Source organism: Sus scrofa, chromosome 1 (genome assembly GCF_054392235.1).
Source record: "Sus scrofa isolate SSC_HxYL_T2T_F1_AM1 chromosome 1, Sscrofa_HxYL_maternal_Yorkshire_Landrace_v2.0, whole genome shotgun sequence".
In the NCBI taxonomy this organism is placed as follows: Eukaryota; Metazoa; Chordata; class Mammalia; order Artiodactyla; family Suidae; genus Sus; species Sus scrofa.
Genome location: NC_139383.1, coordinates 242,047,666 through 242,191,844, shown reverse-complemented (window position 1 = coordinate 242,191,844; position 144,179 = coordinate 242,047,666). Strand labels below are relative to the sequence as shown.

The following is a 144,179-nucleotide window of genomic DNA, read 5'->3' as shown; positions in this document are numbered from 1 at the left end:
GCTGCTGCTGTTGTCACATAAAGTATTTTGTAGAAAAATAATTGGTCTGAGATCCCTTCCTCCCTAACATACCCATCTCTCTCTCTCTCTTTCTTTTTTCTAAATCATTATCGATCTTTCAGCTCTTGATCAGAAAAATCATTCACCTCCCAGTCCCAGTGAAAGTTCTAGAAGGCATCAGGACTATCAACTGTACCCAGGAGAGAGATACCTATGGTCCAATCTTTGCTGTTTCATACCTGCATGACCGTGTCAGAGGGCAAGTAAGAACAAGGTTTCTATTAGGGCTCTTCCAAAGTATCCTTAAACTTTCATTTCATTCTGTTTCATTTGGGAGGATGCCGGGGTGGGTGGGTAGAAGGACAGCTGACCTATAAAGTTTTGTCGTCCCCCTGGGCTCTACATGGTGTGGGGAAAAAATAGATGAGAGTGGGTAACACTGGTTTCTCAGTATGGTTTATTTATCATTTATAAATATATACCATGCCAAGTTCAATCTTGATACTGCTAGGATAGCCAAGATTGATACTTTTTTCCTTCTCGACTTTCCTTGTTCCTTCTCCTTTACCTGGAATAACTGACCCAGCTGTCCTATAGAAGCAGCACTTGGATATTTAAAGGGATATATTTAACACTGGAAGAAGAAACAAAGTCAGAGACACAAGAAGGACTTATGGGTCACAACTAATCAGGTCTGTGCTGGGAATAGGCAACACTGATGAAGGTGATATGGACCATCAAGTGAAGAAAAAAAGACGTTTTTCCCGGAACCTCTGACAGAGAACAGGTTGGCTGAAGAGTTAGGAGCAGAAGGGGGCCTCAAATGAAGGAGGATGTATTCAAACTGGGTAGGGTATGGTAACCTAACACCCCAAGTAGCCTGAGAGGATGCTTAAGATCCTTGCCCATAACTGAGTTGGCTACCCTTTCGAAAGATTGGCTTGCAATCCTTAAAAAAAAAGAAATAACTATCTGAAAACAACATATCCCAGCCACTTTAAATCCATATCCAGGGTCATTAGAAAACTAAGAAAAATTAAAAAGAAATTTTTGCAGCAAAAAGCTCCTTCGGGCAGGGTGACAAAAATGTACCCATTCTTTAAAAAAAAAAAAAAGTAAAGAATCAAAAATTATAAAAGCACTGCTACTGCTTACCTATCCTAAAAATTCAGTATCTCTAGGATTTGCTATCTGGTCCAACACTCTCTGCTAGTCCAAGTGTGGTCCAGGTGTAATCCAGCAGTACTGGCTTCACCTGGGAGTGTGTCAGAAATGCAGCCTCAGGCCCCACGCACTTTGGTAAAATCCCAGGTGATTCACATTAAGTGTGAGATGCTGGCTTTTTCGCATTGCTGCCTACGAGAATCCCAGGATTTTCTCACTCCCCATATAAGCAAAGAACTCCTTGACTCAGGAACTCACTTCCTCTGAAACCCATCTCCTGGCTGTACAGTGGGAAAAAAAATAAATTATAAAAAAAAAAAACCCATCTCTTGTGTCTCTATATCCCAAGGAGAGACACCAGCTCCAACACAATGTTCCTAAGAAGTTAAAAAAGAATGAAACAGAAACATTAATTGCATTTTTCAAGAGAAAAAAAAAAAGCAATCATGAAAACTTCTCTTCCTTAAGAAATATGCTGTCAAGTTTTGCCTTTATTTTCTTCTTGGCACTGAGGGATGGGTATTCAACGAGACTTGAATCCCTTCAAAGAAAGTCACAGAATCAGCACACTGCATGAGAGATCTCATGTTCTTTTTATCTTCTCTTAAGAGCTAATGTGAGTCGTCAATCCACGAAAATCCTTGCTTTTATGAATAAACATTCCGCCAGCAAGCCTAAGAATTCAATTAATGTTCTGTGCGAGTTATGAGAGGGCTAGGTTCTCACTGATTTGATTTGCTTACACTTGTGAAGATATGGTTTTGGAGGTTTGTTTTTCTGATATGTTTTAGACAAAAATTTCTTCAAACAGCATATACAGAATAATACATTTTTATGTAAGTATAGATAGATAGGTGGATAAATAGGTAAGGAGATAGGCTGATAGATAGATAGATGGAAAAAGACACTTGCCCTCTCTTCTAAACAAGGAATCAAGTTTATTTCAAGATGCCCCCCATGAACCCTAGCTCCTCATCCCTTTCAAGGCCTCTAACTGCGAAGTATGTTGGTAACACTTTTGTCACTGCCTAAACAAGACATCAATAATTAAATTCCCATTTATAAAAAGAGGAAATTATTCATGCCATCAGCACTCCCCATCAATAACAGGAGGAAACCTAACTATCTCATTACCCCATCACACTGTGTGCAAACAGAACTGCCCGTTGTTGACAATAAATATTTGATAAGTGAGGAAACAGGAAGGATAAACCAAGGATGCAGGGAAGGCTGCTTGAGCTTTGCCAGGGATCTGGCCCCGGGGTGAGGGTTTGCCTCAGGGACCCTCTCTCAGATTGGCTTCTAGATGAGCCACGAGCTGACCATAGCTGAATGGAATGCGGGCCATCTGGCTGCTTTTGGACCATAAGGCCTTTCCTTATTCCTATCTAAAATCAAATGCAACAAACCACAGTTCCGCTTTTTCCTCCTTTGCTTGAAATTTTCAATAAACTCCTAGAGACATTTCTCAGTGAACATTTTCAAAGAAGCTTTCATATTTGAAACATTCTACTAAATCTCAGCATCCTAACTGGAAGTTTAGAAAGAAATGCAGTGATTAATGAGGTACAGGCAGTGATCAATGACCAGTGATCTCTGGACCCACTCGGCTTTTCCCACAGACCTGCTGGGGAGCCAGGAGAAAACAGCTTTGCCTTTCCCTGCTTCCATTTCCCCAACCCTAAGCTGAGCTGTCTGGAAGGTCCGTGTTCGCTTCCAGCTCTTAAAAATCAAAAGTTTCTTCTCATGGAAAGACTTTCTTCCATAAAACAAAACACCAGCAGTATCCACAGGGGATTTTTTCCAGGAACCCTGCAGATCCCCAAACCCAAGGATGCTCTGGTCCCTGATAGAAGACTAAGCAGTGCAGTCTATTTTTCTCAGCCCCAGATTTCACAAATGCCAGGTAGGAAAGGACAAGTGTACAAGAAAATCACAAATGACCAAAAAACGGAGCATATCATTTTCAATTTGGTATTCATTTTGCTGCTGATCTTGGAGAAATAATAACTCCAGTCCCTGTGTTTCTTCACTCTGTCACACAGCTATCGTGCTCATTATTTTCTTTTGCACAGTTCGTCTCTGCTCCAACCTACCATTTATTCTTTACCCTCTGGGTCCTTCTAGTATCTCTGGGCACTGACCTCCGCAGGCAGCGTCATCCACATACATTCCCTGGTTTTCCAGCTTCCTATTACAATGGGCCAATGGGAGGACTCCAGGAAGAATTCAGAAGGTGCTTCAGAGATGCTGGAATGTTTCTTCATCACTCGCTCCCTGTCTCTGCGACCTTTCTATGACAGCAGCCATGTTTTCCCCTAACTGCAGGTCCCACTGGACAGTCCCTTGCCCACAGTTTCACTTCTCACTGGGCTCTGGAAGTCTATTTCCTCTATTTCCCCCCTTTAGCCCTGAACACAGGGCGAGCTCCTCACTGCTGCTGGCCTCTGGCTTCTTTGGCTCTGCCCATGGTTCTGTAAGTAGCCCTTTCCAATAAAAGCCCCTATTGGAGCCATCTGAGTTCAGTGCCATCTTGTGCCAAAAATCTAAGCAACACACCCGGAAAATACTAAGTAACTAGTTTTTAAAAATCTAGGTGTTGTATTAGTGTGCAAAGACTTCCCTAACAATACACTACAGACTGGGTGACCTATTTTCTCACAGTTCTGGCCAGAAGTCCAGATCAAGACGCTAGCAGGGGAGGATTTCAAAGAGACACAGTTCAGCCCACAACAGGACTTGCAACTTAATTAAGCCTCAAAGAGCTTTCCCGTTTTGGCTCGGCGGGTTACAAACCCAACTAGTATCCGTAGGATGCAGGTTCTATCCCTGGCCTCATTCAGTGGGTTAAGGATCCGGCACTGCCATGAGCTCTGTGAAAGTCATAGATTCGGCTTGGATCCTGCATTGCCATGGCTGTGGCTGTGGCTGTGGTGTACGCTGGCAGCAATAGCTCCAATTCAACCCCTAGCCTGGGAACCTCTATATGCTGTGAGTGCAGCCCTGAAAAGCAAAACAAAAAAATCTACTAGCTTGCCCATTACGTCGAGTTTATGAGAATTTAACAATATTTTGGTCAATATCTCTTTGTAATTACGCACATTGGTACATTTAGAATGCATTCAGAAAAAACACTGATCAATATTCCTTTCAGGAACCATCAGATGTGGTGTATGGTTCTTGTCCAATGAGGACAGATCAACTTCCTAATTAGAGGGGGCCTTTAATGTGACTGAAATTTGTACAAAATTATAGCTCCATCCTCTAATCATCACATCATGGGTTCACCCTTATTTTATGGTGCATTGAGCTTTGCATCATTTTTATATTTTATTAAGTGGCAGTGATGGCTGGAATCTTAATTCTTCTTCAAACGCCCAAATGCCAGAATGTTTTATGAGAAATACAAAAGACATCTAACATGAGGTAAGAAGAATTGAATGATGAGAAGTGGAGATTAAGAAACTGGTACTTTTCACTCCAGGAGAAACACTTCTTGAGTCTTATGACTGTCTCCTGATGTCTTTCCACTGATGTCTTCATTTCAATTCCCTGTCACCTCACCCAGAGCATTGTAATAAGTGCTCTTTCCTTGAGATAAGGCTGGTAGGTTTTCTCTAGCTTTGCTTAATATCATGATGAAAAGTATGATTTTAGTTGAAGAACTGTGACGTATGTTTCACAGTTTACATAGCTCCTTTCCTATTTGGAACACTTCCTATTTCATAACATTCCTATAGCATTATTACAAACCCACAGAGACGGACAACCAGAATTATGGAGTGTTAAATAGCCTCCGATGTCCTCCCACTTCAGATGTTATATACTATACAACCAGAAATGAAGAGGAGTTAGGATAAGCTGAGAGGGAGGGAGCAGTGGGTGGGAAAGAGCAGCTGTTTTGATGGAAAGCAACAACAAAAAAATTATTTCTCCTGCTCCTGGATAGGAAAATACAAGGATAGATGTGACAGTGAACCCAATAGGATGTGAGCTCTCAAGTCAGGCCAGCTGGTTCCAAGGCTGGCTCTACCACTTGCTAGCTGTGTAAACGTGGGCCCATTTCCTAAGGTCTTTGTGCCTCAATTGCCTCTCTTGTAAAAACAGGATAACATGAACAGCTACTTCATAGGGTTGTGGTGTGGATTCAAACAGCTAAGGAGTTCATGTTGTGGCTTAGCATGTGAAGGAACAGAAGCTATCTCTGGGAGGATACGGGTTTGATCTCTGGCCTGGCTCAGCGAGTTAAGGATCTGGCCTTGCCACAAGCTGTGGCATAATTCACAGATGTGGCTTGGATCCAGCATTGCTGGGGCATAGGCTGGTAGCTGCAGCCTTGATTCAACCCCTAGCCTGGGAACTTCCATATGCCACAGGTGTGGCCGTAAAAAAGACAAAAAAAAAAAAAAAAAAAAAAAAAAAAAAAAAAAGGCTAATTAATGTAAAGGACATAGGACTGGTCTGAATAAATACTGACCCATTGTTTTTAAAATCTTCAATTCTCCTTAGGTCAGAATTTTGCCACTAGTTAAGATTTTTCTCGAGTCAATATCTGATGTAAATGAAGCATGTTTGCTAGTCTCTTTAAAGGTAAGGGTAGTGGCCAGGTCTGGCCTTTCCTGGCTCTCACATTCAGTGCTCAGATGAGGGCATCAGATCCGCCAACTCTTTTGGCCACATATATTCTAGAACAAAAAGGAAGTTTAAGAATAGTATTGTCCATTTCAAATATTTTGTTAAAAAGACCAGCTCATGTTATGCTCTGGCTGGATTTTTTTTTTTTTTTTTTTTTTTTTGGTCTTTTGTCCTTTTAGGGCTGCATCCGTAGCATATGGAGGTTCCCAGGCTAGGGGTCTAATCAGAGCTGTTTCTGCTGGCCTACACCAGAGCCACAGTAATGCAGGATCCAAGCCACATCTGCGACCTACACCACAGCTCAAGGCAATGCCGGATCCTTCACCCACTGAGTGAGGCCAGGGATCAAACCCAAAACCCCATGGTTCCTGGTCAGATTCATTTCCACTGTGCCACAGTGGGAACTCCTGGTTGGATTTCTTATAAAGGTCTACATGTCAGGCATGCAACTGGAGAGGGGTAACCCAACCGAGCACATGCAGCCCCCTCCTCATTACATATGCAGCTCTGGCCACAACCACCCACTTACTTTCAGAATCCTTATTGCAGAATTCTAAAGAAAAACCTTCTCCTGGGGAGAGACAAAGTGATCTAGAAAACCAAAAATACAAGATACTTGAAGACCAGAACCAAATCTTAACTTTTTCATGTTTCTCCCAGAAAACCTAGCCCTAGCCCTCACACAGAGTAAGTCTTAAAGTATTGACTGAAAATGCTGACTTAGCTTGATTTGCAATAACGTACCTACCTTCATCCCCTCCTCACCATCAGCAGGATTTGACATAAGGGCGAATGGAAAAAAATCATTAAAAAAAAAAAAACTCAGAATGAAAAATTTGAATTTCTTTTTATTTCAGAATGTTCCTCATATTCTTTATTAAATGTAAAGGTTAATATAAAAAGTATATATATATATAGGTTTTGCTGAAGGGTCACTGCATCCATACACAGATTCCTCAAAAGTCTTTCCACCCACATGCACCACCAGCTGCCCACTAGCACACATGAAATTACTTTGTCAAGTCGAAAAGCGTTTTTTTGGCTTCAAATTAAATGCAAACTTTGGATGGCTGCCAAATCCTATTTATCAATGTTACAAACAATATTTACCTATTGCTTCATTTCCCTAAACTGTTTTCCATCCTTAGGACATGTTGTTTGCATCTTAATTTAGCACTAATTTCTCTGTGCTGAAAACTTCTCCCGTGTGTTTTACCTTACTCCTGCTTCTGACAAAAGTAAACACTGACTAGGACAGCTCTGGCAACCTGCTAATACAATGGATTAGTGCGTTCTGCCTTCAGCAAAGTCTTTCTTTCCGCCCTTTAGGGATTACGTAGCTATCAGATGTAATTTTGATTCTTGCTACTTTAGTAATCATGCATGGGACTTCTTTAGGCATGTGAGACAGAAATCACTCTCTGACAACATGTTGGAACATGTCCCAGCTAAGGAGACACACACACACACACACACACACACACACACACACACACACACACACACACACACAGTTGCCTCTAAGATGAAGAATGCTAAAAAGGAAGAGGGCTGAGGGAGAGAATCAACTCGGCCATTGAGGCCTAAACTGGGATGGGATTAATATTCTATGAAGCACTGCCCGAGTTTCTGTTTCCACATTTACAACTAAGGAAGCACTTGAGACAAGTGGAGATGACACTGTGATATTCAAATCAAATTAACTTTTCTCTCACACAGACAATAAACATGTTTTACTCAAGAGCCCACCTTAAAGTGGTCCCAGGTTTAGATTCAGGGCAGGCCTGGTGAACCACACTGAGCAGACAGTAAATAGGTCCACCTGGCTTGGATGGGGGAGGGAGAAGGTAAGACCATGGGACCCTGGTTTTTTCTTCCTCTAATACAACCTGTATGACAATGCCAGACATATCTTCCTGGGGCCCTGACTCTGTCTTACTCATCAGCTCAATGGGCTCGGCACCCTCTATTTGCTCAATCCCTAGATCTCTCACCACAGTGCTTAGAAGGCTCCAGAACCCTCTGTAGAGCTCACTCAAAGTCCCATTCCTCAGAAGGCTAGGGTGCTTGGGGCCCAACCATTCCTATTCCTAATAAGCTTCTTATGAGTCCAACACTGATGTAGTTCATCTTACATATGGGAAAACTAGCAACAACAGCAAACAGCTTGTCCCCAGCCACATGGCTAATGTTGATTAGCTAACAGTTGGCCCTGACTCTAAATTCTGGCCTTTACTCTACCTCCACTTTCCTCTTGATCTCCTGGTTGCAGTAATGGGGCCTCTACTTCTGACAGCACCCATGATCCATGCCTTGGCTCAACTTTTGAGGTCCTTCTTAATATAGTAGTTGCAACACAGTTCTCTCCAGTCCCATGCCCCCATTTCCCTGGGCACTCTTGACTTCAGGTGAGCAGCCTTCCTTGCTTTGTGCTCCTCTGGTGTCGTCATTATCATGTGCAACACCCTCTGCTCCCATCCCAATCAATTACCCCATCCATCCTTGAACTTTCTGCTCAATCCCCACTTCTTTCTCCAAGCCATCCGTGACTCCTCCACACTCCCAACTCACCTCTCTCCTCTCCACAGAAATCACACTTTAGTCCTATTACACAGCGTGACCACTAACCTCACATTTTTACATAGTGTCTGTGATGGTTAAATTTATGTTTCAACTTCACTGGGCCATAGGATACCCAGATAGCTGGTTAAACATTATTTCTGGGTGTGTCTGGGAAGATGTTTCCAGAGGAGACAAACTCAGTGAGCACATGGCTTTCTCTCCCCTTTGTGGGTAGCTGTCATCCAATTGCTTAAAGGCCTGAACAGAAGGAAAAGGCAGGGGACAGTTGAGTTTATGCTCTGCCTGACTGAATGAGCTGGAACTCTGATCTTCTGCCCTCGGCACTGGGGGTCCTCGAAGACCTCAGATTCAGACTAAAATCTACATCACTGGCTCGCTTGCTCTTACTCATTCAAACTACAGCAACTTCCTTTCCTGGGTCTCCAGGTTGGAGACAAGAGATGGGGAGACATCTCAGCTTCCATAACGATGGAGCCAATTCCCTGCAGTAAATCCCCTTCTAGGTGTGTGTGTACTTATGTTCTAGATAGATATACATTCTAGATAGACGGATATTATATATACATATGTGTACATATATATACATGACTAATGCACTTCCTTTTGTTTCTTTCTAGTTTTTCCCAAAGTATACTTAATATTGAGCTTCCCAAAGGTAGGACCAATCCTTTATGTTCTTTCAGGATCTCTCACAGCACATAACCCAATATTGAATGTATAGCTGGAAATCAACAATTACTTCCTTATCACTTGTTATTATTCTGTTTTCATTACATTACCAATTGATATATGCTTGCACTGTTTCTAAGAAACAATCTCCTTCAAAAAAACTTTTTAATTAGCTTGAAAAATCTTGGCTGTGGGTGGTACAGGCTAATGTTGTTAAAGTATTGACCTTACAATATTTATATATATATATATTTTTTACCCTCCAGAATTATTTTTTAATTGACCATTATTTCAAAATTATGGCATTTCACATAAAATTTGAACTCCAAACTTGGAAAACTTTAAAAACCAAGAGTTCTAAAGCTTACATTCCTGCAGGTCGGAAACTGCCTTGGGATAAATAAAACCAGCTCCCTTCCTCAGTCAGGGTTTGTGGGGTCCCATCCATTATTTTCACCACCCTTCCTATAGCATCCCCAACAATGAGGGAGAGTGTCAGTAGTCACTTATCATCGTACTAGACTCTTGTTTTGGATCTATTTTTTTTTCTTTGTATGGCCACACCTGTAGCATAAGGAAGTTCCTAGGCTAGGGGTCAAATCAGAGCTATAGCTGCCAGCCTATGCCACAGCCACAGTAGTGCCAGATTTGAGCTACATTTGACCTACACCACAACTCACGGCAATGCAGGATCCTTAACCCACTGAGCGAGATCAGGGATTGGACCCGCGTCCTCATGGACACTATGTCGGGTTCTTAACAAGCTGAGCCATATGCTAACAAGCTCCTGCTGTTTTACATCTAATAGAGAAATGACAGCTGGGACTCTTGATCTATCAAAGGAGAGAAATTAAAAGATAGTCTAAAAAGTCTACTTGTTTCAAAAAAATGTTTTATATATATATATACATAGTGTACATATATATATTTGAGAAATATATATTTTTGAAAAAGCTATAATATACCTGTATGTTTAACATGCAAAGAAAGCATGTCCCTGTCTTTCCTTACACCCCACCCTCCTCATTCACTCACACTGAGTCTCATGCATAATCAAAGCTGGGATCCCTGATATAGGCCCTAAGTAAATGTTTGACCTAACTAAAGTTTATCAGTCAGGTAGACTAAGTTACATTGCAGAAAGGAAAAGCCGAATAACAACAAATGTTATTTTGTGTTCATCCTAGATGTCTATTTAGGGTCAGCTGAGGATTCTGCTCTAGGCTCCTCAGCTCTGACTGATAGAACCACCACCATCTTGACCACACCTGTCACAATGATTAACAGAAGAAGAGGCCTGAAAACGTCTTCCATTGGAAACTAAATGCTCCAGTGTGCAAAATGTCTCATATCACTTCTACTCACAACTAGTCATATACCCCCAACTCAACTATCAAGAAACACCAGCCTACCGTGTTCCTGAGGGGAGAGAGCTAAATAAGTGATGAAGAGCATTGATGACCACTCCCATGAAGCCAGCAGCACCTGACCTTGAGAATGCTAAACCACCCTTGGAGCATGTGAAACAGGTGGTGGCAGTCACTTTGTTGATGTTCTTCCTGGATCCTCACCTGGATGGCCACAGTCCAGCAGAGCTTCTAGTCAAAGCCATTGCACAAAGAAGAGTGCCACTTTCTTGCTAATATATGAGGATTGCTAGAGACGTATAAGAGAACTGAATAGTTCTTCAAAACTATGACTAATCCTGAGTGCCTGCATACCTTAGCCGTCATTGGTGCATCAGTAAGAATAATGCTTTCGCCTCTGATTTAAGCCACCCTGTTATACCTGGAGCAATGGCAAGACCACCAAGTCATTGGAGGAAAAACTTTATCAAGAGGGATGGAATCTGTTCATAAGGGAAGCAAAATGAGAGGAGATGCATAAGCTCATTGTGCAAAGACCATATCTAATTCAACATTTTGTGTGGCACCTTGCATATTATTGCTTTAAACTGTTAAACAACTTTAATAATATCCTTGAACCTGATTTTTCTCCGACAGGCACATCATAAAAGCCATCTTCAAAAGTGATGCTAGAAAAACTACACTTACTGCTTAGTGTTATTTCTGACAAGTATCAGTACACTACTTGTAATGTGTAAAAGTATTCATTTAATTTGCCTTTTCAATACCACAATGAAAAAAATCATAAGCAAAATATAACAATGCATCTTTGAAGCCTGTAATAAGGCCTGACCATTCAGAGTATCTATGTGAACATCTCTGTATCCATCTTCAGAAATAAGCAAACTCTCTGGAACATACTCAGCACGACTTGACTTGGGTTCTCTTTATTCACAGTATTGAAAACATCCACACACTCTTTTTATTATACGTGTTGACATTTCTCCCAGAGTCTCCTTGCGTGGGGCAGAAAACACTTTAATCAGAACTCAATTTATCATAGAGCATAATGAATGCTTTAAAAAAGCACAGATAAAGATAGCTTTACAAATAAGCCAGGACTTTCATAAATTGCTACCTGCTGCAAGCATACAATGAGGGTCCTGTCATAAAATCACAGTGAGATAATGACAGTTTTATTTAATAAAACCCAGTGACCAACTAAACACATGTATTAAGTATTATGCAATAAGAATGCCATTTTGTGTATTTCTTGCCAGCCACTATGTCAGAAATCGAGATGGTATTGCCAGTGAGCCCAGCTGGAAGATTCACAGCCAACAGCAGGCCATCTTGATATCTCCATTAACAAGTCCAATTTGGCTGTTTGGTCACTCTCAGCGTATGGCTCATGTAGTCAAGACATCTCAAGTTTCCAAAGAACTGGTTCATAAAAAACATCATTGTCACAAAAGCCAAGACAATGGCTTTCTGTGACATCTTTTAAAAGTAGAATACTAATGTATGTCCTAGTAAGACCTCACAAATAAAAATAGGACAAAATGTGGATGGGTACTTCAGGACCATGAAAAGTGCCACTTCTAATACCGTGAGAAGACATTTTTCAAAATCACATAAGACCAACAACAACAGCAGATAAAATCCCAGAATACAAAGAATATCCTGGGATCACCCTAAGATTGCAAAGGACTTGCTATTTCATTCAGATGGTCCCATTCCACCATCAGACAGCCACACCTGGCTTCTCAGAAAGCTTCAGCCTATGACATCCCAAACCAGTGAAACAGTCCCTGAAGATTCCAGAGGATGATACAGACAGAGAGGTTTTTAAGCTCAATGATTTGGAACCATCATGACGTGTGGGGCCCCACAAGTAAACCTACCGGGAGAAGGTGGGGAGGAAAGGGAGGCTGTGAGGCGCTGGAGTGTCCCCTGGCACAAAAAGTTGATGCCCAATTAGATTTAGAAAAAGTGACAAAGAGTTGATGCCCAATTAGGTTTAGAAAAAGCTCTTCTCTGTAAACCTCAATTACCTGTGATGCCTTATGACATTCAGCATTTACAAAGTATAATTACACAATAGTGTCTGACATTTAATGTCTATGGATAATTTAAAAGACTTCTACTTCAAAAAGGCTGCTCATGAGCAACAGTAATCACTTCAATTAGCTTGGCACCATTACAATGTAACAAGACCATTTGACTGCCTATTAGAACCAGCCAAGCTCTTCAAGTGTGTTAATTTAGCAGTCATTGCTAATTTCTGGGCTTTGCTGCATTTGCATAGGAAAACACAGCCCTTTAAGCAAGAGGGGAAGTTTCATTCCAGAACTGGCTTCCTATTCTTAGAGGGTCTTTTTATATTTTCACATAAAAAAATCAGGAACATATTCAAAATGTGGGCACCTCTAAATAGTGCTGGGTAAGATGAGACTCTTACCAGACTTAAGCAAAACGTTAGTTCTCCAAGTTTCATAGCATATATATGTATTCACATATAATTATATAATAAACATAAAATATATATCATAATGAACAGGTAGCATATAGTAGAATATTATGTTATAATACTTAATATACTATAATACCTAATATGTATAATATCCAATATATAATATATACATTGCAACATGTGTAAAGTAAACTAGACAAAACTGAAGCTGGAAGAAAGCCAAGACTTTTAACCTTTAATAAAATTTTCAGGAGTTCCCATCGTGGCACAGCAGAAACGAATCCAACTAGGAACCAGGAGGTTACGGGTTTGATCCCTGGCCTCGCTCAAGGGGTGTTGCCGTGGGCTATGGTGTAGGGTCGCAGACGCAGCTCAGATCCCACATTGCTGCGGTTCTGGAGTAGGCCAGCAGCTGTAGCTCCCATTCAACCCCTATCCTGGGAACCTCCATATGCCACAGGTGCGGCCCCAAAAAGCAAAAAATAAAAATTTTTAAATTTTAAAAATTAAAAAATAAATCTTCAGTGGAAAGCCAATCTGCTAGAACTGGAGTTATCAATGTACAGTCTCCTTCATTACTTGATTGCTATTTTTGTTATTGTTAGGCTTATTACTGAGCGCCTTGCATAAATGAATTGGGCTTTTTAAAAATCATATTCTTATACATAGATATAATTTGCTTCTTACCACAAAGAATCTTTTAGAGAAGAGGGAACTTACCTGCTGTGTTTCAAACACACATACCTAGAGATAAACAACACAAGCCTTTCAACTTAAACTTCAATAAAAATGTTATTTAATATGTTCTTGGCCTAGAACTATTAATACCAGAAGCTAGTGAGCAGAAAATCTCATAAAATAACTACTGAAGCTGTCTGGACTCCTGGGAAAGTGCTCTTTTGCGAGGATGCAATTATCTTTTCTAACTGGAGTTCTTCTGATTCCAATCTCTCTGAGGTCTGACCCTACCTATCACTTCTTAGCTATTTATTTAGGAAGGAATCTCATATTTCCGACATAATTTTTTATGTTGGAAACAGCTTCAAAGATTCCTCTATTTTGAAATGAAATATAATTCACATGTTGCATATTATATAAAATTCAAATTCATAAGGTATAAAATTCCATGGTTATAATATTCACAAAGTTGTGCAATCATCACCATCTAAATTACAGAGTTTTTTTAACCTAGCAAAGAAATCCCATAACAATTAGTAGTCACTACCACTCCCCTTCCCCTACAGCCTGACAATCACTAATCTACTTGATATCTCCACGGATTTACCTATTCTGGGCATTTCAAATAATGCAATCACATCATTGGTGTCCTTTTTCATCTGGCTTCTTTCACTTAACATTAGGTTTTCAGAGTCCATCCATCCATGTTGTACCATGTATCATTTTAACTATTGAGTCTATGTTATGGCTATACCACATTTTGTTTACACATTCATCAGTTGATGGAAACTTGCGTTGTATCCACTTTTCGGCTATTTTGGACAAAACCATTAATATTTGTTTACAAGTTCTTGTGTGAATGTGTGTTTTCTATTGGATATTACCACAGAGTAGAACTGCTGGGTCATATGGAAAATCTATTTTTAATCATTTAAGGAACTGGCCAAACTGTCAAAGTGATTTCACCATTTCATACTCCCACCAGCAACGCAGAAGAGTTCCAGATTCTCCACATCTTTTCCCATATCCTAGTGGGTATGAAATGGTACCTCACTGTGACACAAGATGCCCTTCCACTTACTGATGTTTTCTTCTATTTCTTCCAACAACATTTTGTAGTTTTCAGAGCACAAGGGGCATGACTTCTCCAACTCAGCCTGGCAATTGGCAACTCTGCCTTAGCCTTCACTTCCTGCTTGCACAGAGCCTTGTCAAAGTCAGCCAAAGTGAGAGCTGAGGGCCTTCTTAGGGCTTCACTGTACCTGTGCAGAGCTCTTAGCATGCACACACTTTACACTTGCACAGTTTACACTTGCATGTAGGAATATGTCGGAGTTTTCCAAAACTCGGATGGACACCTCATTCCTCAACTTTTCCTTTTAAGCATTTGGGTATACCATTTTTTTTGCCCTATTATCTATTCCCACTTCAGGCAGCCTCCAAACTGACCTCTAGATAGTTTTGACAAATGTCCTTGGAAACTGAATTTTATTACTAAATGAGCTCTGAGTCAGAACACATAAATGTAGCCTTGCAAGAGGGGTACTCCAGGGAACCTTCAAAAAACAATTCAGTAGAAACAAGGCTTTGAAAGAACTCCAACTCTCTCTATGCCCTCTGGTGGCTCGCAGGGTACAGGTTTTCACTGTGATTGTGGGCTGCTGGCTTTAAACACTTCAACAGAGCTCGAGTGGGAATGGGAAATGAGGCAAGTTAAATGCCACAAAGATGACTTTTTGCTGAGATTCAGCCAATTTCTTGAATAAACACTCCTCAGACTGCTGTGAGTTTTTGGTTAATTTCCAGAGTTCTGAAAAGTTGATTCTGCCAATTTCTTTCCAGTTTTCTCATGGAAAAATGACAGAAGAGAACTTGGGGAGATCTTTATTCTATCATTTTCACTGAAGTTATTCCAAACATTCTCCATTTCTAACAAAAATCAAAATTCTTCAATTTGATTCACTCTTTCCTCAAATTTTATCCTATTCAAACTTACTTTTTCTTCCTCATCTTCCTGCAGTTACACAAACTCTCCAAGTTGATTTCCTTCCTGTTCCCTGAATATGGGATGATCATTCCTGCCCAAAGCTTTTTTTCTATGCTCTCTTCACATGCACTGTCCTTTCCCCTCCCCTCTGACCATCAAAACCCCATCCATTCACTAAGCCCTGCTCATGTCCACCCTTAGTTTCTCTGAGAAATCCAATCCACACAGGTCTCCTACTCCACTCTTCTGATGCAACTTAGGTCCATACAATTATTGGGTATACTATTATCTGGTACACGGCTCTTTTTTCATGAATCACATAGTGTCTAAGAAACAAGATTTTAAGCTACTTGAAAATGAATCCATCTTACAAATCCATACTAAAATTATAATTACTCCACAGCAGACATTCAATAGAATTTAAGTGAATTGAATTACACAGAAGACAACTGGGTTACTTGGAAACTGGTTTATAGCTACCTTCACACTTTCTCTGTTCTACCCGCACTTTCTTAAAAGCAGTTTTTCTTCTGAATACAACTTAAATGCATTGGTATTCCTTCTCTGTAACAGAAGAAGGGGAGACTTTTAAGGAGCAGAATTGCTCCAACTGGCTCTTTTCTATGATGAACTTCAGAAAACAGTGACATTAGACAAAAACTCAAAAAAATTTATGAATAAAGGGAGTTCCCATCATGGCTCAGCAGAAACAAATCTGACTAGCATCCATAAGGATGCAGATTTGATCCCTGGCCTTGCTCAGTGGGTTTAGGATCCAGCGTTGCCATGAGCTCTTGTGTAGGTCACAGATGCGGTTCAGATCCTGCATTGCTGTGGCTGTGGCATAGGCCGGTGGCTATAGCTCCAATTGGACCCCTAGCCTGGGAACTTCCTTATGTTGCAGGTGCAGCCCTTAAAAAAAAAAAAAACAAACAAACAAAGAGTGAATCCATCTCAATTTTCCAGTTGAGATAGTTCCCAGATAAACATGACAAATGGATAAGCATTTTTCTTTAGGCTGATTTTACCAATCTGGCATATACTTTGTTTAATCGAGTTGACATTTTTTTCTTCTTAATTTCATTACATGTATCCAGGGGTTTACTAAGACACAGTAAATTCAAACCCATTTACTTACTTATCCATTCCACAATAACTAGTGTGTGTGTGTGTGTGTGTGTGTGTGTGTGTGTGTGTGTGTGTGTGTGTACTGTGTGTGTATTTAATGCTCTGGGGAGCACCTAGTACATGGCAGTTAAAGAAATAATGAATGATCATTATCAATATCATCAATAAGAGCAATTAAAAGAAGTTTTCATCACTGAGATTCCCTGAGGCTGTCACATTCAAACCCCCAGATGTTCGACATCAAAAAGAGAACAGTCATTGTAAGGCAGTAATAGAGTGAGCTATGGTATAGTAACTGACAATAGATTATTATGCATATTAAGTGATTATAAAAAGGTAATTATGTTCCATAGACTGAATGTTCGTATCCTCCCACAATTCATATTTTGAAGTCCTAATCCCCAATGTGAGAGTATTTAGAGTGGAGCCTTTGACAGGGGATTAGGTCATGGGAGTGGAACCTTCATGAGTGGGACTGGAACCTTTATAAATGAGATCCCAAAGAGACTCCTTGCCCCTTCCACTGTGTGCAGACACAGCAAAAGATGACTATGAACACGGTCATGGGGTCTCACCAGAAAATGAATCTGCTAGCACCCTGATCTTGGACTTCCTAGCATTCAGAACTGTGAGAAATAAATGTATGTTGTTTATAAGACAGTCTCTGGTATTTTGATATAGTTGCCCAAGTGGACTGAGGCGTGTATATGTACACTGCACAAATAGTAATTAAATCTTTGCTCTTGGTGCACCCAAAAATGGGCTCTTGTGGTGAACAAAAGAGAAAGAAAAATAATAGACACTTAGGGCCACATATTAACAGCCTCACAAAATAAAACAGTGCTTTATAATAAACTTATTCAAGTTGCTTTTCCCAAGAGGTACCAAGACCACTTCTCTCAAGTCCCTTTTTATTAGATTTTTTAAAATATCCACCTGCTTTGGAAAGCTCCAACTCAAGTGCTTGAGATGAAACAGGGCATCAGTAATCTTCAACCATCCTTCAAGGCTTTATTTTCCTAGTTTGAATGATGGTTCAGACAAAACTTACTTTTACTTTGAATTGTCAAATATTTCATGAGAGTGTATTTTCCTGTATTGAAGCGCCAAGACTTCTTCCGTTGTGCCTTATAATAGCTTCAGCCAACCTGACCTGGCCCCCTCTCTGACCTCATGTGCACCCATTCACCCTGACTCTAAGAGTAGTTACACTGCTTTTTGCTCTCTTGCCCCCACCGCCCCCCCAGACTTGTGCATGTTGTGCCCCCTTCACCTTGAAGGTTCCTCCTTTGAGTTGCTGCTCACACCCCCCCATCTTAGGTCTCTGCTCCAGTCAGGAAGTCCTCCCCAGACTATCTATTTCACATAGCAACTACTCAACCTCAGCACTTCACACCTCACACTTCACTGATGGATGGTTTTCCTTAGCAGTTCACTGACTAAACACAATGTATCTTCTAAAAAATATTTTTATTCAAGTATAGTTGAATTACAATGCTCTGTCAATTTCTGCTGTAGAGCAAAGTGACCCAGTCATATTCATATATCTATATCCTTTTTCTGAGATTATCTTTCATCACGTTCTATCCCAAGTAATTGGGTATAGTTCCCTGTGCTATATAATAGGACCTCACTGCTTTTCCATTCTAAATGTAATAGTTTGCATCAACTAACCCCAAACTCCCAGTCCATCCCACTCCCTCTGCACTCCCCCTTGGTAACCACAAGTCTGTTCTCCATGTCTGTGAGTCTGTTTCTAGAACAGAACATAGAGCATAAATATGTTCATGTGTTTCACATTTTAGATTTCACATATAAGTGATATCATACGGTATTTCTCTTTTTTACTTACTTCACTTAGTTTGAGAATCTCTAGCTGCAGCCATGTTACTGTAAATGGCATTATTTCCTTCTTTTTTATGGCTGATTCATATTTCATTAACACAGTGTATCTTAATTATTTGTTTATTGTATATGCCCTACAACTAGAATGCAAGGTACCAAGATGTCTCCCTTTTTTTTTTTTTTTTTTTTGGCTTTTTTTGGCTTTTTTAGGGCTGCACCTGTTGCATATGGAAATTCCCAGGCTAGGCGTCAAATCAGAGCTGCAGCTGCCCACCTACACTACAGCCACAGCAATGCCAAATCCAAGCTGCATCTGCAACCTACACCACAGCTCCACAGCTCACGGCAATACCAGATCCTTAACTCACTGAGCGAGGCCAGGGATAGAATCCTCATCCTCATGGACACTGGTTCGGTTCTGAACCCTCTGAGTCACAACAGGAACTCCCCTGGATCTCTTTTATTCACTGCTGTATCCCCAACATCTTGCACAGAGTAGTGCCTAAGAGATATTGGAACAAACATACACACAGCAAGACTTTAGATCTAGTACAGGAAAGCACACCCCAAGGGTACTTAAGATAAACTCCAGTACTTTAGGAGCTGGGTAGATAAAGCAAATGTGATGAGGGGGGAAAAAAAAAAAGAAAGAAAGAAAAACAATAGGGGATAGTGAGGCTGGAGAATGAGGGCATGACAGACACTTCTGGCAACATGATGGGCAGGACTGACATGAAAAGATAAGGCATTCCCCACTCTGCACCATCTGTGGAGCTAGTCCAAGCCACAACAGTAAGGTGGCACTTTGGGTATCCACAGAGCTCTCAGAAAAGATGTGGGTCCTAGAGAAAAGGCCCAGCTTCTTTTTAAGGCCACCTCTGGGACAATTGCATGGCTTTGGATGTATTTTGACCAGAGTTAGAAACAATCACCTTGAAAATGCTGAGTCTTGACAGGCTGCTTGCCCTGTGAAGCAGAAATTAAAAGAGAAACAAGAAACCTCTGGCTGGCCTGGCAATTAGAATAAGTAACTGTCAATTTAGATGTGTCAACTCTCCTTCAAGAATGAAAAGGGAATAAACACATTTCATTCAAAAATATGAGAGAGTTTCCTATTCATTGATATTCTCTGAGAGAAATATGAAAGGATGTACCTAAGGGAGAAGAAAACCGATCCCAAACATATGGAGGAAGATGTAAGAATCATCAATGAACAAATTTGTTGTTTTTTTTTTTTAAGTTAGAAACTAAGCAGGAATTGATGGTAAAAATTATAATATTGACTAATGTGACGAGGTTTACTTAAAGTCAAACTAAACTAGATATAAATAACATAAAAGAATTCTGGGAAGATGCTGGAATTAAAATATTCTGAGATCTTACAGTTTTGAAGAGGAGAATAAAGATACTGATTAATTACAGGCTTGAGGTAAATTATGTGTGGCAATTTTCTCATCAAAAGAATAGAAATATGGAGTTCCCATTGTGGCTCAGCAGAAACGAATCCAACTAGGAACCATGAGGTTGCAGGTTCTATCCCTGGCCTCGCTCAGTAGGTTAAAGATCTGCTTTGCTGTAAGCTGTGGTGTAGGTTGCAGGTGTGGCTTGTATCCTGCATTGCTGTAGCTGTGGTGTAGGCCAGCAACTGTAGCTCAGATTTGACCCTGGCCTCAGAAACTCCATATGCCACAGGTGAAGCCCTAAAAAGAAAAAAGAAAAGAATAGAAATACTAATGTAAGGGGAAAAAAAGGATTTTAAAATAAAGGTATTGCAAACTGAAAATACGAGATTATTAGATGGTAGAATAAACCCAAATGTTTCAGTAATTTCTATAAAGTAAACAGAATAAACTCATCAGTCCAAAAAAAGAAATTCTGAATTTTTTTTTTCTTCTTCTTTTTAGGGCCACACCTGCAGCACATGGAAGTTCCTGGCTAGGGGTCAAACTGGAGTTACAGCTGCAGGCCTACACTACATCCAGGGCAACACCAGATCAGAGCCTTAGCGCAAGGCTGGATTCTTGACCCACTGAGCAAGTCCAGGATTCAAACCTGCATCCTCATGGACACTATGTTGAGATCTTAACCCACTGAGCTATAACAGGAACTCCCTGAGATTTAATTTTTAATACTGTTACTTCACATTGAAGTGGTTAGCTTTAGATGGGAGGGAAGAGGCTGCTGACAAGAATGGAAACTTTTTGAACATTCCAGCTGTGGCACAATGGGTTAAGAATCTGATTGCAGAGGCTCAGGTCACTGTGGATGCGTGGGTTCTGCCCCTGCCTGGTACATTGGGTTAAAGGATTCAGCATATGTTGCAGCTACAGTTTGAATTCATTGCAATTGCAGCTCAGATTCCTTATCTGGGAACTTCCCTATGCTGCAGATGCAGCCATAAAATTTAAAAATACCAAAAAAAAATAAAAGTGGAAACTTTTGAAGTGATGGAAATTTTCTATCTTCATCTGGGGAGGGGATACATAAGTATATACATAAAAATTCAGGAGCTTTATGCTTGAAATCTGCATATTTTCCTCAGTCTTTAAACAAACAATGTGACTGTTAAACATATATACAGATGGGAAGTTAAATATTAAACATACTTTCAATTATTTAAGTATCTGTTAATTTCAACTAGGATGATTTAAGTATTTTCAAGATAACACATTTTTCTGGATCTCCCTTGTACAATTTTTCTACCTCTCAGTAGCCAGAATTTGAAGGCATGTATGCAAAAAATATATTACTACTCTGAAATGGTACAAAGAAGTAAGTGGAAGTTACAAAGTATCAAGGGAGAGCTTGTTTTTGGTGGGAGGATCAAGGTAGCCTCCCTGGAGGAGGTGGTTTTGCAATCATGATATGAAGGGTGGCTGAGATATAGACCAAACAAATTGGTCAGGTAAAGTGAGAACATGCCAAGTGGAGGATCCCAAGGGGGGCAAGATTTAAGAAAAGAATGTTAAGGAAAGACTGGAGCTGAGTAGTATTCCATTGTGTATATATACCACATCTTCCGAATCCAATCATCTGTCGATGGACATTTGGGTTGTTTCCATGTCCTGGCTATTGTGAATAGTGCTGCAATGAACATGCGGGTGCATGTGTCTCTTTTAAGTAGAGTTTTGTCCAGATAGATGCCCAAGAGTGGGATTGCAGGGTCATATGGAAGTTCTATGTATAGATTAGAATAGATTTACAAGGAGATCCTGCTGAATAGCATTGAGAACTATGTCTAGATACTCATGTTGCAACAGAAGAAAGGGTGGGGGAAAAACTGTAATTGTAATGTATACATGTAAGGATAACCTGACCCCCTTGCTGAACAGTGGGAAAATAAATAAATAAATAAATTGTTTTGAGTTTACTCTGAAAAAAAAAAAGACTGGAGCCAAAGGTTTTTTGGGGGGTTAGCTTTGTAAGGCTTTCTTTTATTCCTATTCCACAATTATCTCTTACTACCTATATGATAATCACTGAGAAAAGGAAGTAGTAGAACATAGAACCTCTTCTCAAGTAGGTTACAATTGGTCTTCATGATCTTGGATTCCATATTTGCAAATTCACCTACTCACTAAAATGCGTCTCCAACTACAAAATCAATACTTGCAACACTTTCAATTATTAGAGAAATGCAAATCAAAACTATAATGAGGCATCAGCTTATACCAGGCAGAATGACCATCCTTAAAAAGTCTACAAATAACAAATGCTGGAGAGAGTGTGGAGAAAAGGGAATGCTCCTACACTGTTACTGTTGGTGGGAATGTACATTGGTGCAGCCACTATGGAGAACCATATGGAGGTTTCTTTAAAAAAAAAAAAAAAAACTAAAAATAGAACTGCCATATGATCCAGCAATCTTACTCCTGGACATATATCTGGACAAAAATCTAATTTAAAAAAGATACACGCACCCATATGTTCATAGCAGCAATATTTATAACAGCCAAGACATGGAAGCAACCTAAACGTCCATCAATAGATGAATGAATAAAGGAAGTATATGTGTGTGTTCCATTGCATGCGTGTGTGTGTGTGTGTGTGTGTGTGTGTGTGTGTGTGTATTACTCAGCCATAAAAATGAATGAAATAACACAATTTGCAGGAACATGGATGGACATAAAGATTATATTTAGTAAAATAAGCCAGAAAGAGAAAGACAAATACCATATGATATCACTTATATGTAGAATCTAAAATATGACACAAACTTACTTATGAAACAGAAACAGACTCACAGAGACAGAAAACAAACATACAGTTACCAAAGGGGAAAGGAAGTGGAGAGGGATAAATTAGGAGTTTGGGGTTAGCAGATACAAATTACAATACATAAAATATGTAAACAAGAAGGTCCTACTGTACATCACAAAGAACTATATTCAAGAGCCTGGTATAAAACATAATGGAAAAGAATATGAATATATATATATATCTGACTCACTTTGCTGTACACCAGAAACTAATATGACAGTGTAAATCAACAATAGTTCAATTTAAAAAATACTTGCAGCACTTTTACAGTCATCTGTGCACATGGGGGTGAAGTGGGTACAACTGGAGTCACTCATAACCATTCCCAGACAGAGCCAAACAAACCAATGCTCTGCTATCCTGTTTCATCTCTCATACTGTAAACATGCATCCTTTCTGCACTCTATTTAGTGCTACAGTTTTCATACTTTTGTGCTTTTCATGGGTGATTTCACTATTCTGACTTCTTTATTGAAATGTATGTGACATACTGTAAAAATTTAAGGTGTACATGTCAATTTGATATGTTTATACACAGCAATATGATTGCCATTGTAGCAATATACCAGCAAGGACCAAACGGTTTGAGAGTGGGAAAGCAATGGTGTTCCCAGGAGAGGGCATTTCAAGAATAAAAGAACAAAGAACAAGACCTGTTAGGAGAACAGCCAGGATTTAGATGGGGAACACGAATGACAATGGGGAGCCCCCCAAGGTTTCTGAGTGTTTCAGAAATTTGGAATCTACAACAGAGCACAGCAGCTGAGAATGAGGTGAGGAGGCTGCCACAGCAAAATTCCTGCTGCTGACCTTGAACTTGGCAAGGAGCCTCTGCAGCAGTAGGCTGAGCCATCAGACGAAGCCACCTTCTTCGACTGTACAGAAGTAAAGAAGCCAGGTACCCACTTAACTAACAGTTAAGTTCACAGAACCCACCAGGGAAAAAGGCACTGCAGTCCTTGTAAACACACATGCAGGAGAAATTCTCTGAGGCCAAACATAAAACTAGAATGGACAGCCAGTGGGATAAGCAAGCCCCACTCATACCAGACACCAATCTCGGAAGTCAGAGCTCTGTGTCTAGGAACCTCACATTTTAGAAGCAGGAGTTAAAACTTGGGGCCTACCCCAGAAAGAGAATGAAACGAGGGCTCCCTGATGAAGCTGGACTCCCAAAGGGCCACAGCCACTGGGCCAAAGCTAACTAATGAACAAAGTCTGTATGGCAGAGGCACGCAGCTGAGGATGTGTGCTACAGGCCAGCCCTCACTCTCACTGTGTGATCAGAAGAATCAGAAAGTGAAAACTTAAAATGGATCTAAGGTGAGAGTGCCCATAGGTCTCTGGCAGAAGCACCTGTCAAACCAGCCTCAAGGAATTCCCTTCAGGTTCCAGTGAACATGAACTCACAGTTAAGTTCACAGAACTCACCAGGGAAAAAGGCACTGCAGACAAGAACCAACAGCAGCAGACCTGCAGAGACTTTAGATGTTAAAGTCCTCAAATATAGAAGGCATGGAATGTTTGATGTATGTAAAGTTCAGAATGTTCAAAGAAACAAAGAATTAAAACAAATGAGAATATTCTGGGTTAAGATGGTGAATTAAATTAACATCTGATTTTTGTTCCCTTCCCAAACCCAAACTATGCTGCAGAACCAAAAATCTAAGAAACAAGTAGCACCACCTACTTTTTGGAACTGGAGGCTCAGAGCTGGGGAAGAGAGGCCATAAAAGAGAAGGATCAGGTAAAATCTGTTAAAGAGAGAGAGCATTGAATTCTAACCACTAGATCACCACCTGTTTGAAAATCAGGTCCTAGATCTCCACCTCCTCCCCAAAACTAGCGGGTAATAGCTCCTCCCCAACAGTGACAAAGGTTTCCAAGTTTACTCTCTTTGTGAAACCAAGGCTCTGTCAACTGGGGGATGCCAGGCACAGGTGAGGGCCTGGATCCTGTAGCAATCATACATAGACTAGTTACCAGGCACATGTAATAGTGAGACCTTCAGCCTCATCCCACACCTCCCAGCACCACCCAGGAACACCAGCAGCCAGACCCTTAACTAACAAATAAGAGATCACAGTTATTTCTTTGGGAACCTAGCCTACCCAGAGAAAAACCCTCAAGAAAATGTTATCAGGATTTCCATGGCAAATGATTCACCTGCTTTACTCTTGAGTGAAGTTCAAAGTCAAATTTCCCATTTCTCACAAGCTCAGAGCTTCTAAAATGCTGTTCAGTCATAAACCACGGGCATGCAATCAATGATTACCAGATAGTGAAGGAAAACTTTAAAATGGGAGAAATAGAGCAAAATAAACAACAAAAATAACCTAGAGGAAGTGTAGGCTTTGCAGGGAAAATAAATGTAAATTTTTAAATCTATCATTAATATCCTCAAAGAGATAAAAGAATTTATTGAATCCATGAAAGGAAAAGATACTCTAACAAGAAAACAAAAAAGCTCTCAGAAGAACTTTGCAGAACTTCATATACTGCAGGAGCAAGAGTTAATAAGTAAACTAGCCTTAGACTTAACTTTTTCATTGAATAATTTTTGAATTTACTTAATTTAATAAAACTAAAGTAAAGAGACTCACCCCCAATCCATAGATGTGAAGTCTATGGAAGATAAGAGAGGTGATAGAATAACCACGGGTCCTGAGTTGCCTCAGGCAGTTCCCAGGATATTGCAGTAAACACCCTGTTGACAGGTGCCCCTGTGCTAACCTGGCTGTCACCACAAGGCCCACCCAAAACTCAGCCACTGCCCCTTCAATGAACACAGAAGCTCTTCTTCCCTTGAGGGATAATGACTCTAATCACAGGATTTTGACTTTCATAATGGTGCCCTTTATATTATTAACTAAACAACTGAAAGTCACCATCTCAAATTATAAAAACCTCAAAAGAGATTAACAAACTCAAAACGTACTGACTCAAAAGAGTTAATATTAACCTGTGAAGAACAACTATCGCAGCTTGTCTTTATGCTCTCCTCAGATAGAAGCCATGTGCTCTGCAACCGTGACGGTATCACTGTCCTGTCACCATACTCTGCAAACCGTGTGCCCACCATCAAGGCCAAGATGTCCTGAATACATGCTCTGTCCAAAGTGTCTTCCTTGACCCAATAATGAAGGGGGAAAAAGGAAGGGATAAGAAGGGGAAAGTTAGGGGGTGTTGAAGATTTTAGAAAAGTTTTGCAGTTCTCATTTATTTTCTTAGGTAGACAAAACTACTTTGAGTCTCTGATCAAAATAACCCTGCTCAGGTGACAGAAGAACTTATTACTGTTCCCAGTTTACAGATGGGAGAGCAGAGATTCAAACACTTGATGACTTTTCCCAAATCACACAGCTAATATACTAGAAAGCTAAAACCCACCACCAATTCTGAGCCTGGACACTGCTTTCCAACCTGCTACCCCTATCATAAGTTAAAAAACAAAAATGAGAGCATGAAAGAACTGGCTAAGAGTCACTGGAAAGACTATTCACAGTCCTTTCCAGCGATGCTACCAGCTTCACTGAGTTACGGGTCTTTAGGCAAATCAACAGAGCTCTGAGTCATCTGTTTCTCCATCCAACAATTATTAAAATATTAGCTAACATCTTTCTTTAAACATGGATGACATGGGGCAAATAGGAGGATATACTGCACAGAGTCTGTCAATTAAATTCATTAATTAGATGTTTATAATCCTATTTCAGTGTGGCAGGGACAATTTTGGAATTTGGATTTTGTTCCATTTGGATTTTACTCTGTGGGGGTATAAAAGGCTTTCAAATTTTTCTCTTCTATTTTATATATTTTTCACTCTATCAGAGAGAGTCTGCTCACCCTCCCTCAGGGTGAAGACCATTCTCAAAAGGGACACATAGCATACTGACATCCTAGGTCACACGCTACATCTTGAGGGAGAAGGAGGAATTTTTCTTGGGAAAGTTCAATAAATTTGCCCACTCACCAAGTCCATGCTAGAATTGCTTACACAATTCTTTCTGGTTCAGCATCTGTTCACCATAGGAAAAAATCAAACTGTTATCTTCTGAGGAAGCTGTGCAGCAGAGGCCAACAACATGAAAAGAATTTGTCTTGTGCCTTCCTTCAGGCAATCAACTTGAAAGGAGTCATTATAATTATCAGTCACTACAGCCAGTACTGGGATCTCTGAGCAATTTCCGAAGTCAACACTTACTCCTCTGTAATGGCACAAAACGGTGTTTCTCCCCGGGTGCATTGCCCTGTCATTATCATTTTCACTTCTTGGTCAAGACGGGAAATTTCCTCATCCCCTGTTTCTAGTAACAGGTCTGGCCAATTGTCATCTACCCTCCACTTCACCCTTCCCCTGTAAGTGACTGGTCCAGGATATGGGCATGGAATACCATAGTGATCCTGGCTGTATGAACACTCTCCAGATGACAACATCTTCCCATTTAAGTAGTTAAATGGGACCATTGCAGCCTGGAGATCCTGTGGCCAGGAGAGATGGCCGCTTAGAAGGTTGTTTATAGACAAGGAGAGTGAGCCAACACTCATGTATTAGTCTACTCTCGCTCCTACAACAAAATGCCACCAATATCTGAAGCCACCCAACAACAGACATTCATTTCTCAGAGTTCCAGAGGTTGCAAAGTCAAAGACTGAGGCTTTTTTTCTTGGCTTGTAGGGAGCTGCCATTTTGCTGGGTGCTCACATAACCCCTTCTTCGTGCATGAGCAGAGAGAGAAAGAGAACGCCTTCATATCTCTTCCTAAAAATAGAACACAATCCTATCCATTCAAGACACTATCCTACTGACCTCATTTAACCTTAATTACCTCCTCTGAGGCCTTATCTCTAAACGCAGCCACCCCGGAATATGAGGTTTTCAGTGTATGAAGTTCAGGGGCACAGAGACATTCGGTCAATAACACATAAAAGCAGATCCTAGCAAAAAGATGAGGAGCAGTTGCATAGCCAGGCTGTGTGTCCTCGGCTCCAGATCCCAAGGCCAAATTTCCTTCGGTTCATGTCTCACATCTGTGAGCTAGCCTGGTGTTTTTCCCAGCCATGAGTAGTGGTGTTCCTGTTAAGCCCATGCTATATTTGGTTGGGTTTCTCCTGATGGCAATTAGAATATCCTGCTTAATGCATGGGATATATTGACCATCAGAATGTAGAACCTCTGAGCATGGAACATTAACATGCTGGCTTCATTGAATTGACACCATATGACACCTGGAAGAGTGGGGTGGCTGGGAGAAATATCACCCAAGATCCTTCCTCACACAGAAGAGCAGTCCCAGGTGACGTTCAAACTCTCAACACCACTCTCCCCACAGGAGATGGAAAAACAGAACTTCTATAGCTTCTCTTTCCTCTTCTGAAGCATCACCTGGAGGAGTTTGGTTTTCAGAGTCAGGAGCACTTAAATTCTACTCCTTGTGGTTCTGGTAATTTACTCAGTATTTCTGAACCTCACCTTCATTAATTCAACTATGAGAACAAGCTTATCTACTTCCCAAGGATGATGAGGGCCGAAACGAGAGACTGAGCATCAAGAGCCCCCACCCCACCGTTCAAACAGATATGCAGACTTCACCGATTCTGACGCCCACCCCTCAACACAAGAAGGAGCTTCAGCTGCTTCTTTGTTGCCTGGCCTGCACCTAAAAATTCTCCTGTGGGAAATCCCAGGCCTCCCAACATTCACAGGGTTCATGAGAGGAAGCTGGGCTGGCCTCAGAACAATAGGTTTCTTTATTTAGCTGGAGGATGCTGGGTCTCCACACACAACCTTTCACCCAAGTCTCTGTAAGCCGAGTCTAAATTCAATTACTGTGAAATTAACTAAGCATTAAACAAAAAATCCCAACCTGGTAGTCGTCACTGCTAATTAACTGGTTTCTGCTCACTGCTGCTGCCTGCCTTTCAGCAGTGGGCTGATGAGGAGAGCTGTCAAGTGCTTGCCTGTGGGGTGGGCTGGAGCTGCTACGACTTGATTTGAACTGACAAGGCACAGCCAGCTAATATCAGAGCCCTCTTTAGTCACGCCCTGTGACACTGGAGGGGAACTCAGAGAATGAGCAGGGCAGTGCAGAGACTGGCCAAGGCACAGAACAGAGGTAGCTTGGGATGAGGAGGGGTATCAAAATGAAGGGTGACAGACCTCCAAGAAAGTGGGGTACTGGGTGGACAGTCAAACGCAATTCAGCATTATGACAGTGTCAGCATGATACATTTATGATTTGTTGGTAATTATTGCAGGAACCCAGTGAATATTGATTGGATGGATGGATGGAGAGATATATGCCACAGAACGGGAGGGAACACCCTTCCATTTGCATCTCTTTTCTAGGCCCCTGGCAGGTGGGTCTTCATGGATACCCCTGTCCTAGGCCCCTGCAAATGGTTGAGCTTCACCAGCCTGCTCTGTACCCATCTGTTCAGCTCTGACAATCCTCTTCGAAGGGCTCTGGGATTCGGGACACCTGAATTCGAGTTCCAATTTTGATCTTCACCTTGGGCAAATGCTTTCTGCTCTCTCAATCTCAGTACTCAAGTCTATAAAACAGAGATCTGGGACATTCCCATTGTGGCTCAGAGAGTTAAGAACCTGACTAGTATCCATAAGGATGTGCATTCGATCCCTGGCCTTGCTCAGTGGGTGAGGGATCCGGCATTGCTGTGAGCTGTGGTGTAGATCATAGACATGGGCTTGGATCCTGTGTTGCTGTGGCCATGCCTGTGGTATATGCCAGCAGCTGTAGCTTCAATTCAACCTAGCCTGGGAACTTCCATATGCTGCAGGTGCAGCCCTAAAAAGCAAAAAATAATTTTTCAGTTAAAAAATAAATAAAATGGAGATCTGGATGATCCCTTTGTAGTTCCCAGCTCCAACAATGATTCTTAGACTCAAACACCTCCGTCTTCCAGGATTATTGCCTAGTTGGTGCTGAAACACCTCCAGTGCTCATTTTTTTTAAAGAACTTCTTAAATTCCATCTCCTCTCCTCTAAGGAGCCAATCTGCTTAAATCCTAGTAAGAAAGGTATTTATTACCAAACTCTGAACATCCCTGTCTGAAGTTCCCAACCCTTTGTCCCATACAAAGTAGGGGGACCATATTTACACATTGGGTTATGGGTCTGTCTCTGCTTGTCAGATAGAGCAAGGCAATGGCCACATCTGCATAATTTACTAAGTACAGTAGCCATGTGTAACAGGACACAAGCGAAAAGCAAGAGGCCTGGTGCAGGCAATGTTCTACAGATGGGACTCTGCTAATTTGGGCTGTAGGGTGAATCCACTTATCATCTGGGTCCACCCTGTCCAAATTAATTATTTCTAACTATACCCACAAGACTCTTTCAAGCTTCCTAAGGATAGATCCAAGGATCCGTTAAGAAGAACCAAATTACAACTAAAGAAGGAAATCTAAACAACTTATTAAATGGTTTTTAAGAACTACAAATATTGCACAGAGAAAAGTGCTATGAGGATATATTAAACAGCAAAGCTTCAACAAAATACTTGCCACAAAAGGTCTCTCCAGCACCACCCAATGGTAATGGAGAGGGTTTTGGAATTTTCCCAAGCACTTGTTATGAGAAAGGATTCCAGGCTGTTACTTCAGAATCTTGAACCCACACATCACCCATTACTCATTTGATCAAAAGAACAAATAAGCAGCCCTGAAACAACTACCAAGAGTTATGACCTGTGTTGTTTTAGGGAACAGCCCCAGGGCTGTGGGTTTTTGCCTCGGGGAGAATTAACTGTGCAATTCTTTCACATCTTCCTCTATGGGGAGGACACAAGCTGAGTAAGACCTTTCTGGCCAAGGTGATGGTGGTGCAAAGCCACCGTCAGAAACCCGAACCTGAAGTGACGGTGCTCACCTTACTAATTTCCCTCTTCTTGCTTTCCTCCCCTTCCAAGCCAAAGCTCAAACACCCCATCGCAATCACTAACCACTAAATGTATTGTGCTCACAGGTAGTAACAATGGTGCCATTTCAGTAATCACTCAGTCTGCAATAGCCAGAGAGTCTACAGAAGTCCATCAAGGGTTGCGCTTGATGGCTGAATCTGGCTTAATTTTCTCAAACTAGCTTAAGTAGCATCCATGAAATATCATGGTAATAGGGCTCCAGCAGCTTCTGCGCAAACTTCTATTGACTTTGAAAGTGAGGGGCTCCAGCCTCCCCTGCTCAGGGCTGCCCTGCTAAGCAGCTCTCCAATAGTTAACAAGTTCATGCCAGTCTCTGAACCGATGCCCCCCTGCATCAGCATCCTCTGAGAGACAGAAGGATGTGAATGGCTCCCCAACGTCTCAAACCTGAGTCTCCGTCTTCTTAAAGTTGGGCAGTGGTCCCATCCAAGAGGAGTCTTAGAAACTGACTAATAGCCTAGATGTGTTTCTTTTGACCCACTGTACTTTTGAATTGAGTGCCAGCATATAAATATCAGATATTACTACATCTCTTACATTCAGTGACATGCCCAGCTTCCCTTGAAAACTGAGATTTACTCATCTTATTGTTCTCCCTGGCCACAGCAGCCACCTCCAGCAGAGGTACTATGGATCTTGCTATCATCACTGTATCCATCTCTTCTTATTGTCTCACACTGGACCACACATTCATGCCACCTGCCAACCTCCAGCAGGCACTGGAGTTTGTGGTCCCTGGGTTAGCAATTTCTCTGCAGGAAAATCTTTAAGAGCAAAGATCAAAATATAGGAGTTCCCATTGCGGTACAATGGAAACAAATCTGACCAGGAACCATGAGGTTGAAGGTTTGATCCCTGGCCTCGCTCGGTGGGTTAAGGATTCAGTATTGCCGTGAGCAGTAGTGTAGGTCACAGACACCTCTTGGATCTGGCGTTGCTGTGGCTATGGCATATGCCAGCAGCTGTAGCTCTGATTAGACCCCCCAGCCTGGGAACCTCCATATGCCACAGATGTGGCCCTAAAAAGAACAAAAAGAAAACCAAAATATAGGTTTCAAAAGGTGAAAAATACAATTGCATAGCTTCTCTGCTGAAAGCCTCACCATCATCTCCTTGTTCAAGGTGGAACCGTCTTTCCTATCCCATAATACTAAGACCGAGCTCAGTAAGCACTAAAGAAAAATAAATAACATTTATATATGTAACCTTCCCACTCAAGTGCCCACCATATAATAGAAATAGATTTTGGATAAATATTCATTCCCTTCTTTTTCCTAGGAAACAGCCCTTGGTTTCTAATATTCCAGTTTATTTAGCCTCGCCTCTCCAGCAACCAACAAGAGTGATATGTAAGAATTAATTTCTAAAAACAGTAGCCAACTCCACTCCACATTTTATTTTCATTTGTTCCCAATCCTTGACCCTGAGACTCCTTCCTCTCCCTTACTATGCTTCTTTTCCTTTCTCCTCTACTGCTTTCTTTACAGAACACTCTGCAATTGTGCAAACCAGGGATTACACACTCAAATGCTTTTGCGGTCCAATATGCAATGTAAATGTATCATATCACTGAGCATAAGACAACAGTAAGACATCAGCCCTATAGCCAACTGAAGCAGACCACAGCCTTGCATTCACACTCAATTATTTATTTATACCTTTTTTTTTTTCCTAGAGCCACATCTGCAGCATACAGAAATTTCCAGGCTAGGGGTCAAATCAGAGCTGCAGCTGCTGGCCTACACTACAACCACAGCAATGCAGGATCTGAGCTGCATCTGAGACATATGCCACATCTTATGGCAACACCAAATCCTTAAACCACTGAGCTAGGCCAGGGATTGAACCCATATCCTCATGGATACTAGCCAGGTGTGTTACTGCAGAGCCATGATGAGAACTTCCACACTCAATTTTTTTAAAAAAGAAAGAAATGTTATTCTGAGTGAACTAACTAGTCTGCCTCTAGATTAGAACCGGCTGGCCACGAGTTTGCAAAAAGTATTTTAAACGTTTAAACATAAAATCTGGGTTCCAATTCTGAGTCTAGACAAGTTGATTTCCAAGCTCTGTGATTTGTCCATCTGGTTCAGTAAATTATATGTGCCATGAACCCAACTCGATGTTCATGTATTCCTTTATAAATGCTGTTCTTTCATTACTGCACTAATGGGTTTTGAACATTCAAAACAAATATAAGGGAACCAAACGGCACAGACACTAAAGCATCACTCATACTTCCCTTCAGGCCTGAAAGACTTTCAGCTGTGCCCAAGGTCATGCCCCATCCCAGGGATGGCTTGCATCCAGGACTAGGCACTTAGAGGAGAAGAAAGGACAGCACCCTCTCAGCAACTCCAGATGTCTCAACATTCCTACTCAGTGGGTGAGCTGAGGTCTTTGTGGTGACTGCACAACAGCCCACCTGTGCCTATGGTCCTCCTCAACCTCCTTCCTTCCCTTCCTCCTCTGAAGTCAGCCCTGAGAGTCACTCCCCAACACACTCCCTGTGTGTCCAACTTTACTTCCAAGTCTAGGTCCTGGAACCAGGTAGCATAAATAGAAGTCCTGGTATTTTCTCCTCCCACCTCAATGGGGTTACTCTCATCTGTTTGGGTGAACATTGATCAAAATCAGTGCCGCCCAACAGAATGTTCTGGAATGAGGAGAATGCCCAATACGGAAGCCTCTAGACTCACCTGGCTATTAAGCCCTTAAATGTGATCAGCACAATGGAGAAAGCAAGCTTCCTAAACTATTTAATTTTAATTATGTTAAATATAAGTAGCCATGCGTGACTAAGAAGCATCCGGTGCAGGTATAAGTTACTTGTGTCCCAGGTGGGCAGATGGAGAGGGTCCAGAGTTGTTATTACTCCTCTTTCCATTTTGAGAAACTAAGTGTGCTGCCATAAATAAAATATAACACAAGGAGCCATTTAACTTAATTTAATCACCATAAGCTGTTTAAAAAAAAAAAAAAAAAAACTTCACCGTGTTGTTGGATGAAATATTCAGCAGCATCGCCAGACCTCATCTTTGAGCTGCAGACATCAACTGTCATGGTGAGTTAGCCAGGGCCAGGGCTCAAGGGGCAGAGGCCAGGCTGGGCCATCTGCTTCCGTTAGATCGGTTCAGTCCTGGTATGAGTGAACAGGCCCCAATCAAATGGTCAATTTTCTTCCCGTGTAATGGCAAAAAAAAAAAAAAAAAAAAAAAAAAATTCTTGGCGTTCCCGTCATGGCGCAGTGGTTGACAAATCCGACTAGGAACCATGAGGTTGCGGGTTCGATCCCTGGCCTTGCTCAGTGCGTTAAAGATCCGGCATTGCTGTGGCTGTGGCATCGGTTAGCAGCTACAGCTCTGATTGGACCCCTAGCCTGGGAACCTCCATATGTCACGGGAGTGGCCCAAGAAATGGCAAAAAAAAAAAAAAAAAAATTCTTCCCGTGAACACCAAGCCTGCATTTAAGACTTCTGACCAAGCATCAGGGGCTCCCACCTTGGAAAAATGTGGCCGCTAACCCCGAATAAAGCTGCCGGGAGTTTGCTCATCAAGCAACCATGTGATATTCTGGTGAGCTTCTGAGAGCATGTTTGGAAGAAAGGGGAGACCCCACACACACACCCCTCTGGACTCCAAATCTAATTGCTGATGAGTGTATCAATCTTAGGATGGGCCACTCCACAATGTGCCTCAGTGGCAGATACATTATTTTGAAGTTAGCTAAGAAATGGCCAAGGCAAGAGGGACACTCTGACCCTGCTTTCTGTCTCCCTGAGAGCAGGACATCAGTCTCTCCCATGAAAGGTACACTCCCTGCATCTGGAGGGAGAAGGACACTTTTATCACAAGACAGGAAAGTCCTCAGACCCAGAAGCCCAAATAAACAAATCCTGTTTCTGCTTTCATTGATTACCTCAAGCCCAACCTGTTTAGATTCTTCACTACTTGAGCACCCCAAACCTAAGTTTCTTTGTCCTATCAATTTCTCACAAATTTATAGTTTCTTTGCCTAAAAAGTATAAAAGCTGTCTGCTTTGGCCACTTCTCAAGTTCCATTTCTAAAAGACTTCCATGCACTTAATTGAATTTTTTTTTTTTTTTCAGCAAGCAAGCAAGCACAGTATTTATTACATTGAAATTCCTTTTTCTGGGGAGTTCTGTCATAGCTCAGAGGAAACGAATCTGACTAGTATCCATGAGGACACAGGTTCAATCCCTGGCCTCACTCAGTGGGCTAAGGATCCAGCATTAACATGAGCTGTGGTGTAGGTCTAGGTCACTTACATGGTTCGGATCTGACATTACCGTGCCTGTGGTATAGGCCAGCGGCTACAGCTCTGATTTGACCCCTAGCCTGGGAACCCCCATATGCCAGGGGTTTGGCCCTAAAAAGACAAAAAAAAAAAAAAAGAAAGAAAGAAAGAAATTTCTTTTTCTGGAGTTCCCTTTGTGGCTCAGCTGGTTGAGAATCCAACTAGGATCCATAAGAATGTGTGTTCAATCCCTGGTCTCACTCAATGGGTTCAGGATCTGGCGTTGCTACAAGCTCTGGCGTAGGTTGCAGGTACAACCCAAATCTGGCGTTGCTGTGGCTGTGGCATAGGCTGGCAGCTGTAGCTCCAATTCAACCCCTAGCCTGGAAACTTCCATATGCTGCAGCTGGGGCCGTAAAAAGAAAAAAAAAAATTTCCCCAGTTTATCAGTTTTATTCTTAATCCAGCCACAAAAACTCAGGAGGGGTAGTGGGGAAACTCCCCACCCTCAAGGACTGTAAGGCAAGACATCCCTAAGTAAGGTGTTCCTGGAGAACACACTTCCGTCTCTGTGAGAGATGCTTCCTCAATACTCTCTCCACAGCCCCTCCCTCCTGTTTGAAATATTTCCCAGGCAGTGATCATCAGAAGCAAGTGGAAGAAACACTCAACCCTGGGAGACAGAGCCCTCTCTGTGCCCTGGGAGCCAGGGGAGGGGTCTGAGGTGTGAATGCATCATCTTCTCCTCTGGAGAAAGGTTAAAGTTTGGGCTTGCATCACAAGTGAAAATGAGGTTGGTGGCCTGGTTGTTGCCCCTTGTGGACATTTATCCACAGTGTAGAAGCCTTGCCCAGCAGGCAGCCTCAACTCATCAAAGCAGGGAGACAAGAGAAAATGAGAGGTCAGGTACCCAGATGCGTTCAAAGCCGAACACTGACTCGATTTCTCTTCAAAGGGCAATAAAGCCATGCATGCCTGTGGAAGGGGGTCCCCTTTGGGGGAAAAAAACAACCTTTCCCCAGAAGGTCTTGCCTCTGATGCATCTGTGCCTCCCCACAGGTCAGCCCTTGGTTTGTGACATTCTCCCTTCCTTTGTCCCCTGGGCTAACTTTACCTTGCTAACCACAATTCCCTTCCTTTGAAGCTATCATCTAACTAACATTTCTCAGACACAGCTGTGAAAAGAGTGACACAGTCCCTGTCCTCATGGAGAAGGTAATCTGTCACAGGAGGTAGATGCTAAACCAAAAAGCACTGTGAAGGAGGAGACAGGATGCTAGGATGCATGGGAGGAGGGAACAGGGAAGACCTGAGTCCAGGGGTCCAAGGGAGCCCATTTAGGGAAGTGGGGTTTTTGTTATTTTTCTTTTTTTGTTTTTTGTTTGTTTTGCTTTTATAGGGCTGCACCTGCAGTATATGGAGGTTCCCAGGCTAGGAATGGAATTGGAGCTGTAGCTGCAGGCCTATGTCACAGCCATAGCAACAAAGAATCCAAGCCATGTCTGCAACCCACACTACAGCTCACAGCAACACCAGATCCTTAACCCACTGAGGAGGGCCTGGTATCGAACCTGCGTCCTCATGGATGCTAGTCAGATTAAGCACTGAGCCACGATGGGAATCCCAGGGAAGAGGTTTCTAATCCCCTAAGGGAGGTTCAGTCTGCCTCAGTGTAGATGAGTATCCTGTGCTGACCTCCCTCATAACACTTACTGTTGAGTCTGATCTCCTGGGGCTACAGCTGTCTAGGCCTTTCTATGCTGGAACTGTCTCCACACGCAGCTGGCACATGGCTGTCCCTAAACGTTCTGTTTCTCCTTCCTTCCAGAGCATGTGTTAGGACTGGATTTTCCACTGTCCCTGAAGCATAGTCTTTTGACTTGCTTCAGCCAATAAAATATGAGCAGAAATGGCCTGGATAGCCTCCAGGCAGAAGCTTTAAAAGCTGTTGTGCAATTGACCATGGTCCCTATTGCCATCCAGAGACCCTGCAGAGGTCACGTGATGAGGTAAAGCCTCCCAGGGTCTGCAAGCCTAATGGTTCACAACCTCAGGAGCTTCTCCAGGTGAAATGTGACACCAATTCCCATACACAGAGAAAGGAGAGACCCAAGACAGAGGCCCCTGCAGACGGGCAGGTGGTAGTTTTCACAAGCATGGGAACTTACGAGGCTTATCTTGGGCAGCCGCTAGACAAACAGATCTCCACATTCACCTGCCAGACTCTTACATATTAATAGGTCTTAAGGGGGTTCAGTCACATGTTCGGTCCTGCTGATCTCAGCACTTTACACCCTTAAGACTACCTTCTTGAAATGGCTGCTAGCATGGCAACAGTAGATGAAATGTACATTCCAAGGAGAGAAGAGTCTCCCCGAGCCTGGGTCCCACTGGAGGCTCAACCAGTGGCCACATCCCAACCATGACCTCCTCCAAAAAAGCCTCCTGCTGAATTTACATGCATGTGATATAGGAGCACAAAATAAATGTCAGGGTTGTGTGAAACCACTGAGAGTTAGAGGGATGTTTGTGAACACTCCATAACCTAGCCCAGTTGAGGAATACAATATTTTAGTCCTCACTGGACTTGTGAGCACCTTAAAAACAAGAGTGGCTTACAGATCTCTATCTCCAGTGCCCATCACACCATGCAGACTCAGGAACTGTTTATTAGTGTTACGTGTAGGTAGTTTGTTTTTAATAATCAACCTAATGGAAGTTCAATTTAGATGTTGTTTTTTAAAAAGATGATGAAATAATCAGAAAACTGATCATTTCAGGCAACCAAGATAGAAAATTATCATTGCGGAATCAATGGAGGCAACATCACTGGATGTGACATACATCATATAGCATGTGCCATGATCTACAATAACATTTATGTAAATAGCCCAGTTATTTGCTTAAAATGCTGACTGGCACTGAATACCAATAAGAGCCAAGTGAAAAAAGTTTAATAACATCCAGAATCACATCCATTATCCTTGTAATTGCATCTCTATCGAACTGACACTAGGGGGAAATTAGCTTCATATTCACAAAGCAAGGAGAAAGGATCAGTAATTGGTGGGGGTGAGGGTGGGGAGGGAGGACCAATTCCCCAAGGGTTTTAAATTTGGAATTTACTCAATTACTTCCCCTTGAAAAACTACATCCATTTTTGGAAAGCAGTTTTCAAGTTCCTGAGTCATCCTAGTTATGATACTTTATCTGCAATTGCTTTTCTCATTGTATCTTTCATGCAATATATTTCCAATTTCCTGCCTAATTTCCTGTCTACACCCATGGGTACCCAGGGCTATGCATTTGGGGCTGGAGCATATGTAAAGTAGTGATGCGCTACTGTATTCCTCCAAAGAAGTAAAGGACAAATATTTGTTCCTCATTACACTTTGCTTTATCCATTAATTTGGAAATAGATCCTCTGCTGAGAGGATAAAGGCAGAGTTGGCCATAAATTTAGAAAAGTGTGTCCTTTTCTAGACTATCTGTATGGAAAGAAGTCATTAATGACTTCTTTAGTACTGTTTCAATTTGCATGTCATTGAGGAATATGAATCATCAAGCATTCTAATTAAAAGGTTATTATTCAAGCCAGTGTTCAAGGTAGGCTGACTGCTGTAACAAATAGAGCTAAACATGTGATGTTCACAACAGAGGATTACTTCATGCTCACTTAACAGTCCTGGAGGGTGTTCACGCATTGTCACAATGAAGTCAGCTCTCCTCTACGTGATCACTGCACTGCGCCTCCCAGCAACTCGCTGGCCTTTTTCCTGATGATCCACATTCGGGAGCAGCATGGCTGGGTGGGGGATTTTAAATGGGACAGGCCTGGAAGTAACACACAGTTTTTCCACTAATATTGTTGGACCACAGTCCAATGGTTGAATCTACAGCAAGAAAGTTTGTGTAGGAAAAAGAGACAATGGATTTAGGGAACATCTACCACAACTCAACTTCAGGTTGATGTGCAACACCAGTGAGATTTGAGAAAGCAAATATGAATGAACTGGGCATGGCTGTTCACTAAATTGGTATATTCTAGCCACAGCATCAGTGCCACAGGATGGCATCGTGTCCAACCAACTCTGCTCGTTGGCCACTTCCCCTCCCACAATACACCCCTAGGAGATGAGTAACTCCACACCATACACATGGACTGTTCAGCTGTCCTGACACCCTTTCAGGGAGACTCAAGAGGGCAAAAACATTTTTATAATAATACTAAAATGTTATTTGCCTTGTTCATGATGTTGACATTTACACTGGTGGTGCAAAATCAATGGGGGTAAAAAGAGCAGACTTTTCAGCATAAATCAAGGCTCATGCTCATGGTAAAAAAAAGAGGGCGGTAAGGTGGGCGGAGCAGAGTAGGTTCACTTAAGAATCTTTGATGAGTGATGAAAATTTTTAATAAATCTGAACTCCAGAGTACACATCTTTTTAATATTCAATGTGACAAAATAGGAAGGATACAGGAGTACTTCTGTTGCTTGCCCAAGTAGGGTGGCTATCTCAAAGAAAAGCACGCGTGCAACTGTTTGAACTGCACTAGCCACTTTTTTCATGAAAAAATATTTTATTAAATTTTTAAAAAATCAAGGGTCAATGATAAAAAAAAAAAAAAATAGGAGTTTCAGGAAGTTGCCACCATGGCTCAGTGGTAATGAACACCACTAGTATCCATGAGGACTCGAGTTTTATCCCTGGGCTAAACGATCCAGCGTTGCCATGAGCTGTGGTGAAGGTCACAGGCGCAATTCGGATCCCAAGTTGCTGTGACTGTGGTGTCGGCTGGTGGCTACAGCTCCAATTCAACCCCTAAACCTGGGAATTGGCATATGCTGCAGGTGTGGCCCTAAAAAGACAAAAAAAAAAATTTAATAATCAAAATTAGAATTTGCAGAATGTATATACACTACTATGAGTTTATTAAGCTTCCCAGTACTTAGACTTCTGATAAAATCAGTGATATGAATTAATGTGACTTTTTTTCTTTATGGATGGGTCAATAGTCTAACAATTTTCAAGCTGTGATACAGCAGCCAAAAGTAATAGCCCTAATTACCTGAAAATGCCATTAAACTATTTCCCCCTTCTCCAACTACTTGTTTGAGGGATACTTTTCTTCATATATTTCAACAAAAACAACATATAGCAACAGATTGAATGAAGAAGCAGATATGAGAATCCAGCTGTTTTCTAGTAAGCCAGACATGAAAGAGATTTTAAAAATGTAAAATTATGCTACTCTTCTCTATTTTTACTTTAAAAAATACATATATACTCCATAAAGTAAATGTTATGTATATTAAAATATGAATAATATATTATTGCTTTTTCTTAACTTCTCAGTTTTAATTTCTAATGTAGATAATATCATAAAGAAAAGTTCTTTGGGGCCCTAATCCAACTTTATTATTTTGTTAATGAAGAAATCTTGCATAAATATGTTATTAATTCAGCAAATATTGACTACATACCATGTTTTAGAACCTGTGGGGATATAAACATGAATAAAATATTTTTTTTAGCTATTACGTGACTTGCCCAAGGTTGTGTGCCAATTTTTATAGACATATATGCAATCACATAGAGATTGTATAAATGTCTGGGACTTACCACCTCAGAAATAAGAAGGCTAGATAAAGTTAGAGAAGGAACATTTAACTTGAGTCTAAAAACCTGTTTTTAAGATTGGATTCAGGAGTTCCCTTCATGGCTCAGCGGTTAACAAACCCAACTAGGATCCATGACGATGTGGGTTCGATCCCTGGCCTCACTCGGTGGGTTTAGGATGCCGTGTTGCCATGAGCTGTGGTGTAGGTCACAGATGCGGCTTGGATCCTGCATTGCTGTGGCTGTGGTGAAGGCTGGCAGCTGTAGCTCCGTTTCGACCCCTAGCCTGAGAATTTCCATATGCCATAGGCGCGGCCCTAAAAAGCAAAAAAAAAAAAAAAAGTTGGATTCGGTTTTTGCATTTCAGAGCCTTAGTTTCTCCAGTCCATAAAATGGGGCTACAGAGTTGACATGAGAACACAATGTAGCATTTTTGAAACTCTAAAGTGAGGTATAGATGTAACAGAGCTAAGTTATTACTATTATTCTTTTTAAGAAATTCAGCAAGTTGATGTGATGGAGTAAGGGGAGCAGAAATATTACACTATTTGTTGTGTTACCATTATAAAATCCCAAAACTGTAAATTCTGAAACAAAGCTGTCTCTGAGGCTTTCAGACAGAGATTGTGGACCATTTATCTTAGTTCAAATCCTAACAGGACAAAGAGCAGATCAGAACACTTTTGTCCAAAACTGGTACTGAACCATGGACCAGCATGCCCAGTCAGCCTGGATTCTACCCATCTATATGGCCTACACAAAAATCCAAAGTGACTTCTGGACAATCCCATGATTTAGAAGCTTCCTATCATCCACTAAAAGAAGTAGTCTTCCAATTAGCCTGAAACGACCAGTTCTCCAGAACCCCAAAGTGGCTCACAATAATCATCAGTTTCAAAGGAATCACAAATCATCTGTTTAAAATTTGTCTTTACCATCTGAGAATCATCTCCATAAATTCATCAGCCCATGCTTTTTATCTAATTTGAAAAGTCAACAGTATTTAATATAGTCAGTTGGTGTGTATCAATGACCTCCTCAGTGTGTGGCACTTGCCTAGGCAATGGCAATGTAAGATGAACATGGTTCTTATGCTCTGAGGTCTGATAGTCTGGCAGGAAAAATAGGCCACAGAAGGAAATATTATAAAGTGTAACAATATATGCTAAGATGGGCAAGTCTGATGTTCTAGAACATTTTAAAGTTATTCAATGGGTCTTGTAGAAAGATGAGGTAAGGAGAATTCCCATGGAGACTTCTGAAAGAAGACTGTGAGCCAAAAGCTAAAGGATGAGTGGGGATCAGCAAGATGCAGAGAAAAGGAACAGTTTTTTAGGCAGAAAGAACAGCTGTTAACATCTCTCTCTCATGCTATGATATAAAGAATCTATTCCCTTCAGAGCAAAAACCCAAGAGAACTTTTTCAGTCATTACTTCTCTTGGCCACTTGTGGGTAGTTGAAAAACCCCTCCTCCATGAAACCCTGGCTTCCCTCAGCTTCTGTGACATCACAACACATTACTTGCCCTCTTATTACTCTGACGTTCAGTGCCTTTTGTAATTCACCGTCTCCTTCTCCACTACATCTTGTCTTCCTTCAAGGGTTGGTCCTATGCTCTTACTTCCTCCTGTGTTCTCTCACAAAATCACTGCATCGGAGCCCAAGGCTTCAATTATGAATTCTGCAAGCTGTCTTACAAGCATCTGTCTCCTGTCTTGACCTCCCCTCTGAGCTCCAAAACACAGACACTTTCTGCCTTTTGACCTCATTTGAATGCTCCATGTGCACAGCTCAGAGGCTTCCCCAGACACTGTCTGTCCACCAAACTTGTGAATCCCAATCTGGTCCATTTTCACAGCCTCAGCCTCATCTAAAGGGATGGTCTCCCCTGCCATCCAGTGACCCAGTCCGACACCTGGAAATTTTCTCTGACAGGCCCTTCTTTCTCATGCCTCCTGTCTAATCCACAATGAGGCCCATCAACTTTACCTCCAGAATTTCTCTCAAAACAATCCTCTAGTCTCCACATCCTCCACAGTCACCCTAAGCCAAACCAGGGCATCGGCTGCCTCCATTACTACAACAGCCCATCAAATGCATTACCCACATCCTGTTAGCTTCCTTCTCCCAATTCACTCTGCAGACAAAATTATCCTTTCCAGGTATTTTATACTGCTGCCCCCTCTTAGCATGTGTCGGTGACTCTCCATCACCTTTTTTTTTTTTTAATTTATTTTTTGACTTTTTAGGGCCACACCTACAGCATGTGGAAGTTCCCAGGCTAGGGGTCGAATCAGAGCTGTAGCTGCCAGCCTATGCCACAAGCCACAGCCACGACAGATCCAAGCCACTTCTGGAACCCACACCACGACTCACAGCAACACCAGCTCCTTAATGTGCTGATAAGTGAGGCCATGAATTGAACCCACATCTTCATGGATGCCAGCCATGTTTGTTATCGCTGAGCCATGAGGAGAACTCTAGCATCACCTTTAATACAAAGACAACAATTCCTTTCTGCAACCTACGAAGTTGAGCATGATCTGACCCAGTCCCACGTACCAGCCCGGCCCTCCGCCTTTTCCAGCCACACCGACTTCCTTTCAGTTTATCATCACTGCAGGGTTCCCTTGCTGAACAGGGCTCTGCAAATCTTATTCCTTGCTTCTTTAGGGTATGTTGAGGATACCCTCCTTCCTCTTCTTCCCCTAGTTTGTATCTGTTCCTCCTCATCACTTTACCAGAGAAGACTTTCACCTGGAGGACACCGTATTTCTCTGTATCCCAATCATTATGCTACAATTTGACTATTTAATCATTATTTGAGTAATCACCATCTTCTCTCATATAGACCGTGACTCTTTCTGTTTTTATTCTCCTTAATATCTCCCAACACCTAACATGGGGCCAGGCTCAGTGAATATGTTTATTTGAAAAAGTTAATATAACATGTGCAAAGGCTCAGAGAAAATGAGGCATACTTGAGAGGCTGGAAATTAAGGCTAGAACCCCCAGAGGAGGGAGAGAACAGTGAAGGAAGGGGATGGAGAGAGTCAAGCCTAGAGAGACTGATGAAAGTCAGGGCAAAGAGCCACAATAAATAGAGAAATTGGAAGTTCCATCAGTAGTCTGGACAAGGGAGTGACACATTGGACAAATCTGTATCACATTGGCATCCCAGCAAAGACCACATGGGAAAAGCAACCAACTCTACAGAGAGAGAAAGGGCTTCAGCTCCTCAGTCTTATTAGGGAGGGGCGGTGAGTGACTGACTAGGAAACAGGAATTAATATTAGCAACAAGAAGACTGGAAGAAGTTGGGTTGATCCGAAAAACAGAAAACGAGGATGACTCAAGACCATGACACCCCTTGTTTTCCAAATTATTCCATGAGAGTTCTTTCATGGCACAGCAGATTAAGGATCTGGCAATGTCACTGCAGCAGCGTGAGTTCAATCCCTGGCCCAGGAACTTCCATATGCCACAGACATGGCCTAAATAAATAAAGTTTCCACAATCACAGAGTTCCCCATATGGCTCAGTGGTAATGAACCTGACTAATCCATGAGGACACAGGTTCAATCCCTGGCCCCACTCAATGGGTTAAGCATTCTGAGTTTCTGTGGCTGTGGTGTAGGCCGGCAGCTACAGCTCTGATTGGAACCCTTGCTTGGGATCTTCTATATGCCGCAGGTGTGGCCCTTAAAAAAAAAAAAAGAAAGAAAGAAAGAAAGATTCCACAATCACCGACTAACTTCAGAATCCTGGATGTTGGGTTTTGTCTACTCTGGCCCCAGAGACTTGAATTTACTAAAAACAGCCAGGCCTTCTTGTATTTGCTCTCGACTCTATGAATCTTAGGAGATCATGCTCCCTGATACAGAACACAGAAGCAGGGTTCTGGCAGTTCTGCTAGCCCCCTACCACGTGCTAACATCATGCCATTCATTCGGATCATTGTGTTAGCTGTAGTTTTTTTAAAGTCCTTCTAATTTTTAAGTTGTCTATAGCATTCTTCAAATGTCTTACCTCATTCTAATAGTATTCTTGAGAGTTCACGCCATTACATTTACCCATTTCTTTTTTTGCAAATAATCACCCCTGATTAAATTCCACCTTTTATCTGTTCACATGACTTTCTCACACCAGAGCTCATCTGAGCATATCCTTCCTTCAGTCTCAAACCACTGATTTAGCATCTGTTTTATGCTGGACATTTTCTAGTCACTGCAGATAAAATGACAAATACCATGTGGTTCTCAACCTCAGTGAGTCATAGCCTAGTGAAAAGACAGAAATATAAAGAGGCACATTTGAATGTGGCTCAATAATTACACTAATGATATATAAACACATGTTTTAGAAGCCCCCAAGACACTCCTGGGGTGGGGGGATACTCTTTGTCTAAGAGGGGACTTTTTATCTGAATCTTAAAGTATGATTGAAATTTGACAGAGAACATGGGAAAGGCACAGAAGAGAACAGCATGTGTAAATTCATGAGATATTACAGAAATGTGACGTGATTAGATTTGCTTTTCGGGAAAATAACTTGAGAAGTTATATTGGTTTCCTTAGGCACCTCTTACTTTTCTTCCTCATCAGTACCATTTAGGATTCCACTATGTATTTCTTTTAGAATAATTCTCTGAACTATCTTCCCTTTTAGAGAAAAACTGCTAGAAACAACAGGATATAATGGATCCTATGCTTCTTTCACTATACCAATCTGTAGGCTTTTGCAGAAGTCTTTGAACTGAGCTAGTCTACATTGGTGCTGGGTCGAGACAATAAATTTGGCAACAGGTCTTTAACAAGACATCTCTTCATTTCTGCAAAAAGACTGCTCTTTCCTCACTAATTCCTAAAATCACTTCAGGAGAAACTACAGCAATGCATAAGAAGCAAATGTACTAATGTGAATCACACACCCCAGATACCATATACACCATTAGAATAAAAGTGACTTTTGTTTTTCTCTACACCTTAATTGCAAGCAAAGTCCTCCATGTTTCTCCTTACTTTCTCCCCTCTCTAAAAGCAAATGGAAAACCATGTTTATCATTAACCTCTAATCTAAGAAGTAGCTATGACTTGCCGCCTTGAGCAGGAATCTGGGCCTTCTGACTCCAGCTAATTGGGTGCCTATGCTTTGTGCCTGGGCGGCCATGAACTTGCACAGTCCTCTATCTGCACATGCATCAGCATTTCCCTTTCCCACCCCCAAACCTGTTCTCCCTCCACACACTGGGTGAACTCTTAATCCTCCCACCTCTAAGAAATATATACTCGCCCACCTCCCCAGCATCAGAAACCAAGGATTTCTTCAAGAACACAGGGACAAAGTGCTCTTTAATGAAACCAACAGCTCATCAGCAATCGTCTCCAGGGAAACCCACAAATATGCATCTACCCCATCATCATTCTCATTAGCTATGATGGAAAAAAACAAGAACTAAGACAGAAGGGTCAACAGCACTCTGCTGCCTCCGGAAAAGACAGATTTTTTAAAAGCTTAATATGGTCCCCATTGACACTGTCATTCCCAGATTACGGCTGGCAGGACCAGGAGCACCACAGAACCGACAGGAAATCAGCAAGCCTGCTCCCGTCTGGCTCCCTGGGAATAGCATGCCTCCTGTCAGCATGCATCTCTGCCCACGGAGCTGAGAAGCCGGGTGGCCACATCTCACATACCGCCTGACAGCCCCCTCTCTAGAGACTCCGTATTATTACATCCTGCCCTTCTGCTGGTGTGGAATTAACTTGTTCTGACGGTGTGACAGTTCTGACGACTACACAGTTTGAGGCGAGGAGCTGGGTCATCCGCTGCTACATGCATGGGCTGTCACTAACTGTGCCACGAAAACCAGACAAAACCTTGTCAGGGGAGATCAACTCCTCTGGAGACAGAGGTAAGTGACTCAACTCGTGGCCCGCTTGTGAGAGGTTTGTTCGGTTCAAGGACAGTATCAGCTGACAAAAGGACCTGATGTTTCTGAAAAACACCATGGACGCCAGCAAGAGAAAAGAGGCAGAGAGAGAAAAGCACAGCAGGACAAATGGAGAGCACTGGAGGAGACAGGTTGGTAGGAGGTGGCTAAAGAAGACAGGGTCCTCACATCTGAAAATCAATGATAGAAACACGCAAATCACAGCTACTTCACAGCCAAAAAGCCTCCAGCAAGAAAGGAAGGCCATCGACCTTGGTTTTATTAAGTACGGTATCACCTGCAGGCTTGACGGTGGGTGAGGTATTAGAAGTGCTACGAAAACATAACACGTGACCCCAACTTTAGCAACCTTACAATTTAGCTGTTACGATAAGATATACTTTCATAAAAATATAGAATGTATCAAACAAAACCCTTTTTCACTAGGCCTATATGTTCAGTGGGAATTTGAAGACCTAGATCTGAGCCCCAGAGAAAGATGGACTGAAAACAGGGAGGCCCATGGAGTTCCTGCTGTGGGGCAGTGGGTTAAGAATCTGACTGCAGTGACCTGAGCAGTGACTCAGGTCACTGCAGAGGTGTGGGTTCAATCCCCAGCCCAGAGCGGTGGGTTAAAGGATTTGGTACTGCCACAGCTACAGCATAGGTTGCATCTCACAACCTCCTTGGGTGCCAAGGGTCAGGATTCTAGCTATTTTTTCTTCTCTTTGGGGCTGTACCTGAGGCAGGGCCCTCGGCTTCCAGGCTAAGGATCAGCTTACTTGCTTCTCAGACCATCAAGGCAGTGCACTACTTAACTGACCCTCCCCTGCCTGGAAGTGCTCAGGGATTCAGGATAAGACCCACGGTTATCTTTCTATCTCCTCCAGCTCCTACCCAATCCAAACCTATGCAAGTTAAGTGATAGGAATAACCTGAGTAGCTGTCCCATGGCTGCCCAAACTAAAGAGGTGGGCTTTGGAGTTGTAACTATTGATGACCTGTGTGAACTTAGTCAATTGAATGTGAGTTTCCATTTCTCTTACTTGCAAGGATTGATGTAAAAAAAGAAAAGGAAAAATTACATGGGAAGTGCCTAGTGTGGTATCTGGTATTTGGTGGATACTTGATAAAAGCTGGTTAGTTTTAATCTTCTAATAATGACACTAAATACCTAATTAAGTGTAAATTTGTCTATATAGTCTCTAAGTCCTTAAGAAAGTCAAATTCTCATTATTCATGGATTCACCTACTCACTAAAATTTATCTGTAACTTCAAAATAAATATTCCTAGCACTTGTATAGCTATTCACAGATGTACACAGAGTGAGAAAAGTTTGAGTCACCCAATGTACAGTTTCCAGCTGAGGCTGAACAAGGCAAGGCTCTGGCTTCTTTCAGCTCTCATACTTAAAACAGGTATCCTTTTCACAGTTTATTTAGTGTCACATCTTTTGCATTTTTGTGGGGTTTAGTTATTTCCCTGTTGAAAACAGCCCCAGGCACAGGGCTGAAGTGCTTTCTAGTGGTCTGAGGGTGAGAAGGCTATGACACACCTTGCAGAGGAAGACAATTTTAGAAAAGCTTCATTTAAGCTTGAGTGATGGTGCCATCTGTCATGAGTTCAATGTTAATGAGTCAATGCTATGCATTAAATAAGACGTCTTTAAACAGAAACCTACACAACACAAATAAATTGAATGGCTGACAGAACTGCTGTGAACTGGGGCCTTGTAGGAACCTAACTCTCTATTTCCTTTAGGAGCAGGGGTTCAGGATTTGCTAATTCAATGTTTGAAGTCACTTTATAGAACATAATTTCAAAGAACAATGAGCATTAATATATAATCGTTTCCTCACTTGATTTCCACACCCATCTTTGGAGGTAGGGAGGTAATGAGAAAGGCACTGAATGCATGAAGAAAAAGGCACAATCTTAATCTGAGTATTGAAGGGTCTTAGAATGCAATGTATCTTGGCAGAGAGGAGAGGTGGGTGAGCAGTGAGAATGGACAGGATCTGTTCATTGGAAAGTGAGGAGCTTCATTTGACTGGAGCACAAGGTGAGTACTGGGACATTTATACTTCCTGGGGGGTGGGGGGAACCCTCAGTCATATTCATAAGTAATTTTGGTTGGCTGGATAGATCATATGCATTCTTCTTTCCTGCAAAGCTCTTCCAATGAGCGTAAGCACTTGGATGGCACTTGTCCATAATTAGCAAGAGAGCAGGTGATCTGCTAAATCTGGGATGAATTTCCAAAACCAGAATTTAGTGATATATCAAAAAAACATGAGTTCTTTCTGGAGCACCCATGTGGTTCAATGGGTTAAGAACCTGACTAGCATCCATGAGGATGTGGGTTCAATCCGTGGCCTCGCTCAGCAACTTAAGGATCCAGCGTTGCCGTGAATTGTAGTTAGGTCACAGACGTGGTTTGGATGCTACATTGCTATGGCTGTGGCATAGATCAGCAGATGCAGCTCTGATTCAACCCCTAGCCTGGGAACGTCCATATGCCATGGGTGTGCCCTAAAAAGAAAAAAAAGTTTTTTCAGTTAGTCAACCTCTCAGCTACCTCAAGCAAGAAGAATGAGAATATTCCATGTGTGTCTCTCTAAACATCACCTCTCCTCAGCTGTTGTTTCCTTTCCTGATCACTCTCTCTTGGAGAGCACAGGGATTTAATGCTAAATAAAACTCTTCTTTCAAGAAAGTTTAGAATCATTGCTTAGTGACAGGAAAGAAGCTTGATAGCCACTTGTTTCAGTTCCCTCTATTTCAAATGAGAACTCTGAGGCTCTAGAGTTTATGTGACAGACTAGGAACCATAACCTCTTTTGTCCAATTCCCAGTTAAGTGGACTTTCCATATCTATGCTTATCATAGGTGCAGATTTTCCAGGAGAACTTTGATTTTGAAGATGTTTGGTCCTTCACAGATATGCTCTAAGAGTATGGTCTGGGTCTCCAGGCCCTGGATTTTGGGTCAGATAATAGGATCACTATAATTACTATACCACACTTTCTCTAACTCAAAGCTAAACTTTTAGTTCTCATCCTCCTGTGGCTCCTCATCCAAGCCTATGGCTTCTAGAGTCACGTCTGTATGGATGATCCCTAAATCAAGTAAGAAATCCATAGTATTTTAGAACAAGAAGAAGCCTGATGGGTCATTTAGTCATTTCCTTCATTTTACTTGTTAATGGTGAAACTCATTCTCCAAGAGGCTAAATCGTGACCAAAATCACACAATGAGCAAGAGGTAAAGTCAGAATATAACACATGCCTCCAGTAAACATTTTAAAAGTATACAGAAATTGGTTAACATACTCAATATTTCAACATCATGATGGGCTTACTACATATGGGAAGAACCTTAGAGAAGTATTACAAACATATGCACAACAGCGGTAATGATGAAGACGCCCAGATAAGAGGCTATAGAGCAACACTGACTGGACTGAATCAGCATGGAAAACAACTGCCCTGAAAACCAACCTACAAATAAACCACGAAAACATTTGCTGGGATTTCATAATTTACCTTGAACAAAACACAAATACCTGGTCTACATTTTATCAGCACTCAGAAGTCAATTATCACTTCACACCAGAAGTGACAGAGGTGACATTGTCAGGCTCTTAGCAATAAATGGACACAATAAACCTAAGCTCTTAGGTCACTCAGAGAGTCTTCTCAAGCTGCTAGAGGCTGAGATAACATGGGGAGAACAGTACTTCTAAACAATTAAGAAGGCAAACAATATGTCCTCCGTGAATCTGTGCCATTAAAGGAAAGCATTGTTTAAAAGAAACACTGGGTTATAAATGAGAGGGTACAGGGCAATGGAAGAGCATGCAAACTTTCATCCTTCTGCCCTACTTCCACAAAGAATGTGCTGAAAACTGGGCTTTTTATCTGCTTGTGCAAAATAGCTCAGTCACTGCAATAATCTCTTCCTTGGGCTCCATGACTCACAATTCTTGCCCTTCTAATCCATCCTACATTTTTTTGCCAGACATTTCTGCATGAAACATCATGTTACTCATTCCAGCCCCTGCTCAAAATCCTAAGTGACTCAGAGGAAAGCCCGAGTTAAGAAGTACCATCTGGGACAGGAGCCTATTCCTTCATTGATGGTCTGGGGAGGATGGCCCATGACCTGGGGACAAAAGAAGACAAAAATCGGCTTGGAAGATATTATTATCCTAGTGCAGCTAAACAGCCACCTGGGTCACACAGAGGTTGACCTTAGGCTCCAGTTTGCCTGATATATCCCAGTTTGTGTCTGTTATCATGGAGCTAATAGCATCACTTCCAGCTCTAAAGCCAGTTTTAGATATGTTTAGAAATGTCATGATAACCCCCACTGTGAGCATTACAGTGCCATATGCCCTCCGCTAACACAACTTTTTACCAAATGTTATCGACACCACAAGAAACCCATCAGTGGAGCTGATCACAGTCCTCTGGTCATCATATGCATGAGAGCCAGGAGACACTGCATCAGGATGGGCAGAATAATCAGCAGTGCTGATGCAAACTTGCCCCTACATCTTGAGGTTGCACCCCATCATTTCCCTCTGTGCCCTTGGCATCTTGTGGTTCTCCATCCAAGGAGAAGGATTTAGGCTTTACTAGACATTGCAGCACTTGTCTGCCTCTGGCCTGTGCAGCATCACTAGGTTACCAGCTAACTACCCAGAATTACACAAGCCCTCTGTGTTAGCCAGGGGAGACATGTAAGCTTTCTACCCACAGGGAAAGAAGGTAGTTATCAGGACACCCTAGTTAATAGGTATCTTTTAAATTGTATGTCAGAAGGACTAAACTTGCTGAATCCTAGAGTACTTAAACTCCAAATCCTGATGTTTAAATAAAGGACACAGAATATTGCCCCCTGTGTTCCTTTGGAAGTTCCTCTAACAACAACAAAATAATTTTAAGTGTTGTATTCTCTCTTTGGAAAATATTTTGGAAATAAATATTCATAAGCCTATCGTCATACAGCTGTTGACATCTTGTGTAATCCCATCTACTCCTGGTCAAGCATACAACACTGTCATAGTCTGTGTTATACCATACATATAATTTTGTATTATGCTTTGATCAAAACCTCTTTTCCAAGTTGCTACAGAGAATAAACCAATTGCAATTGGAGGAACTTCACAATATTTTCTTGAATTGATAGATTAGAATTTAATAATTTCCCTGATGTTAATATTTTACCAAACCCTGGGAATAGTAATTTTTAAAAATTAAAATAAATGCTTTTGGGAGTTCCCATCATGGCTCAGAGGAAACAAGTTTGGCTAGCATCAATGAGGACACAGGTTCAATCCCCCGCCTTGCTTAGTGGGTTAAGGATATGATCCGGCGTTGCCATGAGCTGTGGTGTAGGTTGCAGATGTGGCTAGGATCTGGCATTGCTGTGGCTGTGGAGCAGGCCAGGGGCTACAGCTCTGATTCAACCCCTAGCCTGAGAACCTCCATATGCCTCCAGTGTGGCCCTAAAAAGAAAAAAAAAAGAAAATGAAAAAAAAAAAAAAAAAGCTTTTACTCAGTAAGATATTTTGGACTCTTCTTGAAGACCACATTTGAACTCTTAAAATATATTTAAGTAGCTCTGGTACCCTTTTCAGGTATTAGTCACAAACTTGAAAATGGGAAAGGCAAGAGAAAAAAAAAAAACAGAAAAGGAAGCAGAGAAAAGGGGGACAAAGGGAAAGGGAAAAGACAGAGCACAGAGAGAAAGGGAGGGAAGGACTTATAATTACAAGGATAAATTGAGGGTCTTACTTCTGTTCTGACATTTGCTTCATGTAAATGATGAAAATACCATGCCAATTCATTTGAATACATGTCAAGTCTCTCCATGAATTATAATAAATGTCAGCATCATTCTAATATTTAAAAACAAAAGCTATCTATAATTCAGACATGACCCTTTCCCTATTGTCTACTCCATCATGTAAAATATCCATTGCTTGGCCTTTTAAGGCCCTTATAGACTCCAGCCCACACAGCCAAACCAATTTTTCTCCACACAAAAACCTCATCTCTAGTCAGAAAGCCTTCCCAGGAAACAAACACAGAGGTTGCAGTTTCCATCATGGAGCAGCAGCCTGTATCCAAATAAATCTCCAACAACTAAGTATGTTAAAAAAATCTCTTAACATAATTATGACAAATAGAAAATTATCTGAAACTGCAGCGTAACTGGAAGTTTACATGAACTGGAAGGTAATCAACCCTTGAAAGGGGGGGACTGGACTAGGAGGGGATCATCACTTTTACAGCTTAAGTGAACTCCCCTGCCCAAGGGATGCTGATAGTTAGAATTTAAGCATGACTACAGAGTTCAGGGCCTCCAGAGTAACTGGACATTAAGAAAGGAAACGCACGCAGGAGGAGTTCCCGCTGTGGTGCAGCCGGTTAAGAACCCGGCTAGTATCTATGAGGATGCGGATTCCATCCCTGGCCTTGCTTAGTGGGTGAAGGATCCGGCATTGCTGTGAGCTGTGGTATAGATGCAGACATGGCTTGGATCCCACATTTCTGGGGCTGTGTACAGCTCCAGTTTGACCCCTAGCCTGGGAATTCTATATGCCACAGGAAGGGCCATAAAAAGAAAAAATAAATTTCTTTTCCTCTAGTGCATCAGTTTTAATAATATTAGTCCAGCCACAAGAACTCATAGAAAGGAAATGTCCCCTCCCCTAACAAGTGGAAGGGAAGACATCCCTAAATAAGGTGCCCTCCCCCCCCCCCCACAGGGAGTTCATTTACCTACAAATGACAGTGCTCTGGGCACACAGGGAATGTGGTTTAGCATATCCCTTGGGCAGAGACCCCTGCTGACTGTTCTCTGGCAAGTGAGAAATTCTCTGATGGTGAGGCACTGACTCAGCCCTGGAGGCACACACCCTCCGGTGGATGAGAAAGGCAGGAGCTTAAGCCATCACAATGCAAGGAAAATTGGGACCACAAGAAACATGTCCCATGAGAACTGAAGATAGAAAATCATTTCCAATTTAGGAGATCTGGAAGTTCCTACTGAAGAAGTTTGAATCCAATTAAGGTAATTAAAGAATACATAATAATATTTCCATTTGGTACTTAGTACATGTCAGGAATGGTGCTAAGTACCTAGATACAGCATGTCATCATTTGAACCCAATAAAAATCCCATGCGGTCTGTCCTGTTGTTTTCCCATTAATGATATGGGACAGACAGGACAGACCTCATAGGATGATGAACTTGGTCTTAAAGATCATGCAGCAAGGCCACATGGCTAGTAAGTGTCCAGCAGGTAGATGCAAACCCAAAGATGCCTAACTCCAGGAGGGAGAATGAGAAAAAGACTGAAGTATTTCACACAAGCAAGCCAGTCACAGAAGAGTACATGGAGAGAGTAGCATATGATTATTAGAAAGATGAAGATGGAGGACCTCACAGACCAGGCTCAAATTTATGGACTTTTTCCTCTATGTCACAAGTACACTCTATCTGAAAGCTCTTCTCTGGTAAGTTTTGTAAGTCATAAGTCAAGGGATCATTATCTAAGAAATACTTAATAACTATAGATAGGAAACTTAAAATCATAGTCATTCTGTAGTGAGAAAGCTCACCGTCTTTTGCATCACATTATGACTTGTTGCATCTTTACAAAAAGGACCTCATGGGAGGCCTCTGCTCCCACAAATTTATTGTCAGTTGACCCATGTCACTGAATTCTGTGGTCAGAAAAGTTAGTATTCACATCATCTATATACTATGAAAATAGGTTTGGGTAAATGAGATTTCCAAATTCACCATTTGGAAAGCAAGAAGCTCATCCATACTTCAGTGGAGTATTGTCACGCTAATTTTCTCACATTCTCAGCCCCCTGAATTCAACTTTAACTGACCTCCACCCCACTTTGAAGAGATGAAAAAGGGTGTGCAAAAAAAACCTCCCCATTACTCTGGAGATAATGCCAGAAGAGTAGGACATGACCAGAGTTTTATTTTCCCCTTTTAAGGTTTACCATTGAGTTCAACTAGCAAAGAGACAAGTTACTTTCAAGTCAAATGAACAAGAAAATGCTAGTTCGTTGATCAAAACTATGGTAACAATTGACTAACTGAAGCCCAATATGAGTCATCTGTACATCATATACAACGCTCAAGTTAAAGGGTGTGCCTCATTGCATGCTTTAGACTGATCGTACCCCCCTCTCTATTTAGCCATCCATTTGCAGAAATAATTATACTTATTTTGAATTCAAAGCTCTGGGTACTATTGTTGACTGAAGCCCTTGAAATGTGCACTGATTGCAGTGCCAATGTAATGTACATTAGCAGAGAGCTTCAAGTATTATACAATACCCTTGAATCAGAGAGTTACAAGAGGCTAATAATGAAGAGGAAGTAATGCTGAAAATACTAGCCTTTTATTCTGAATTCAAGAAATGCATTAGAAAATGTCTTAAGAATAGGTCCTAGAGAACATAAATGCAAAGTAGAAAAAAGGAAAGGGATGGGGGGGACTAGGGAAGAAGACATGGAGAGAAGGAGAGGGAGAGCGCCTGTACCTTAAAAGGAGAAGCATAATTAAGAGAAAAGAGAGTGAGGAGACTCCAGGGCAGAAGTACCCTCCATTTAGATAGAGCGGCAACCTTTTCCACAAGAACCAACAGGCTCCTTCCTGAGGTCTCTAAAAAGCAGCAAAGTTGAGGGAGCATTTGTATGAAAATCTTAGGCATCATTTCCCTACTATGCTCTAAGAGCCATCCTTTCTGCCACTAGGCCATTGTGGACTGTTGGAAATGAAACTATCTGAAGGAAATGAACTTATGGCTGAACATTTTTAAATAGAGCAGTGTGGAAAATAAGTAATGAAATCATTTACAAGGCACGTAAGTAAAACATGAGACAAGACATGGGGTAATATTAATCGACAAACTATGTCTTGTGACCTCAGTTAAATGCCAAAGATGAACTGCAGTTTAAGTGCTGGGCTTCCTATGGATTACATGGTCAACTTACAGGATATACCTATCAATATTTATCTTATTAGCAACTGAAACAATTTTTAAAATAATTATTTATGAATACAATATAAAATAACAGTAAACCTATCAGATAGGAACAGAAGTGAAATTTATTTATGAAAAATAACTATTTTGTCCTTTAAAAAAATTTTAGAAGATTGGCATTTATGTTTTCACAAGTCTTGTCAATGTCTGGCTTAATAGAAGACAGCTGGAATGTCATATGTGCTTCTGCATTCAATCTGTTGTGATATCCTATGTGTGTAGCCCTTTAAAAACTCCGCCATACACTCAGGACAGAGTGGGAGTACGAAAGTCAAATAGCATCTTCATACTGTTAGGAACCCTAAAAGACACTGAGAACCACCAAGTTTCAGGAAACACAGGTCCTAAGGGACAAAAGCAAAGACCACTCAAGAGGTATGTGGTCTTTCGTAGAGTTCTGGGAGAAAAATGTGCTCCCTTGAATCATAAAAGGAATGACATGCAACGCAGTATACATCAGCTTAGCACCATCCCGAGAACAAACGCAGTTGTGAATGGTATATGATGAGCCATTCCACGAGGAGATATACATACACACCCCATCTCCCATGATTTATAGCTTCTGGACAAGATGTGAGTTAATAAAATCGATACTTACTGTAATTGATGTCAAGTGCATTTTGTAATTATGTTTTGTGGTCTGTGACTTTTATGAGCTTGCTCCATAAAACAATTAACATCTCCATAAAAATAATACTTTGACATTGTTTTTTCACTTAAAGCCTTCTGCTATATCCATGTCATCAAAAAAAGATACAATACCACTAAACGTTACGATTTTCACTATCTGAATAAGAACATGCTTTCTCCTTCCTCCCAACAATTCTAACATGCTTTTTTACTTATAAATTCTTTTTTTTTTTTTTTTTTTTGTCTTTTTGCCATTGCTTGGGCCGCTCCCGCGGCATATGGAGGTTCCCAGGCTAGGGGTCGAATCGGAGCTGTAGCCGCCAACCTATGCCAGAGCCACAGCAACGTGGGATCCGAGCCGCATCTGCAACCTACACCACAGCTCACGGCAACGCCGGATCGTTAACCCACTGAGCAAGGTCAGGGACCGAACCCGCAACCTCATGGTTCCTAGTCGGACTCGTTAACCACTGCGCCACGATGGGAACTCCTAGATTCTTTTTTTATTTTTCCTTTTTACAGCCACACCTGCAGCATGTGGATGTTCCCAGGCTAGGGGTCAAACAAGAGCTGCAGCTACCAGCCTACACCATAGCCACAGCAATGCCAGATCTGAGCTGCATCTACGACCTAAGCCACAGCTTGCAACAATACCAGGTCCTTAACCACTGAGCAAGGCTAGGGATCAAACCTGCATCTTCACAGACACTATACTGGGTTCTTAACCCACTGAGCTATAATGGGAACTCTGTTTATAAATTCTTGATAGAAAAATTGCATATCAGTTAAGAGAATAACTTTGGAGTAAGGCCTGACTGCTTTAGAATCCCCACGGCCACTCAAGCTGATGGCCCACACACAAAAATCTGGTTTGGAGGGACAGGTGTTCTTGCTGGGGTTCCCCCAAGCCTTAGAACCTGAGCTAGAATGGTGGGGGAGGAAGGACATATACTTACTGAAGAAAATAGATTACATGACAACTTTTTTTTCCAAAAGCCTCACTACCCAATTCTGAAAACAATGTTCAGCTCTCCACCTTACAACAACATAAGAGATGCATTCATTCAACCAGGAAAACTGGGAAATGCAGTTAAAATAGAACATCTTCTGTCACTGGGCAGCTCTTACCACTGGGAAAAGAAATTGGTTTTGCCACTAGGTCTAGCCTGGAGAAAGAAAGGAAAGACTCCTAGACTTCCCCTCACTTCCCGTTCTCTTCTCTTGTCAGAGGATCCTAAACATTTCAGTTCCGTAATTCCATGGCCAAGGCGTTCATGGTACCTGTCTCACTTATATGCTCTGATCCTGACTGTTAGTTCTGCAGCTGGAAGTAGAATGAAGACTTAGAGAAGGTAGGAAAACCCACATACCAGATGAGTAAAGGGCACTGACAGGATGAAGCACCACAATGTCACATAATCCCTCCTGTATTTAGGTGGCAATTAGGGATGGTTTCCCAAATCTGGACTTGCTCCCTTTGCGGGGAGGCCAGCGTGCCTGATGCTTTCTGTCCAGATCTTCTGAGTCTTCTGGGAACTTTTCTCTCATTAATACACACACACACACGTTTTCAGTGTTATCTAAGCCCACACACACACACACACACGTTTTCAGTGTTATCTAAGCCCACACACACACACACACACACACGTTTTCAGTGTATCTAAGAGGGACGTAATTATCTGACTAGACCTATCTCATTTGGGGACACTACCAGCCCTGTTTGAAGGCTCTGAACCTATTTCTAAGTCATTTTTGCCTTTCAGTAAACTTGTGTTCTTGGTTAAGAATCCAGATTTCACTCATCTAGCAAACACATATGGAGCCCCTACTATGCACAAGTCACATGCTAGTTATGGATCCTTCATTGGAGCCTGCAGTTAGCTACTGCCACACCTGCACAGCTGCCCTCTCTACCCTTCCAGGGTCAAAAGCAAGTGCTTAAATAAAAAGCATTGCTGACACTCTGTCCTGGATCCTGTTATATGATCGCTGTAAGTGCTACAGAGAAAGTCAAATTGAGCTGTTAAATCACATTTTTACATCCAGTCATTCATTTCCTAGAAACTTTCTCTCCCAAAGACACAACTGACCATCAGAAGAAATGAAAACACCATCTACACCGCCAAGTCAGTCAGTTTTCTTCCTTGAACTTCAGTGACTGGAGAGCCATTTGCATCAAGAATGAGCATTTCTTTCATTCTCCCATTAATCAGGAAAGAGCTGTTCCAAAGGCTTCTTAAACCTTGGCAGATTTCCCACATAGCAGCTGCAGGGATCTTTGTAAAGTGTAAATAAGATCACATCACTCATCTCTCTTTCTTAGAGGAAACCTGTATTCATTCTTACTTGGAATGATCAGGCCTTCACCCTCTCTAAAAGCATCTCTCTTGTTTGGTCTCTTTCACGCCTCTATCACATAATTTTCTACCACTGTGACTATCTGAAATTAATTTATATAAATCACTCCCCTTAGGATGGGCAAGCTCCTTGAGGCCAAAGAGCATGTCTGTCATTTCTTCAATACCTACCAGGATTGAAGCCACTTCTGCGACCTACACCAAAGCTCATGGCAACGCCAAGTCCCTGACCCACTGAGTGAGGCCAGAGATCGAACCCGCATCCTCATGGATACTAGTGGGATACTAGTTTCTGCTGCGCCACAACAGAAACTCCAAGTATTTTTTTGCGAGCTACTTCCTTAAAAAACAGATGGTTAGGAGTTCCTGTTGTGGCTCAGTGGTTAACAAATCCGACTAGGAACCATGAGGTTGCAGGTTCGATCCCTGGCCTTGCTCAGTGGGTTAAGGATCCGGCGTTGCCATGAGCTGAGGTGTAGGTTGCAGACATAGCTCAGATCCCACATTGCTGTGGCTCTGGCTAGGCTGGCGGCTACAGCTCCGATTCGACCCCTAGCCTGGGAACCTCCATATGCCATGGAAGCGGCCCAAGAAATGGCCAAAAAAAAGGCTAGCTCTCCTTTACAATTTTGGCCACACCTATGGCATGCAAAAGTTCCCATGCCAGGAAACAAACCCATGCCATCCCAGTGACAACACTTGAATCTTAACCTGCTGAGCCACCAGGAACTCCTCTTCTTCACATTTTATATATATACACACTTGAGGGAAAGAAACAACATCCTCCATTTCAGGGTTTCCTGTTCTTTCCATTGGCATGGCCCCAGCAACCGCTTTCTTGGTCACCCTCCTGCAACTGGCCATAACTATAATTATCCCTTTATATGATTTTAGAAACCAGTGAACTCACTCAACTCAAAGAGCTTTGTGAACCACCACGAAAGTGCAGCCAGTTTCAACCCAAGCTGCGGTTGCTGTAATTTATTTGGTTTACTGCGTGGGTTTCCTTTTCCTTTCGAGACACAAGATTCTCCATGTAAATACAAGCCAAGCAGACCCCTCCATTTTCCTATTCTCCAATAACCACAAAATATAGAACTGAACTTTTAGGTATTTTTTAATGTTATCAGATCTGACGTCTTTCCCAGTTCTTACCTGATAGTCCAATGTGTAACCAGTAACTCAGAATTGTTTAAAACACGTTTTAAATCTACGGCTTCATTAAGGATTAACCTGCAACCATGGTTGATTACCTCTAAAGACAAAAGAACTTGGAGTTCCTGCTGTGGCACAACAGGATCGGCAGCATCTTGAGAGCACTGGGACACAGGTTCGATCCCCAGCCCAACACAGTGGGTTAAGGCTTTGGCATTGTCTCAGCTGCAGCTTAGATGAAAACTGTGGCTCAGATCTGATCCCTGGCCCAGGCATGCCATATGCTGTGAGGCAGGTGAAAAAGAAAAAAGAAAGAAATGAAGTCAAAAGAACTTATTTTCTGGAGAAAGAGCAAAGTTAAATTACCCAAGTAGGCTTCCCTTAAAGATGGAATCAAAAAGATGACATTAAGAATGAACTAAAGTGAGCGGTTGTGGCAGCTGTCACTGGAATCCTGGAGTTGTCCCTCTAATGGTGGGGGCAGCTCAGCACCCTGTTCTTCCAGTCAAGAGTGACCGACAGATGAGGACATGATGACTCACAGCACCAGCAAATGTACAAGCCCTTCAACTTGAGCTTGTCCACACCTCCGCTATAAACTGGTCTGCAATGTTTTTGGCCAGAGAGGAAAGCTCCACTGGGAATGAGGAGTAACTGCAAAAAGGCAGGATTTCTCGTGCCACTGCCCTAGACACAGCCGGACCTGGCAGGCTGCTCCATCGCGTGGAATTACAGAGGACTCACAGACTCTCAAGGACATGTTTGCTTTCGTCCCTTTCACTAAAAGTCACGATGAGGTCTCAATCCAGTGGATAAACACAAGTACAAACCCCGTTTGTCACTGGGGGTTGGGGGAGCATGAGGGTGAGATAAAACCTCTGGAATCAGTCACTGAGAAGCAGAAAAAGAAAAGCAACTGCTGCAGAAACACATGGGCCAGTCCAGATCCATGTTTTCTTCTTCCTGCTACCCCAGAATGTTCAATTCATTACCACCACGAACTAAAGGGCAAGGCAAGCTGGCTGAAAACCCCAGGACATCTTGCGCTCTGGAGAAGGCACGGGCAGTGAGATTTCAGTTCCTTTTCAGGGGCATGGTTGGAATATTTCAGAGGGCTGCATTGCCATTGTTATTAAGAAGCTGTATATCATCAAAGGAGACAGGTAAAGGCCGTATTTCCCTCAGGATCTCACCCTCCTTTCTGTGTCATGCCTAAACAGGCTCCTTTATTCCCATCTTCTTCATTTCCTGATACCAAGGCCCCCAAAACATTCAGCTCCCAAGTTAATGCACATTTATAGCCAGAGAGCATCTTCCTTGCACTGAATTGGGAATGAGGAGCAGGGAGGGAGAATAGAGGCAATTTAAGTGGCTCTACTGTTGGGAGTGAGGGGAGTAATTCTTGCTTCCATCAGCAGCTTGCTGAGTCCCACCATCACTCCTTCCCCCCTTTTATTTTATTTATCTCTTTACGGCCCATCTGATGATGCTATAACCATTTCCTGTTGTATCCTGGCTGAGGAAGCTTTCTCCAGGCCTAAGAGCAAATCAATAAAAGTAAGCCATAGCGATTCATAAAAATAAAATTGTCATCATTATTGTTCAATTATTGCTGTGTCTGTGGAAAGAATCTCAAGAACTGAAGGTTTCGTGGCTAATATTTATAATCTGCGTTGAATGGTGCTAATGAATGAGTGGGTGTGCAGCAGACTGAAATGCGATGGAATGTGATTTATACCAAGTCCAGGTCTGATTGCTAATGTTAAATCCATTAAAGTGTCTCTTAGATCTGCCTTAATGTACTCCCCTGCATATAACAGAGCTTAAACATACCCGTTTACTTAGCTTTTCATTATTGGTTGAATATTTGTCTTTATTACATTATCCCCCTGATAAATTTGACTTATGATAGTTTAAAAAACAGCACTTTGGGAAAGCTAGGCTTTTAAGAAGCTACAGAAGTAACCCCAGATTCCCCAGTCTTCCCACAGATAAAAGAGCCGAACATCCCCAAATAATTATTTTTAAAAGTTCAAACTCTTAAATTCGAGCATGTCCCAGATCACAAAATCCAGACACTCAGGGGAAGAAGAAATATTTCATCCTGGAAGGAAAATAACAAACAGAGGAATGAAAGCTATCTACCTAAGCTACCACCTCTGGAGTGTCTCTGGGGTGGAAAGCTCTTTGTATTTCTTTAAAACGCTTCTCCCTGAAGGAATCCATAAAGCACAAGCGCAAATAGGAACAACAAGTTGCAAAGACTTAGGCGTCATCATCAAGAGTCTCCTCTAAGGTCAACCATTTCTCGGGGATTCTGTAAAGGACAGCAAGGATGAAATACATCCGTTGCCTACATTCCCCTGCTTTCATCTACAAGCGTTTTCCATTCACAGCCAAGGCAGTCCCAGGCGGCAGGTGCCAAGTCAATTTGGGGTGTATTTCTGATGCTTCTCCCCCTCTCTGTGGTTTCCTGGCTTTACTTCAAAGCTTGGCTTCCTGCTAAGTCTATGTTTGGTGATGTGTGTCCAGATGAGGATGAGGCACAAACTTCCTGTTTGTTTCTGACGCTGCTGCTGCTCCCTCCAGTTTCAAAGCTCCAATTTACCCTTTGCCAAAGACCCAACACAAAGATGGGAGACATGGCACAGAGAACAAACCCCGAGGCTATGGGTAAGATGAGGCAAGGTAAGAAGATCGGGAAAATAAATAAATGCCACCTATAAAGCAGCCAAACATGAACTGCCAAATAAGAGGAAAATGATTCCCTAAATACCTCCATGGCTATTTAGTTCCTACCAAGGGTGTGGACAAGACGCTCCAATTGACAGGAATTGAGTCTGCCCACACTGCCCAGCATGGGAAATGCAGAGAACAGGCCATGAAGCTCCTTCCCTCAGATAGTTTACAGTTCTGTTTTGCTTCGTTGAGGAAAATGAGCAGCATATTTACAAAGCTGGCATGGGTAAGAAACAGATAAGCAATACAAAATTTCAACCACTGTAATACTTGTGCAATGGCTGGGTTGCCACAGGCTGTCTTTCCAGGGGTTATTAGACAGCCAGGTGGACTCCAGACAGACTGTGAGAAAGGGGCTTTGTGAGAGAGGTTGCGAACAAGTTACAGCAGTAGAGAGATTTGTGTTTGGAAGCAGCAAAGCAAAATTTATATAGAATTAGACAGAAACACATTTTAAAACTGAAACACAGATGCATGTACCAATAGAAATTATCAAACTCCAAGTATTTATCACACATTTTCATTGAATCCATAACTTTAGGACAACCTGACCCTAAATACTGACCTATTTTGGACTTTTTTTTCTTTTTACGGCCTCAACTGCAACATACAGAAGTTCCCAGGCTAGGGGTTGAATCTGAGCTGCAGCTGCTTGCCTACACCACAGCCATGGCAACACCAGATCTGAGAGTCATCTATAACCTACACTGCAGTTTGTGACACCACCAAATCCTTGATCCACTGAAAGAGGACTAGGTTTGAACCTGCATCCTCACAGATACTCTTAACCTGCTGAGCCACAATGGGGAACTCCTGTTTTGGATTTATATAAATAAATCTAATCCTGGCTTGGATCTACAGTGGCTTCAGATTTCCTGATGAAATTTTTATACTACTTTCTCTAAGACAAATGCTAAAATTAAGCTTTATTAAACTGCAAGGGTAGAGTTTATATAGACATAGACATAAATTAAGGTCCCCAGATTCATTTGTTTAGCTTTGTTTCATGAGGTCCTAGATAAGAATGAAAAAAGATTAACTTAAGGCTTATAATATGTGTTGCCAAGGAGTTGCCACATTATCTGGCCAGTGAAACTCAAAAAAGAAACACTTTCTTTACCATAAAAATTAACTATAGAACGTCCTTCTTAGAATGATGTATAGCAAAAAGGATTGTCTTAAAAACCATGCATCAGAGTTCCTGTTGTGGCTCAGCGGAAACAAAGCCAACTGGTGTCCATGAGGACGTGGGTTAGATCCCTAGCCTCAATCAGTGGATTAAGGATCCTGTGTTGCTGTGGCTATGGTGTAGGCTGGCAGCTACAGCTCTGATTCGATCCTTAGCCCGGGAACTTACATATACTGCAGATGTGGCCCTTTAAAAAAGAAAAAAAAAAAAAAAAAGTGCATTGTCAGGAGTTCCCTGGTAGCTCAGCATGTTATGAGGATTTGGCATTGGCCCTGCTGTGGTTCAGGTTGCTGGTGTGGTGTAGGTTCAGTCCAGGGCCCAGGAATTTCCTGTCACCGCAGGGAAGACCAAAGAAAAAAAATTTTGAATTTAAAATAATAAAAAATAAAAACCATCCATTGTCACTTGAAATAATGCTACCAACCCTCTTCCCATAGGAGATAAATGTGGAGGGTACCCCACCCAGTAACACAAATGAATTTATTTTGATCCACTATCATTCATTCCATTTTTCTTGTGTCATAATTGTCTTGTGTCTTCTGTCTGATGTCACAGATGATTTGGAAGCTGATTGACTAGATTAATACCATGAATGTGCAAACAAATACAGGACAAAGCATACACAAAACAAGTACACATTTTGAATTAGAAACAGGCAGCAAAGAAAGCCAGTGAAAACGGTTTGGATTACACTCAAAACTTTTACCAATGAACCAATTCCTGAGCCTGAAGGACTATTGGACATAATGACCCCAGTATTCCCTCCAGTCCCCAAGGTCCTGTGATTCTCTGCTTACTGGGACAAGAAAGGACAGGGATTCTTGGCAAGGTCAGGAGAACAGAGAGAATGGTAGATGGGGGCTAATATTCATTAAGCACCTACTATTTACCAGAGCAGATGGTCAGCACTTACACACCATAGCTAACTGCATCCTTCCAATATTACACTTAAGCCCATTTTACTGATGAGTAAAATAAGACTCAGAGAGGTTACTTAGCTACTGAGTGGCCAAGCAAGGAATTTAGCCTAGGTCAGTGTAACCAAGGTTGACACCCACAGTATTTATCAGTATGTCATGGATAATGGTGAATCGGAGTAGATGCAGCAACCAGTCAGAAGATATGCCACTTGTCAATAACCAGCACTGCATGTAAAAGAATCAGCACAGATTTAACTCCCCGCTCAGGTTCTCCCCTTTAAACACCAAAGACAAACTCAGATTCAGTTCTGAAACTCGTACTTTGTCTCTAAATGAGTATTCTTGCTGACTCATTCAGGGTTGTTGTTTTTTTATGCATATAATTTAAACACTTTAGGTAGATATCCATCAATCCACTTAAGTACATCTTAAGAGAAGGTGGTTTTCCCCCTAAAATATGAAAGCAAAAAAAAAAAAAAATCCCTATAACATTTTATCTGCACTGGAGTACACAGGATATGCTTAAGTTATCACAGGCAAATCGTCAAATCACCATTTTTTCCAATGCTAAAACAAAGTTAATCTAAAAACATTAAAATAAATGACTTGTTTCAAAATGTAGGGTATATGCATTGTGCCTTCCAAAAATGAAATCTGCCTTTATCTTTAAATTAAAAGGTAGGAGTTCCCATCATGGCTCAGCAGAAATGAATCTGACTAGGAACCATGAGGTTGCAGGTTTGATCCCAGCCCTCACTCAGTGGATTAGGGATCTAGCATTGCCATGGGTAGTGGTCACAGACATGGCTCAGATCCCATGTAGCTGTGGCTGTGGTATAGGCCTGCAGCTATAGCTCCAATTGGACCCCTAGCCTGGGAACCTCCATGTGCCATGGGTGCGGCCCTAAAAAGACAAAAAATAAAATAAAACAAAATAAATAATTAAAAGGTAATATAAAATCAAGACAAATCTATTAAGTTATTTTAAACTTATCTCAGTGGAACATGATCCAGAAAAAAATTATCACCCAAAAATAAATCAACATGGAAAGAATTTATAGAGACTGGCCTTTTCAGAGTCACCATTCACCTATATTGTCAAAGATATTAATAGATACATGATAGTGAGATAGAAAAGTACTTCATTTACCATGTGAAGACATCATTGCTATCATCAGACCTTTCCAAAACTTATGCAGTGACCTTGCATTCACTGTGTAACTCAAGTTAATCCTTGACATTTAAATGTATCACCTCAGAATAGATGTTAGCATGGAATAGAGCTGCGGAAAAATAAATAAGTAAAAGTTTTCTTTTCAGAAGATGCATGCCCTAGGACATAAATTCTTTATAGGGAAGAAATGAGAAACTGGCAGGGATAAAATCTTTTTCTTTTTAATTACAAAACAATTGCAATCACCCCTGTGTTCTCCAGCAAAATTTGACACAAAGATTCTTCTTAATCAAGAGTCCTGAACCTTCTAAGTAATCAACATCATTCTCCAAAGATAAATGGATTCTTGACTGAATGGGCCTTAAACAAATTCTCTACAGAAGTGCTAAATATTTCAGAAATATCTTCAAGGGGAATTCCAACAAATGTCCTTTCCTTCATGCCAGTGGACTTGGTGACAAGAGCAGGGGACAGAGAGGAAGGCACAGGAATCTGAGTCCCCACAACAACTCAGCCATATGAGTTTGGTCAAGATACTTTTTCTCAGTTTTCATTGAAAATGGGAATATCACCCTCTCCTACCAGTAACTAGTGATCACAGTAATGACAGAAGGAACACATATGTGTGCCTGTCTGCAGGGCTGATGCTCAAAATACTAGGCATCTAGAGTGTCCTGGGAACTGAATATCAACACTGCTTATCCTCCATCCCATATAGAAATGACTCTGGAGTTCCCGTCATGGCTCAGTCATTTATGAAGCCAACTAGGAACCATGAGGTTGCGGGTTCGATCCCTGGCCTCACTACTGGGTTAAGGATCCGGCGTTGCCATGAGCTGTGGTGTAGGTCACAGACGTGGCTCAGATCTGGCATTGCTGTGGCTCTGGCATAGGCCGACAGCTATAGCTCCGATTAGACCCTAGCCTGGGAACCTCCATATGCCGTGGGTGAAGCCCTAGAAAAAGACAAAAAAAAAAAAAAAAAGAAAGAAAGGACTCAAGAAAATTGACAAAAGAAACCTAAAACTCCCTCCCCCCAAAAAATCATTAATTTCCAAGTTAAAGAATTTAGGGCAAAATGGAGTTCCCATTGTGGCTCAGCAGAAATGAATCCGACTAGGAACCATGATGTTGAGGGTTGGATCCCAAGCCTTGCTCAGTGGGTTAAGGATCCGGCGTTGCCATGAGTAGTGGTGTAGGTCACAGACGCAGCTCAGATTCCAAGTTGCTGTGGCTGTGGGGTAGGCTGGCAGCTACAGCTCTGATTCAACCCCTAGCCTGGGAACTTCCATATGCCATGGGAGCAACCCTAGAAAGGAAGGAAGAAAGGGAGGGAGGAAGAAAGGATTAATTTAGGGCAAAGCAAACATAAAGGTCAACCATGAAATGAACACCAAATCTGGAGGGATATTTCTCACAAGGACCCTAGCAAGGGGGACTTTGAAAGGAACCAAGCTGACCCTCTACACAGGAGATGCTTCATTTCTCAGTTATACAATGTCAGCCCCTACTCCGTGACCTTTGGGTTTTCTCCAAGTATTATTTGAGCCTCTGTAAGAAGGAAGAAAAGAAACATTTATGTCTACTCTTCCCAGTATGTCCATCAGCCCCACAAAATGCCATCTCATATAATACTTCCCCCAATGTAAATGGATCATTATCCCCATTATCACAGTAAACAGAGATTCCAAGGGCATAATTCTTACAACCCAAGTCTGAAGCCTCAAAGGTTTATTTGATTTACCGCCATAGCCATGAGTTCAGATGACTAGAATGGCAAAAAATAACCTTAAATAATGATTGAGCAAAGACTTCTAGACCCTGCCACAGAAAGACGTCAGTGTCCCCAGCCGACACAGATGTGGGGGGCTATCCTGATGGTGACAGTACAATAAGCCATCAATGAAAGCTGGATGTGGACACAAGAGATATTTCTACTATAAAAACTCTCACTGACCCTAGAGAAATACTTTCAATACTTTTCAATTAAGAAATCGTCAGGTATTTTAATTCATTTAAAATTCATGTTGTAACTTGCACCATAAATAGTTCCTTTACCACAAGTTTGTGGAATGCTGATTGAGCATTGAGCATCATGAGAAATATCCTGAAATATAAAGGCAAGCAAAATGCGTCTCCACCCGGAAGGGCTGCATTGCTTTAAAAATTAGGTCTATCAGATATGTTCATCATTATATTTTCAGTTTGCATTTTGGTCATAATTTGTCATTAAAATTTGGTTTTTGATTAGTCTTTAAAGAATGCAAAACCCAGTATCTTAAAAAGATGAAAAATGGTTACTTGCTGAAAACCTATTACATGCCTAGCTCTGGGCTAGGTCTTACGGAGCTTATGAACCACTAAACAAATGCAGAGTGTGAACCTCTCAGCATCTTCCCTTATAATCAGGTTGAGTCCACTACTCGGACAGCTGCTTTAGCAAGACTAAACTCCTTGGCACCAACACTTAAATCAGAATACCATCGGTGGTTATGGGTTTTTTTGGTGTTTTGCTTTTTTAGAGCCTCATCCACAGCATGTGGAAGTTTCCAGGCTAGGAGATGAATCAGCTACAGCTGCCGGCCTTCCCGATAGCAATGTGAGATCCAAGCCATGTCTGCAATCTACACCACAACTCACGGCACATTGAGTGAGGCTAGGGATCGAACCCACATCCTCATGGATACTAGTCAGATTCCTTTCAGCTGCACCACAACAGGAAATCCAAGAATACAATGGGTGGTGATGTTTTGCCATCACAGCTAACCCTCTAACAAATAAGGCCATTCCCTCACTACAGTCAAAACCTCTCAGTATCCCACAGAGCTTCCTTCATCTCTCCCTCTATCCATGCCTAAGCCTCAGCATTCTCCTGACTACCCCCATTATCTCCCACTTGAGCCAACAACCCCTCCTTTTTTGAAGCCCATGGCATCTATCCATTCTACTACTCCTTCCCTTTTTACAATTTAGTTGCTTCCTGGCCACCCTTCCATGATATGCCCCAATTTGACATCTGGATCAGTCTGTCTGCATCCATCTCCTGTCATCATCGTGGTCAAATTCAACATCCAAGTACAAGATATTTGGACATTCTATAGTAAACACACCTTACCCTTGATCTTCCTGTCTTTTTTCTTCTTCTCTCTGTAATTCCTTCCTAGGAACTCATTCATTTCAATTATTACATCTAAAGATACCCAAACCTCTATCTTTACCCTCAAACAGTCCCCAGAACCCTAGACACACATTTCCACCCGACATGTGTGTGTTCAGATTAATTCATCATCTTTGCTCAAAAACTGCCCATCCCCCCAGTTCTTTCCCTTTTTCTATGTCTCTCATAGCCCCAGTATTCTCTCCTTCTCGGGGGTTCACATGACTGACTTCAATCGAACTCCTTGTGTCCTGTCACATCCAATATGTTTCCAAGTCCTATAAATTTCTCCCCAAGAAATGTCTGTCTTTACTTTCTTGCTACTGTCATTGATGTCTTAACTATACTGTGACAATACTGTGTCATCTTTGTGTTTGTCACAATAAGCAGAACACTGTGAAGGATTAACACCCATCTTTTAAACTCATTTCTACACTACACTTGCTCACTTACTGTCAGGAATAAACCCAAGTTTGGGGTCCTATGCTTAGAGTAAGTACTTTTAACTGTATGGGTTCAATATTAGATACAGCAGAACCTTGGAAGGATCCCACACAAGTGAAGGGTCTTGATGGTTAAGGCCCTTCCCTGTAACACACTTTATTTCTGAAATACAGATACACTTTCTGAGGCATATGTTTATTGTAACTTTAACCCTAAATTTTCTGTTAAATTGCTATATTGTGTAATCAGTAGAATTTTAGAATAAAACTTCTGTCTCTCAGTGGGTTTTCATAATAGACTTCTAAAGCTTTAAATGTATAACTTAAATCCATACAACTATCAAGTTAATCTTCCTAATTCATAGCTTTTAGCATAATACACTCCATTGAAAAATGTCCTCTGCCATCCCAATACCTATGGATCTGACTACAAATCTCACAATCTGGTCTCTAAAACCATTATTAAAAACCTGGGAGGGGAGTTTCCTGGTGGCCTAGAAGTTAAGGACCACTGTGGCTCAGGTTACTGCTGTGGCACGGGTTCAGTCCCTGGCTGGGGAACTTCCACATGCCAGAGGCACAGCCAAAACAAAGAAATGGAAGGATGGTAGCTTTGAGAAAGAAACTAATTTCTTTCCTTCCTTTCTCCCTCCACTGAATTATATCAGTGTTTACTGCTTTAGGAGAAATGTGGCAGATACAAAGCAGAAAGAGCCTACCAATATATTCCTGTCCCTCCCTTCCAAATGCTTGAGTTCACAGGCAAATAGGAAGGATTCAGGGTCTAGTCAGAATAATGACAAGAAATGGAATTTGCAGAGAAAATTCTTTCCCCAGCTTTGAGGGGAGTACAGGAGTAGGATTTGGCTCCTAGAAAGAAATATTCTGCTTCCTGTTTTCCAAAAGGAGCGCTCACCATTTCCGAAAAGTTGGCAAGTCCCAAGAGCAGGGAGGATGTGTACCCTACCTCTCAGAAGACTAGGGAAAGGGCAAAGACCCCCAATATCCTCATAGACTGAAACAGTATCAGCTTTGCTGAGACTCCCATGCTGCAGGGATGCCAGAAGTAGCACGTGAACAACAGGCTGTAAAGCAACCACCCATGTGGATGGCTGATGGAAGACCAAGATGGGCCCTGCAATGTCTTGACCACAACCAACCCCTGGTACTTGGCCATAATTCTGGGCAAAGGTGGGGGGAGTGGCTAGGAGGACACTTGGAATTGATAGAGACAAGCTTTTGGCCATGCCAGAATAGTAACAATTAAGGGAAACTTCAGAAAAATAAAGCAAAGTATGTTTCTTGCACACTTGAGTGTACACTGAGATTCCTATCAAGTCCTGAAACAGCCCTAAGGTTAAGTAGTCTAGCTACACTGAATTTAAGGCATTAATTCTAACAAAGTCATTTCCCAACTGGCCTCCCTAGGCCCTTCCATGCTCAGTCTACATAGGCACCCAGTTGGTTTCCTTTCAAAATATCTCCATCTGAAAATAGGATCTGAGTTAGCCTCTCTTTGGCAGTAATATGAGCACCAGAGCAGTTTAGCACCTTGCCAGGAGAGCTCTTTTCAAAATTCAGAGTTGTGTGGGTCTTTTTGCCCTAAACTACAACTCTGAAGACCAGGAAAGGCTGACCAGAAAATAATTGTGCTAAGAAAACAGCAGCCTATTCTACATCAGATTTGGGCGACAGATGTGCTTACTTTCACTGGATAACCACCAATAAATAATCCTTTTCATAATGCACAGAAACAATTACCTTATATAAATGTCACCCTCCTGGATCCGTGCAGGACAAAAGGGGAGATTCATTAATAAGTGAAAATTAGACACGGAGGAGAACCCAACAGAGAGATAAATGAGAGAGGAATGCCAGCCAATCTACTGTATATGAGTTACAAAGATGAATGGGCCCTTGGTTCTGAAAATAAGATTTCCCTGCTTAGTTTTTCTCCATTTTACAAAATGCACCAAAAGACATTGCTGTGTTCCTATGTCACTAGTGGAAGAAAGAAGAGCATCACAAAGTGATAATAATACAGCCAAAATTTGCTTTTATCTTAACACCTTTCATCTGAGGATCTTTCTGCCCATAAATGAAAATTGATTAAATCTCACAACATCCCTATTGAAGGTATCTTCAGCTGGGCCTGGATAGAAGCAGAGAAGTAGCATGGATCGCATCACCCAGGTTCAGGCCACAGGGCTCTTAACAGAGCCAGAAACTGGCCAAAGAGAATCACCTCCCATCATCCACCTCTAGTCACTGGGAAATAGCCTGGCTCCTGGCGATTGTTGGCCACTCAATTCCCATTTTTGGAGTTAACTATGTTTTCCATTTAATTATCTTCGGGACATCCGCCTTTGACAGCTGTTCTTCTGAGAATGTGACTAGAGAATTGTCAAAAGGCTTGCCTGTGGCCTCCAAGGAGTGTCACCTCTCGGGATCACTGCAGAGAGCCTGCAGGTAGCACATAGCATGTACAGTTCAGTAACTGGGGGGCTGCTGCCTAAGAACTTTCATGCTGACTAATTAATCTCTACTAATTAGCACTCAGATGTAACAAGTGTAGCATTTAAGGGCCATAACGAGGGAAATAAAATCTGCTCTTCAGAAATTTGCTCAAGAGTTTGATTGCCTTTTTTCAGATAAACAATGGCACCCATCCATCCTGGCACAAAAACTACAGTGAGGAATTTACCTCGGAGACCCCTACTAAGCATGGCCCCAAAGTCTCCCAAATAATAATACTATGTCTAAATCCTTTAAAACCTTAGCCAAGTCATAGACCCCCCTCAGTATATTAGAACTGGAAAGAACTTCAGAAATCATCTAACCCAACTTTTTCTTCCTGCAGATAAGGAAACTGAAGCTCAGAGAGGTAAAGTGACCTGACCAGGACCCTGCAACCGGTGGGACAAAGCTGAGACCAGAAAGTGGGTCACTGACCCTCATGTTTCACCACATCCCATTTCCTTACACAAGCAAGTCTGAACCCTGCCGGACACTGGACATCCCCAAGAACAGCCTTTGAAGAGTATCCCATCAGCAGACTCAGGGCCAGACACCAGGAAACCAGGATGAAATCTCTCTTGGGCACCTTCCCTCATCTCCCTTACCTTGAGCCACCAACTCTGCCTTCCTGTGCTTCCACCCTCACCATCAAGCTCTTACCCACCTGGTGTCTCATTCCTGTAGCATCCTGCCCCCAGATTGAAGGGTTATGTGATCCCCACAGTTACAAGACACACCCCGCCCAGGGGTAGGTGTGCTCTGCTATAGAACCTGAGTCCAGAGGTGTTTATCTGCCAAATGGACAAAGCTATGTTACACTCAGGTGCACATGCAGAGAAAGAAAGAGAAGAGAGGGGAGAGGAGAGGAGGTAGAGGAGCAAAGGGTCTACTTCCTCTGAATATCCCTACAACTCTTCTGGGGATGGAGGGCAGTGGGAGACATCTCTCTGCAGTTAACCTCAGGGCAAATGATGGCACCCATGGTCAGTCATCACCATTTAAGCCCGCCACTCCCTCTCCCTTTGCACCTTTGCCTGTGCCTCTGCACCCTCTTCTCTGCCCCAGATCTGAGTCTCTTCCATCACTTTATCTGAGCCAAATAATAAACTGAAGGTAGGAACTAGTCTGTGGGGTTTCTCTGAAAGGGAGAATGGCGGAGCCTTGCCCCACCCAGCATTTCAGAGCAAGGAAAGGGCTGGGGGACACATAGGGTTGGGACCCCTCACAGAGTCACTTCTGAGGGATGCTGTGATAACTGTCCAACAAGTAGCAAAATTCAACTCCTGGGCACGATGACTTCCCACCAGTATATTGTCCTTTGTATTTTGTTTATCTTTAGCCATTCCTTTCTGTGAGCAGAAGGTGTGAAGGCAAATAGTAAACTCTCCCATAGCTTTCCCCTCCTGTTCTCATGTCTCACAGCCAGCTCTGCAGAAGCCAGCCACAGCCCTGGAGACAATGGGATGCATTGACTGAAGCCCTGCAGGGGTCTGAAAGGAGTACCCAATTTAAACAACTTGTCATTTTTTTATGCCTCAGGCTCCATCTACAAAATACAGGGCTTAGATTGGATGTTTTCTTTCCACTCTTGAAATTATAGTCCTGGATTCCCCCCACCCCTGGCTAGTATTACTTGAGCACCTACTTATGCAGATCACTGTCCAAAGTACTGGAGATACAGTGGCCAATGAAGCTTCAGTCTCCACACTCAAGGGTCTCATATGAAGTCGCCACATCACTTGAAAAATACTATTACAGAGCCATATCCAAGTGCTGTGGGCAATGGCAGTGGGGTTGTAGGGAAGGGTTGGGGAGAGACCTCAGAAGCCTTCCCAGAAGAGGGGGCAATTGTACTTAGTCATGAAAGATGAGTTAGAGTTTCCAGGTGAACAAGGCCTGAGGGGGGCAAGCAACAGAGGACGGTCTAGACAAAAGAACCTTCATACACAGAGGCCAAGATGAGGGAATGTCACATAGCGTCACACAGCTAGAGGAGAGGAACAGCACAGTTAAGGGCTGAGGACAAGTTTCTACATCACGCTGAGGAATTTAGACTTTGTGATATGAGTTTACAAAATTGTTAATGTGTCAGCAACATCTCTGAAACTAAATCTGATTTTCCTTCACTGCCAAAGTGCTCCAGAGAGGTGTTAGGGAAACCCTCATAAAATCTTAACATCAGACCTTACAGCAAAATGATTTTTTCTTTCTTGTGGAAAACAGGATGCTAATAGACCTCACCTACTGTTTTTAAGCAAGTTGCAATAAGACCCCCAAGATCTTTCCCCAAAAGAAAAGCTGCCTATGGAAATAATGAAGGGGAACACATAATGATTGCAGACCTTCTGGTTAAAAATTTCTGTTCATCCAAAGACCATGCTTCTCTGCTTTCTGTTCCTATGAAGACTAAAATAAGCTGCCCAGAATCCTCAAAGTGGTGAGAGATAGGTTCAAGATTCCTGCCCTAGGTACCACCTGCCCCTTTTTAACAATCTTCCTAGAAAACCCACAAAGCTTGGCTGTGGCTTGAGGGCACTCCCTTCTTTGGTCTACCTTGCTGCTCTTTAAAGCATGCCAGCTTAGGGGTTCGCGACTGCTTGAACGCAAAGAAACTTCACCTTTGGCTGAGGACTGAAAGCTATGTGGCTACCCATAGAGTTGAAATAGAAATAAAAGGACAAGAGATTCCATGATTGGGTAAAATCTTATGATGATGTCCTGGAAACTATTGCCTTATTAGAGCAGAAAGATTTACACAAGAAGTAGTCCAGAGAGACAGCATCCCTGAAAACCAAAAATGCCTATCGTATTGTCTCAAAAACCTAAAATATAAAACACTAAAAAGTACACCCTTTAACCCTCATTCTGGTCCCAGTCACCACCGAGCAGTTTTTGTAGTGTCCCCTTCAAGACTCTCTGTCTATCCACAAGGCTTCTTCCCTCCCAGGCCAAGTAGATCTTAGACTGGCTTAATGAATTAAAAATTGTAGGTCTGGTGTTTCCATCATGGTTGTGTGGTAAGGAACCCGACTAGTATCCATGAGGACTAGGTTAGATCCCTGGCCTTGCTCAGTGGGTTAAGGATTTGGTGTTGCTGTGAACTGTGGAGTAGGTGGAAGACAGGGCTCGGATCTCCAGTTGCTGTGGCATAGGCCAGCAGCTAGAGTTCTGATTTGACCCCTAGCCTGGGGGCTGGCATATGCCTTGGGTACAGCCCTAAAAAGACCAAAAAAAAAAATTGTAGGTCTGGTTCCGGGGCAGGGGCCAACACATTTTTCTGAAAGGGCCCGAGAGTAAGTATTTTTTGCTTTATGAGTCATACACTCTGTCAGAACGATTGACTCTGCTTAGTCTTTACTGGGACACAGCTGTGGTTCCAGTAAAGCTTTATTTACAACAGGCCATGGCAGAGTCTGGCCCACAGGCTCTATGCAGCTTGCTCATCCCTGATCCAGACTATGAACCCTATAGGCACTTATATTTTATTTCAAGTAGTTGAGATGTTCTCGTGCTTGTAAAGAATCCAGTGTGAGCAGAGTTCAATTATCTGAAATAGTTACAGAACAACACAAGATGACAAGTCACAGGTTCAGCACTGGGGACAAGGATTTCAACACCCACTGAAGTGTAGACTCATTGAGTTGGGGCTGACAAAGGAGACTGATGTCAGTCCTTTGGGGGGCACAATTTTTCTGTCCTCTTAATATAAGGCCCCTCGCAAATGGCTTGGAAAATGTTTGGGGCATCAAGCGGTTGGGGAAACCTGTGAAACAGGGCCTCAGCTATCAGCCACCACCCCATCCCCAGTCACGCCACCCACACCACCACCACCCCCCTAAGCAAATACATTGGAAAACAGAAGCATGCAGAAGCGTACTTGCAATGATTAATCTCTCTGTTTCACTTTGAAACCTAAAAGAGGGGGAAGAAAAGGAGGCATTTCTATTTCCCATTGAAAGTAATCACAGCTCTGTATCCCTTGGTGTTTACATAAAAAGAGCTGTTTATTTAGAATCCATGCTGATAAGAACGCCACACACTCACGACTTATTATATATTCCCTTTCCATTTTGTCTTTTTTTTTTTTTGGCGGGGGGGGAGAGAATTATGTATATTTTATGATAACCCAAAATGACTTATACATAAAAAATACAGACTTTAAAGATAAAAAGGATTAGTCGCAGGTAATGCATTTTCCATGAGTGGCTATAGGGCTCTCGGTTCCAAGAGGTACCGGCTGCATACAAATGAATTGATAAAAGTCTGACGCCGTGGATGGGTAGCAAGGCTCATGCTTTGCTGGAGATGATTCTTAAAGTTACAATAAATCAGACAGACAGTGTCGGCCTTTGAGGATAAACCTGTGATGGCTTGTTGTGCCTCTCTGAATCGCCTCAGAGGCCCGGGGACTAAAAAGTGCCTAGATGTCACATTAAATCTACCGGGAGGATGGAGCACTTCAAAGACGAACGCAATCAGATCTGATGGAAAATACATTTTCTGAAAGCTACTGACAAAAAAGTAATCTTTGATGTGGATGTTGAATAACAATTGATATTGTCTTGCCTGACATTTTTCATTATTGCCGTCTTATACAGCCTACTTCATGTATTAAAGCAATATTAACTGTTTGACAGGGACAAATCCTCCAACGATCACATAAGCAATTGTTTCTGAATTGTCCTAGCCCACAGCCTGTAAAACCTGTCCCAATAACCGCTTTTAAATACGACGGTAGTCTCTCTTTCCTGACTAGCTAGACAGTGTCTGAGCTCCAGCGGAGTTCAGTGGAGTCTGGGGAATATTAAAAATGGTTAGGTGGTTATGAGGTGTCATTTGATTATAAGGAAGAAGCAGGAGTGTTTTGTGAAGGTGAGTTTTAATGAGAGAGGTCCATAAAAGTTAGTCCTTATTACTCCCCATCTTCGGTACACATTTCTATCAAGTAGACATCCACACCTCTCAGACCTGATGCAGCTCTTGTTGTTCAAAGTGGGAAATAAAGGAACATAAAGGAGATCTTTGTTATTTATGCAATGAAATAAAGCCATCTCTGGCTGTGTAAGAACCTATAAAATACCAAGGAATTAAGTCCCTCAAAATGCTTCTGGAAAGAAATCCAAGCAGATCTGGAAGGCATTACATGTCACTTTCAAAACCCAGTGTACCTCCTAAGGTTCGATGTCTTAACCTTCAACTGTAAATACATGTGGTTTCATTGCAGGTGTTTGTAAAGCTTAACATCTCTAATTTTCTGATGACCTTGAGCTTCTTGAGACATGGGGGGGAAAGTTCGACACAAGAGCTAAGTTGTTGTGTTGTTTGTTTTGTTTTTTTCATGAAATAGGGTTAATTGCACCCTAGAGTAAAAGACAGAAAACTAAAACCCCACAATTCAAAATCACAAAATCATGATGACCTGTGTTGGAGATGCTCAAAAGTTATCATTTGCAGCAAAGATACCTCCAGGATGTGATCTATATTCTTCACTTACATTATTATTATTTCCTCACCTTGCCTGGAGCTTCCAGCTTTCAGGTGCCTTGACAATAATACAGCTCACCTGCTTGTGTGTGATACAGAAGTCTTTCTCAAAGTCTACTTGTTCACTGGGATGGGATACAAGGGGCTCAGTCTCCTTTCCTGTATTTGAAGTAAGGGAGATGGGGGTAGAAAAAATGAAAAAAAAACACTTCCCAAAAGTGGAGAATTAGAAGATACAGCACTGCCAACTTGGGAATTGTTTGTAACCTTAGACAAGTCATTTACCCCTCTTTGCTCCCCACCAGGGTCAGCCAGCTTTTTTTTTAAAGGGCCAGATGCTAAATAGTTGAGACTTTGTGGGCCATACTGTTTCTGTTACAAATACTCAACTCTGCTGTTACAGCACAAAAGCAGCCAATGTCAATACATACGTGAGTGGCATGGCTCTGTCCGGATAAAACTTTAATTTATAAAACAGACTGGTGAGCCAGATTTGCCCTGCAGACCACAAGTGGCCAACCCCTGCTCTGGAACCCTTTTCTATAAAATTGGTACTAAGAGAAAATCAGAATTAACGCTCTTTACTGATGAACCGATTACAACTGGTTCATAAATGAGACTGTGTTCGGCCCCTGATAGGAAAATGCAGTAGGCAAAAGTCCACAACTTGATAATTATCTTCCAAGAGTCATCTGATGAATATATTCATCTTAATGAAATACATTCATCTTAATAAAATGAAAAGGCTGTATCACTGTTTATTAACCCATCTGGTTTATGACCATGCATTATAAGATTGAGCACAGCTGTCTTCTCTTGAAGTCCTTTACAAACCCAGGAAATATACTGTACAGTTTCTCAACTGGCAGCAACAAGTGGGAGGCTGTAAATTATATCAAAATTGTTTAAGAAGGGCAGCTACCAGGTAGACACAGGAAGTTGCCCTCAGGCAGGACTTTTCCGAATGCTTGAATAGCCTTTTCTAACAATACGAATGTAAGATAAGTAAGCATGCCTTCTTTATTAGGGTACAGCAAGAAGTAGAAGGCTAGTTCCTCCCACATAATGACATAAGGTCCCCATCAGTTGGGACCAGCCAAGGGTATGCTGCACTAACAAGCAACTGGAATTTCTCCAGGCCTTAAAAGGCAACAAAGAGGAGCTCCTGTCATGGCACAGTGGAAACGAAACTGACTAAGAACCATAAGGTTGTGGGTTTGATTCCTGGCCTCACTCAGTGGGTTAAGGTTCCAGCGTTGCCATGAGCTGTGGTGTGGGTTGCAGACGTGGCTTGGATCTGGTGGTGTTGTGGCCCTGGCGTAGGCTGGCAACAATAGCCGGTCCGATTAGACCCCTACCCTGGGAACCTCCATGTGCCATGAGTACAGCCCTAAAAAGACAGAAAACAAGGGAAAAAAGGCAAGCAAGATTATTTTTGTTATGTACTGAATGTCTATCTTGGGTCAGGAACTTTGCTGGTTGGAAGCACTCAGGAGCCCAGTCCGACAGAGACGCAAGCTGATTCAGGCTTCCACCATCAAGAAGGCAAAGGAAAAATAAATGTGCAGAACTTCACCTGGGCTCTTAAAAGCGGAACATGTTCAACTTCCACTCATATTTCATTGGCCAAAGCAAGTCACCAGGCCAAGCCTGACCTCAATTTGGTAAGGAAGTGAAATCCTTCACTGGTACACAACAATGGTGTCTACCATAGGGATTGTGGGGTTTTCTTAGGGGAAAGAATGAATGAAGGCCCTGACTTGTTTGCTTCAGACATGTAACTTTCCTGGAAATACTCTACTGACCTGGGAAAGGCACGGGAGGCCTCAAAAAGAGGCTCATGTGGAGAAAGGAGCAAGGCAGATCAGGCTGAGGCCCCATGCCAAGGCCAAGAGGCTCATGGGAAAGTACTGGCTCTGACACGAGGCAGGGCTAGAAGTCCCTCTAAGCTCAGCACAAGGGTGCATGTAGCCACCAAGCAAGCTACAACCTGTTGCCTGAATAGGAATCTGGACTGTGCCACCATCATGGAAAAACAACTGTCCAGTGGGCCCAATTTTCAAGAGTGATGATTCATAGAGGGGACAGAACATCACAGACAACGATCCTGGGTCTGCTGGCAGACCCATCAGATCCTCAACCCCAGTATCTCTCAATCTGGAATGTGAAAGCACCATCCATTCAACTGGCCTAAGTCAACTCCTTGCCCTTGGGAGCAGATGAGGCAGACCTCACAAATGAGCCTGGAGCAGAGAGCATGACCTCACTAGTCAGAGGTCTTACAGTTACTTGAGGGGGAGGGTCTATCTTTGTTTTGCCTCTGTTTGCTTGTCAGTGTCACAGTGTGAGCTGGCCTGAAGAAGTTCCTCCCTTCCATGGAATGTGCGCTATCAGGTTTTCACCCACCCCTAAGTGAGAACTTAATCAACTATGTCATGCAGCTGGCTGGGAGGAGAGATGAAGTTTGCCATTTAAGCACTAAACATATAGCATGTAGGCTTTGGGAAACAATAAGCAGAGACAGACCTCAAAAGTTTCCCAACAGGGCTAAGAGGCTTGATTCCAGATGTGGCTGGAGGGGTCCTTCTCTAGCCCCTGAAAGCCCCTCGTGCCCTCGTATTCCACCTGCCAGCCACCTGGGGCTTAACCCAGCTCACTTAGCAGATTCAAATCAAAAAGCAGTAAATACTCAGCACAAAGACAAGGGGCACGCTTCCAGCAATACTGCTTTGCTTACACTCTGACATCTCATCTGCCCACCCCGGGTATCACCAGGAGCCATGGGGCAGGGTGTGCTTCCCCCAGAGCAATGAGGGTTACAGTAAGAGCCACCAAGGTCTGAACACCACTCCTATCCTACAAGCTGTGTGGCTTTGGGGAAATCACTTAACCTTTCTGTGCATTGGTATTCACATCTGTAAAAAGGAGATCATAAGGGTACTCAGGACAGTATGTACACCTAGCAACTGCTATCACTTTAGCCATTGTTATCATGTGCATCTAAACACTTCTCCATATTGGCAATTCTCACACCATGCCCCTCTCTAGAGACAATGGGAATTACTCTACCCAGCAACAATTATATATGAATAAATTAGCATATTTCATCTCACATATTTATGAATTTAATTTAATGTCCACAAGGGCCTGGACATGTTTGTGCCCATACTATAGATGAGGAAACTGAGGCTCAAATTAAGAAAACTATCCAAACCCATGACTAGAAAGGACATTTCCAAGTGACCCTGAAGGTTCTGAGTCCTTTCACTAGAGTGTGCAAGTTCTCCCCTTTTCTCCAGAGCCAGACAGAACAAGATGGGGACAGAATGGACTTCACTAACTGATGGATCCTTCTACCAAAATAAAATGGAGGGGGTGGGGCGCCTGGGAAGAGGAAGGAAGACACCACAAAACAGTCTATGGGACAGCAGTGCCATCTCAAGCCCTGGGAAAGGTGCATGTCCTCTCTCCATTCCCCAAGAATCCGCAGCAGTATTGTGTCACAGCCAGGACAGGACAAACGGATCCCCTGTGAATATGTCTCAAGTTCCTCTCTGCTCTCTCCACACTCCAGCTGCCAGCTACGCATTCCCAGAGACCCTCCAAACAAACTTCTGCCCCTTCAGACCTTCCTCCCCTCTGGAGACTCACAGCCCATTCAGATTTCACGGATGTCCCTGAGTTTCAAAATAAAGCAACCCAACCAAGTAGAACCTTTGTGAAATGTCCCCAGGGACATGTGTGCTGCCAGGCTCAGTTGAGTTTCTAGCAGCCGGAGCCTGTAAGTCTCCATGTCTGGATTCTGGACCTAACTGTCATCAGCTCACTGAGGCAAGACCCACCCCTTCAAGCTTGAGGAGTCCCCTTGCTGTGCTCAGATGCCCTGTAAGAAAAAGAGGAGATGGTCACAATGGTTCCTCCAACTCTAGAAAGCAAGTTCCAAATCTACCCCCTTCCCTGACTAAATGTCCCAAACATACCTCTTGAAGTTGTGGAAAATTCCAAGTGGAACACAGAACTGTCACTATCAAAAAGTGCTTTTGCCCTCATTGTTTCCATTTCAGTTCAAGGGACCAAATTTGACAGAGAAAAATGACCAACCTTAATGGAGGAGAGAAATGGTTTGTCAGTAAATCTCAAATATCAAAATAACTACAACTGGGTAAATGTCACTGAGACAGGGAAAGATAGCAACCCAATGCCTCACTATCCATAACTTATATCTTATTCTCAAAGAACGATAAGCAGAAAACCAACAGAGACAGAGAGGAGATTTTGCACCAAACAGGAAGTGAGAAGATGTTCATGAAAATGCTTGAAAACTGCTAAGCAAAAGACCAATGATGACCTCGTGTGTGGTGATAATGGGAACAGCTGTAGTGCTGGCAATACGTGTCCTCAGGCTGTGATGATCATTTTTCCTAAGTTATGCAAGAGAGATGTTAACTGGAATATTCTGTCAGAAGGGGAAAGAGAAGAGAGAAGACTTCTGTGGGGCACCGGGTCCACGAGGCCCTGTGACAGAAGCTGACATGCTGTCCCTCAGGGGATCCGCACCCTCACTCTCCTATAGGGAGCATACCCCTGTGATAGATTGAATGTTTCCAATACTACGATGGAATCCTAACCCCCAGGGTGATGGTATCCAGAGGGGAGGCCTTTGGGAGGTGGTAAGGTCATGAGGGTAGAGCTCTCATGTACAGGATTAGCTCCCTTGTAAGGAACTCAACAGAGCTTCCTCGATTTTTCTGCCCTGGGAGGTTACAGAGACAAGGCATCAACTAGGACCCAGGAAGAAGGCTCTCACCAGACACTGAACCTGCTGCCCCTCTAGTCTTGGACTTCCAGCCTCCAGAACTGTGAGAAATCAATTTCATTAAGCTCCCTGGTCTCTGGTAGTAGCTCAGATGGATTAAGACGAGCTTTTGTTGTAGTAGCTCAAACGGATTAAGACGACCTCTATCCTTGGTTTTCAGACCTAGAAGCTCAAGTCTGCAGAGTTCAAGAGGACTCTAAAGTCATTCAACCAGGCAGAGGAGAATTTGAAATTCAAGACTGCAATTCCAAATGAAAATCTACTGGAACTGGTCTTTAGCCATGATGTCATGAAGAAGAGGTACTGCAGCAGAACAAAGGGCTTACATGCAGCAAAACAATTAGAAAACAGTCCATGAGTACCACAGACCAATTGCTTTTGCCACCCAGTATCTATTCAGCACTCTTAGCTAAACAGAAGCTATGCCCAATGGGCATGTTCAGCACTGCCATTTTCATTTCCCAGGCTGGAGGCATAGAAAATGATGATCCCACCTGGCCATCAGCACCCTGACCTCCACTACCCACAGGGCCAGCTTCAAGAACAGCTGGATCCAGCCGTTCCAATGAAACAGGTCTGATCTCCATGGCGCTATCTTCTTATTCAAGCAACTGTCCACACATGGTAGCAAAGTTGACCCCCAAGAATACAGCTGTGTATAGGTTGCAGGCGTGGCTCGGATCCTGCACTGCTATGCCTACAGTGTAGGCTGGCAGCTGCAGCTTCGATTCGACCCCTAGCCTGGGAACTTCCATATTCCGCAAGTGTGACACTAAAAAGCAAAAAAATAAGTAAAATAAAATAAAATCCTAGCCCTGAGTGTGTTAAGAAACCACTATCTTGTCCAAAAGGTGTGGGTTCAATACTTGTCCTTTCTCAGTGTGTTAAGGATCTAGCATTGCTACAAGATGCAGCTCGGATCCTGTATTGCTGTGGCATAGGCCTGCAGCTGCAGCTCTGATTCAATCCCTAGCCCAAGAAGGGGTCACAGATGCTTCTATATGCCACACATGCAGCCATAAAAAGAGAAAAAAAATTTCCTAGGCCAATTCTGATTGGATCTGCCTTTCTCTTTAGAACCAATAAGCCTTCCAGACATCCTACAGAATGCCTTGTTAAAGATGAACTTCAGATAAACAATTTTTTTCAGTATGTTCCATGCAAAATTCTAGACCTACTAAAAAGTCATAATTATTTATCTGAAGTTCACATTTAATTGGGCATCCCATTTGGTTTTGGTTTGCTGTTGTTGCTTGGTTAATTCTGGCAACCCTAAGAGCCAGTCACTGTGGCCAAGTGGAGTGGAACAGTGGAAGACTGTGGCCAGAGCTGGGTTGCACAGCCATCCCACAGCATGTTAAGGGGAGTGCAGTCAACTGCATGGAAGCTACAGGAATGGAGATGGGAAGAAGAAAGACAGGTGCCCCTCTCCCAGGGAAGGTAGAAATGGCTGCTGGGCAGCCAAAAACCACAGATGAGCACTAGAATGGAAGTGGCTGCCTGTAAGCAGGAGGAACATATGTTTTCACTAGGGACGAGGGGCCTACAAGTCTGCTAAGTGGAGAGACAGGGAAAGCCTGCGCCTTCTCCTCCCCAACCCTCCAAGCCTGCGTTGTTACCCACACACATTTGCCAGATTGCTCTAAAAAAGCAACAGCTGTGGAAACTGACAGTTTACAGTTGTGATAAATCGCATTAGTCAAGTATTTCAATTAAAGCCGTATCTAACTAAAAAACAAGAAGTCATCTCTGAACAAATAAATTCGTACTTCAGTTTGGGGAACCTTCAAGTGGAAGATTTCAGCACTTACCTACTCTGCTATTGTTTTGCTTTCCTTGCAGGAGAGTGCCTTGCATAGGGGTGTGGCGACAGTTCAGGGTTTCAGCTGGAGAAGAGGCTGACACTCAAGACATAGGCAAAACAAAACCCAAAAAAACCTCAAAATCTGAAATTAGGCATTTATTCCATTCCTGTGGGGGATTTCTTAATGACTTAAATCCAAACTTGGTTTCAGATCTGCCTGTAATTTCCCTTATGTGTCAGGAGAGAGGCCATTCAAGAACCTTCCTGTGGGGTCCATCTGTCCAGCTCCATCCACGGGGTGGCCAGGCCCTACAGGACTGTGCTCTCTTTCCCAAGCCAATTCATCTACATCTGTAACATTCTTAAAGAAATCCACGGATGTGCTTTCTCCAACAGATTCTTTTTTTCTTAGGTTTACAAAGTCATTCGCCTGCACATAATGAATGGCCTGAAGACATCACTGAGCCTCTTTCTCTCCAGGGTCAGGGCCAGCACAGCCCCCAGACCGCGGGGGCCCAAGGCCCCACAAAGGGCTTTGGGCTTTCACACACACCCCTTCTCTACTCATCCCCTCCGCGCCCCCCCACCTACCCCCTGCAGTCCTACAGAAATCACATCACTTTCTCCAAACTCCCCACTTCAGCTTGATTTCCAGCAGATCCTCTATCCTTCCAGTTACTAATTCAGGACTAATTAGGTGATTGCTTTCATTTATGGCAGCAGTCAGAAGGAGGGGGGATGAAATGGCATTGCCCCTATTCTTGTTGGAAAAATAAATTACACCCATTGTCACTTGAGATCTTATTTTTCCCCCCAATCAAGCAAATTAGCAGCTTGGTTCATTTTCCCAGCATTCAGTCCTGAGCAGACGGCAGCGCCCTGGAATGTGGCTTAGAGCTGTGTGGTCAGTGCAATTGTTTGGGGCTGTTTGTGCCAACAATGAGAGGAGACGGCTGTCTCCCCCAAAGAGGAGCAGCACTTGTCTAGCTTAGGCCAAGGAGTTGCTGTGCGGGCTGCCAACCTGGCTTCTGAGGAAGATGTACACCGCCATCTAGTGGAGCTAGGGGCTCACTGCAATTCCCATTCTCACTTCCCAGTTTTTCCTCCTGGCTGGAAAGGACAAGCAATAAATGCTTCCTTTTGATTCCTAAAAATAGGGAGGTCTCTTTGTATCACCAGGAGAGAAACCTTTGCCTCAATGGCTCACAAGTGCAACCCCGTGCTTAAACAAAGTCTCTCTTATGGGTAGCTCTCTTTTGTCCCAATGTTCAGGTCCAAGACAGGATTGTCACCATCTGAGCAATGGGTACCTCTGAAGCTGGGGAGTTCTCCCCTGTCCTAAGCAGTGTGAGAGACCATCAGCACCTTCAGGCAACAGGCCTCTTCATCTCCACAGCTTCTCTGTCACCCTTCATCTCACCCACAGCAAACCTGATTCTAAAGTGCATGGGGTAGAGGCATTTGAAAACCAACTTGCTCAACCCAGGGGCATTGCCACTTTCCAGTGGGAGCCAGAAACATACTTGAATCCTAAGACTTTGTCCACTCTTGATACTGAGAAGGGTTCCTCCTCTCTATCCCCGGACAACACACAGTTTAGTGTCTTTCTCCTTTCCACTCATTATACCTGTATCTTCATACTTATCTCCCCTACTGTAACACAGGAACTATGATTTTCTTGGGTTTTGTGTACAAGGGGGAGATTTGGGGGGGAGAGTAAATAAATCCCGACAAGGAAAGGTCTGAAACAGTGGTTCTCAGCCAGGGGGCTATTTTTATGAAGGATAATGTGCAAAAAAGAATGTATCTCTATGCATGACTGGGTCACTTTGCTGTACAACAAAAATTGACAGAACATTGTAAATCAACTATAATAAAAAATAAATTAAAAATTTTTTTAAATGTATACCAAGGAGACTTTTCAAAGGAGATATCTTTCTTGGCATGTCTTCGATTGGCACAACTTAGCGGCTGCTAAAAATCCTTCAATGCACGGGACAGCACCCCCCTAGCAAAGAATTACCCAAGCCAAACCGTCCACAGCCCAGAGACTGAGGTAAGCCTGGTTTAGGGGAACAAGGCTTGCCCTCCAGCAATCAGGTTCTAACCCCAATTGTCCTCACATGAGCCACACTGCAGAGATGGTGGATAATTCATCCTCCCCAAGGCAGTATTTACCACCGCTTTTCCTTTTTAGCCTTTTCCATTTTAAACATAATTTAGCTGTCTCTCTCTCTCTCTTTTTTTTTTTTTCTTCCTCTGAGCTGCTGGGAAGAGAAAGAATTGGAAAGGGGGAGGGGAAGGCGAGAGAAAAGGAGGATTAGAGGCATGACCTGTTTCTCCTGGAGAAGCCAGGCACATTCCTCTGTCAGATGTGCTTTGTGACCGAGCAGGGTACAATTAAAAGCACAATAATTTGCTTGTTATTCAAGTCAGGCATTAGTCCGGGTAATGGCGTGCTTGGTGGAGAGATGGATTTCCTTGTTAGGAGCTAAGCACAGGATTAGCTGAATTCTCCATGGAGAAATCTTGATTTGTTCAAGGTCTTTCATGTTTTCTACAGAGAAGGGATTATGTCTTCTTAAAGAGGGGCCTTGCTTAAAAAGCTACAAAGTATAAGAAAAGGATTTAGGGCAGAGGGGCCTGTGGTTAAGTAGCTGAGGGGTACAGGGAATTTTAGAGTAAAGGATTATTTAAAGCCATAAAGTTCAAAAAATAATTGGTTTAGCACTACTGGGTCAGTGCCGGCAAGTACGCTGTAAAGGCAATTAAGCATGAGCTAATATTCATTTTACTTTGGCTAATTATTGCATGGATCCAGGAGAAAGGGGGTGGGGAAATATGCCCCATCTTTGGCAATCAGCGAGTACCTTGTTTTTGGAGTCTTTGCCTTATAGCCCTGATTAGTTGGAGATACAGAATACAGGCATCACAATGGCCTTATTAGTTAAAACACGGGAAAATTGCTCTCTCAAGGCAGAAGAATGCATACTCTGCTGTCCCAGTGACCAAGTGGAAGCCATTATTCGTTTTAACTGCATTGATATTATTAGCCAACTAGGACACGAAATAGTCAAATCCTGACTTCATCAGTGCGCCTGCTAAGCCTGAATCAGGGACTCTTAACCCAGGGCAACCCCCCCACCTCCAGAGACAGTTGACTGTGAGGAGACATTTCTGCTTGTCATAACTGGGGAGGTTATGCCATCTACTGGGTAGAGGCCACAGATACTATAGGCATATCCTACAATGCTAGGACAGCCCCCTAAACCAGCAAAGAATTATCAGACCCACAATGTCACCAGTGGTAAGGGTAAGAAATCCTGGTCTAGGCAGAGGCAGTTTTCTCTTCTTGAGTAGACAAAGGTCTCAGGTCCTCAACTACCTGAGAGACAATTCAACAACCAAAAAAACCAACAACCCAGTCAAAAAATGGGAAGAAGACCTAAAGAGACATTTCCCCAAAAATGACATCCAGGTGGCCAGTAGGCACATGAAAAAGACTCCTGACATCACTAATTTTTAGAGAAATGCAAATCAAAACTACAATAAGGTACCACCTCACACAGGTCAGAATAGCAATCATTAATAAGTCTACAAATAACAAATGCTGGAGAGGGTGAGGAGAAATAGGAACCCTCCTACACTGTTGATGGGAATTTAAGTTGGTACAACCACTATGGAAAATAGTCTAAGGGTTCCTCAGAAAACTAGAAATAGAATTACCGTATGAGCCAGCAACCCCACTCCTAGGAGTATATCAGGACAAAACTATAATTCAAAAAGACATATGCACTCCTATGTTCATAGCAGCGCTATTTATAACAGCCAAGACATGGAAACAACCTAAATGTCCATCAACGTTTGGATTAAGAAGATGCAGTACATATATGCACTGGAATATTACTCAGCCATTAAAAAGAACAAAATAATGCCATTTGCAGCAATATGGATACAACTAGAGATTCTCATGTTAAATGAATTAAGTCAAAAGAGAAAGACAAATACTGTATGATATCACTTTCATGTGGAATCTAAAGTTTGGCACAAATGAACCTATCTACAAAACAGAAACAGACTCATAGACTTGTGGTTGCCAAGAGGGGGAGAAGGATGGGGGAGTGGGATAGATGGGGAGTTTGGGGTTAGTAGATGCAAACTATTACATGTAGAATGGGTAAACAATACAGCACATGGAACTATATCCAGTCTCCTGGGATAAACCATGATGTAAAAGAATATAAAAAAGAATGTGTGTATGTGTGTATGAGTGAATTACTTTGCTGTACAGCAGAAATTGGCACATTGTAAATCAACTCTATTTTAATAAAAAAAATTTTAAACATAATTCCAAGGCATCAGATGACTTGCTAACTTGCTGTCGTATTTCATGCTAACATGCTTTTCTTCCCCCTCTTCTACACAGGCCATTCATTCTCACAATTCAGGAATTCAAGTGGTGCCAAGAAAAACCTTCCCTGGAAGAATGGTCCGCCAGGCCATCCAAGACTCGAACGTGTGCCTGCCTCCTCCTTCCAGGGTTCACACCCAAGAGAGAAGAAGCAAGCTTCTCCGCAATCCCGACTCAAAGTTATTCCCTTTTCTGAGATGACTCATTCCCCACTGCATGAGGCATGTTCTGTGAAGTCATTTGTCCTGCAGCTTTTGAGGAGTTGAGAGCCCACAGCACCAAGATATCCATTTTCTCCCTGATGAATGATGACTCATCCTGAGAGAGGTTAACCTCAGGATGGGAGGGTCCCTGCAGCTGGCTCAAGCCAAAGGGCTGTCAATCTGGACTGCTCTAAGGCAGGGCCTTCAGCTCCCTGGGGGATGCTCAAGGATGCACATAACCTCCACTACCACCCTTCCACACACACTGGCCCAACTGTTGTGGCTGTCCCAGCATCCTTCCATGCTTACTATACCTTCTGTCTGGAAGGTCCTTTCTCCCCCATCTACAGGGGCTGCTCCCTCAAGTCTATCTAAACTTCCTTCTCAAAGGAGTGGCCTTCTTCTCCTTGCATGCTTTATTTTTCCCATAAACTTCATCATCTGGTAACATGCTAAAAATTCCAAAGCTTTAATTGTTGGGGCCTTCCCTCCCACCACTTCTCACTCCCAGATTTCCAAGGATCTTTGTATAGTTTTTTCTCAGGGACTTTTGTATAGTTTTTTTCTCAGATATCTATCTCTACAGACCAAGGAGAGTGCCTGGCTCCCAGCAGATACTCAAATATCCCTTAAAGAAATGAGTCAAGGAACCAAGCTACTTAGTTTCACAAGCTCTTTCATGGTAGGTCCCACAGCACCAGCACGGGTGCTTAGTTAGTTAATTGGAGACAAGTGATCTGACATGGAGTCAGCTCTAAACTCTGAATGACAAAAATGCTGTCTCTGAGAGACATTTGTGTTGAGTTGGGTTGGGTTGGTTTTTAATTGTGGAGAAATGCACGTACAATTTTATCACTTTATCATTTATGAGTGGCGAGTTTAGAAGTGTTTAGTACATTCACGTTGTTGGGCAACTAACCTCAAGGACTCTCTTCTTACAAAACTGGAACCCTGTGCTCCTTCAGCAACTCCCCACTCCCCCTCCACCCAGCCCTGGCAATCACTTTCTACTAGCTGTCTCTGTGAGTTTGACTATTCTAAGTACCTCACGTAAGTGGAATTTACAGCCTTTGTCTTTTGTGACTGGTTATTTAGCATCATGTCCTCAAGGTTCAACCATGTGGCAGCCTGTGTCAGAACTCCCTTTCTAAGGCTGAATAATATCCCACTGTGTGTACTTATCACATGTTGCTTATCTAGTCATCTAGTCAATGGGCAGTTGTGTTGCTTCCACATTTTAGTTACTGTGAGCAGTGCTGCTATAAACATATGTACAAGTGTCTCTCAATATCTGCTTTCAATTATTTAGGGTACATACCCAGAAGTGGAGTTGGATCACATGGTAATTCTATTTAGTGTCCATACTCAGAAGTGGCATTGGATCACACGATAATTCTATCTTTAATTTTTTAAGGAATCACCATACTATTTTGCACAGTAGCAGACTACTTTACATTCCCACCAAGAGCACACAGGGTTCCAATTTCTCTACATTCTTATCAACACTTTTTTTTTTTTTTTCTTTCTTGGGCCACACTGGCAGCCTATGTAAGTTCCCAGGGTAGGAGCTGAATTGGAGCTGCAGCTGCTGGCCTATGCCACAACCACACAGGATCCAAGCTGCGTCTGCAAACTATACCAGGGCTCACGGCAACACCGGATCCCCAACCCCCTGAGAAAGGCCAGGATCTGACCTGCATCCTCATGGATCCCAGTCGAGTTTGTTACTGCTGAGCCACAACAGGAACTCCAACACTTGTTATTTTCTGTTTTGATAATAGCCGCCCTGATGTATGCAAGTGCTGAGTTTCATTTCCCTCATAATCAGTGATACTGGGCATCTCTTCATGTGCTTATTGGCCATTTGCGTATCTTTGCAGAAATAACTAATGGAGTCCTTTGCCCATTTTTTTTTTTTTTGTCTTTTTTTTTTTTTTTTTTTTTTTTTGCTATTTCTTGGGCCGCTCCCACAGCATATGGAGGTTCCCAGGCTAGGGGTCGAATCAGAGCTCTAGCCACCAGCCTACGCCAGAGCCACAGCAACGCAGGATCCGAGCCGAGTCTGCAACCTACACCATAGCTCACAGCAACGCCAGATCGTTAACCCACTGAGCAAGGGCAAGGACCGAACCTGCAACCTCATGGTTCCTAGTCGGATTCGTTAACCACTGCGCCACGACGGGAACTCCCTTTGCCCATTTTTTAATCAGGTTTTTTTGTGGTTGAGTTTCAGGAATTCTTTGTATATGATAGATATTAACCCCTTAGCAGATATATCATTTGCAAATTATTTTCTCCCATTCTGTGGATTGCCCTTTTCCTCTGTTGATAGTGTCTTTTGATGCACAAATTTAATTTTCATGAAGTCCAGTTTCTCTATTTTCCTTTAGTTTCCTGTGCCTTCAACATCATATCCAAGAGATCACTGCCAAATCTAATGCCATTAAACTTCAGGGCACTTGTGTTTTTTAAAAGGACATTTTAACAATAAGTTCCTCAGTTTGGGGTGTTCAGAGCCCTAAAACCTAATTCTAAGTGTTCCCAATTCAGAAAATACTTAAGTATCAGAGTGTTTAAACAACATTTCTGTTGGCGGAATTCCCATGGTGGCTCAATGGTAATGAACCCAACTAGTATCCATGAGGATGATGCAGGTTCGATCCCTGGCCTTTCTCAGCGGGTTAAGAATCCAGTGTTGCTGTGAGCTGTGGTGTAGGTCGCAGATGCGGCTCAGATCTGGCCTTGCTGTGGCGTAGGCTGGCAGCTGTAGCTCAGATTCATCCCCTAGCCCAGAAACTTCCATATGCCGTTGGTGCAGCCCTGAAAGGCAAAATAACAAACTTTGTGTTGGTGAGAGGGCCCAAGGAGCGTGTGAAAGCACAGAGGAAGTGACCTGGAGGACTTTCTCGAATGCTCTCTGCCACCTGTTTCCTCCTTCTTTCTTCACATACCCCCTCCCATTTTTCCTTCCTTCCTTTCAAATGCCATGTTCAGGGTAGGATATGGGGAGTAAATGCTTTCACCTCACTCCCTGTCCTAAGACTGACAAATGCCTCCAGCAGCAAGAAGCTGCATGATCCTTGGAGAAATGGTTTGCCTAATTTGGAGGGGGAAAAAAAATACAAGCCCTGTTGGGATTCAAGTTCAAATCTGTGTGACCACAAAACCCACCTTCATGGATTCACTGGCCTCTGGTGCTTTTTTAAGATATAGAAATGCTGGATGAGGGATGTTGTCTATGTTATTAATTAGTAAAACATGATCCCCCTCTAAGTGTTCATGTCATTATTCACGAGATGAAAACAGACAAGCACAGCATGTTTCCAGTGTTAGCCTTGAATTTTTCAGTGCTATCTTACATGTATAAGACATAAAGGCAGTACAGTCATGTTGGAAATGAAAAAACCTCCAAACCTGCCTGGTTCCCCCTCACCTTGACTTCTTAGCCTGTAAAGTGGTTCCCCAACACCCACCTTGGACCTTCCAGGGTCCAGCCCAGCACGGAGATAGATGACCATGGGCTCCCTTCCAGCTGAGGGAGTCTTCCCACGACTTAATTTAATTGTTTTCCTAGGTTCCCTTTTCTTAAGAGTTTTTGAGAGTAGAGCTGATGGCAGATCTCCATTTCACCCTAGGGCTAGCATTCCAGGAGGTCACTGATGTTTCTTTTATGTACTGGTAAGAGTCTCAATGGCAGCATAATTTAAGAGGAAAGCAAGGTTCCCTGGAAGTCAGGAACCCCAGCATTCTGCCCTGCAACATCCGAATGACCTTGAGCAATGTAAGCTCTCCACACCTTTCATTTCTCATCTTCAAATGAGAGGACAAATTGGACTATATCACAGTTTCCTGAGATGCAGTGTGTACACCACTGCAGAAATTAAGCAGAACAAAGCTAATTACTTTTATATGATGTAAGTATCTACCAAACATGGAAATACTTAAGTAGCTGCTCATCCCTATACTCTTTTAGCTATTACTGCTATGACAAGGATAAAGCAGGTGAAACCATGATGATACACCCCACACAAAAGCAAAACCCAATTCAAGTGCACCTGTGAAGGTTATCAGACCTTCAGGAACTGTTCCTTCCACCCAAATTGATGAAATGGACAGCTACTGCGGATACTCCTGTACCAAACTGCCATGTGCTTTGCTGGAAAGAACTCAGCAGCTCATCAAAGCATCCCTTTGATGAAATGTCATTAAGGCTAAAAAAAATTAATGTGATAAGTTACTGACTGCAGTTTGGGAAATCCTACCCTTGTTGGTTACTTCCACTTCTAGCCATCTTTGACATGTGCCATGATTCTATGAAAGCCAGTGTGCTTTTGGGGGGCATTAGAGCTGCACCTGCAGCATATGGCACTTCCCAGACTAGGGGCTGAATTGGAGCTGCAGCTGCTGGTCTACACCACAGCTATATCAAGGCAGGATCCAAGCCGAGTCTGCGACCTAAACCACAGGTCACGGCAATACTGGATTCTTAACCCACTGAGCAAGCCCAGAGATCAAACCCACACCCTCATGGATACTAATCAGGTTTGTTACTGCTGAGCCACAAGAGGAACTCCCTCAGTTTTAACCTATAACCTGTGTTATATACATGCCTCATTAAGGACAAATTTCTATAGTTTCATACATCTGGAACAGGCTCCTTTTTTTTCTAAATGAATGGGCCTTTACTTCAAAGAACACAGACTTACATATATGGGTTTAAACACATACATACACACAAGAGCATAATCACTTTCCGTCCCTCGATTCTCAGGTTAGGCCCTGAAGGTACTGTTTATAGCCTGGCACATGGCCTGCAAGGAAGATTTTCATTCATTGAGATCCTATGCACCAGTGGCTTCAATCATCTCATCTCTTTCTGTTAAATTTCTGCAAAGGCAAGAACTACTAGAGCAATGTAGAGGTTGGCAGGAAAGTTGAAAAGAGGCCTCACAAATGATGTAAGGCTTAGGATGACCCCGAAGACCACATGGAGTTTGGACAGTCAGCATGGAAGCTGAAGAAAATTCCAACTGGGCCAAGGAAGGAGTGAACACTACATAGGGGGGACAGGGAAGAGTCTGGAACCTAGGGTTTGGATCAGGAAGCAGAGCAAGAAGTTGCTTGCAGGGTGGCTTATAGAAATCTTGATGTCCAGCTAAAGCATTTAAGCTCTACTCCATGGCACTCATACTACAAAATGATTTATTTCAGTGTAAGGTAAAGTGTAAGCACTGCTTTAAGAACTTAATTGAACCAGAATGACCTGGGGACCAGGATATGAGCATATTATCATTATTATGGATACTATCCTACTGGGAGAAAAAAACAACAACCCAGTGAAAAATGGTCTATTAGTCAGCTTGCACTACCATAAGAGAATACCACAGACTGGATGTTTAGACATAAATTTACTTTCTCACAATTCCGAAGGCTACAAGTCTCACATCAAGGTACCAGCAGAGTTGGCTTCTTCTGAGGTTTTTCTGGCTTGCAGATGGCCACCTTCTCGTGTCCTCACACGGCCTTTCCTCTGTGCACGTAGGGACAGCAAGAGAGGCCGCCGATGCCTCGTCATCTTCCTCTAAGGACACAAGTCCTATCTGATGAGGACTCCACCCTTAGACCTTATTTAACCTTAATTACCTCTTAAAAACTCTCTTTCCTAATACAGTCACATTGGACAGAAATTCTTTAATAACATATGAATGGGGTAGGGGGCTGGGAGTGCAGATACAATGCAGTCCAGAATAAAGGGGATGAGCTTGACCAAAGCAGTCACAATAGAAATGCAGGGAAAGGAACAGCACAGAGAGACTTTGCAAGGACAGATGGAAGGTATCTGTGAAGGGTCAAGAGGAATCAAAAAGACAACACTCACGTTACCAACCCAAGAACCTGAGGTGATGGAGATCCCTCCCAGAACAGAAGAGCCCCTTGTCAAGGCTTAATGTCCCCTCACCACTCTCTCCAGCAGGGGGCCTCATGCTTCGTCCAATGCAAGAGCAGCCTGTCTTTTATCACATGAGAATTGTTAGGACCAAGTATAAAGTGTTTTTAGGATCATCCAAGAGATTGTAACTAAGGAAAATGGCATGCTACTAAATGAAGAGGATTTAGACTTTAGGAAAAAAAAAAAAAAGAAAAGAAAATGTAATATTGAGCTCCATTAGGCAGAATATTCAGTTCCCCAAAGGAAGCAGGAACCGACACAGTCACTCAGCCACCCAAAGCCAGTTTCAAAATTGCACTGATGTGTTCAGCAAACCACTGTCAGAAGTCTTAAGCCTTCTCCTTTTTCATCTAACCACCAAGGTGTCTGAGATCCAATATCACTGGCCAGACCATCCTAACATCCCACTTGACTAGCAGCTGTGGTAGCTCTTTATCATTTTAATTAAAAGCCTGTTCAGTCAGGAGTTCCATTGTGGTGCAGTAGTTTAAGAATCTGTCAAATCTCAGATCACTGCTGAGGCACAGGTTCGATCCTGAGCCCAGTGTAGTGTGTTAAAATATCTGGCATAGCCACAGCCGCTGTATAGGTCACAGCTGCAGCTCAGATTCAATCCCCGACCTAGGAACTTCCATATGCTATGGATGAGTCCAATTAAAAAAAAAAAAAAAAAAAAAAGGCAAAAATGCACCATGCCCAGCAGGTCCTACAGAGGGCAGCTTCATCACGGCGGGTTACCCACTATGACAGTGAAAGCACATCAAAGCCAGGGGAAACATAAAAACTGTGGAAAGGATTCAAGGTGATCTGGGCAAGCACACACAACTCTACTAAAACATGGGCAAAGGAAAAAGCCATGGATGCACACAAAGATTGAACTTGGCACGTTTGTTGCTATGCCATTTAATATGGATGTGTCACCTACACACACACTTGAAACCTACTTGGTTCCAAAGTAACAGGAACCTCAGTTCAGACTGAGCTCAGAACTCAGGGAGTCTGCTGGTTCACAAGTAGTTTGAGTTTTCACCATGGTTCTACCTGGGTTCTGCTTCATTTTTGGCCCGTTCTCCAGCTCTATCTTCCTCCATATGCAAACTTTGTTTAGCATCACTCCAACAGAATTAGAGTTCCTTGCTCAGTCCTAAACAGATCACTATGGCAATGGAATGGGCGTGGGGCCTCCTTACTTAGTTTACACCAAGCAGGGTTTATTTGGGGCAGGGAGGGAGAAGGAAAATCCCACCCTGCCCACATAGTTGATAGACAGTGGACGAGAGGAAAGTTCTCAATAGCCACGATAGCCAGGCAAAACTGAAGATAACCTAAATATCCCTAAGTTAGGAACTCAGTTTTACAAGATTATCTATCTTCATTCAGGAAAATGCCACACATCCGTTTAAAACATGTAACAATTAGTGTTCCCCGGTGGCCTAGCAGTTAAGGACCTGGCCTTGTCACTGCTGTGGCTCAACTTTGATCCCTGGCCTGGGAACTTCCACATGCTACAGGCGCAGCTGGGGGGAGAAAAGGTAGAAAAAAAATGTAACAGTACAAAAAAAAAAATGTCCAAAACGTGCTTTATGTGGAAAGAATAGATTATAAAACTTTTGGAAAGATATACACCCATTCATTAATAGCCATTATCTCTACACAATGGCATTTTGTTTGGTTATTAAGATTTTCATGTTAAATTTTTGCATATGCATAATTCGTATTTTCCCAAAGTTTTCTAATAAAATATATTTCTTTGTTAAGAGAAAAATATCCATTCCATTACCTTCATGCTTTTTAAGGGTCTGCATATTTCTCATCTCATTTGCTTTTCCCATTACCTTTCCAAAGCAGGCAGTCTAGTTTGATGAAAGAAATAGGTCCAACAAAATTAAGTGACATGGCCAAGTTCTCACAGTATGTCACTATAGGAGATGCTAAAATTAAGGAATCTCAGTTTCTACTGCAATTCTGCTCTTACTCTCCGTGTTCAGTGGGGCCTTTCCTCAAGCTGATAGGGAATATTCACAGCATTCAAACCCTTGCTCCAAACAACATCGGCACTGACAAAGGGACTTCTCCACTTGGCACCAAAAAAACTCAACATTTCCTTGAAATGCCAGTCCCTTTCTTTTCACCCCAAAGTAGGCTATTGGCCCCACCCCTGATGAACAGGATTATGAGCAACATACAGTGAGTGAGGTTCCCCCCATCAGTGGTCCACGGCTAACTGCTGGTGCCAGTGCTACTGGAACGAGAACCCTGACTCCATTTCTGTCGGTTAGTTTCTGTCGATTAGCAGTCTTACCACTGGGCCAACACTTGGAAGGGTGTTGCAGATCCACAGCCAACAGTAAGTCAATGAAAAATAGATGTGTATGTTTTCAAGAATCTTAAGCCCTGGGCTGACTGTTACAATAACACAACTAGCCTACCTTGACTAATGCACATGCTTCCTATAGGGTCAGATATACTGCTGGACATTATCTCACTTATTCTTCAAAACAACCTACTAAGATAGAATCTATGATGATTCCACTTCACTGAGAAAGAAGCAGAAAGGTCAAATCACTCATCCAAATTACATAGCAACTAAGTGATGAATGGGATTAGATTCCAAAACCCATATTCATAATCATCGCGTTGCTACGGTGAGATGGGGTTGAAAGGAAAATAAAGGAGCCAAATGTGAGCTCCCAATAATGAGCTGAGTCAAAAGGAGGAGAGAAGCAGTGAACAAGAGAGCCTTAAGGGCTAGAACTAAGAAAGGCAACTGTGGATTAGAAAAGAAGGCACCTTAGAAAAAGGCCTAAAGCATCAGCTCCCAGAACAACATTTGGCCATGAACTCTACCAGAATTGTTATGGGTTAAAAATCACAAATGTATAAATAAACTAGCAGTTAACTGAATGACATTTGTGTAAATGGAGCATATCACAATCAAGATGAGTAGAGGGAAGTTTTACTTATTTTAAATGCTAAGAACAACTGCCGTTTTCCTAGCAGATGGGAGACTGAGACATTTTTCCTCACAAAATGCCTTCCTTCTAATGACTGTTCAGATGCCAGTCCTCACAGAAATCCAATGAAAATTTTAGGAGAGGAAGTTCTATTGACCATTCATTTGTTTAGAATATAATGAGACTTGGCATTCCATTGGACAGTAAATCAAACACAAAGCAGTTAACAGTGAACCCGAGTAATTATGACATGTCTTAAGATGCAAATATACAAACTACTACTTTTAAGAAACTTTGCAAGCTGTGGTTACAGACATCTCCAGAAGTTCATCAAGAGGAGATATCTAAATCCAAAATTGCAAGCAACAAACATGAAATACGATTCTTCAGTAAATTAAAATTCACATTTCTAACTATGTTGAAAAACACCTACTTATATAAATACACATTTATCATACTTTAAGGAAACCCAACTGGTAGACTATGAATGCACCATGTCTTAGTATTTCCAAAGTTTAATTCCACCTAAATACTGACAATAAAGATACCAATTTTAGTTTGACCCAACACTATGAATTTGCTTTAGAATTTAGGGAACTGTTTTAACTTCTTGTCACAGCTTCAGAATCCACCTGCCCTTCCCTCCTGCTTTTCATTCCTACTTTCAATTTCCATTCTTTTCTGCCCTGTAGTCTTCATGTTTTTTTAATTAGACTCAGAGCTAAATATCAGTGGAACGGTTGTACCTCCTCCCACTAGAAAAGAGGAGGTGCCATTTACATTTTTTATTGAGATCTCCCCATAAACTCATTAAAAAAAATCCAAGGGAGAAATAAAAACTGAAAGTAGGTTGTCACCAATGAGACCTTCTCCCAAGGTCATGTCCACGGAGCATAAGGGCTCTAAAATGATCCCAAATTTCATGTTTCATATATTGTGAAAAAAGCAACTTAACTTATAAAGCAACCAAAAGCCCCCAAAAGGTAGGTTTTAGAGTGGGAGGAAATACAGTTGGAGGAGGTCCGGGAAAGATCCACTACCCATCGCCCTGCTGTTCCACCTCCCTCCACACGATTGCCACTCCAGTGTGACTTCTCAGGGATCCCAACGCACCACGCCAACACTTATTCTCACCCTTTGGTAGATACACTTCCCCCTGATTCTTTTTCCTACCAGATCCTGCACATCCTTCAGAGCCCAAGCCACCTCCACCATGAAGCAGTCACAAAAGTTCAACCCACTGGGATCTTTCTTCTTCTCAATTTCTATTGGTTCAAACTTCTCTTATCCCACACTCAGGATGGAGCTGTTTCTGTCAACTTCCGTGTGCTTAATCTTGTTCCTCCTCCTAGAGTAGCCTTCTCACAGCCTCCTCTCATACATTATTTTTATTCCCTAGAGTATCTGGCATGATATTGATCACACAGCAGAGGCTCAGTTTAAATGTGTTTAGACCACTATGTAGAATAATAAAATACTGAAAATGGGATGGCAAAAAGCCAGAAACTTAAAGATTAAAACTCAGTTTCCTCAATAGAAGCAAAACATCAGTCTTAATTGTGGCAAACCCAACCCAAATGACCTAATTCATCCTTTAAAAATCCATAAATAATTAACTTGTAAATATCCTTGGCTCCTAGGAGGGAACAAAAAGTTACAAACTTGAGTTTTGACAATAGCCCACTAACACATTCTGTAGAACAAAGTGACCTGAAAAGGGCTGCTCAAAAATCACACTCAGACCAGATATCATTATGGTGAGACTGGTATGGAAGGAAGGGCTCCAGTGTTGTACTAATACTGATTTTCTGGAAAACTTGGTTCAATTGTACCAGCTTTTGTCCATTAAGTGGCAACCACTGCTAAGCATGTCAGACAAAAATCCTGAGAACCTAACATTAATGTGCTTTCATGCAAAATTTTGAAATTCAAGTTAGTGATGTTATAGAAGAGAAATCATTGAAAACAAGCTGACTATCCAACAACAGGGGAAGAGATGAGTTAAATGCAGTGTATACTGCTGCTGCCTCCCTTCCTTCTTGCCTTGTGTGGCAGCCAGGCTACTGGGGCAGTATTTCCCCCACCCCTAATCCAAGCCAATACAAGTCATCTCATCCTCCTACCCTTTGCTACAATGATTTTATCAGTTGAGGGCAAAAACTCAGCTCATCAGTTTGTAGCACTCCCTGGCTACAATGACTGGTTTTGGTTTTTTTTAATTACTCAATGAATTTTATTACATTTATATAGTTGTAACAATGACTGGTTTTGTTTAGTCCAATCAAAGTGAAGACAGAGATTATGTTTGACAATTTGGGGAGCATACATGTCTGGGAGGTCCAGTGCTATGGAATGAACTGCATCCCCCTACCCTCAAATTCAAATGTTTTAGTCCTAACTCCCAATATGGTCCTATTTGAAGATAGGACCTTCAGGAGGTAATGAGGCTTATATGAGGTCATGAGGGTGGGGAACTCATGATGGGATTAGTGCCTTTATAAGACCAGGCACCAAGACTTACTTCCTTTTTTTCTCCACCCACAGGCAGCAAGAAATGGCAATGTGAGGACAGAAGTCAGGCAGCAGTCTACACCCAAGGAGAGAGCCCTTACCTGATACTGGCCATGCTTGCACCTTGATATTGGACTTCTAATCTCTAAAACGGTAAGAAATAAATTCCTATTGTTATTTTGTTCTCACAGCCCAAGCTGACCAAGACATCTGGTATATAGGCCTAAAACAGGAGGAGCCTCTTATATGCCCTGAAGAGGTTTCAGCCTGAGGATGGGAGCCCTCTGGAGAAGAGCAGATCTCTTGAGAGAAAGAAATGAGAATAATGCCCTAGTGACATCACTCCTAATCACACTTGAAATCTGGGCTTCTTTCAATCGCTCATAAAAGCCTGCTAACATGAACAAATTATAGAGCCACAGGGAAAAGTTTTCAAAGAGAATAGGGAAACATGAAAACACAGTGAATTTTGAAGGTAGGAGATTGGCAGTTTCTCTTTTGTTTCAATTAAGTTCACCTTCATTAAGTGCTTACAAATAGTCAGGTATGGGAGCTCCTATTGTGGCTCAGCAGTAAAAACCTGACTAGTATCCCTGAGGACTCGGCTTCAATCCACGGCCCCAGTCAGTGGGTTAAGGATCTGGCATTGCCATCAGCTGTGGTGTAGGTCACAGACATGATTTGAATCTGACATTGCTGTGGCTGTGGTGTAGGCCAGTAGCTGCAGCTCAGATTCCACCCCTAGCCTGGCAATCTCCATATGCCACAGGTGCAGCCCTGAAAAGACCAAAAAAAAAAAAAAGTCAGGTATGTGCATTATGTCCTTTAATCCCCATTTTACAAGATGGTAACTGTAAGTGTAATTCTAATATTTATTTCATTAATTAAAACTTGCACATTGGTAACTGAACTATTAAAAGATCATTTTATGTGCTCCTGGAAACCATTCTCCTATAGAATGCTAACAGTACAGAGGTTGGTTCATACAAAAGAATCACTCTATGTAATGCATGAAGGGAAGATGAAAAATCTCTTAGCCAAACAAGTTCACAAAGGAAAGTCAGCTCCAGTTGACCCTCACATAAATATCATTTAATCCTGCCCTCTATTTTAATGATACCAATACAATTCATAGATAACAACAATACCAAGGACATGGTAAGGATTCAATAAATATTTGTTGACTTTTATCAACAACCATGTGGTTATCTCTTCTATAATATATTTCATTCCTTTAATGGTGTTTATTCAAATGCTTCTGTTCAGAAGGTTGTAGCTTGAACAAACTACTATAGAAATGCTAAGAATTACGTTCATCTGAATCCACATCAAACTGCCATCTCATGACTATTTCAAGTCCTTGATCTTTTAAAATGTTGTGATCAACAGCTTCCAAGTGCCACTCCACACCCACTCTCCACCCTGTGACCCGTATGATCTGTACTGACTACTCCCAGGCAGATCTGTCCAATGGCGAGGACAAACAGTAGAGGAGATAATGAGGCTGAACGCATATCCCTCTAGCTTTGCCTCTGCAGGGCCACCACAGGCCAATTGCCTCATTAGCCTCTTTCACACAGCCTTCCCCATCTCCAGACTCCAAGTGTTTGTATTTCCACTAGGGTAGTAGTAACAGACCCCCACAAACCACCCACTGTTTGTATCCCCAGTACACTGCACAACTGCCTGAGATCCTACTCTACACGTAAATAACCCCCTTATCAAGTTCGCCCCAAATTATCCAAATTCAGGGATGACATTGAATTTTTCCGATTGATACATAGTGCCCAGTCAACTCAACTCTGTAATACTACTTGAAATTGCAAAGGCTATAGATGCTTTTGTAACAAAATAAGTCCTAAAAAATCTGCAGATGTGCAAAATGTGTCTCCTATGCTGACTTGGTGGCAGAGTATCAAATCTTTCAGTACTGACATCTAAAAATTTTTAGATTGATTTCCATAGAAACCAAAGGAGGTTAAAATTTTAATTCAATACCAAGTGTAAAGGCCTCCTTGACATATTTTTCCCCTCCACCACTCCCAAGATTCTAAGTCTCACCCTTGCCTCAAAGTGAAGATAGAGGAGGAGAACAGCTGTCATTTATACTCTACTTTGTAGGTCAAAGACTGAAAAGTCTGGAGAAAGCCACATTTTGGGAGCAGAAGGGAGATAAGAACTCAGGAGAAGGAAAAACCATAAAAAGGACCGAGCCCTGCAAAGTCTCCCCAAAACAGTGCAGCTCCATTTTGATTGGTTTCAAGAAACTGTGTAGCCCCTATATACAAAAATAAAGCAAGGCTTTCAAAAACCCTTGAGAAAAATAGCAGGAAATTATGTAAGAAAATCTCTCCATGCTTGGATGAAATTACAATAGAGGTTCTATAGTCATGGTTTACAAAGAGAGCCAAATAGTCAATTACACTCTGTCATTTGTACAAATACGTTAAACAGGTTAAAAAATCAGTAGTCATATGTCTGAATTTTATAATGATTTTCTACTTGGCAAAGATACTCCTCTGGTGAAAACCTAAATAACAAAGCTGTGGTTTAAAAATAAAGATTAGGAGTTCCCATTATGACTCAGTGGTAAACGAACCCATCTAGCTATCATGAGGACTCAAATTCAATCCCTGGCCTCGCTCAGTGCATTAAGGATCTGGCATTGCCGTGAGCTGTGGTTTATGTCGCAGATGCAGCTTGGATCTGGAGTGGCTATGGCTGTGGCGTAGGCCGGCTGCTACAGCTCCGATTAGACCCCTAGCCTGGGAACCTCCATATGCTGCGGGTGTGGCCCTAAAAAGACAAAAAAATAAAATAAAAAATAAAAATAAAGATTATACTTCAAAATTGTAAAATATAATAATGTGTAAATACTGTATGGAATAAGTTTAAACAGAAGGAAAAAAAAGAGGGGAGGAGACCTAGACCTGAGGTTGGAGAGCCCAGGACATGGGAAGGAGGTGTGTGCATAATATAACACCCACCACTGGCAGAAGGAGGCTCCAGGATACACACCCATCATCGACAGCCATGTAGCTTTCCCATCATTCAACTCCAAGGAGCACCATATATTGGGTTACTCAACAGAAAGGCCAGCTAAGCAGCAGTCCTGATCTTGCTCAGATCCCAAGTTCCCACATGGGACCTAGGAATGATTAGCTAGACTAGACATCACACCCTACTTTTTAATCTCAAGCTCCATCACCATGAACATAAACAGACTGAACCCTTGGAGGTTCTGTGTGTGCTACCTCAGCTTACTCCTACTCAAAAGGCTCTCAAGTTATTTCCACATGACTAATAAACAGGGAAAGGGGGCTACAGGAGGACTGGCTGGCAAGGTACCCTCAAAAGCAGTTATATGTACATTTATAATCTGAACTGCCTGCCACCATTAAAACCTTGATCTCTGGCTGCCTTAGGAAAAATTCCTAAGTTCTGGCAACACTGGGTGTGCATTACCAAAACCCACATTCCTGGGGAGAAATAACAGCTGTGCCCTTAAACCAGGCCTTCTACCATCTGCCTTATTGACTTAGGCTTAAATCCTGGCTTCTGGAACCTTCTGAGCAGGCCAAGCCTGAAAACCCAGAGGAGTTCCTGACCTTTGCTTCTTCTCCAGAGAGAAACAAGACGCTGGCTACCAGTTAATACAGCACCCTTTACGGCTCGCTCTAGTGAGGAGTGGAAATACTTGGACGCTTGGGACTAAGAGACCATCTCCTTGATCACAAGTAGCATCAGCTTTACCGTTGTTGAGCAAAGAGTAACTTGCCCAGATTACAAGAGCAATTTCTACAAAAAATTGTACTTTAACCTCCATGCTCTCTTTCTCCATCTGGAGAGTTTTAAGTTCACACAGAGCCACTGATGAAAATGTCTGAAAAGTGGCACACTGCTTTAGGTTTTACCCTGCACTGGGTCAGGCTGGGTCCCTGACTCCCCCACCCACACCTCCACATCCCACACCAATCCCATCCTGGACAGATGGTGAGAACATGTGCCCTCACGCACAGTTCTGCCCCTTTGCTTGCGGGGGAGGCTTGCCCTATGTTCACCCATCTTTGGAGGTGAAAGCATCATGTTCCACAAGGCAGCTAATGACAACAGAAGAGGGAAATACAAGAGCTTTTCATGAAATAAATGTGGAGCCACTCCTTTTTTATCTCAGTCCGTCGTGCCACCATGATGAACAGAAACAAGTGCAGCCCTGATCCTCAACTAACTTCTCAGTACAGCAGCCTGTGGAAGCAGAGAGGAAGTCTTCTGCCCTGAACAATGCCTTATGCACCTTATACCACTCCCATACCTTATGCACCTGAAACAGTTGGCATTTACTCCACCACATCAGACTGCTGCAGGCAGAGCTGCATCCCCTTTAGGGTCACTTCTGTAAAGTCTAAACCGAGCACACAATTTTCAGGATGGCTGCTGCTTCTAAGGTTTTAAGGATTAAAGGAAAGTGTTAACTCTGAAATCATAGGATTCCACAGCACTGAAATGGCATAGGATGAATCAGCAAGGAAAACCATATGTAGGACCTCACAATAAAACCTTTGTCACTCAGATGAACAATAAGGCACCATATGATCTGCGCAGAAGGGTCCTGGCAGATATTCTGGTTTAGTGGGGATGCAACAGGCAGGGACTCAAAATGACCTCATTGAATTAGGTCTTCATTAATATGATGAACAGTATTTTTTTTTTCTTTTTATGGCCCCATTTGCAGCACATGGAAGTTCCTAGGCTAGGGATCGAAGCATAGCTGCAGCTGTAGGCTACAGCAGAGCCATGGCCAACACCTGATCTGAGCTGCATCTGCAACCTATGCTTCAGTTTGTGGCAACGCTGGATCCTTAACCCACTGAGCAAGGCCAGGGATCGAACCCACATCGTCATGGAGAATCTATCAGGTTCTTAACCCACTGAGCCACAATGGGAGCTCTAAGAGGGTATTATGTTTTATTCAAAAGATTATAACTGAGTTTTACTTCAACAACAAGCATCCATTTTTTTGTTTGTTTCTTCCCCTAGAATCTTTGTCCACATGAGGTCTGGCATTCATCATGGGATTGTTCAGACCTACCTACTATCTCCTATGAAAAGAAAAAAAAGAAAAAAAAGTGAAGTGTAGACTATAACAAATCAGAGAGCAATACATTAGACACCACTCTCAAAGAGTTGTTCCAAAAATAAATGAATTTATGGTCACAAGGTTTTTTTGAGCACCAAAGAAAAAAAGATGTGCCAATGATCTGGCCCTATTGTTAACTTCCTTGGCTTTCATTTGTGCTCATACCTACAATAACATAAGCAGCTAGGTACCCTGCTTCATGCATTCATTTACTTTCAATTTATATAGGAAAGTAAACACTGGCCCTCTCATTTTTTCCAAGTCTACGCTGAAATAGACAGGGCAAGAAAAAAACAAAACCTCTTTTCATCCTTGCTTAAATCTAAGTCTGTAACTCCTTGTAATTGCTTTTTTTTTTCAACAAGGATCTAAGGTACAGCATGTGTGACTATAGTTAACACTGTATTATATACTTGAAATTTTAAGTATTTTTACCACCAAAAAAAGGTAATTATATGAGGTGACAGATGTTAATTAACTCGATTGTGATAATCATTTTACAATGTATACATATATCCAGTTATCGTGTTCTAAACCTCAAATATATATGCAATTTTTATTTGTCATTTTTATCTCAATCAAGCTAGAAGAAAAGGGAATGCTAATCTTCAAGTGGCAAGTTTGCTGTGTCCTTGAGGTACCATCAATTCCTGGTACCTCTCTCTCAAGGCCATTGCCTACTCCAAGAACTCTATGAAGTCCGGATCCAAGTTTTTAAATTACCTAGCCCTCTCAATTCCTTAAAGAGGGGAAAGGAAAAGTGAGGGAAGGTGTGAGACGGATGGTGGTAAAAAGTGTGCTAAAGCAGAAATACAAACCAATAAATGCAAGTAAGCTCAGCGTGGAGGCCGCCACGGAGTCTTAAACCAGGCCCTTGGTGTTTCGCCCCTGCAGAAGCACATATGGCCTTCCATTAGCCGGTCTCCAAGCAGTGGGCAATGTTATCACACCATATGTGATGATCACAACAACGGGGCTGATTTATGTTAGTGAGCAAGTGCAAGGTTTTTCTTTGTATTTCCTCTCCTTGTTATTTCAAGAGAAATCTAAGGGTAGATTTATTCTGCCATTACGGAGAGGCTTCCTAGAGTTTGTTTAAAGTTGGTAGTTTCCAGCCAGGGGAAGCAGATCTGCTTCCTACAAACAGAGAAAGCCAGGGGTTCCTTCTCTCCCTCCTTCCCTAAGATGAAAGCAGGGTTGCTCACCCTCACCCCCACTCATAATAGAATCAGAGACAAAGTGAAGGTGAAGAATATTGTAGACAATTATCATTAAGTTTGATGCTTAAATGTGGCCTCTCCTGTCTTGTTTTCCTACTTCTTTCCTCACCCCGAGGAGTAATTCTAACTTCACTCATCAGGGAAATTCCAACAATGTCAAATAACCAGGGGGAAATTTGGGAGACAACAGGCCAGCTCTGCTACCTTCACCTCCCTTGAAGAAAGTGTGTAATCAAAGTGAGTCAGAAGGAAGAGGAAAGCAGGGGTTCCAACACCCACAGAGAGAGAGAGGTTATTATTACCTGTGGGAAGTGCAAGCAAGATGTAAAGAGCTATCACCATATGCCCAGTAGCATTCAGTCACCTCTAGTTCTTTGAGCTGGAAAACCATTTATCTTGGGTGTCTCTAAGCCTCTGTCCCATAGCTCCCTAGCCAGCACCGTGGAGTTACGTTACAGTCCCAACAGCCTAAAACATCACCTGCCCTCACAGTGCATGTCTCCGAAATTCACTTTCATCAGATCACCTGCTTCCTCTAATCTACAGACACCCAATAGGTAGAATGCATTCCAATGCCTAAATTATCAACCCCGAGATGTGAGAGGCTGATAGCCACTCTAGGACTAGTTTCTACTTCTACTTCACCGTGAACTGTTGCTACTAAAAATGAGTTTCTTAGAAAGGAGGAAGATGAGACAAAGTGGGGAGAATCTTAGGCAGGGTGGGGAAGAGACACACTTTCAGACTGAACTCTCAATTTGACCAGACTGTCTCTACCTTCTATGTATACCCCACTCACCTCTCTTTCCTAAAGGATTAGGCTAAGATGGAGCTCTGAGTTAGCAATAAAGTCGAGAGTAAGAACCCAGTGTTTGGAGGAACCTCTACTGTTAAGTTAGCAATTCTCTCTGCCTTACAATAAGAAAGTTCTCTTTCCCTCATCCACCCCTTTCAAACTGAAAAGGTGATTTAAAGAATCAGATCTTACCTCTGTTATGTAACAAGTATCCTGAAAAGCAAAGTAAGGTATTTGAAAACACATGTTAAAGAGGTTACAAGCACAGCCTTAGACAAGCCCACTGAAGTTCAGTCTAGAGTTCTGTCAGATACTACCTGTGTGATTTAGGGTAGTTATGACCCCTCTAGATTTCAGTTCTCTCATCTGTAAAATGAAGTTATTCATAACTACATCAGGAAGTGCTAAAAGGATTAGATCAATGTCTGCAGACACTTAGCACAGTGCATATGCAAGAAACACTTGCTGCAATGAACAGAAAGCACAGTGGAGACTCATTTAAGTCATTCGACAAGCATCTGTTAGGCACTTACTGTGTTTGACAGAACACCTTAAACTCAGCAGATAAAGCTGTGAAGAAAACAGATAAATAAGCCTATCTTTGTACAGTTTACATTCTAGTGGTCAAAGGTAGATAATCAACAAGTCAACAAATAAATTGCACAATTGCAATATGAACTATGAAACAAAGAATTATGGAATGGAGAATAACTTGGGGAGAGGAGCAACACTGTATAGGCATATTCATGAAATCCTCTCTGAAGAAGCGGTGTTGAATTGGAGAAGTGGATAGCAAAGCATTAACCATGAGAAGATCTGGACAATGGGGGTTCTGGAAAGCCAAGTATAAAAACCCAAAGTCAGGTACACACTTTTAGTATTTGAAGAATAGGACAGCAGCCTGCATGGTGAAAGCATATTCAGCATTTGAGAGTATATGATGTGGGGTGGGAGAGAGCAAGACCAAGGACAGAGGCTAGCAGAGCTAGGGCTGTTTGACTTTTATTCCAATTATGATAGAAAGGCAGACATTAAAGTTTTCAGGAGTTCCCGTCATGGCACAGCAGAAACGAATCTGACTAGGAACCATGAGGTTGCGGGTTCGATCCCTGGCCTCGCTTAGTGGGTCAAGGATCCGGTGTTGCCCTGAGCTGTGGTGTAGGTTGAAGACACGGCTCAGACCCTGCATTGCTGTGGCTGTGGTGTAGGCCGGCAGCTGTAGCTCCGATTGGACCCCTAGCCTGGGAACCTCCACATGCCAAGGGTGTGGCTCTAAAAAGAAAAAAAAATTTTTTTTTAGTAGTTTCTCAGTGAAGATGCCTGCTTGGTACATTGATTATGTGAAGAAACAAATGAGGCTGTTCCGGGTCCTGAATTAATTGTCTCATGCTAATACAGCATGCAAGATTGCCAAAGCAGTTACTTCTGTGGTTGGTGTTCAGAAGTGTTGAATCCAAGGAATGTGTTTCCTCAGAAGAAAAAAAAAAAAAAATCAGTACATGCTTTCAACTTCAGAGAAAAGAAAATTAAATCAAACCTGTCCATTCATTCATGGAATGATAGAAGACTATCAGGATTTAAGGGTGGGTAAGAGGGGGAATCTTGCTTTTGACCACTTCTCAATCAGAAAAGGTAAAAACTCTTACCTCTGTAAAAGACCATCATTCTCTTTGCACTAGAATTCGAACACCGCATTTACTAGGATTCAGGCCCTAACCTCCAGGAAGTAAAGTTTTATAAGGATTAATCTAAACCTCAATAACTCTGAAAAATGAAAAATCCTTGGGAATGGGATTGTGCCTTATTAGTATTATATCATTCCATGTCTCATCCAGAAAATAGAAACCACGGTAGGTATTTCAAACAGAGGGAGTTTAATACAGGCAACAAAAATCTGAGAAGAGCTGATACAGAGAAAAGAGAAGAGATGAACTTATTAACCAGAGGCCAACTGCAAGAAGCTGCTCCCATCCTAGGCCTGTAGGAACAAAAGGAAAGTGTTACTCAAAGTCCACAGTCTCTACAACACTTTCACAACATTCATTGCTGGTGTTGTTGGAAAAACAGTCATGGTTTCTTTGCACAAACTCTGAACCTAAAGTTAATTCACAGCAGTCACTGTTGCTACTGATGCCAGTGCCTATAGGTGCTTTGTTGCTGGAATATCAACTGCCTGGGCAGGATGCCTAGAGTCTAGACTTGTCTACCACCATTACTGCCTCTGTGTACTCTAGAAGCAGAGAAAATATTGTTTTCTTCCTTAGGCCTTCTAATCTGCCACCAGTGTCTCCAATCTGCAGAAGATACCTAGAAGCCACTTGGCAGGGGAATTTTAGAAATGTAGTTTACAGACTTCTAGTCCCACAGGGTACACAAGAGATCATGGAAAGAGTGGTAATGGAGCCAGAAGTCAAGAGACAAAGAAATAGCCCTCCTCAATTTTCACTGTTATAGGTCCGAGTTAACCAAGGTAAAGAGAGCATTTGAGAATTCCAGAGAATGGAGGAGGATACAATTGTGAGACAAACAACTGCAGTGCTTCTCCTTGGCATCCCATCTCCTTCATGCTGATTTTCTTTACCTATCCATCTATTCAAGCAACCAATCAAGACTCATCCACTCTCAAGGGTAAATGACTTATAATCGTTTCAAGAAGAGCCAGTACAATAGTCAGGAAAAACTTAGAACTATCAAGTCATTTCAGTAATCTGTAAGATGTTCTCTACACCAGAATGTAAAATTTCATCCTTCATTTCACACAATCTAAGGCTAGAGACTCAGTTCAAATAAATAAAATGTAGAAGATATAAGAGATAAGTACAAAGCAATAGTAACACAATGAAAACTGATCTAAAACAGTTTTTCAGAGTTTCTGTTGTGGCTCAGTGGTAACAAACCCACCTAATATCCAAGAGGATGTGGGTTCCATTCCTGGCCCCACTCAGCAGGTTAAGGATACAGTGTTGCTATGAGCTGCAAGGCAGGTCTCAGATGCAGCTTGGATCTGGTGTGCCTGTGGCTGTGGCGTAGGCTTGTAGCTGCAGCTCCAATTCAACCCCTAGCCTGGGACCTTCCAAATGCCATGGATGCAGCCCTAAAAAAATTAGTTTCTCAGCAATTTTGACATTATGGGCCAGGTAATTCTTTGTTGAGGGGATCTGTCCTTTATATTTTTGAACATTTAGCAGCATCCCTGACTGCCAGTATGCCAGACTTTTGACAAATAAGAATTTCTCCAAACAATGCCAAATGTTTTCAGGGAACAAGATCTAAAATATACAAACTTGGAGTTCCCGTCATGGCACAGCGGAAACGAATCCAACTAAGAACCGTGAGGCTGTGGGTTCGATCCCTGGCCTTGCTCAGTGGGTTGAGGATCCAGCGTTGCCGTGAGCTATGGTGTAGGTCGCAGACACAGCTCAGATCTGGCGTTGCTATGGCTGTGGTGTAGGCCGGCAGCTACAGCTCAGATTTGACCCCTAGCCTCCATGTGCCACAGGTATGGCCCTAAAAAAACAAAAATAAATAAATAAAATATAGAAACTTAAGTGGAGAATTAGAGTATATGTAGGCATTGTCTAAGGAGAGAGGAAGGGAGGGATTTCAGGCATGTAAATATCAAATGCAAAGGTCAGAAAACAGAACAGCAATGAGGCTGGAGCAAAGGATGTAAGGAAGGTAATGGGGGGATGAAACTGGGAGGCAGAACTTGTTTACTATGCCAGTCTGAGCTTTAATCTCTAGATTAATTGGGAGCCATTGAAGAGTTTGGAGCAGGGTGATCATTTATTCAGATTTGTATTTGGAAGCATCTCTTTGGTGGCTGTGTGGATAACAGAGAAGGATAGAGGAGATAAAGAGAAAGAAACTCAGTTATTTGGCATCATCCCGACCAGATAATACAGGTAGATATGAAGGCAAGGTGAGTGATACCTAGAAGGAATCAATACAATTTAGTGATTCAGTGAACACAGAAAGTAAGGAAAACAAGTCCAAGAACTGTAGGTTGAAGGCTTGCAACAACAGGAAAATGGAACAGGCTGAGAAATGGGTGCGTTTAGGTTGTGCTTTTTTTTTTTTTTTTTTTTTTTTTAAGTCAACAGATCCTACTTTGGATAAGAAATGAGTTGTCTGTGGGACATCCAGATCAAGATATCTAGTGTGGAATTCTGTGTATATAAGCCCGTTGCTCAGCAAAGGGACCTAGATCTCTTTGATCTGTTTTGAGAGTCTTCAGACTAGTTAGCATCATGAGTTGCATCATGGAGGGAGAGCAGACAGAATGAGAAAAGTTCTAAGGACAGATTTCAGGGGAATATTAACATTTGGAAAAGGGAAAAGACAAGGGGAAAAGATCTAATTGAGATTCTGACAATAAGAGGGGTAGAAGAAGAGCTGATAAGAGTAACATCCAAGGCAAATTTGTGAGGAAAGGGATGGCCAACGGTGCAGAGAAACCAAGAAATTGAAAGACTGAAAATTAGTCCCACTATTGGATATCTGATCCAGGAGCTCCTGGTAACCCTTGCAAAGAAAAAAAAAAGTGACACCAACTTCTATACATACAGACAACTCTTTCAAAAAAGACAGCACTATTATTTCAATGACAAGATTGAGCATGTTTATAGACTAAGAGAATGGAACAGAGAAGGAATGATTAATACTGGTCAGATCTTGAGGAAAAGCATGGAAATGCAGGGTGAAATTCGTGGTAGGACCAATGTGAAAGGAGAGAAGGACATCTGACAGACAAGGATTTGAAATAAACATGTTCAAGTGACAGACATTGTTCAGACTTCTGAAAAAGAGAAGACAAGTCCACCTGCTAAAAATTAGATCAAATGAGGTCCTTTGAGAGGAAGAGCTAGACTGGGCATTCCAGGAGGGGATAAGCATTCTTAGGACTACCACAGAAAGTGGGATAAAAATCAGAAACACAAGAGAAGGCTAACCAGGAAGCTTTGACAACCCACCTGAGATCTGAACCCACTTGCTCTCAGAGGGGTCACTTTTGGAGGGAGGCGCAATTATTTTGGGCTGTACTCAACAGCGCAAATGAAGAGACCGAGTTTGGGTGGCCCCTGACTGCACTGTCCAAAAGAACATGATGCTACCTGAACTTCTAGGTCAGGCTCTTAGACGCTGGCAGCTTCTACTTCTGGTCTGTGTCATACTGACTCTTGGAGCCCGGAGCAATCATGGAAGAAGTCCAACCACCCCGTTCCAGGGACCAGGAGGCGAAGCTGAGACCACAGAGAGAGAAAAGGGGGGCAGCTAAGCCTTGCATCCAGCTAGCACCTGTCATCATAAGACCAGGCATATAAGCAAAGCTGACCAGGACCTGCCAGACCAATAGAGCACTGAATGGCCCTGAATTCTGTCCATGCAACATGCTGAGTTCTGTCCGAAATTCTAGACCCACAGAACCATGATGGGAAGCGAAGGGAAGCTGTGGTCTCTGTGGAGGGGAAGGCTTCGGAAGTGGGGCTGTCCCCACTTTGGCATGGGCTGGGGTCTCACCCAAGGAGTGGGCTGGCAAGGCCAGGTGGTGATGAGATCCTGGTGGTATTATAAATGAGAAGGAGAGAAATTTCTGTAAAGACTGGGGAAATGGGGGGAGAGGGGGGAGGCTTACCAGGTTCAAATTATTGCTAATCATTCCTGGCTGTTCATACTCTTAAAAAAAGAAAGGACTCAAGGAGGAAAATTGTTCACCAGCAGTCACCTCAGCTGCCACTGTGATGCCTGGTGACACATAATTAGAAAACAAATGACAGATTAGTTTAATAATATTCATTAGCAACTAATGAAACTGACAGTGTTTCCTATTGAAAGCAGGTTGGACTGTTAGTCGATTTTAAGCAAATTCTGCTCCTTCCCTCCACCCTCCTTCCCCCATCTGCCTTTCAGCTGGAGGCTGGGGGGTGGGGGTGGCAAGGACAGCAAAGGGGTCCTAAAACAAGGCACAAAGGGTGAGATAGTTGAGCGAACAAAAAGAACCAGAGGAGACAAAATCAGAGTGGGAGGGAGGGGGTTCCAGGGTCCTGGGAGGAGAAGAGAGATGAAGGGGGGGGTGGAGTGTAAACCCACCCACCACCCTCAGCTGTCCTTACAGTTAACGCTGTCAAAAACAAAAGTTCCGTTTGCTTCAGGGAGGAAATGGTTAACAGAGGGATGGAGAGGGGAAATCACTGCTTGCTTTCAGGCATTGTTGTTTTCTTTTTCCTTAAAAAAAAAAAAAAATTTATCCTAAGTAAGAATTTTAACGATATGCAGAAATCATAGCTGTCTCGCTGAATCGCTGTAGGACTGACCCCCCTTGACAGTTCTTAAATTATTCAGCTATCAAGGGCCTGCTAAACATTAAATTAAGCATCCTCTCTCCCCTGTCCTAAACCATTAAGTTATGCAAATGCACAGATAATGGGGCATATGACAGCTGGAGGCATTAATCACGCAGCTCTGTCTCTGGGCTGTTGTTATGTAGAAACTGCATCTGCCAACAGACCGAACAGCCACAATTAGATCTCACTTAATGGAATGACGAGACACTACCTGGCCCTCCACGATCGCGTTAGGTTGTAGACCCGGGTGAATAAGGCACTTGGGAGATCAGCTGGCTCCTGTCCTCCTCCCTCTCCCCCCTCTCTTTTTAATACCTGCTCCTCCAATTGAAATGAAAAATTACCTGTAATTGCTATCATTTGCAAACAAAACCTGTCAGAAGACAAACCTGCTGTTTACAATGGATGTTTGTTGTTCCCCAGTAGGGCTCTTGGGGGAATTTCCCTGATGTTTGTTGTTGATTTTTGTTTTTGTTGTTGTTGCTTTAAGAGAACTTTCGGTCTTAGAGGGGAGGCTGAAGCCAGGGCTTGGTTGTGGGATGAAGCAGACTTCCCATCACAGCCTCCAAACTGCCACATGGGAGTTTACTGGAACACTCACCAGCCTACCTGTGCTCCCCTGTGGCTGCTCTGCACCTACCAGCACCTCATCAAGAAAGGTGGGCAGAGGCTATTCATGGGCTATCCGTCTCTCTCCATAGTTAGGAGTGAATTAAATAGGCTGGCAGACACCCCAGGAACTTTCACCATGCTTCCTCATGATTTAACACTCAGTTTACATAGTTTTGAAAATCCAAGCTGTTAAGCATTTATATGGGAGTTCCCATTGTGGCTCAGTGGAAATGAACCTGACTAGTACCCATGAGAACAAGGGTTCAATCCCTGGCCTCGCTAAGTAGATTAAGGATCCAGCATTGCTGTGAGATGTGGTGCAGGTCACAGATGCATCTTGGATCCCATGTAGCTGTGGCCACCAGCTGCAGTTCTTTTTCGACCCCTAGCCTATGAACTTCCATATGCCACAGTACAGCCCTAAAAAGAAAGGAGAGGAGTTCCTATCATGGCTCAGTGGTTAGCGAATCCGACTAGGAACCATGATGTTGTGGGTTTGATCCCTGGCCTTGCTCAGTGGGTTGAGGATCCGGCGTTGCTGTGAGTTGTGGTGTAGGTCGCAGACGCAGCTCGGATCCTGCATTGCTATGGCTCTGGCATAGGCCAGCAACAAAAGCTCCAATTAGACCCCTAGCCTGGGAACCTCCATATTCCGCAGGAGCGGCCCTAGAAAAAGGCAAAAAGACAAAAAAAAAAAAAAAAAAAAAGAAAGAAAAGGGAAAAAAGCATTTATATGGTGGTCAACTGTTTTGTCTTTTGTGTCTTTCGTATCTTCTGGTTTAGTTTTTGTTGTTGTTTTGGTTTGGTTTTTTAGTTTTATTCTTAGAGTGTGAGGGTAACAGCAACGGCTTTGAGGGAATATATAAGATTTGCTAACAGTTGGCATCTATATAGAAGTTAAGTTGGCATAACTTTTTATACCAAAATGCTGATTTCCATCTGGTATCTCAAGAACCCTGTGGCTCTACAGGCCTGGCTAAGTATGAGGTCACTGTTGGGGGGAGACATTCACCAAACCCTCCCCTCCCCAGCATACCCCAGAGCTGCAGGAGAACCACTTAACACAAGAGCTCAGGATGTGAAACAATTTTTTTTAAGTTCTTCTGTTTAAAAAAAAAAAAAAAAAAAAAAGTTTGAGAAACCACTGTTCTAAGGTGAAGTCATGGAGACATTTAGACTTAGTCTAAATAGACATTCGATGTCCGGTCTGTTCTCCCTGTTCTGCTCAATACAGAATCACTAAACGGCAGTTTTTTTCTCCTTCCCTCAAAAGTTCTCCAACATTTGGAGGACGTCTACATATGTTTATGAGCAAGAAACTCAAAGTGGAAGGTAGGCGTGACACTTTGCCGAAACTGAAGCCAGCCTGCCCTCCCCTTCCACCTTCCCCATTAACTCCACTAAGCCCATTATAAGGCCCACGGCTCTGAGTTGGGTCAGCGCACCCGTGACCCCCGCATGCAGAGAGCACACATCTGTGCGGAGGGGGAGCAGGCCAGCTGGGGGAATCCATAGTTACTATGGAGAGGAAAATGCCCAGGTCTCCTGGTAAGGTTCAGTAAAGTCACCTTGAGCACAGAAAGGAAAAGTTGTGTGCTTCCCAAGCCTTCCAAGCCTGCCTGTTCCACACTGTCTTTTCCTAAACCTTTCAGCCATTCTTCCTCCCAAGGCCTTCCCACCCCCCAGTGAACCCATCCACAAGGCTTCAGGTCCTTCTCCCTTCATCCAGAGCACTGGTCTCCTGAGCTCTGCTTCACCATCCCTGAATCCATCTTCCCGCCAACTCTTTAGTGCCTCAAACACCCATCCATGTGGCCTTTCCCCATTCAAAAGTCCTGTAGGCACCTGATCAATTCTTCACCATCAAGGTTTTGGTGTCATTACTGCCTTAGGTGCCTTTTCTGACCTTCCTCCCTCACTGCCCCAACCCACCCATGAGCATCAGGCACAGCCTCTTCCACATTCACATCCCCTCCTTACTTGCTTGTAGATTTCACATTAGACATTTAGGTATTTGCGTAACTGTCTCCAAGAGCAAACTCAACAGCTAGTTGAGGGCTGGTTCCAGTTCTGCTCCTTCCTAACTCTGTTGCCTAAGCCAATGCTTCTCGAATAGTAAGGTGCCTCCAAACCATGAGCCATTGGGATTTTCCTTAAAAAGGAGATTGATTCAGCAGGTCTGGGGTGGGGACTGAGATGCTGCATTTCAGTTTCCTAGGGATGCCAATGCTGCCTGCCCATGAACCACGCTTCTAGTAGCCAGGCCTTAAGTGACCTTCAAACCCAGCCCCACAAAGGCATGTCTGTCTCTGGCTCCATCACATCATCAGTGCAAAGCACAGAACCTCCCATTTAGACATCAGAAATGGTGCCCAAGCAACTGGTCTTCCACTAAGTCCAAGGGGCCCACCCCGCTCCTTGTATGGAGGCTTCAGAACCACTCTGGCTCCTCTTCCTGTGATAAACACTGCATGACTCAGCCAAAAAGACAGAGACCCCATGGAAAATACTTTGTTTTCACCCTAAGGCAGAGGCAGGGATTTATCTTGAGAGCACTCTGTCATTTTTTTGTTGTTTTTTGTTTTGTTTTGCTTTTTAGGGCCACACCCAAGGCATATGGAAGTTCCCCAGCTAGGGTTGAATCTGAGCTACAGCTGCCAGCCTATGCCAGAGCCACAGCAACGGGAGAACTGAGCCTCATCTGCGACCCACACCACAGCTCACGGCAATGCCAGATCCTTAACCCACAGAGCAAGGCCAGGGATCAAACCTGCATCTTTATGGATACTGGTCGGGTTCGTTACCACTGAGCCACCACGGGAACTCCCACTCTGTCATTTTTTAACTTCAGTTGGTTTTTCAAATGTTGGAATCCTCTGGAAATGTGCTATGCATTGTAAAACAAGCAAGTATCATTCTTTTGTGATGATCTTTATTTCTCAGGACCCTAGTACCTCCTGTGCTGTTAACATGGCCTCTGAGGCCAAGAAAAGCTTTCCCTCTTCCTCCCAGTGCTTCAGTCTTCCAAGGAAAACTGTTTCACAAAGAGCCCACCCATGAAGCTTGGCTGAGAGGGGAACAAAGCTAGAAGATGATTTCACTAAGGCAGCTTTGAAATTTAACAATACTGAGCATTGCAGCAGAGAAGATGTTGGATTTTCTGGCAGTGAGAACTAGACCTAGACAAAAACACTGAAGGTTTTACTTCTTTCCTTAAATTAAGCTGCATAAATATCAGAGACTGTTTAGCCTGAAAAAAAAAAAAAAAAAAAACAGAGAAACAGGGTAGGAAAGGCAAATACAGGCCTATCCACCCTCCACTCTGCATTTCTAGTTTTCAATTTTGCCCAAGAGCATCTTAAGAGTAACTGACAGGAACCCAATTCATACCAGCTTAAGCAGAAATGTAGAAAGATTTGACTGACTCATGTAATTGTCAAGTTCACAGAAAGATCTCACATCAGAACTAACTGGACCCAAGGTCTCTACAAAGTTCAGGTGTTAGAAGATCCATAACTTTCAAATGCTTCAGCACAGACATATGAAATCATGTCTATATAGGTTAAGCTTCAATTCTAGGGATGATCTGAAGCCCTAAAAGAAACATTATGCCCAAAAAAGGGAACCTACAAGAGACAACTACATGCACTTCCATTATCCAAATCTCTATTGAAACCGAGGCTTTGCTGATCAATAGTGAGAGATGAAGACAGTGGCTAGTTAAGATGATGAATGTTGGGAAGGAGTTCTTCATGGTGAAGTTCAGGAGAGTCAAGATATATGGATTGGCAAATATTTGACAGGCTCCTCCCCCTTCCAAGAACAATGTTAGCATACCATTTCTGTCAAGACCTATGGCTTTGACCCCCTTTCAGTGCTTCAACTCTAACCAGTCACATGTCAAGCCCTTAGTTTGGAAGATTTCTGGTGTTTTGTGCTGATCTTAACAGAGAATAATCTTGCCTCTGGAACACCTTATCTCTGCCTCAAGCAAACCATCTGTGCAAAGACCTTGAATGTAGACACTCTGCAGACACAGGACAAACTCCCACCCAAGATGGGGTTTGGAGGTCAGGACTAAAAAAGGAGACTGGCCTGGGTTTTTATTGCAATTAGGGGATGCGGCTGGGAACAGAGTTTGTACACAGGAAGGGGGTCCTGTGATTTGAATTCTACCCACCATCAGCACACCAAAACAAGGAGCACCCAGGCTTTCTGACCCACTTACCCGCATGTGGGGCAGAAGGGGAAGAGGAAGGAATGAAGCTTAAAAGTTGTCGGCAAACATCACAAAAGAAAGGCACCCTTTACTGCAAATATAAAAAAATAAGGATTTAATTCGTAATGCTAATAGAATAAATTGACCTGTGTGGCTCCTGCTGGCACGTCCACATACTTATTAGCTGTCTGCATATGTGGTAGCACTTGTGAGAGACCTGCTTTCTTATCGTCAGGAAGCAGGATTGGAGGGTTGTCATCCCCACCCACCTTCAGCATTTAGATGGTTAAAATTACCACTCAAAACCCACCTAAGGGTTTTACATGATTCAACTTTTTCAGGTAGCCTTACAAGAGCCCTGCTTTCCTTTATGTTACACCCATTCACAGGCAGATTCTCTGCAAAAGGTGAGAAAATTACATTAGCCCACAGCAACCCCCAGCCAAAGGATAGGCCTCTGTCCCTTGAACTCCAGATACAGTTTGGGTCACAGTATCTGAACTGGAACCAAACCTCTGAAGGACCAGGCCTGGTCCCCCTGCACAGGCCTGAGGATCAGGTTCTACCCAGCCTCTGAGCAAGAACAGCAAGGCACAAGTAATCAGTGTCCACCTCATACCCTTCCCCAGTCACAGAGAAGACTGGGTCCTCTCTGGCTACCACTTTTCTGTCCCCAACTGCAAATGCAAGGCAGTGTTCCAACAATAGAATATTACTCAGCCAGAAAATGGAATGAAGTACTGATACACACTTTTAACATGAATAAACAGTTCAAACAGTGAAAACTTGAGACAGCTGGCTAATCAAAAGATGCCAGGAATCAGAGACCACATATCATGTGATTCCATTGATATGGTATGTCCAGAATTAGCAAATCCAGATATAGGAAGTAGATCAGTGTTGCCTGGTGCAGGGGGAGGTGGAGGAGGAATGGGAATGTCTGCTAATGGGTACAATGTTTCTTTTTGGGGTGATGAGAATATTCTGGAATTAGACAGTGTGATGGTTGCACTTGTGAATATCCTTATATTAACCTTATGAATATCCTGAAACCACTGAGTTGTATACTTTTCTCTTTTTATATTTTTAGGGCCACGCCGTTGGCATATGGATGTGCCCAGGCTAGGGGTTGAATCGGAGCACTAACTGCCAGCCTATGCCACAGCCACACCAGCATAGGATCTGAGCCACATCTGTGACCTACACCACAGCTCACAGCAACACTGGATCCTTAACCCACTGAGTGAGGCCAGGGATCAAACCCAAATCCTCATGGATACTGGTTGGGTTAGTTACCACTGAGCCACAACTCTTGAATTATATAGAACTCTTGAATTATATAGAACTCTATAATTATTTAGAACTCATATGAATTTTATGGCATATGAATTGTATCTCACACACAAAAAAATTATATATATATATGTATACATACATACGTACGTATACATACATACGTATACATACGCATGTATACATACATATATAACACACACACACACACACATATATATTTAAACAGGCACCAAATGTGACCTTGTTCCAGGCAGAGAAGAGTTGGGGCTGCATGGTTTGGTTCCCCTCCCCCTCAGCCTCAAATGTGACTTTAATTATCCCCAGTGACAGTTTATCCATGTTCTTGCTTTTCCCTATGGCTTCCTTCCTTCAACCCACAATATCTCAAGCTGGTGGACTGCTGATCACCATCAAGTTTTGTTTAATCCATCCAGTGTTTCCAAAGTTAAGAACCTTCCCTCTGCCATACTTCCAAGGCTCACCATGCTAATGGTCATCATGGAGCACTAAGAAGGACACAGCACTTCCCACACTGGACTACCCAACCGTTTGGTTCCCCGCCGTCACTGCTGGGAGAAGTATCTTCTGGAGCTAATTCCAAGGAAAGTGGTTTGAAAAAACACTGTTCTCCAGAATGAACTGGCTTCTCTTTTCTCTGGATGCTGTGAGATATATAATAAATAGATTTCATTACAACTGACTTTTTCTTCTTCAATTTACTCCAGGGTTTGATTCCTGGTTTTTCCATTTGTTGGCTGTGTGACCTTCAGTCTCTGAAATTCAGCTTTCCATCCACCAAATGTGGCTAGAATCTACCTCCCAAGGTCGTTAGAAGAATTCACTATAACCTAAAATGCCCAGGGCAAAACTTGGTAAATAGAAGGTGCTTAATAAATGTGCATCCTCTACCAAATGTATGACACCCTTCTCAAAGAAGCAGGCATCTCTCTCTCCAGCCGCCACAATGCTGGCACATGCTATGTCCATGAGAGACTTTTAAATTTTTGCTAAATGCATGGATGAATGACTCATCAATGCCCTGCTAGACCCTCAACCCTGAGCCACACAAATCCAGGGTAGACAACCCATGACAACATGACCATCACAAATGGGAAGAGTTCTGGTACTCACAACGCGATCCCTAGTAGGAGAATTTTTACTGAATCCCCCCCTCCACACGCACACATATATGAAAAATAAACATTTAAAGAGCAAAGCAGGGAGATGTGAGTGTTCCAAATCTTTGCTTAAGGACACGGACAACATGTTGCTTTTCTAGTGTAAACAGATGGATGATCCCAACGCAGAAAGCATTAAAGAACAGAAAACAATCAGTACACACAGAAAGCCCAGCACTTGGACCCTGGAACCAGAGCACATGGATATGAATCAGAGTCAGTCAAGCATGACCTTGAGCAAGTACCTGACCTTCTCATGTCTCAGCAACCTGTTTTCAGCACCTACTCGTAGGGCTGCAGTGAGAATCGGAGTTCATAAATGAGACGTGCTCAGAGTAATGCCTAGATCAGAGCAAGCACTCAATAAATACTGGCTTCTGCTATATTCATAGTAATTGACACTTATTAACGCCTCATCACACTCCCTTTTCAGCCCTGTTTCAAAAGCCTTCTCTCCTCGAACTGTCCTCTCACCTCTCGGGTGAAAGGGGAGAAGAGACTCAGCAATACAGAAGGAGTTACTGAAGAAACGTTACTCATAGAGCGAGTGTGAAAATTTCTTTTATTGGTATTAAAAGGGAATTTTAAGGCTGTAATACCGGCTCTTTATTCCGCAAAGGGAAGTAGTTACTGTAATGATGTACTTTGAGCCACACGGCTAGTTAGCAACTTCCCTCTTCACTGGGGAACCATGAAATCTATTATGTTCCCTGAGGAGGGCAGTTTTCAACGAGAAATTGCTACATTTGTAAAGAACATATTGACCATGCTGAAAAGATTTTATCCACATCTACACAATGATGACAAAATTGGACATGACTAAAAGGTTTGGGCAGCCCAATTCTCAGGAATAAAACCTAGAAACAAATGTCATGATACCCATAAAAAATAACTTCAAGTGTCAGAGGACACCCATCTAAGCCTTTAATTCACATTCCAGGGGAGATGGCCTCACAAGTGTTTCAGATCAGTGGTTTATTATTATTATTATTATTATTATTATTATTATTATTATTATTATTTTAGCAGAACAGCCCTTTTCTCAAATTCTTACAAGGAACTCAAATATGTAAACTAAAAGATATATTGCTGAATCACTCTAGATTGAAAATCCTAAGACAGCAGTTCCACCCAACAGTGGCCCCTGGGCTCTTCGAAGAATATTCCAGGCATCCTGAGGTCATATGGGGTCTCAGGAGCCCCCCTTTTAAACACTGATATTAACTTGGAGAAGATCAGAAAAAAATGAAGGAGAGGGTTACTGTAAAAGAAAAGACTGAGCAACCATCCCCCAAAGACTAATCATTCTCTAAGGAGACTTTACATTATTGGATCCTATCAAGGTCTAAACCACATTACACTAAGCAGCATTAATTTTTTTCCTCCTAACTAGGGCTCGGAAATGTAAGACCAACTCTAGGTAAACTACATTTTCTCTCTACATTTCAGTTGTATTTTCAGTACCTTTGAAACCTGTGTGCTAAGAATTTTCTCATTCTAGATCAAGATTTCTCATTCTCAGCACTATCTGCATTTGGAGCTGGATAATTTGGAATAGAGGTAGGAGCCATCCTGTGCATTTTAAGATGTGTACCTAGATGCCAGTATAACCCCGTAGCTTTAACTTAAACTACCTCCTTACATCACTAAATATCCCTTGGGGAATAATACCCCACCCCCATACCTCTGAGAACTCTGGTCCAGACTCACCCCTTCCAGACCATTTCTCCTAGTGGCATGAGAAAGCTAAAATACATCTAACCAAGGGCCTCCATGGCTCAAAATCCTTCCATCTATTCATTCAGCCACGTGATGTAGCACTTGAGAGCGCCACTGTGTGTAGTAACTGCCATTGCTCTACATGGCCTGCAGAGGGCATCCTTTGACTCCAGCCCCCTTCTATCTGGAGATCACCTCCCCAGGCACTTGACCAGCAACCCCCCAGCACCTGGTGGTCATGTAACACCTAAAGATTTGTCTTACTCTGGGCACTTGGTACTTGCTTCCCCCTCTATCTGAAATACCATTTCTCAATACATCCACCTCTTTAGGAAGTCTTTTTTTTTTTTTTTTTTTTTTTTTTCCTTAAATCAGTGGACAAATCTCCACCAATGTGAGGCGCTGGGGATAAAGTTAACAACCACCCACAATCCCTGCCCCACCAAGACTTCACCCCAAGACCAAATACTTCTCTGTCTCTATCTCAATTGAGGGCTGAGTCAATGGCTTCTCACTAGAGATTGAAAATTCTTGAGGAGTTTCTATATGTTCCGCACCCACTATAACTGTTAGAAGAATAGCTTCAGCAAGATAATATTTTCCCTCACGTAATCAAAATTTTGAGGGATAGAGTTAAATGCCACTAGAGAGGATAAAAAAGCAGAGAAACAATCCACAAAGGAATATTCGCTAGGAAAAGACTCTCCAACGTCTTACAATACATTACAAGGACAGCAAAACAATAGATATGAAATTGGAGAAATGGGTAATCAACTAATTTCAGTTCTACTGATTTCAAGATTTCTGGAGAAAAAGAACCCTGGTGGAAGCTAATTTTGAGCCTTCTCTTCAAAAACTTTGTACCAGCCAAAAACTGTGTATTAGGCTAAAACTCCACTGGCTTCTCTGAAATTTGTGTCCAGACAAATTGCAAACATCATACCATCCAGTGGTCACTGTGAGTCTGCTTTTCACAGGCTGATTGATTTTTATAATGTTCCAGGCAATTTCAAGTTGTCAGTAAGAACTAATTCTGTCTCGTTATTGCCCTCACTCTTGGCAGCTCCGTGACCACTTATTGGTTTTTTGTCTTCCTGTTCATTTTCTCCTGCTAATTCTAAAGACTTTTTCCCCCTCTCCAGCCCCATTTGGAGGTCTGAAGATTAATCATAGAGAGTCTCCCACCCCACCCCACCCCACAACTTGCACAGCTATAGGTGAAATCATCAGCCCTTCTCTTGGACTTCCAAGTTGAACCCTGAAGCCCCATACCCAACAAAACCTCCTGCCAAACTGACTATGGCCTGCAATGCTGAATTAATCAATCTAGCAACTGTGTAGTTGAAGCCCTCTCTTGAGCTGATATTAAACCAACTTGTCAACCTGTAATCATGGACTGCCACACTCTCATCTCACACCGGAAAATGGAAACTGGCTCTGCCATGGCTCTCTGTGTATTACCATACTATCTGAAACAGAAATCACTTATGAACTCCTTTCCTCAGAATCCATAAGGTGGGTAAAGGTCTCAAAGTCATGGGATTTCAACAAGCTCATTTTGCCTTAGCCGACTTATTAAATATACTCCTAGTCCTATACAGACTCAGAATCACATTCTTGCCATTAAGCAGAAATAAGCAATTACTCCCCCTATAGCACACATACTTCTTAGGCAGTGGAAACTGGTTTAAGACCCATACTCAAACACTAAAAGTTTCCTTTGTGGCTCAGTGGTTAATGAACCCGACTAGGAACATGAGGATGCAGGTTTGATCCTTGGCCTCACTCAATGGGTTAAGGATCTGGCATTGCCGTGAGTTGTGGTGTAGTTCGCAGATGCGGCTCAGATCCCATGTTGCTGTGGCTTTGGCATAGGCTGGCAGCTATAGCTCCGATTTGACCCCTAGCCTGGGAACCTCCATATGCCACAGCTGCAGCCCTAAAAAAAAAAAAAAAAAAAAAAAAAAAAAAAATTACACACTATCTGCATAGCATGCCAAGTAGTACAAACAAAATGTTCTAGGCCTTTTCCCAAGTTGACAATTATGTTTTGAGAGGAAAGAATGACAAGTCCTCTGACAATATTATATACATATCTGACCCCATGTCAATACCGAGAAGCAAACCTTTTGCAAGTGGAAACAATAAGGTGAATATTTGTGCCCCTGAGGAACTCAAAATCAACTGAGGCCCTTAAAACAGACAGCACGATAAAAGCAGTATGGACTCTAGGGACACATAGAAAAGAAAACCATGGATTCTCCCAGGGAGTAAGTATAGGGAGTATCCCACAGGGAAGATGAGACAAGAGCTCCTGCCTATACAGGGAGGGCCCTGGGAGTTAATCAAAGAGAAGAAATGGCTACGAAGAGGTAAGGCTGCACAACATCTTCTAGAATGGTCCAGACACTTTTGGAATTGCTAGGGACATCTGTGGGCCTCAGGAAGAGGCAGGGTAGATAAAGATGAGGCTGGAACAGACTAGGAAAGAGTCTTGAGGAGTTCCCATCATGGCTCAGCGTTAGCAAACCCAAACTAGTATCCATGAGGACACAGGTTCGATCCCTGGTCTCGCTCAGTGGGTTAAGGATCTGACACTGCCATGAGCTGTGGTGTAGGTCTCAGATGTGGCTTGGATCCCACATTGCTGTGGCTGTGGTGTTGGCCAGCAGCTGTAGCTCCAATTCAACCCCTAGCCTGGGAACTCCATATGCCTTGCTACGGTGTGGCCGTAAAAAGACCAAAAAAAAAAAAGAAGAAGAAGAAGAAGAAGAAAGAAACAAAGAAAAGAAAAAGGAGCCTTAGGTCTTGGTTATCCTGAAGACATCAAAAATTTAACAGAAGAATGGTGTATCTGAAACTGGCCAAGATGGCCTTAATTCCCCACAACCTGACTAAACTCTAGATAAGGATTCTCCCTGACTCTAGGCCCCTGACTTCTCTTTTCTTATAGTATTTTCCTCAGGAGACTTTTAACTGTAAATGCTCTCTGCTCCCTTTAAAATGTACATAAATTTTTTAAAGCCTCTTAATTTTTCAACCTGAGACTATCTTTCTCCAAGACCTGGGAAACTTCTCTCAAGATACAATCAAAGGGGACAGCATCCCCACCCCCTAGTTTCTCTGAAAGGGTAGGAGCATAACCTCAGTGGGCACCCTGCTCCACCCTACCTCCTGTCATCAAGATATGAGAAGATACTTTTCCTCTGGGTAAAACCAGTTAGCAAACATGGATGGCCTACAGCTTCCTCTCACCACAGCCCTTAAAAACTCTACCACCCTCTGCTTCAGCTGAGCCAAGCACAGAGTTATGGCCTCTCTCCCCTATTGCAATAGCCTTCAATAAAATCTTCCTTGCCCATCTAACTTTGCCCAGTATAATTTGTGCTGTGACAAAATACTCTCTTGGACTCCACAGCTACCTCCCCATTTCTGCTCCCTTTTACAGCAGAATTCTTTCCAGGACTTTTCTAGACTCACTCTCTCTCTCCCCTGCTCCACTCTGACTTTTGCCCCCACAACACCAACAAAACTGCCCTGTCAACCCCACAAAAGACCTCCCCTTGCTAAATCCCAGGTCACTTTTCAATCCTCATCCTACTTGAGGCATCAGCAGCATTGGACCCAGCTGATCACTCCGTCCTCCTGGAAATTTCTTCAGCTTCCAGCATACCTAATTCTTCCTCTTATTTCTAGCTGCTCCTTCTCAGGCTCTTACTGACCCCCAATCAGCAAACTCTGGAGCATTCCAGGACTGGGACCTTATACCTCTCCTCTTCTCCACCTACCCACCATCCCTAGGCATTCTCCTGCATTTAGTAGGATGAATTTGCTGACTACCTCCAAGTGCATGCCTTCAGCCTGTACCTTGCCCATGAACTCCAGATGTGCATTACAATGGATTAGATTTACATGATTACTAAATATTTCCACTTAAAATGTCTAACAGTCAGCTTCTGCTCTGCCCACCTCAAACCTGCTCTGCCCTTAGTCTTCTCCATCCTAATAAAAGGCAACTCCATCCTTCTAGTTTTTTAAAAGCCTACAATCACACTTGATCCTACTTTTTCACGTAACTATATCCAGTTTATCATGATTCCCTGTCCCTACTTTCAAAATACATCTGGAATCCAGTCAATTCTGACTTCTCCCAACAACCACTCTGGTCTGAGCCATCATGTCTTGCCTGGATTATTTCAGTGACCTGCTACTGGGTTTCCTCTACTTCCTTTCCAGTACCTCTTTCCACAGCAAGCAGATCCTTCTACTATAAGATTAGTTACATCACTCCCTTGCTCAAAACTTCCTTGACATGTCCCACCTCTCTTGGCACAGCCACTTTCCTGCAGTGGTCCAGGAGGTGTCACATGACTGGTCTCCACTCCCAGCTGACCACGGCCCCCACTACTTCCTCTACTCCATCCACTCTCATTACTCCTTGCTCTGGCACAAACCTTCTCCCACCTCAAAACCTATACATGCCATTCTCAGGCCTCCACCTAAATGTCACATTCTCAGAAATGTCCTCCCTGAAACTTTATTCAGTTTCTGCTCCTTTCCCTCATCAATTTTTCTCCAAAGCTTTTATTCTCTTATACTTACTGTATGGAATTTCCTGGGCTAGGGGTCTAATCGGAGCTATGGCTACCTGCCTACACCACAGCCACACAGGATCCAAGCTGCGTCTGTGACCTACACCACAGCTCATGGCAATGCTGAATCATTAACCCACTGAGTGAGGCCAAGGATCAAACTTGCATCCTCATGGATGCTAGTCAGATTTGTCTCTACTGAGCCATGACAGGAACCTGCTTTGTATTTTTTTTTTCTACTACATAGCTCCCTTGACTTGTAAGTAAGCCCCATGAGGGCAGGACACGATTGTAATTCTAGCCACTAGAACAGTGTCAGCATCTAGCAGGTGCTCAGCTATGAGTAAATGGAGGTAATTTTAAGATGCATCAAAGAAGGTGGGGAATAAAGGCTGCTGCAGAGGTCCAGACAAGTGAGAAAGAAGTCCCAAACAAAGGCAGGAACTCTGGAGATCAAGGAATCTCCTAGGGATGGATGGAGTAGAGCTGTAGACACAGAACCTGTTTCTGAGTGAGAGGGGGATAGGAGGGGTTCCCAAACTTAATTGGCCATGGAACCCTTCTGGGTGGAAGTGTCTTAGAGGCCTAGAAATTCCACAGAACCTAGTGTGGGAACCCTGGGATCAAAGGTACTCTAAAGTTGTTCTCCCAACACTAAATTTCAATGATCCTAGGTCAAAAATCATAGCTCAGCACATTGAGGCCATGTGCTCTCTTAGTTACTTAACAGTCACAATCATGGAAACCCAACTGTGATGTGGGTCTCTATGGGTCTCTAATGTCAAAAAAAAAAAAAAAAGGAGGATTACAACTGTTGCATCAGTTAGAATTCCAGATGAACAGAGGCTGATGTCATAAAGACATCCTAACATCTCATGTAACAGGAAATCTGGGAGCAGACAATCCAGTTTTGGTGACCACCTGCCACTTGGCTCCTCTGATGCATTTTTTTAAATTTAAGGTTGAAAACTGACTGCTACTGCTCCAGATATTTTATGACCACAACAGTGTTCCACACTGGAAAGAAGGTGTAAGCATAAGGCTACCTCATTAGGTTCTGCCTTTTTTTTTTTTTTTTTTTTTTTTTTCAAATGGCCACATAACGAAGTCTCCAGGCCAGGAGTCTAATCAGAGCTGTAGCTGCCAGCCTACACCACAGCTCGTGGCCAACGCCAGATCCTTAACCCATTGAGCAAGGCCAGGGATCTAACCTGCAACCTCATGGTTCCACTGCACCATGATGAGAACTCCTCCAGGCTCTGTCTTTAAATGGGTAATTGTTTTTAATTTTCCCTAGAAACACCAGATTCATAAGCCAGTGTCACACTGCCACTTAGAGTTGAAAAGGAGTCTGGCAAAGAGAATGGGTTTATTACAATTAATCTAGATCCCCATGCTTCATCCCTTAGGGTTAGAAGAAAGCCTCCACTCCCTAAGATCAAGGGATCTCCACTCTACCTGAAACAATATGGGAAAGAGGTGGGGATGATGGCAAGTTGCATGGGTGATGAACAAGGGGCACAGTGGCCAGTGAATAACTCTGACGGTTTTAAGGCCACTATTAGCAGTTCCTAATAGTATGTGGGTTGCATATCACCCAAGAACCTTGACTAGCAGTGGCACCCCGAAATGCTGTGTTGGAAAGTATCTACAAATGAAGGGATCCCAGAAAAGAAGTGCTGTGCTTTATATCAATAGTTGAGACAAAAATAGCACAGGGAAGTAGCAATAGCAAGCAGCATGGTATCTGTATCATAGACCTTTTCTCGTAGCTGGATAGCCCCAGCCTGTGCTGGCAATTCCTATTCTCATTTCCCTAGAAGCTTAGTCCCAACCCCACTATGCCTGCTTCTGTTTTCTCCAAGTCTGACTGTCACCTGCTTGTACTGAGGAAGAAAGGATGAAACCCAGGAGAGGCATAAGCTGGTGGAATCACACATTTCTCCTGACACCTGATTGAAGCCCAAGTAAAATGAGTCTTACACTGTCCTCACAGGGTTCTAAATTTGATGGAACTCAACTATACACACAACCCAAGAATAAGAACTGGAGATAAATCAATTTGGAAACTTTGGATCTTAAAAATCATCTCAAACCTGAAATCACAACTATTTCTATACCATTTTTTAGTCTCTATTGACAAATCATTTTTCAAAAGCACCACTAGCAGTAAGTCTAGAGCATTCATTTCCAAAATTGAACATTTTTATGCAAACTCTCCATCTTTCTTGGCTAGGTGAGTTCAAAAAAAAATATTTCATTTATTAAAAGGGCTGCATTGCAAAGGCTTGTCCCCATGAGAACATAGCTGACAGGAGTAGGGATTTGGGGCTGTTTCTTCAGTGGCCCCAGCAACTATACCAATTGTCTTTACATCAAAGCATTCAATACATATGTGCTGAATTAATGCCATCAGGTGTCTGCCCTTACGCTGTGTAATACGAACTGCATGACTTTCCCCTGAGGAATAAGATATTGATAGAGGATCCTTCAAGATCAATGGCATGCCCTAGATGAGATATAGAGACGTGTAGAAAGCAAACTTGTAAGTCAAAGCTATATATTCAGTCTTAAGTGGAAACTCAAAAGACATGCACCAAGGTAGCCAGCTGTAGGCCCAAAGTTACAGCTCTCCTTAAAAGGAGCAGTATCAGGCTAGGAAATCACTCAACATTAATAATAATAGCAAACATTTATATAAGTGTCAGGTCCCATTTCAAGTACTTAATTTAGATTTCCTCACTTAATCTTCACAACAAGGCCCATAAAGCAGATTTTTTCTTTCTTTTTTTTTTTTTTTTGTCTTTTTAGGGCCAAACCTGCGGCATATGTAGGTTCCCAGGCTAGGGGTCTAATCGGTGCTGTTACTGACAGCCTACGCCACAGCAACTCAGGATCTGAGTTGCCATCTGTGACCTATACCACAGCTCACGGCAACGCCAGATCTGTAACCTACTGAGGGAGGCCAGGGATCAAACCCGCAACCTCACAGTTCCTAGTCAGATTTGTTTCCTCTGCACCACGATGGGAACTTCGATAAAGCAGATTCTATTACCATCATGTCCCTTTAACAGATGAGCAAACTGAGGTACTAAATTCAGTCACTTGCTGAACATCATATACACAGCCTCAGAACCAGAATTTGAAACTGACAATCTGGCTAAAGTGCCCGTGCTTATAACATCTGTACTGGGTGGCCACCCTGTCCTCCCAGGACTTCCATGATTTCGGTTTTCTCGCTTTCTGTCGGTAGGGCAGGGAGGTGGTGGGGTGGAGAACAGTGAGGAATGATGGATACATCAGTAGGCTACCTCAGCTACATGATTGTCTTTTGAAAAGAAATCTTACTTAGCTAGGCCAATTCATAGACACAATGGAGAATGATGGTTACCAAGGGCTGGAGGAGGACAGGCAGAGACAGAACTATTATTTAAGAAAAACAGAGACTACTCTTCAACATAGTTTTGGAAGTCCTAGCCATGGCAATCAGAGAAGTAAAAGAAATAAAAGGAATCCAAAGTGGAAAGGAAGAAGTAAAACTATCCCTATTTGCAGATGACATGATACTATACCTAGAGAACCCTAAAGACTCTACCAGAAAATTGTTAGAGCTCATCCATGAATTTGACAAAGTCGCAGAATATAAAATTAATACACAGAAATCGACAGCATTTCTATACACTAACAATGAAAGATCAGAAAAAGAAATTAGAGAAGCAATCCCATTTACCATCTCATCCGAAAGAATAAAATATCTAGGAGGAAACCTACCTAAAGAGACAAAAGACCTATACTCTGAAAACTATAAGATGCTGATGAAAGAAATCAAAGATGACACAAATAGATGGAAAGATATACCATGCTCATGGATTGGAAGAGTTCATATTATCAACTTGACTATACTACCCAAGGTAATCTACAGATTCAATGCAATCCCTATCAAATTACCAAAGACATTTTTCACAGAACTTGAACAAAATATGTTAAAAATTTGTTTGGAAGCACAAAAGATCCAGAATAGCCAAAGACATCCTGAAAAAGAAAAATGGAGCTGGAGGAATCAGGCTCCAGGACTTCAGACTATACTACAAAGCAACAATCATCAAAACCACATGGTACTGGTACAAAGACAGAAATATAGATCAGTGGAACAGGAGAGAAAGCCCAGAACTAAACCCATGCACCTACAGCCAACTCATCTATGACAAAGGAGGCAAGACTATACAATGGAGAACGGACAGCTTGGTCAATAAGTGGTGCTGGGAAAACTCGACAGCCGCATGGAAAAGAATGAAACTAGAACATTCCCTAACACCATACACAAAAATAAACTCAAAATGGATTAAAGACCTAGATATAAGACCAGACACTATCAAACTCTTAGAGGAAAGCACAGGCCAAACACTCTCTGACATAAACGACAGCAACATCTCCTCAGATCCACCTCTTAGAGTACTGACGATAAAAACAAACAAATGGGACCTAATCAAACTTAAAAGTTTCTGCACAGCAAAGGAAACCCTAAACAACACAAAAAGACAACCCACAGAATGGGAGAAAATCTTTGCAAGTGAATCCACTGACAAGGGATTCATCTCCAAAATTTATAAACACCTTCTGCAGCTCCATACCAAAAAAACAACCCCAGCCAAAAATGGGCAGAAGATCTAAACAGACAATTCTCCAAAGAAGACATACCGATGGCCAAAAAACACATGAAAAGATGTTCAACATCACTCATGATTAGAGAAATGCAAATCAAAACCATGATGAGGTACCACCTCACCCCAGCCAGAATGGCCATCATCAAAAAGGCTACAAACAGTAAGTGCTACAGAGGGTGTGGAGAAAAAGGAACCCTAGTACACTGTTGGTGGGATTGTAAATTGGTGCAACCTCGGTGGAAAGCAGTATGGAGATTCCTCAGAAAACTAAACATAGAACTACCATTTGATCCAGCAATCCCACTCCTGGGCATCTATCCAGAGAAAACCATGACTCGAAAAGACACATGTACTCCAATGTTCATTGAAGCACTCTTTGCAATAGCCAAGACACGGAAACAACCTAAATGTCCATTGACAAGAGGGGTGGATCAAGAAGAAGTGGTACATAAACACAATGGAATATTACTCAGCCATTAAAAGGAATGAAATAGCAGCATTTTCAGCAACATGGATGGACCTAGAAACTATCATGCTAAGTGAAGTCAGCCATACAATGAGACACCAACATCAAATGCTTCCACTGACATATGGAATCTGAAAAAAGGACAGACTGAACTTCTTTGCAGAACAGATGCTGATGCACAGACACTGAAAAATTATGGTCTCTGGAGGAGACAGTTTAGGGGGTGGGGGGATGTGCTTGGGTTGTGGGATGGAAATCCTGTGAAATTGGACTGTAATGATGTGATAAATTCATTTGAGTAATAAAAAAATAATTAAAAAATTAAAAAATAAAGACTTCACATAATAAGGAAGTGAGAATTGCTAAAATAATAATATTGTAATAATGTTATTTTTTAAAAAGTAACTTGAAAAATAAAAATAAAAGAGAACAGAGATAATTCCCCTTGTGGCTCAGATGTATCAAACCCAACTAGTGGAGTTCCCGTCGTGGCGCAGTGGTTAACGAATCCGACTAGGAACCATGAGGTTGCGGGTTCGGTCCCTGCCCTTGCTCAGTGGGTTAACGATCCGGTGTTGCCGTGAGCTGTGGTGTAGGTTGCAGACGCGGCTCGGATCCCGCGTTGCTGTGGCTCTGGCGTAGGCCGGTGGCTACAGCTCCGATTCAACCCCTAGCCTGGGAACCTCCATATGCCGCGGGAGCGGCCCAAGAAATAGCAACAACAACAACAACAACAATAACAACAACAAAAGAGACAAAAAAAAAAAAAAAAAAAACCCAACTAGTATGTATGAGGATGCAGATTCAATCCCCAATCCAGTTCAGTGGGCTAAGGATCCAATGTTGATGTGAGCTGCAGTGTAGGTCGAAGACGTGGCTCGGATCCTGCATTGCTATGGCGTGGGACAGCAGCTACAGCTCTGATTCAACCCCTAGCCTGGGAACTTCCATATGCCACATATGTGGCCCTAAAAAAATTAATAATAATAATAAAGAGAAGAGAGTTGCATTTTGCACCAGGAAAAAGTCTGGAGATATATTTAATGCTGAGTATATTTAACACTACTAAGCAATACACCTAAAAACGGTTAAGATGGAAATTTTTGTCATGTGTTTACCTAGGAAAGGAAGAAAGAATGGAGGAAAGGACTCTTACCTGGCAGCTCAAGTAAAACAGAGGTGCAGCAGCTAATTCAGTGGGAACAGGAGCCTAAGACCCTAGCTTCTTGGCTTCTTTCCCCAGACCCTCACACCAGAGCAGCCCCTCAGGGGGATCATCAAGCAAATCTTTAAAACCACTGTGTGGGACAACTCCTAAATTCTCTTTAAGACAATTTCCAAAGCCTCAGGTCAAATCTTACTCTCTACAGTGTCCATCTCAAAAACCCCCATGGGCCCTCAAACGCAGAATCAGTTCATGCTCACCACCAGTCCTCGAGATCATCCACAATGTGGACCCAGGTCAAGTGTCCACGCTTACAGAGCACCACTGTGTCCCCCACACTCAGAATTATTCATCACAACAGTCCCTTCAGCCTCTATGTATTGCCTGTTTCATCCTTGTTTGTGAAGCAAGAGCTGTGTGCTCAACCACTACTCCGCTAGAAGGCTCTTCTACTCCCACCTTACTTATGGGCGAGGTGCTGTGCCTGTTCCACTGTCACCCACACGAGGGGTCCAGTTCCCCCCACACTATCTGTTCTGGTGGCTTAACAAGTATCCTTGACTCTCAGATGGAACGGTTGATGGGGAGTAATTCCCGAGAGACCTGGGCAATACCTCATCCTGCTCTACCCCCACTATGGTTCTGAGTCCTAGGATCAGGGAAAGCAAACTGCTTCTAACACTCAGGGCCAGAGAACTCAGAAGAGAACAAAGTATGTGGGGGCGTTGGCACATATTTTTCAGTTTAAAAAAAAAAATCCTAACTGAAAGATTGAACGATTATTATCTTTGACTGTAAAGCTCTCTTTGCATCTTCCTTGGGCCCTGTTTCCATCCCCTGTACATGCCAGCAGCACCTATGGTGCATTTTGACCCAATTTACATGGAGCTGACTGAAAGGCACAGAATAGGAAAACAAGGCATTTGAAAGGGAAATCCATGCTTCCTAGTTCACATCTACACCACATCCTCTGCCCACCACAGGTAGGGACGTGGCTACTCAGAGTGTGGAACCCTTTCTCTTTGTTCAGGAACATGGCAGTTACACTCAGAGGGAGTCAGTAAGATAAAGGACACACACATGCTAGATTTTTCATTTGGCAAGCAGAATCAAAATCATCTGAACATATCCCTGTGGAAAAATCAATTTTTCATAGACTTGTTGTAGGTTTCACAAAACATATTGCACATATTTTAAAAAGAAAATGGCTTTTTAATGATACTTAAAATATATGGCATGGCAAGAATTATTTAAAGTGTGTTGCCAAGGCCTGAAGTTTGGTACTGCCCGCTAAAATATAGATGATTTGGACAGGCTGTCCTCTTGGGATAAATACGAGACCCCAGCTCATCTTATTATAAAGCAAGTATGAAGGATCTTGGTATTCAGGCAGCTAAGTAATTGGCACAAATCCTCCCAAGGTACAACATCCCCTGAACCCACACCAGTTAGCAGCTGTCCACTGCCCTGTGTGCATTAACTAACAACTCTTAACCCAGAGGCCAGCAACACATTGTTCACGTGGGAAAAGTCTACATAGAGCAAAGCAAGAGGAAGCAGAGCTGCAAAGAGCAGAAGCCAACCACTACTCACCCAAAAAAAGTATTTCCTGAGCAGCCCATCAGGCCCAGGAAAGTGGGACATGTAACCCGCGTGGTGGACATGTGATCCACGTGGTCTGGATTCTCAGTCCCTAATCCAAGCAGACAGGCTCCGTTTTTGCAAGCAAATGACTTGATCTTCCACACTGGTGGGTGTGCTTTCTGCAGGACACATCTCTATTTTAGGTGGAAGGCTAAGAACCTACCTGGCCCTGTATATGCCTGCATAGGTGCCTACAGTCCTGCAGGCATGAGGGAGCATGCATTTGTGTGACTAAACAAATCAATAAGTGAATGAATCAAAGATGATTTTTTATGTCTACTTAAAGCAGAGCCAATATATGAAGATCTACACTTACAAAAATGTCACTTGGCTTTCATTTTTTCATTGTCCAGCAAGTTACTGAAATACTACATTGTTTTATGTTTAGCATCTCCCTTCAAGGAGCTATGAAGACTTTACGTGTCACTGATGTCAGAATTCAGAGACTAGTCAGACCATCAAGCAACAGACCTGAAACAGAGGCCACATCAAATGACTGACACCCAGTGTCAAAGCTTCAGGAGTTTACAAAATCTAAAGTCACTTCAGGCCCAAGTTGGCAGAGAAGGCCAGGAAAGGCTTTGGATTGCTACAGGGGCAGACGTTGCATTTCAGGGAGATACAAAAATAAAAGCAGAGATTTAGAAGCAAAAGTAAGCCTTCTGTTTGATCAGAACCTGCCCTGATCAGAGTGCAGGTAACGAGGCTCTTTATAGGGCGGGAGTTCCTTATGAAGGGTAACAAGTTGCCTGGAGAAGTTGATTTGTTACATTAGGGGGTCATTTTAAGATCTTGAAGAGGAGTAACAGGGCGTTCCTTCTGTGTGGTGAGAACCTACCCCAGGATTCCTTTAAAAAGAGGATGTTCCCCTTGACATTGAGTTAGCGATTTCGTTTACACTCAGCTTTTCAATATCCCATCTCAGTAGTTCCCAACTTATGGACCACAGAGTTATGGCAGAGGTCCCTGAAGTCAGATATGCACTGCCTAGAAACATTTGCTCCTGGAATATTGCCACTGGTTTGTTCTAATGTATGTAGATAGCCCGTGAGACCTAAAATGCAAATTCACTCAAAAGCAACAGTAACCTGAGTTGCCCCAGGCACCAGCCTTCGGCTAAACGCGGAGTCACTTTAACAATACCCCAAATGTCACTGGCTCCAATCTCCCTGCTGTTCATGCAGGACTTCAGCCTCCAGTAAAATGCTTCTTAAGCATTTCTAGTTCCCAAGGATTTTGTGCCTGCACTTGTAAACAAGCGCGTCCTCTCCAACTGGCCACTGTGTGGCGCTGCGTCCGCATAGCTCCTGCCTTGGAGCACCGCCCCCAAGGCCTGGGACTCCAGCCAGGCCAAAACTGCAGCGTGGTTTATATGGAGTCAGAGGGAAATGCCTCATTTCTCTTTCCAGCTGCCATTCCCAAAGAAGTCATATTGGTGCCACACACAATATTTTACCAAGAATTTTTTTTTTTAGAAAAACAGCTCTTCCCGTTTTTACCTACAACCCTTAAGCTATAAATGAGAACTGTATGTGAATGTGTATCCAGTGGAGATTGGTCAGCAAGAAAAACACCGGGGACAGAGCCCACGCTGTGCTCACAATCATCCTTCCCATCTTCTGCTGTCAAAATGCAAATTCTGTCTGGCCCAGCAAATTAAACCTAAGTGTACAAGGAAGGGAAAAGCGTAGGAGGATTTATACTGCAGATTATTTGCAAGAGTGAAAAAGGAAGAACAAACATCTCCTAGTACAGAAAGAGTTCAATTTTGACACACTGACATGGTAACATATAGGCAGCTGTTAAAAACAATGACATGGGCTTATAGGTCCTACTGAAAATCTCCACAGCTATTGTTAAGAGAAACAAGCCCATCAGAAGACATGAGGGACAGTGTGATGGCATTTCAAAGATGCCAGGGAAGGGCAGGGGAGATGTGCCTATGGATATAATATTATCAGGAACAAAACCTATTGAAATATTAACAACTTTTCTTCCCCATCCCCATTCCTGAAAGTAGTCCTTTCTTAGCACTCAGGTCCTTTAAGACAGTAGGAGAAAGATACAAGTGTTAAGAATCTTCTAATGGGAGTTCCTGTTGTGGCTGAGTGGGTTAAGAATCCGACATTGTGTTCATGAGGATGTGGGTTCAATACCTAGCCTCACTCGGTGGGTTAAGGATCGGATCTGGTGTGGCTGTGGCATAGGCCAGCAGCTACAGCCCCAATTCAGCCCCCAACCCGGGAAATTCCATATGCCACAGGTGCAGCCCTAAAAATAAAAGAGGAAAAAAAAAATCTTCAAATGGCCAAATGTGTCTTCTTGAGATGAAAGAGGAAATCGTAAATGAAGAAAGGCAGGCAGCCAACTAGGAGAAGCAAGACAAGAACCCCGAGTTTTAGATGGACCTCCTGGAGCAATTCTTTAAGGTGTGGCTTATGGGAGAGAAAACTGGGTGAAGCAGAGTCCAAGTGCATTTTGCTGTGTCACGTGTGCTGTGTGACCCCCTCCACAGAGTCTGCAAACACACCCACCTCAAAGATCTTTAACACCAATGAGGTTTGGGGTATTTGTTTCTTTTTAGCCATGCCTTTAGCTTATGGAAGTTCCCAGGCCAGGGATCAAACCTGTTCCACAGCAGTAACACTGCAGAATCCTTAACCAGCTGAGCCACTAGGGAACTTCAAGAACACCAAGAAGGTTTTGATACCAGATTTGGATTTCTTTCACCTGTTTCTGTGCTACCCCTGAGGTCAGAACAAAAAGCCTAGTTTAAGGTAGTGCGTGTATGGAAAACACAAGGACAGACACTCCAGAAATTATCTTGGCGGTAACCTCACCAAGTTAGATTAAGCAGTGGTAGGCTTTGTTACAGTCAAAGCATATCACACTTATAATTTTAATAAGTATATATATATTTTACTTTCACTCAAGACAAAGGTGAGGCGAGCAGGGTGAGTAGCATGCAAAATTTAAGGAGGCACCAACTCTCAGGGCTTTGCACATTCAGAGCCCACATATAAACACCCTGGGAGGCAGTGCCTCCTTAACTTGAGCACCTAACCATCCTGCTTCCCTCGTTCCATCCTGGCCCTCTTCTGACCCGCTTATCTTGTTACGCATAGTTCTGAATCTCATTTAAATCCAAACTGGCATGCTGTCTGCCACACACCTATATACACCATTACAAAAGCACTTTCGTAAACACATTTCACCAGCTCTTCATAACAATCTCAGAGGAAAATGAGACTGGCGTTACAATTTCCATTCTGCAGATGGAGACCAGATAGAAACCTGTCCAAGGTCTCACTGCAGGGTGAGAGCAATCTCAACTCAGTTCAGCTGACTCCAATGATTACCATGCCCTAGTATTCCCACGACACCACCCACACACAAAGCAAAACAACCCCCAAAAAAGTAAGACCCATATCTATCAAGGAAAATGAATCTCTGAAGTGAACCTGGCCCAAATATCCCTATCTCCCAGCAAATAAGGCCCTGCATCTCCCCTGTGCTCCTTTGGAAACTGTGGGAGGCAGAGCCTTTAACCAAGATGGCCACCCCACAAGGAGCTCCTTCGAATTCTCTATTAGCAGCACACTTTCACAAGGGCTTGCTGGCTGGCACCAGGTGTGAGCCATAGGAACTCTATGGGAGTTTTCAAGGAAAGGTGTCTGCACAAGAGACATTAGCCTGAGAGAGTCTCTAAGCATTGGAGATCCCGGCTGGGATACATGCCGTTATTGGTGGTCAGCCTTCCGGCTTTTCCCCTTGACAAGAGGGGAAAGGAATAATCCAGCATCACTAGCCACTAGCCTGGAGCTCAGCCAGGTGGTCTGCGACCTCAACGTTTGCTTAGGGAGTTAATTCAGGCAGATCCTGAACAACCTTGTTCACACCAGCTGTGTTTTAGGGCACTGCAAGATTCCAATACTGCATTTAATTAAAATGAATATCCCTCCCCCTGCTCTCTTAGATTTGTTTTCTGGGGTTCTCACTGGTACTTTCTTTAAAAAAAAAAAAAGAAGAAGAAGAAGAAGAAGAAGAAAGTTTAAAAATACATCAGCAAACACACTCATTTGCCAATTGTGCTTTTTTTCTTCTTTCATGAAACCTAATCATACCTGGCAGAATTCATCCTGTTCTTGTTTACCTGTTCTAAGAATATGGATCCATTTCTCTCTAGCCTGGGTCTTTGGAACACTGTTTAGCCAAGCCTTTGCCTCCCTCTTCTGTTAAGAAGAGGAAAAACATACAGTCATCTCAAGTTCCATATTTAAAAAAAGCAGTAAAACTCTACCCTAGAATGTTTACACAAGCTGTGTAAAGTGGCTTTAAAGATGGTCTCGTATTACAGTATTTTCCACCTTGCATTCGAATTAATACTTCCCAGAAAAAGTAAACTTGAATAAGACCAAATCAAGATAAATTGCACACCCACCTGAGTAGCTGAACAAAATCAATGGAGTGATTCTTTAGTCATTGGACTAAAAAGATTCAGGATTGATTTTTCCCCCTTTTAATAAAATATGAAACTCCCTGGTAACCTGAAGTATTATTGGAGTCCTGTGTCTTGCAAGAATTTATGGGTCATGTATCTAAAAACTGTCTTTCAACAGCTACACAGATGGCTGAATTTGCATGATCTCGTCAAGCAAAGACTTTTTTAAAAAAATTAACCTCAGAAATGTGAAAAAAATATATATATATGGCTCCTGTTAAGTACACGCATTTTCAGTTATAAAATTAAACATTCCTTTGCAAATGTAGCTATACCCTTAAATAATGATTACATCTTATAATACTCAGTGATGTGCAGGGAATAGAGTTTCTAAGGGGCCTTAATTCTGTCTTGAACATAGGGGAGATTCCTTTAAAGGAGTTTTCCTTTCTGAGGAAGACAACTATACACCAAGGACTACTGAAAAGCCCTGCTGGGCCTGACATTTATGACCCATTTCCACAGTGGGGTCTTCTGTGTTTGCACAGTGTTGCTCCTCTCAGTGAGAGTGACCATACCGATCACTGTACTAGGCTCTCAACCTGTCTCAACACACTGCCACCCAGACACGTGACCCTCATTTCTCAGCAGAGAACACAAAGCAAAAATAACTTACCTGAGGTGGTGAAATTTGGTAAGAGGCAGAGCTGGGCCGCAGGTCAAGACGGTGGAATCTCCAGGTCTGTGCTCTTGAAAGCAACCCCCTCCCCTCCCACTGTCTCTTTTAAAGCCTCGTCCCTCACCTCGTGGGGCAGCCACACCTGAGCACAGGCATTCCCTGGTGATAAGCATCACCTGGGAAGCTCATTCACTCTTACCTTCCCAAAGCCCCTCCTCTGGAGATTCTGGCTGAGTGCTTCCAAGCCAGGCCCTGAAACTGAATTTTTTTTTTTTTTTGTCTTTTGTCTTTTTGTTGTTGTTGTTGTTGTTGTTATTGTTGCTATTTCTTGGGCCGCTCCCGCGGCATATGGAGGTTCCCAGGCTAGGGGTCCAATCGGAGCTGTAGCCACCGGCCTACGCCAGAGCCACAGTAACGCGGGATCCGAGCCGCGTCTGCAACCTACACCACAGCTCACGGCAACGCCGGATCGTTAACCCACTGAGCAAGGGCAGGGACCGAACCCGCAACCTCATGGTTCCTAGTCAGATTCGTTAACCACTGCGCCACGACGGGAACTCCTGAAACTGAATTTTTAACAAATGTTGCAAGTGATTCTTATCAGAGAACTACAGGAATGGTCTTAGACCGGAGGTCACCTGGGGCTTTCTGGCTTTGCGGATTACAATGTCTCTATCACAGCCACTCCACACAAAAGCACCCAGAGAGAATTTGTAAATGAATAAGGCTGGTGGTTGTCCGCTAATTTATTTATAAGAACAGGGAGCTGGCTATAGTTTGCTGACCCTGCTCTTAGACCTTCATCATACCATGAAAAAGAGGCAGTAATTCTTGGCTATTTGTCACCTCACTAAGGCTGTGCCTCAGTCAGACAACTGACCCAATGAAAATCTTCCCAACACCATGAAACATCACTTTTATCAAGGGATAAAGCCAAGGTTGTGTTTTCCCTCCTTCTTCAGATTGCAGCACTTGTCATGTCCAGTACAGGTTTATGCTTCTTTTGTCTGCATGACTCATCGAAGGGATGACATCAGTAAGTCTGACACAGGCAGATAAGCAAAGCTTTCATTTGAGCATCATGGCTCATGAAGGAGGCAGAATTCTAAGAAGGCCTCCAAGATGACCATCCCCTGCTGAACATATACCCTTCTCCAATGATCCAATCACACTAATTTAAGTTCTACTTGGCAGGGATTTTCATCAATGTAATTAAGGTCTCAAATCAGCTGACATTCAGATAGGATCATCACCCTAAACGTCCTGGTCAAACCAAGTGAGCCCTTTAAACTTGAGTCTGGAAGTCACAGAGACACCAAGTGTAAAGAGGACTCAACATGGAGGAAGCGTTTCCATTGCCAGCATTAGAGATGGCAGCGGCCATGTGGCAAGGAAAGCAGGTGACCTTTAGGACCTGAGAGCACCCCCCACCCCGCATGGCAGCCAGCAAGGAAAGGGGTCCTTAGCCCTACAATCATAAGGAAATGAGTTCTTCCAACAACTGCGAGCTTGGAAGCAGACATCAAGCCCAAGACTAGAACCAGCACTCTGGCCAAGGCCTTGACATCAGCCAGTAAGACCCCCAGCTGAGCAGGGAATTCATCCATGACATGCCTGGACTTCTGACCTATAGAAACAGAGCAAAAATAAAGTTATGTACAGCAAACTGTCAAGTTTGTATTAATTTGTTACATAGCAATAGAAATATATTACACAAAGGCAAAGGACATTGATGTTGGAATTACTGCTGGGGGATTTTTAAGTCCAGTAGCTTCTGAGTTTAAGTATAGAGGATGTCTCCCCTTAGATCCATATTCATTCGTTCTGAATTCTCACCTGACTTGGTCCAGTGAATACAGGCCCCCTTTCAGGAATGTGGTGATCAAGATAAACAAAACCAACATCCAGGCTTATTTCAACATGCCTGTCATATGTGGAGATCAGACCAGATACTGGGAGTGGATGGGTAATAGGGGGTTAAAAAAACAGAAAAGGAGTTCCCTTCATGTCTCAGCAGAAACGAACACTAGTATCCATGAGGATGTGGGTTCAATCTCTGGCCTCACGCAGTGGGTTAAGGATCCAGCACTGCCATGAGCTATGGTGTAAGTCACAGATGCAGCTCAGATCTGGTGTTGCCATGGCTGTGGTATAGGCCAGCAGCTGTAGCTCCGATTCGGCCCCCAGCCTGGGAACTTCCATATGTCGCAGGTTCGGCCCTAAAAAGACAAAGAAAGAAAGAAAGAAAGGAAGGAAGGAAGGAGGGAGGGAGGGAGGGAGGGAAGGAAGGAAGGAAGAAAGGAAGGAAGGAAAGCAAGCAAGCAAGCAAAAGAAAGTTTACATCTTAGATGAGGGACAGATGTTTGGAAAATTAACTGTCAGGCAGGTATTATAATTGAAGGGTAAGAAAACCATACGGGAGCTCAGAAAGCAAGAAAAGATGGAATTGACATGAGAGGCCACAGTCTAAGCCAGGGACTAGAAGCACATTATATTTTAAAGGAAGGGGATGAGATGATACGTGTAAGATATTACAGGGGATGGTAGAGGGTTTCCTTAATGCAGTGGACACTCCAGGGCCCCCCAGATCCTTCCTACTTCCTGGGAATTAGTAGTTCGAACCCCCTGATCTTTCATAGTACCTATTGTTATATTCTTTTTTTTTTTTTTTTTTGTCTTTTTGCCTTTTCTAGGGCCACTCCCATGGCATATGGAGGTTCCCAGGTTAGGGGTCGAATCAGAGCTGTAGCTGCCAGCCTACGCCAGAGCCACAGCAGCGTGGGATCCGAGCTGCGTCTGCGACCTACACCACAGCCCACGGTAATACCGGGTCCTTAACCCACTAAGCAAGGGCAGGGATCGAACCTGCAACCTCATGGTTCCTAGTCGGATTCGTTAACCGCTGCGCCACGACGGGAACTCCTATATTCTTTTTTAAAAATCCCTCATGAGGATGACTGATGCTCAGCTGAATCCAGGGGAGCATTTGATTTGCCTGCCATCCTCTGAGGATACCCTTGCTAAATGCATGAAAGTCACTCAACATCAAAGCTCATTCAGCCATGGATATGAGAGTTTCTTTCACCTGATAGAGCTTACCAGAACCAGTGTCCTCTTAAAATTTTCCCCAGTGCAAGCTACAGAGGTGGGGAGGGCTGTAAGGAGCATGGGTTAAGACAGTGGAATTTCTATTGGCACCAGCTCCAAGAAGTCTTTTAACAGAGATGTCTAATTGATCTTTATTGAGCAGAACCTTCCCTTCTGCTTACAAAAGAAATGATCACTCTTCCCTCTGGTTCTATCTGAAGAAGTTAATAGCCCAGTTTTCTCTCACAGCAGAGATACTTAATGACCAGGAGACGACCATAAATAGGGTTTATTATCCAAAATACAAGCCCCGTTCTAATAACCTTCACACCGATATCGCCTTGCTTGTATCTGGTGGTATTTGGAGGAGGTTTTCCCAGCTGACAAGCACATTGTTCTTTCCACTCAGGGTCTGCTGTCCAATTAGCAGATGCCTTCAGCAAAGTAATCTGTAGGCCTTTGCCAAAGACGCTCCAGGATTCCCTAATGTGTATCCACTTGATCCTCTCCTGCAATAGCTCCTAGATGAGGCCCAGGAGCTGAGCTATAATCATTTGCACACGTGAGGCAGGAATATTTTGCAGGTGTGAAGATGATCCCTGCAGCACATCCAGGATAAAGAGATACTTGGAGGATTTAGTACAAATAGAGCCATGACTGCTTGGGGGCTATGAAGAGACTGGAAAAAAAATAAGACTTGACAAGTTCCTTTAGTTCATTTATAAAGGGTTTTATTGATATTAGCATTACTTTGGGGAATAACATTCAAACACAACAAGCAGGTATTAATATTTCCATTGTGTAGTTAGGAAATTTGGTATTAAATGCTCCTACTACTATGCTACTTGAGGAACAGATTTAGCAGTAAACTAGAAGCTGAGACTTGGTGCTAC

At 42.7% G+C, this 144,179-nt stretch overlaps 1 long non-coding RNA gene across 2 annotated transcripts; it reads right to left on the bottom strand.

Moving 5' to 3' along the window:
* Positions 1 to 59,344: 59,344 nt before the first annotated feature.
* On the bottom strand, positions 59,345 to 140,278 carry LOC106509192 (uncharacterized). Of its 2 annotated transcripts, XR_014823139.1 has the most exons (10): positions 140,197 to 140,278; positions 139,233 to 139,311; positions 81,359 to 81,479; positions 81,221 to 81,261; positions 77,458 to 77,537; positions 75,772 to 75,806; positions 67,238 to 67,328; positions 65,754 to 65,886; positions 63,858 to 65,053; positions 62,899 to 63,136 (listed from the first exon to the last, which is right to left on the bottom strand). It is a non-coding gene; the product is annotated as an uncharacterized LOC106509192 (long non-coding RNA). The 2 variants fall into 2 exon arrangements; XR_014823137.1 differs by lacking the exons at positions 62,899 to 63,136; positions 63,858 to 65,053; positions 65,754 to 65,886; positions 67,238 to 67,328; positions 75,772 to 75,806 and adding an exon at positions 59,345 to 61,292 and having other exon boundaries at positions 139,204 to 139,311.
* Between the last annotated feature and the right edge of the window lie 3,901 nt (positions 140,279 to 144,179).